Raw genomic sequence first — 144179 nt, 5'->3', positions numbered from 1 at the left:
TAATTAATTAATAAACGATAATTCTGAAAAGCTGCTTCGCTAATTCCCAGAAGTACAGTTAGCACATTAGGAATACTTATGGGAATATTTAGCATCTTTGCATTTTGTGTTTAAGCTTAACATTTAATGCTGACTTTCAGATGGCATGGTCTGACAGCATCTACATCGGCTGCGCTATATCGCAAACAAGAAAGAACAGATGGAACAATTTTTATGTGGTCTGCAACTATGGTCCAGGGTGAGTTTCTGTCTGAATAATTAGTACTTTTAATTCAGCTTCACCGTGACCATCCATTCAAGGACAACCCAGGGACGAACTCACAGGCAACTAGTGTTATATAAGTATTTAAGGCCTCAAAATCATGCTGTCTTGACTCGTTCGAAGAGATCAAAGTGCAGTGGATAGAGGTTACCAGAGTTGTAAAGAAGTGGTTCGGATTATAGCATTCTTTAGTATTTAAGTAACTGAAAGTAAAATCTTATTTTCAGTGGTAACTACGTCAATGAAACACCGTACGAGACTAGTGCTGACTCCAATGGAAAATTGTACTGCGGTACCAAAGACTGCAGCCAGCCTTATGGACCTAAATGTGAAAACGACCGATACAATATAATTTAATAAAGATTTTATTCTTAAATTATTGTTTTGTCTTTTGGACATAAGCGTTTCATGATGATGAAAATTATATTTGCTAATGCCTATCCAACTTCACTCTTCCTTTAAAAATGACGCTAGGGTTAGTAGATATCTCGCCTTCTTCTTGTACGATACAAATCTTAATTCAGTTTTTGTCAGTTCAGTCATGTCACGTAAAGATTTGTGTTGAGATGAAACGTACCGAACCATGCTTAAAACGTGCTAGAAAATAGTGTTATTTATACAATATAATATAATATAATGTGAGAATAATATACTTACAACCGTGGGCGGAGAGGCGGTACGGTGTCTTGACCTACCGCCTCACGCAGATTTTTACTGGCCATGGGTCATTTGGCCACTTCTTGTGTCGCGTCGTCAGGAGGGAGGAGTCGACTGCGTGCCATGAGTGCGGTGACGAAGACGACACCGCATTGCGCACTCTGGCCGTATGTCCGGCTTTTGCCGAAGCTAGCTCCGAACTCCTGACGGCGCTTGGTTCCATCGATTTTTCCGCGCTGCCGGCTGTTGTGGCTGCATCGATCAGCAGTCGCGCAGCGTGGAATGCATTGGCCTCCTTCGCAGAGACAGTCATGTCAGCGAAGGAGGCGGCGGAGGGCGCTCGGGAGGTAGATCCCAGCGCGCCCGCCATACGCCGACGTCGTATGGGGCGGCGACGTGCTGCGCTCGGGCGCAACTTGCGCATGAGGATTAACATGAGGATTCCCCCGCCTAAAAAAAAAACAAAAAGGTACCAGGTCAGCCAGCCGCCCGGGATATGAAAAGTGTGGTATGCTAATAATTCAGTGTCAATTATTATACTGTACTTGTACTCATTTATGTAATTACATCCAAATGTCAAATATTTAGTTTTGTTTAAATTCTTAGTTTGAATGTTCTTTACGCTTCTTCCATGATGTTGGTACCTACCTCCGTACGTCGAGAGGGGAATTTTAAATTGTTCAAGAATTTGGAAATAGGGTCCCTGGAAACAATAACGAGTGGTGTTTTCCGTTCAATCGATCAGTTATGAGGTTATGCACCTCAGGAGGCAGAGATCATAATTTTGGATGTTTGATTTCGAAATGACCCAAATCCACATTCGCGAGAAAGAAAAAAACCTATGATTAATACTACTAACAAAATACTCATTACTAACTTATTAGTAAGCCAGGTAGATTTAAACAAAAACATTTATGAAAGAAATGGGAAGGTTGTTAATCTATATAAATTTATTTCTCTTTAGACTTCACCTTGCTTGTTCTTAAAATAAAATAAAAGATAGTTTTTGAGAATCTACCTGACAATAAATAAATAAAATATCAGATTGCACTAAGTGGCATAACAGTCACGATTGCTGTTCCGTCAGAACTTGATTATGCTTTTCTAAAAGTTATTTTGCGTATCACTGCTTCAAAGTTTCGGATCGGGAACTACGTGAAAAAGCGACTAACTGGGCGAAAAAAAATATTGATAGCCATAAACCGGATGAGAGTATTCGTAAGTTTTTATACGTCATAGCAGTCTGTATTTAATTAACGTCTGAAAGTTAGCACAAGCTAAATACATTAAAGAGATACTAAATATATCTTATATCTTCTCTTCTAATATATAAAATTCCCGTGTCACGATGTTAGTAACCGTACTCCTCCGAAACGGTTCGACCGATTTTTATGAAATTTTGTAAACATATTGGGTAGGTCTGAGAATAAAACAACATCTATTTTTCTTACCCTTAAGTGCTAAGGGTTGGTCACACTAAAAAAAAATATTTTATTTTTTGGACGAAATTGTTTGTTTTTTTTTTTATTATGTGACATTAAAAATACATACAACTAGAAAAAAAATATTCGGCAAAACAACGTTTGCTAGGTCAGCTAGTAGCATATATAAGGTGTTTCTCTTATGTTAGGCGGCCTATAGTAGTGGATGAAAACATTTTAGTACCTATATTTGTTTAAATAGAGATATGTTCTACTTGGATAAAATTTAAAACAAATATAAGCTAAACATTGCAGACGATGATCTATTATCAAGTACATTCTTATATCTTTCTATGTGTTTTTCAGCATCGGGCAGATTTTTTACGGGGGAAAATTTGTATTGGTACTCTACAACTGATAGTAAATACAATCTCAATCCGGACATGGCATTAGAGTCTTGGTTTAGCGAGCATATTAACTTTACCCATGGTCCACTTCGGAAAAGTCACTTCGATAAGTCGAAAAGTCATAAGATTGGCCATTACACTCAGGTTTGTAGATTACAGAATTCTGTCGGTACCTATTTAATTATGATTAAATACGATACGGAAGTGTCTTTGTTTTGCGTCACAATAAGCCAGTAGGAATGTGTTAAGTTTTACACTTTTTGCTCTCTTTTAGATGGCATGGTCTAACAGCGTCTACATCGGCTGCGCGATATTGCAAACAAAGAAAGGCGAATGGAACAACTTTTATGTAGTCTGCAACTATGGACCAAAGTATGTTTCTATTAATTTATATTTATTAAATTTACGGGTAAATTTAGTTGAACTTAACTTCATTAAAAGTTCATGAGATTTATTCGTCTGCTGGGCATGTAATAAGACGCCAAGGTATTTTCTGCATCCTTATATTGGGAAAGTTTGTTCAGCGCCATAAGCTCTTTCTAATGCCTTACGAAAAGTGTTGCTTTGCTTGAGCTGGTCACGGAAGACAACTATTCAACCGTTAGAATTTTTAGATGACACTTGCCAAAAAGTGGCTATTGTTAAAGTGGTGGCAAAACAAAACATGCAGTATGGATACACTCGTAGAGTTAGTAACACTAATATAATTGGGTTTGATGCATTGTAGGCTATCAAAGTTGTGGAGAAACGACTTAATGTAACTTATTAAGTAGGTATTTCATATTTTCTAAGATTTGTCAGTGGTCGACTTATGTACCTGAGAATAAAAACTTATTTTCAGTGGGAACAACCTGGGTGGAGAACCGTACAAGACTAGTGGTGGCTCCAGTGGAAAATTGACATGCGGTGCCAAAGACTGCAGTCATCCTTATGGAAGTAAATGTAAAAAGACAAAGACGTGAAAAATATACATTTATAAAACACAATCAATAAAAGATTCATGGTAAAATTGTTGTTTAATTTTGTTTTTTGGACCTCAGTATTTTAGGACATTTTATATCAACGTGTTTGATGAGATGAAACGATGAAACGTTCCGAACTCGAGGCAAATTCGATTAACTCATCGGCAGTTGTAAATAGCGGAATTGGGGCCCCAGAGGTATCGCGAAATAACGCAGAGCAGAGAGCGATGTCTTCTAATAACAAATTACAGTCAAACAAGATCACAGTACTGACAGTACAAAGGCTGCAGAAGGATCTCCAGGCTCAGCTCAGGGACGAAACCCGTGCAAGAAGGTTGCATGAAGAATATGGATGTGCTGCGGGTCCGATGTCCGTATTGGACAACTTGGACAAGCATTTACGAGATTCATAATTGCTGCTTTGATTGTTCGAAATGTCAGCACCTTTGGGCCTCAAGGATTTCTTCATTTCAACTTTCTTTACTATCATATAAGTAAAAAGCTGGTTCACGTTATCAATACTACTAATCGATGTTAGATTTTCGACCGGTTTTTATAATGAAACAATCGAACGTGATGGATAATTGATTGGATTTTGATTTACTTAATTGTCTTTTATTAATTACTTGCTGTTGCCAGGGGCTCTACCCGCTACAATTCAAATCATCCCACGGGAATAAAAATCAGCACTAAAACTTTCTACGTTATAAACTATGTGTGTACGATTTTTTTGCCCAATCCGGTTTTTAGCTGAAAGAGTAGGTAAAAAACAGCCGTTCATACCTAGAAACTTTCACGTTTAGAATATTAGCAGGGTGTTATTTTTTGTATGTAAATCTGTCGTCACCTTTTTCTATGGAAAAAGGCTTTTGCTCAGCAGTGGGACGTCAAGAAACTATATTATTTATTATGTTATGATACAGAAATGAACACATCAACGAAATCAGGGAATAAGTATTTTGAATTTGTAGCATTATTAGTACACTAGTCTCAATTTGCATGTAATGAATTTGTAACTAAACTACAAAACTAATCTCAATATTTAATATTTTGACTGCACAGGCAGCCGCAGGTTGAGGTCACGGTAAACCCGCCGCTTTACGCGACGTGTCGCGGGTTTGATCCCCGCGTAGGACAGCATTTGTGTGCTCCACGAACGTTGTTCCGAGTCTGGATGTCTTTATACATGTGAATTGTATGTTTGTGAAACAGCCCGCGACACAAGGATTCAATTACTAAGAAGCGGGAGTCGTTTAAAAAAAAATACTTGAAAAAGAATACCTATTTACTTACATAAAACAACAAATTGCCTTAGAAATATTCGTCGGCATTGCTATTGCATTGCCGCTATGGATAGCAATGCATATTCCTCAGTGCAAGGTAAAAGGCAGCCTTAGGGTCGCGCAAAATATTAATAAAACGCTTTAGGATACTTTTATTGAGAATTATTACTTTTGGGTGCCGTGGTCCAAAACTTTTAACCCCAAACAAGTAACTACCAAATAGGTAAGTAACTTACTATATTTGTGCCGTTTGTAGGGATTTTCAGAATGATTGCAGCTTCTATGATTGATAGAACGAGCGGCTATAAATTATGGTATATATCTACGTAAACCACAGGCCGGAACAAGACCAGGACCAAGGACCTAGTTGAATTAAATAGTTAATACTCTTTTATTCTATAAGAAAAGTGGCAAAAAGAAAACTTATCTCGTCATTAAGAAAATAATTATCATTAAGGAATCGGACGGAACCAATTAAACCACAAGTGTGTAATCGTTTTCTAGTAGTATAAAAGACATTTACCAGCACATCGGCATATTAGTCACTTCACTGTCACTAGAAGTACTTTTATTCAAGCCATGGAGCTCAAAGTGATCTTTCTTTTGACTTTCTTGACTATTGCGCAATGCCAATGTTAGTTCACGTTATTATACTGTTTATTTTCATTTGATTTTTGAACAGTTTTTATAACGACACGTTGCTTGGTTTTTTTATAATAAAGTGTGTTGGATTGGTTTCAGTGATACCGTTGTCATGTGCTCAAATTCGGGCCTTTGTCGATGGTCACAATTCGAGGAGGCTGCTGCTAGCCCAAGGCAGGGTACCGGGACAACCTGCGGCTAGTAAAATGAATATAGTGGTATGTTAATAATTTAATCAATGCTGTGGCACTTGTACCTATTTGTTTCTATTACATAGTGATATTTTTGGACCTAAGTCTTCTATAGACTCGGACTATTATAGAACTCGTTATGCTCAAAATTGAAGCCTGTGCTTCAGTGCATGTTACAAGATATTTTCGTTAGGCTTACTATGCTTACCTCTGACCGCCGGAAATATGAAAATTTCATTGACTCTCTAAATACTTAGGCATAGTATGTTTTTATGTATGTTATTGGAATTATATATTTAAGTAGAGATATATTATGTTATTCTTTTTGTAGCTTTGGGATGAGGAACTACATGTAAAGGCGGCTAAATGGGCGCTAAGCAATAAGAATTTCCACAACCCGGATAAACATATTCGTAAGTTTCAGCAGTGTTTATATTTATATACTTTCTGAAATTACGTGCAAGCTACATAATTAAGAAATGACTTAGCAAAATTTTACATCCCAATTAGTCTTTAGCAGAGCCTTTATGTAATAGGCTAAGTTGCTCCTTCCTCAAAATATTTAAACTGAAAGTTTTATTGAAGATGAATTTCTGATGTCAAGTATTTTTACATTTATGTGTGTTTCAGCATCCGGCAGATTTACCACTGGGGAAAATTTGTATTGGTACTATACAACTGATAGTAAATACAATCTGAATCCGGACATGGCATTAGAGTCTTGGTTTGGTGAACATGCTAACTTCACATATGGCCCACTTCAGGAAAGTGACTTCGATAATTCCAAAAACTATCAGATTGGCCATTACACTCAGGTTTGCAGATTTTGTTGGTGCCTTAATTAAGTCATTTCTATAATTTTATTTTTTCTATAATTAATTTTGTGGTAGGCTGCTTTTTAAATGTTCTTCTTGGGGCCAGAATCCCTTTAATGCGCTTTGAATTCTTCTTTATGCTTATTTTTCTTGCCGGTTCCTAAACGAAACAATCAAGTCCAAGTTTACATATGTATCAATGACCCTACGTTTGGTGCTGTTGGTCGTGAATTGGGTCATTGATCGGTTCAATATATGGGATGATATGAATGGCATTCGGACAATAACATCGGCATCGTGATTTATAGTGTTGAGGTCGTCCCAAGAGAAGGTGTTTCGACAATCTTGTCAGATATGCACATCGCCAGAACTTGAACAGGCTAATTAACGTTATTAATTAATTAATAAACGATAATTCTGAAAAGCTGCTTCGCTAATTCCCAGAAGTACAGTTAGCACATTAGGAATACTTATGGGAATATTTAGCATCTTTGCATTTTGTGTTTAAGCTTAACATTTAATGCTGACTTTCAGATGGCATGGTCTGACAGCATCTACATCGGCTGCGCTATATCGCAAACAAGAAAGAACAGATGGAACAATTTTTATGTGGTCTGCAACTATGGTCCAGGGTGAGTTTCTGTCTGAATAATTAGTACTTTTAATTCAGCTTCACCGTGACCATCCATTCAAGGACAACCCAGGGACGAACTCACAGGCAACTAGTGTTATATAAGTATTTAAGGCCTCAAAATCATGCTGTCTTGACTCGTTCGAAGAGATCAAAGTGCAGTGGATAGAGGTTACCAGAGTTGTAAAGAAGTGGTTCGGATTATAGCATTCTTTAGTATTTAAGTAACTGAAAGTAAAATCTTATTTTCAGTGGTAACTACGTCAATGAAACACCGTACGAGACTAGTGCTGACTCCAATGGAAAATTGTACTGCGGTACCAAAGACTGCAGCCAGCCTTATGGACCTAAATGTGAAAACGACCGATACAATATAATTTAATAAAGATTTTATTCTTAAATTATTGTTTTGTCTTTTGGACATAAGCGTTTCATGATGATGAAATGAGATGAGATGATATTTGCTAATGCCTATCCAACTTCACTCTTCCTTTAAAAATGACGCTAGGGTTAGTAGATATCTCGCCTTCTTCTTGTACGATACAAATCTTAATTCAGTTTTTGTCAGTTCAGTCATGTCACGTAAAGATTTGTGTTGAGATGAAACGTACCGAACCATGCTTAAAACGTGCTAGAAAATAGTGTTATTTATACAATATAATATAATATAATGTGAGAATAATATACTTACAACCGTGGGCGGAGAGGCGGTACGGTGTCTTGACCTACCGCCTCACGCAGATTTTTACTGGCCATGGGTCATTTGGCCACTTCTTGTGTCGCGTCGTCAGGAGGGAGGAGTCGACTGCGTGCCATGAGTGCGGTGACGAAGACGACACCGCATTGCGCACTCTGGCCGTATGTCCGGCTTTTGCCGAAGCTAGCTCCGAACTCCTGACGGCGCTTGGTTCCATCGATTTTTCCGCGCTGCCGGCTGTTGTGGCTGCATCGATCAGCAGTCGCGCAGCGTGGAATGCATTGGCCTCCTTCGCAGAGACAGTCATGTCAGCGAAGGAGGCGGCGGAGGGCGCTCGGGAGGTAGATCCCAGCGCGCCCGCCATACGCCGACGTCGTATGGGGCGGCGACGTGCTGCGCTCGGGCGCAACTTGCGCATGAGGATTAACATGAGGATTCCCCCGCCTAAAAAAAAAACAAAAAGGTACCAGGTCAGCCAGCCGCCCGGGATATGAAAAGTGTGGTATGCTAATAATTCAGTGTCAATTATTATACTGTACTTGTACTCATTTATGTAATTACATCCAAATGTCAAATATTTAGTTTTGTTTAAATTCTTAGTTTGAATGTTCTTTACGCTTCTTCCATGATGTTGGTACCTACCTCCGTACGTCGAGAGGGGAATTTTAAATTGTTCAAGAATTTGGAAATAGGGTCCCTGGAAACAATAACGAGTGGTGTTTTCCGTTCAATCGATCAGTTATGAGGTTATGCACCTCAGGAGGCAGAGATCATAATTTTGGATGTTTGATTTCGAAATGACCCAAATCCACATTCGCGAGAAAGAAAAAAACCTATGATTAATACTACTAACAAAATACTCATTACTAACTTATTAGTAAGCCAGGTAGATTTAAACAAAAACATTTATGAAAGAAATGGGAAGGTTGTTAATCTATATAAATTTATTTCTCTTTAGACTTCACCTTGCTTGTTCTTAAAATAAAATAAAAGATAGTTTTTGAGAATCTACCTGACAATAAATAAATAAAATATCAGATTGCACTAAGTGGCATAACAGTCACGATTGCTGTTCCGTCAGAACTTGATTATGCTTTTCTAAAAGTTATTTTGCGTATCACTGCTTCAAAGTTTCGGATCGGGAACTACGTGAAAAAGCGACTAACTGGGCGAAAAAAAATATTGATAGCCATAAACCGGATGAGAGTATTCGTAAGTTTTTATACGTCATAGCAGTCTGTATTTAATTAACGTCTGAAAGTTAGCACAAGCTAAATACATTAAAGAGATACTAAATATATCTTATATCTTCTCTTCTAATATATAAAATTCCCGTGTCACGATGTTAGTAACCGTACTCCTCCGAAACGGTTCGACCGATTTTTATGAAATTTTGTAAACATATTGGGTAGGTCTGAGAATAAAACAACATCTATTTTTCTTACCCTTAAGTGCTAAGGGTTGGTCACACTAAAAAAAAATATTTTATTTTTTGGACGAAATTGTTTGTTTTTTTTTTTATTATGTGACATTAAAAATACATACAACTAGAAAAAAAATATTCGGCAAAACAACGTTTGCTAGGTCAGCTAGTAGCATATATAAGGTGTTTCTCTTATGTTAGGCGGCCTATAGTAGTGGATGAAAACATTTTAGTACCTATATTTGTTTAAATAGAGATATGTTCTACTTGGATAAAATTTAAAACAAATATAAGCTAAACATTGCAGACGATGATCTATTATCAAGTACATTCTTATATCTTTCTATGTGTTTTTCAGCATCGGGCAGATTTTTTACGGGGGAAAATTTGTATTGGTACTCTACAACTGATAGTAAATACAATCTCAATCCGGACATGGCATTAGAGTCTTGGTTTAGCGAGCATATTAACTTTACCCATGGTCCACTTCGGAAAAGTCACTTCGATAAGTCGAAAAGTCATAAGATTGGCCATTACACTCAGGTTTGTAGATTACAGAATTCTGTCGGTACCTATTTAATTATGATTAAATACGATACGGAAGTGTCTTTGTTTTGCGTCACAATAAGCCAGTAGGAATGTGTTAAGTTTTACACTTTTTGCTCTCTTTTAGATGGCATGGTCTAACAGCGTCTACATCGGCTGCGCGATATTGCAAACAAAGAAAGGCGAATGGAACAACTTTTATGTAGTCTGCAACTATGGACCAAAGTATGTTTCTATTAATTTATATTTATTAAATTTACGGGTAAATTTAGTTGAACTTAACTTCATTAAAAGTTCATGAGATTTATTCGTCTGCTGGGCATGTAATAAGACGCCAAGGTATTTTCTGCATCCTTATATTGGGAAAGTTTGTTCAGCGCCATAAGCTCTTTCTAATGCCTTACGAAAAGTGTTGCTTTGCTTGAGCTGGTCACGGAAGACAACTATTCAACCGTTAGAATTTTTAGATGACACTTGCCAAAAAGTGGCTATTGTTAAAGTGGTGGCAAAACAAAACATGCAGTATGGATACACTCGTAGAGTTAGTAACACTAATATAATTGGGTTTGATGCATTGTAGGCTATCAAAGTTGTGGAGAAACGACTTAATGTAACTTATTAAGTAGGTATTTCATATTTTCTAAGATTTGTCAGTGGTCGACTTCGTCGTCTAAAGATGTAATAGATGGACAAGGTATATTTATTATTAGAAAATTTGCTCGGAGTTTGTGCCCTTCCAAACACGGTTAGAAAATGTATACCTGTGTTATTGAGCTAATAATAACTGGTTCAACTTTTAATGTTAGGGAGTCAAGGTTATAGGCACGTGGACGGAGTGTTAGGAAACTAGTTTAGTTCTTATGTACCTGAGAATAAAAACTTATTTTCAGTGGGAACAACCTGGGTGGAGAACCGTACAAGACTAGTGGTGGCTCCAGTGGAAAATTGACATGCGGTGCCAAAGACTGCAGTCATCCTTATGGAAGTAAATGTAAAAAGACAAAGACGTGAAAAATATACATTTATAAAACACAATCAATAAAAGATTCATGGTAAAATTGTTGTTTAATTTTGTTTTTTGGACCTCAGTATTTTAGGACATTTTATATCAACGTGTTTGATGAGATGAAACGATGAAACGTTCCGAACTCGAGGCAAATTCGATTAACTCATCGGCAGTTGTAAATAGCGGAATTGGGGCCCCAGAGGTATCGCGAAATAACGCAGAGCAGAGAGCGATGTCTTCTAATAACAAATTACAGTCAAACAAGATCACAGTACTGACAGTACAAAGGCTGCAGAAGGATCTCCAGGCTCAGCTCAGGGACGAAACCCGTGCAAGAAGGTTGCATGAAGAATATGGATGTGCTGCGGGTCCGATGTCCGTATTGGACAACTTGGACAAGCATTTACGAGATTCATAATTGCTGCTTTGATTGTTCGAAATGTCAGCACCTTTGGGCCTCAAGGATTTCTTCATTTCAACTTTCTTTACTATCATATAAGTAAAAAGCTGGTTCACGTTATCAATACTACTAATCGATGTTAGATTTTCGACCGGTTTTTATAATGAAACAATCGAACGTGATGGATAATTGATTGGATTTTGATTTACTTAATTGTCTTTTATTAATTACTTGCTGTTGCCAGGGGCTCTACCCGCTACAATTCAAATCATCCCACGGGAATAAAAATCAGCACTAAAACTTTCTACGTTATAAACTATGTGTGTACGATTTTTTTGCCCAATCCGGTTTTTAGCTGAAAGAGTAGGTAAAAAACAGCCGTTCATACCTAGAAACTTTCACGTTTAGAATATTAGCAGGGTGTTATTTTTTGTATGTAAATCTGTCGTCACCTTTTTCTATGGAAAAAGGCTTTTGCTCAGCAGTGGGACGTCAAGAAACTATATTATTTATTATGTTATGATACAGAAATGAACACATCAACGAAATCAGGGAATAAGTATTTTGAATTTGTAGCATTATTAGTACACTAGTCTCAATTTGCATGTAATGAATTTGTAACTAAACTACAAAACTAATCTCAATATTTAATATTTTGACTGCACAGGCAGCCGCAGGTTGAGGTCACGGTAAACCCGCCGCTTTACGCGACGTGTCGCGGGTTTGATCCCCGCGTAGGACAGCATTTGTGTGCTCCACGAACGTTGTTCCGAGTCTGGATGTCTTTATACATGTGAATTGTATGTTTGTGAAACAGCCCGCGACACAAGGATTCAATTACTAAGAAGCGGGAGTCGTTTAAAAAAAAATACTTGAAAAAGAATACCTATTTACTTACATAAAACAACAAATTGCCTTAGAAATATTCGTCGGCATTGCTATTGCATTGCCGCTATGGATAGCAATGCATATTCCTCAGTGCAAGGTAAAAGGCAGCCTTAGGGTCGCGCAAAATATTAATAAAACGCTTTAGGATACTTTTATTGAGAATTATTACTTTTGGGTGCCGTGGTCCAAAACTTTTAACCCCAAACAAGTAACTACCAAATAGGTAAGTAACTTACTATATTTGTGCCGTTTGTAGGGATTTTCAGAATGATTGCAGCTTCTATGATTGATAGAACGAGCGGCTATAAATTATGGTATATATCTACGTAAACCACAGGCCGGAACAAGACCAGGACCAAGGACCTAGTTGAATTAAATAGTTAATACTCTTTTATTCCATAAGAAAAGTGGCAAAAAGAAAACTTATCTCGTCATTAAGAAAATAATTATCATTAAGGAATCGGACGGAACCAATTAAACCACAAGTGTGTAATCGTTTTCTAGTAGTATAAAAGACATTTACCAGCACATCGGCATATTAGTCACTTCACTGTCACTAGAAGTACTTTTATTCAAGCCATGGAGCTCAAAGTGATCTTTCTTTTGACTTTCTTGACTATTGCGCAATGCCAATGTTAGTTCACGTTATTATACTGTTTATTTTCATTTGATTTTTGAACAGTTTTTATAACGACACGTTGCTTGGTTTTTTTATAATAAAGTGTGTTGGATTGGTTTCAGTGATACCGTTGTCATGTGCTCAAATTCGGGCCTTTGTCGATGGTCACAATTCGAGGAGGCTGCTGCTAGCCCAAGGCAGGGTACCGGGACAACCTGCGGCTAGTAAAATGAATATAGTGGTATGTTAATAATTTAATCAATGCTGTGGCACTTGTACCTATTTGTTTCTATTACATAGTGATATTTTTGGACCTAAGTCTTCTATAGACTCGGACTATTATAGAACTCGTTATGCTCAAAATTGAAGCCTGTGCTTCAGTGCATGTTACAAGATATTTTCGTTAGGCTTACTATGCTTACCTCTGACCGCCGGAAATATGAAAATTTCATTGACTCTCTAAATACTTAGGCATAGTATGTTTTTATGTATGTTATTGGAATTATATATTTAAGTAGAGATATATTATGTTATTCTTTTTGTAGCTTTGGGATGAGGAACTACATGTAAAGGCGGCTAAATGGGCGCTAAGCAATAAGAATTTCCACAACCCGGATAAACATATTCGTAAGTTTCAGCAGTGTTTATATTTATATACTTTCTGAAATTACGTGCAAGCTACATAATTAAGAAATGACTTAGCAAAATTTTACATCCCAATTAGTCTTTAGCAGAGCCTTTATGTAATAGGCTAAGTTGCTCCTTCCTCAAAATATTTAAACTGAAAGTTTTATTGAAGATGAATTTCTGATGTCAAGTATTTTTACATTTATGTGTGTTTCAGCATCCGGCAGATTTACCACTGGGGAAAATTTGTATTGGTACTATACAACTGATAGTAAATACAATCTGAATCCGGACATGGCATTAGAGTCTTGGTTTGGTGAACATGCTAACTTCACATATGGCCCACTTCAGGAAAGTGACTTCGATAATTCCAAAAACTATCAGATTGGCCATTACACTCAGGTTTGCAGATTTTGTTGGTGCCTTAATTAAGTCATTTCTATAATTTTATTTTTTCTATAATTAATTTTGTGGTAGGCTGCTTTTTAAATGTTCTTCTTGGGGCCAGAATCCCTTTAATGCGCTTTGAATTCTTCTTTATGCTTATTTTTCTTGCCGGTTCCTAAACGAAACAATCAAGTCCAAGTTTACATATGTATCAATGACCCTACGTTTGGTGCTGTTGGTCGTGAATTGGGTCATTGATCGGTTCAATATATGGGATGATATGAATGGCATTCGGACAATAACATCGGCATCGTGATTTATAGTGTTGAGGTCGTCCCAAGAGAAGGTGTTTCGACAATCTTGTCAGATATGCACATCGCCAGAACTTGAACAGGCTAATTAACGTTATTAATTAATTAATAAACGATAATTCTGAAAAGCTGCTTCGCTAATTCCCAGAAGTACAGTTAGCACATTAGGAATACTTATGGGAATATTTAGCATCTTTGCATTTTGTGTTTAAGCTTAACATTTAATGCTGACTTTCAGATGGCATGGTCTGACAGCATCTACATCGGCTGCGCTATATCGCAAACAAGAAAGAACAGATGGAACAATTTTTATGTGGTCTGCAACTATGGTCCAGGGTGAGTTTCTGTCTGAATAATTAGTACTTTTAATTCAGCTTCACCGTGACCATCCATTCAAGGACAACCCAGGGACGAACTCACAGGCAACTAGTGTTATATAAGTATTTAAGGCCTCAAAATCATGCTGTCTTGACTCGTTCGAAGAGATCAAAGTGCAGTGGATAGAGGTTACCAGAGTTGTAAAGAAGTGGATCGGATTAAAGCATTCTTTAGTATTTAAGTAACTGAAAGTAAAATCTTATTTTCAGTGGTAACTACGTCAATGAAACACCGTACGAGACTAGTGCTGACTCCAATGGAAAATTGTACTGCGGTACCAAAGACTGCAGCCAGCCTTATGGACCTAAATGTGAAAACGACCGATACAATATAATTTAATAAAGATTTTATTCTTAAATTATTGTTTTGTCTTTTGGACATAAGCGTTTCATGATGATGAAAATTATATTTGCTAATGCCTATCCAACTTCACTCTTCCTTTAAAAATGACGCTAGGGTTAGTAGATATCTCGCCTTCTTCTTGTACGATACAAATCTTAATTCAGTTTTTGTCAGTTCAGTCATGTCACGTAAAGATTTGTGTTGAGATGAAACGTACCGAACCATGCTTAAAACGTGCTAGAAAATAGTGTTATTTATACAATATAATATAATATAATGTGAGAATAATATACTTACAACCGTGGGCGGAGAGGCGGTACGGTGTCTTGACCTACCGCCTCACGCAGATTTTTACTGGCCATGGGTCATTTGGCCACTTCTTGTGTCGCGTCGTCAGGAGGGAGGAGTCGACTGCGTGCCATGAGTGCGGTGACGAAGACGACACCGCATTGCGCACTCTGGCCGTATGTCCGGCTTTTGCCGAAGCTAGCTCCGAACTCCTGACGGCGCTTGGTTCCATCGATTTTTCCGCGCTGCCGGCTGTTGTGGCTGCATCGATCAGCAGTCGCGCAGCGTGGAATGCATTGGCCTCCTTCGCAGAGACAGTCATGTCAGCGAAGGAGGCGGCGGAGGGCGCTCGGGAGGTAGATCCCAGCGCGCCCGCCATACGCCGACGTCGTATGGGGCGGCGACGTGCTGCGCTCGGGCGCAACTTGCGCATGAGGATTAACATGAGGATTCCCCCGCCTAAAAAAAAACAAAAAGGTACCAGGTCAGCCAGCCGCCCGGGATATGAAAAGTGTGGTATGCTAATAATTCAGTGTCAATTATTATACTGTACTTGTACTCATTTATGTAATTACATCCAAATGTCAAATATTTAGTTTTGTTTAAATTCTTAGTTTGAATGTTCTTTACGCTTCTTCCATGATGTTGGTACCTACCTCCGTACGTCGAGAGGGGAATTTTAAATTGTTCAAGAATTTGGAAATAGGGTCCCTGGAAACAATAACTAGTGATGTTTTCCGTTCAATCGATCAGTTATGAGGTTATGCACCTCAGGAGGCAGAGATCATAATTTTGGATGTTTGATTTCGAAATGACCCAAATCCACATTCGCGAGAAAGAAAAAAACCTATGATTAATACTACTAACAAAATACTCATTACTAACTTATTAGTAAGCCAGGTAGATTTAAACAAAAATATTTATGAAAGAAATGGGAAGGTTGTTAATCTATATAAATTTATTTCTCGACTTCACCTTGCTTGTTCTTACAATAAAATAAAACATAGTTTTTGAGAATCTACCTGACAATAAATAAATAAAATATCAGATTGCACTAAGTGGCATAACAGTCACGATTGCTGTTCCGTCAGAACTTGATTATGCTTTTCTAAAAGTTATTTTGCGTATCACTGCTTCAAAGTTTCGGATCGGGAACTACGTGGAAAAGCGACTAAGTAACTGGGCAAAAAAAATATTGATAGCCATAACCCGGATGAGAGTATTCGTAAGTTTTTATACGTCATAGCAGTCTGTATTTAATTAACGTCTGAAAGTTAGCACAAGCTAAATACATTAAAGAGATACTAAATATATCTTATATCTTCTAATATATAAAATTCCCGTGTCACGATGTTAGTAACCGTACTCCTCCGAAACGGTTCGACCGACTTTTATGAAATTTTGTAAACATTTTGGGTAGGTCTGAGAATAAAACAACATCTATTTTTCTTACCCTTAAGTGCTAAGGGTTGGTCACACTAAAAAAAAATATTTTATTTTTTTGACGAAATTGTTTGTTTTTATTTTTTTTATTATGTGACATTAAAAATACATACAACTAGAAAAAAAAATATTCGGCAAAACAACGTTTGCTGGGTCAGCTAGTAGCATATATAAGGTGTTTCTCTTATGTTAGGCGGCCTATAGTAGTGGATGAAAACATTTTAGTACCTATATTTGTTTAAATAGAGATATGTTCTACTTGGATAAAATTTAAAACAAATATAAGCTAAACATTGCAGACGATGATCTATTATCAAGTACATTCTTATATCTTTCTATGTGTTTTTCAGCATCGGGCAGATTTTTTACGGGGGAAAATTTGTATTGGTACTCTACAACTGATAGTAAATACAATCTCAATCCGGACATGGCATTAGAGTCTTGGTTTAGCGAGCATATTAACTTTACCCATGGTCCACTTCGGAAAAGTCACTTCGATAAGTCGAAAAGTCATAAGATTGGCCATTACACTCAGGTTTGTAGATTACAGAATTCTGTCGGTACCTATTTAATTATGATTAAATACGATACGGAAGTGTTTTTGTTTTGTGTCACAATAAGCCAGTAGGAATGTGTTAAGTTTGACACTTTTTGCTCTCTTTTAGATGGCATGGTCTAACAGCGTCTACATCGGCTGCGCGATATTGCAAACAAAGAAAGGCGAATGGAACAACTTTTATGTAGTCTGCAACTATGGACCAAAATATGTTTCTATTATCATCATTGGCCTAGCCTTTTCCCAACTATGTTGGGGTCGGCTACCAGTCCAACCGGTTTCAGCTAAGTACCAGTGTTTTACAAGGAGCGACTGCCTATCTGACCTCCTCAACCCAGTTACCTGGGCAACACGATACCCCTTGGTTAGACTGGCTGTCAGACTTTTCAAGCTTCTGACTACCTGTAACGACTGTCAAAGATGTAGGAATCACGGCCGGGACCCACAATTTTACGTGCCTTCCGAAACACGGAGGAACTCGTTATGACAAAGATGGTCACCCATCTACAGACCAACCGCGTCAAGCATAGCTTAACCTGTGATCGAATCACTTATGCGGTTATAGGTTAGCCACGAGCTCCTCGTTATGTATATAAATATGTTTATAAGGCCTCAAAATCATACTGTCTTGACTCGTTCGAAGAGATCAAAGTGCAGTGGATAGAGGTTACCAGAGTTGTAAAGAAGTGGTTCGGATTATAGCATTCTTTAGTATTTAAGTAACTGAAAGTAAAATCTTATTTTCAGTGGTAACTACGTCAATGAAACACCGTACGAGACTAGTGCTGACTCCAATGGAAAATTGTACTGCGGTACCAAAGACTGCAGCCAACCTTATGGACCTAAATGTGAAAACAACCGATACGTAAACCATTAATAAAGAGTTTATTCTTAAATTATTGTTTTGTCTTTTGGACATAAGCGTTTAAATTTTGTTAATTTGTTAAATGATTTTTGCTCATGCCTTTCAAACTTCACTCTTCCTTAAATGATGTTAGGGTTAGTAGATATCTCGCCTTCTTCTTGTACGATACAAATCTTAATTCAGTTTTTGTCAGTTCAGTCATGTCACGTAAAGATTTGTGTTGAGATGAAATGTCGGAACCATGGTTAAAACGTGCTAGAAAATAGTGTTGTTCATTTTATTTCTCGAGTGATCTCTGCAAATAGTCAAAACTGTACGTTTACTAAAAATAGTCCCTGTTACCACAATTGAAGAAAAAACTTAAAGTTTTCAAATAGTCTAATTAAAATCCACCACAAATATTCTATTTGCAATAGTAACCAAATAACATGCTAGGGACGTTAGACCTAGATGGTAGACCCGTACTAGGAAGTTTTTATGTTTTCTTGATTCCCGTCTTCATTGTTAGTATTAGCACCACGACGGACTTGTTCCAAAGCTTCTGCTAATATTGAATCCAACGATTTGCCTTTCATTGCATCATCAACACTATGTTTCTTAACCGCAATATGTTTTTTATGTAAAGGTGGAGGTTCGACAAAGTCATTCAGCGCGAAATCATGATAATCCTCAGGACATCTGAAAAAAAAAACATTAATATGTCACTGGCAAGAAACTTGTAGTTTGGATGCAATAACTACCACATTGGAAGAAAATCTTTGAAAGCTTTCCGTGTACCAATTTCTCTACATCCCTATCCTTTTAAGAGGGTTTGCCATTGTATAAGCTGGTAATAATACTAAAAATCAAAGCAACTTACTCGACGGTATTTTTCTTAACTGTAGTAACATTCCACACTCGGACACAGTCACAGAATGGGCTAGCTTCTGTCCCCTTCTCCAGGGTCACGTATGGGTCTCCGTACTCCAGCCAATGTTTTTCTACCGCGTATTCAATAGCGTATTCGACACGAGCCTGTACTGAACGGAACCACGTTCTGCGAGGTGCACCTAAACATATTACAAATTATGTTTTTAAACTATCCAACTCAAGAGTATAAGCTAATTATATTTTTGTAATTTCTTAATATGTTTTGCCCTGGGTATGTAAATATTAAAAAAGTAGGTTTAATAGTTTAATAGTAGGTTTTTAACCAATCAGTGAATAATTAACATCAGTATATTTACCCCGCAAACAAAGCACAAAGGCTCAGTTTGCCATTGCGCTCATCATACCGCAAGATGTTAACTCCAGGTTGAAGGAAATATTTTTACATCTATCTTGTACTAAATACGTAATAATAATGTGTAAGTTTATTGTGTTACAGCACCTTTGTATAAAAGTGCAATGACGCCTCTTTGGGTGCGCAATATCCTTTCGGTTCTGATTTTAGTGGTGACAGCAATTATGGGGTTAACTGGTCTCAGCCAGTTTAGCAGGTAAGCTGTTCGCCCAGACACTGTCGGGCACACAATGATGCGGGATTGGGTTTGGTTGGCGATAAATACGCAAGATATGGCGCTAGCTTCAGCAGCATTCAAAGGCATTTTAAGCTGAAATTGGATATGTTACATTATTTTGGTATTCACTCAGGATAACTTTTACAAGAACAATAAAAAAATTAAAGGACTAAATCTCAAGTTAGTTGGTTAGTACCTGAGATAAATCGCGAAAGAAACCTTGTCTATCATTAGTTAAGGGTTCCACACTTGCACATAGATCATTCATAGTTCTCATCACTGCCATTAAATAGTCAACATTTGGAGTTTCCCTTAAAACAAAGCCGGTGACACCATCTAGTATTGCGTTAGTGACGTCAGAAAATTCTCGGCCATGAAAATCTCCAGTCATGAGAGCTTCATTGAAAATTCCGCCAGATAGGTAAAAAGGTTTACCAACCTAAAATTGATAAAGTTTACTTATTTCCTAAAAGTTTTAATATACAAAACGAATATTTGAAGTATTGAGGAGGAATTAGTGAGTTATGAATGACAAGGTTGTTATTGTGAGTTAATTTTGGGGAAAAGCTACTGTCATAACAAAGGCGAGGTCGCTTGAGTCCCGACATTCCTACTCTGCAAGCGAAGTCTGATGACAAGACGAATCATCCAGGACAGCTTCGACGGATCTACCGCGATCCGCGCTGAACAGGCGGTGATAAACGCGTCAGACATCTGCCGACGACTAAATACGAACATTGAACTAGCTAGCTTGTTAGGATGGGATGGTGTAACTTTTGATTGAAAATTAGTACTACTGTTGTGTGGCAGTTACCTGTCGACATTTAGCGGCAACATACTTTTGAATACGACCCATTTTATGGTATAAGTGCAATGGAAGCTCGTAGGTTATAAATTCTCTAGAAAGTAAGATTGCGTCGGCTTCCTGAAAATGTAAGGACAGAATATAGATATAGATTTATTTTTATTTTAATAGTCAAGGGAAGATAACACTATTAGAGAGAACCTATTGTGAGAAGTTTTTTAAATTGATAATTTTAATAGGCCTAAGGAAATTGTTTACGAGAAATTTAATCATATAATTATGCTTTATATTTTGTCCGTTATGTAGTCAAATGCATTGGGTTAATAAACAAACGGTTCGGAGTTTGGACAGTAATAAATTCATTCAAATCATTAATGACAAATGGAATAATCATCAGTAACTGTAGTTGTAGGGTACTGTTGGTGCCAAATTAGCCCTGGAAATAAATAGCGGCAAATGTAAAAAGGACTAGGGGCCCAGTAAATTGCCACAAGGAAAAACCAAAGGTATTTATCAAGACTTACATTGATTATACCATCAATATTATCGAGTCCTTGCTCACTTGATAATCCAGCCACTATGACTGGTCTCCTGACTTTCGATCCTAGAAATCGCTTGATTTTCCTGACCGTGTCGATGTGTCGTGCATAGTTAATGATTATCATATCCACCTAAAATAATTAGTTATGTAAGTATTGTCATGACAAAGATTAAAATTAATATTTAACAAAAAAGTATATAAACGCAGAGGACGTCCACCTTATAAATGATAGTCTAAGCATACCTGGTATTCTATAGCAAATTTGATAATATGCAGATCTGCTTTTGTCAAGTAAGGACGAGTTCGTTTTGCCCCTCTCATGCAGACATATGCCATGTTATGCAACATACCCCCTTTAGTGACACGACACTTTATCGTTTTGGCGCTTAAAATAGCTGTACACTTCGTTATTATTTCATCTGAACCTATATTGATTATCATTCCAACTTTCGCATCCGATGTTAGGTAAGGGTTGTTGACAAAGATGTGCTCCGCATTGCATTTATTGTACATTTGAACGTCACAAGACATAACTATATCGGTGTCTTCACGTATGACAATTTCAAAATCATTCTAAAATATTAAGAATTCTTTTAATTAACTGCTTGACTAAGCCCTGGTTTAAATACTTAAATCAAATTATTTTATTCAATTTAATGCAATCACCTTTTCAGACTAGTATAACAATCGACTACAAAAAAAATACTAATTCTAGTTACCCTACATTTACACATTTAGTACAATATCATTTTATCTTACAGTTGCGACATATACAATATCAAACTATCGCTGTATGTTATATTTACAAAGCGATCTATTTCTATTTTTCAAATGCATTAAAAAATTTATCCGCGTCACTGCCGGCTGGGAGCAAACAAAGCATAATCCAAGCTAATAAAAGTTAATTGGATTCCTTAAAACGAACAGATTTTTACTATTGTGAGACTAGTAAAATATTAGATCAAATCATAAAAAGTGACAACAAAACACAAATATTGTGTCTCGTAGGAGCGAGAACTGTTTATGCGGCAAGTGGCGAGACGTATGTAATCGATCGTAAAGGTAATAAACTAAGCTAATTTCAGGATACAAAAAAAAGCGTCTGAAAGAAAAGTTAGGTACATCTTCGAGAATCCCAGTATTGGCAACACACGTCTTCAGCTCAATGCATGTGGCGCAAGGCCAATCCAGTAATCCATACTTAGCAGCCAAGAAATTCGTAGCTTTATCAAACTTTTTTAGTAATTTCACTTTGTCCCCTGTGGTACTATGTGACGTCTTGAACCTAGCAACATTCATTCCAGTTTCCATCATCTTTTCCACGTCTACTAGTGTTATCGAGGGATCAGCTGGAGATAAGGATTAAGTATTAAATATAAATACATAATACACAAATCTATTAAATGAACTCGAAATTAATTAGGATTTGGACCAATGAATCCACGGGGGCGAATCCTTGGATGATTTAGGAAAAAGCTTAAATACCTAAAAAGGGTCTTGTAATACTTCTTAATGCGTATCTCTAAGTCTACAGAAGTTTCTTTGTAATGGACATCAAGTTAAATTTAATATTGAACTAAAAACGAAAATAAATTACCAAAAGTAACAAAAATGGCACTTCTTCTTTGTCGAAAACCTGGGCCTTCGACATACTTCGGATCGCAGATATCAACATCCTCAAATTCAATGATATCCGGATCTGCTTGTTCATGCATATTAAAGGTTTTGTAAACTCATAAAATAATAATAATTATCGAAAACAACTACTACTCAAATGTAAACAAGTATTTTCTGTCACATATTCTATATTGTCTACTTTTTATAAAGTTAATATACATATATTCATGGTTTACTACATAGAGGTTTGTTGCTTTTCGATAAATACTCTGAATATGGTGCAGGCGTTGGGATCGAAGTCGAAAACTTTGAATTGGCACTCTTACGGTCTTACGGTCTACTAAGATCAACTACATATACTGTTTATGAACCGCGATAACAGATATCCCTCAATTACTAGGACCCGCCTCGTATTTGACCGTTTATCTTTTTTTCACCGGTTAAACAATAAGCAGAAACTATAGTGAGCTAAAATCTCACGTGAAGACATATCCCGATAGGTGCCTACGTTTATCTAGCAGGTGACGATATCTAGGTCACGAATAACTAATCTGCTTTAGACAAAAATGTACTCTATTGTTTGAAGGAAACGTAATATACTTAAAAAGCTAAAAATAAACACTGGTTAGCAATAAAACCGCATTTCGAATTTTACAACATGAAAATTCTGTTATTTTTAGATCTGAACTGAAATTTGCCAAAATAACTAGAGTTTAGTACGAGTTTCTAGTTAGTAGTTAAGACATTTTATTTTTTCGCTGGCCTTAGGAGTCTAACTTATAAAGATGGGTTTATTATGAAATACTTCACAACCAGGTGGAAAAAAGACGCGGTCTACAACTTGAGTCATATCATATGCCGATATCTATAGTCGTGGCTTAACACGTTGTTTAACATGCTCGTAGAGATACAATGTAAGACTTACATCCTAGGGTACGATGCGCGTATAGGACAAACATTTATGAGATCCACAATTTTCACAAATGCTTGTTTCATGTTTGTGCGTGTTTATATTTAATATCGTTTTTCAGCAACTCCCGCACCATCAAATTAAATTCTTGTATCGCAGGGGTTTCATAAACATTCAAGTCACATGCAAAAATATACCCAGACTCAGGACAGGACTTAGGACAAGCATTCGTGGATCACACAAACGCTAGGCCTACGCGGGGATCGAACCTGTGACTTCAACCACTCGGCTATTAATTTAGTCTTTTTACTTTGACCTTGACGGGATGGTGGTTTTATCTTCGAAACGAAAGTTATGATTATAAAGGTACATAGCTACTAGTTTTCGTCTAATTATGATTTAGAAGCCAGATTAGGAGCCATGATGAAACAAAATGATTGCAGCTTTTATGCTTGATAACTAGAAGAATGAATAAAATAGAATGGGCGGCAATCTGGTGACTATACTAATATCAGTTGAATTAAAATAATTCTCTATACATAACACATATGCCCTAAATGCAACTACTATGAAAATCCCTCTTGACGCTATGAGAGTGAAAAATATTTATAAATCGTACGGAACCTCGCAAATTATACCACAAGTGTTTGAATCACTGTTTTGCAGTAGTATATAACACATGCACCAGTGTTTTACAAGCTAATCTCTGAGTCAAATAAGTCGCTCCACCGTCGGTAGTAGTACCTTTATTCAAACAATGGAACTGAATGTGTTCTTTATTTTGACTTTCTTGACTATCGCACAATGCAAATGTTAGTTCACGTTATCAATACTGCTAATTGTTGTTTGATTTTCGAACGGTTTTTTTAACGAAACTTTAGAATATATGTTCGGTTTTTAATTAAAGTGTGGTTTAAATTAATTGGAGATCGTTTGGTTTCAGTGATAACGTTGTCATGTATACAAATTCGTGCGTTTGTGGATGGTCACAATTCGAGGAGGCTGCTGCTAGCCCAGGGCAAGGTACCGGGACAGCCAGCGGCTAGTGAAATGAACAGTGTGGTATGTAGTGTATTGTAATCTTTGTGTAATTTCATGTGGTACCTATTAGAAATTATTTAATTTATTTTAGATTTGATAGAGCTGAAATTTTGCTATGACATGTCTCTAAATTATTGCGGTCCCAGAGTAAAAATACAGCTAAATATCTTATTCCTGAAAAGTAATTCTTTTGTTTAATTAATTACAAGTTCAAACATTTTTTCTACTAATATAAATAACATCTATATTATTTACTTTTACATAATATAAATTAAGAAAAAGATGTTGCAATACTGTGGACTATTAAAATAATTGACTCCATCGATTACGTTCGGTAGCTGGTGGTACCTCTTGACCGATACATCTAGCTCCTTCGTTATCCTGTCAGACCAGTTTTTAGGATCTACTTGTAAGTCTTTTGCCTTCAGAATATCTTGCTTCAGGCATTCACCGTACATTAAAGAAATCATTTCGTATATAGTGGGTTTAACAAACATTGGAATCCATGCAGTCCTATCAGAAGAAGCATTCAACAGTTAAGTCTCCAAAAAATGTTCCAAATTCCTTTCTTGTTTACAAATTGTTCCTTATAATTTCCAGAGGTGTTCCTCATAATTTATATCGGTCTTCGGCTACTATTCCTAGTTCATTCGTATAATGATCAGTTTGCATAGATTTCATTTTATCGCGTAATGGTCTTCTATGTCCCAACTTCCAATGTGAAACAATTGCTAGAATTACTATTTCCATAAAGTACCTACATACTTGCGTTAGTAGGTACGGAAATTCATAATACTATGTAAAGTCAAAATCAAATAAAAAAATAATGTGGTAAAGTGGCGAAAGAATCTTATTACTGAATTCCGACTTCCATATTTTTACAGTAGATATTGGCGAATTTATCACTTGTATTTTCAGGATCTTTTGAATATATATCACTTGCCCCTTACAAGGAACCTTTTGACAATCGATAAATACGCCTAAAGATGTAAAAAGAAATCTCTCTCTCCCATTCCTGCTTTGCTGCCACTACTGCAACACTTTTAGCAGTGGCAGTAAAACAAAGTAGAATGAAACAGTTTTTTGTATGTCAGTTTATTTCATAGATTCTCCGAGAGCTAAAGTACCCTTTCCAGAATGCGTATTAACCTAGAGATATTTTCAAACATACTCGACTTTTAGGTTTGGGATGAGGAGCTACATGTCAAAGCATCTAGATGGGCAATACAAAACTATAATTACCACAACCCGGATAGAAATACCAGTAAGTTACTTCACGTAACACCAGTATTCATATTATTTAATATTAAACATTCAACATAAATTTGTTCAAATAAAGATATTATAATTCTCTATAGATAAAAATTACAACAGTCTGTATTTGTTAAACATTGAAGACGTAGTTCATTATCTAGTTACCTAAATATTTATGTTCTGAGTTACTTTTATTTATGTTTCAGTATCCGGCAGATTTACCACGGGGGAAAATTTGTATTGGTATTCTACGACGAACAGTAAATACGAACTGGATCCGAACAACCCTTTAGAGTCTTGGTTCAGCGAGCATGTGAACTTTACCTTTGGTCCTTTACACGCCCATGACTTCGATATCTCCAATAACTATGACATTGGGCACTACACTCAGGTTTGCGGATTTCATTAATTAAACTCCAACAGGATCCAAGAGGAAAGTGATTCCTTCTACTTCAACACTAACGTTTTTACGCTTCTACAAATGATACTAAAGCGACCGGATATTTTCCAATAAGTTTGTGCTTACTTTCAGATGATATGGTCTGACAGCGTCTACATCGGCTGCGCTATATCGCAAACATTCAAAAACGGATGGAACAAGTTTTTTGTAGTCTGCAACTATGGACCAGGGTGAGTTTCTGCCAACCCAACCACGGCGTATATTCATGTAGATTGCTCGTAGATATAAAATGACCTTGCTACATATCCATGGGAGTTGAGGAATTTAGTTGAAAGGAGTTGTTTAAATAAATATAAGTATAAATATTGTTTTATATTTTCAGTGGCAACTACATCAAAGAAAAACCATACAAGACTAGTATAGGCTCCAGTGGCAAATTAAAGTGCGGCGCCAAAGACTGCAACCATCCATACGGACGAAAGTGTAAAAAAATAAATACGTGAATGATACCCATCTAAGATTAACAATCAATAAAGCATTTCTTTTTAAATTGTTGTTTAAGTAATTTGTGTTTTTCCGACATGATCATTTGGCCTATAGGTTTCATGGACCTACGATATTTGTGATTTGAATACAAGAGATTGCAGATTCGATCTCAAAATAGCAAGTATCAATGTGACCACCCAGAGCAAATAGCTTCTACAACCTGAATTAAGCCAGACAGTTAAGTAAGAAACAGCTGGGAGTTTCCTCAAAGACCGACCCCCTTTTTTCCGTGGTGAAACTCTATTGAATTCAACCCACGGCGAGGGGGTATGTCGGACTCGAACCGACTAAAATCACCCCGGGCCCCTTCAACTGCCTAAGCCAGAGTCACGGGATCGCTCGCGCATGCTCAGCGTTGTCCTGTACTTCTTCCCGAAAGGTTGGTTCAACAACCAACCCCTCATTCGTCCGTTTCCTTCTTGGCCTGTTAGCTGGTCGGATGACAGGGTGCCCCTTCCTGCAACCCGCAGGCTCGACCTTACGGTGGTCTGGGGTATTGTCGCTATTCGTAAACAGCTCGCCAGAAGCTGCCCTGTGTATGTTTGCTCCTACATATACGTTCGAGTAAATACGATTAGAGAAAATTAATCACATCAGTATTAATCATACAGTACGCACGAAATAAGTAGATAAAGATTAGATATTTAGACTGCATGGGTAGTGGAGTAGTATGTATAATTAAATCATCACACAATGAATACCTGTGATGTATATTTTGTTAGTTTCTCAATTTGCCAATTAGTTTGCTCATAAGCACAGCTTGTATTATGATTACAAGACATCTAAAGACACACTAATATATTTCCTAAAATACATATTTTGATTAGATAAATAACATCCAGACGTACAACAAATGATTGTGCACCACGTAAGTTAAATGCTTTTGTGATGATGATTCAAAAATTTCTCCTGGGAACCGAACCCACGAGTTATTTATAGAAATCCAGAAATCCAAATATGCAGCACTAACGCGGACGTTGAATACGTATCGTTGAACAAGATCGAGCAATAATCGAGTATTATTTATGTTATCGAGAAAAGTATCAACTCGTGCCACCATACGATTACTACGCTTGTGTCGGGTGTCAGAGTCACTACTCGATCTCATTTCGATTCGCCGTTAAGTTCGGCAGCAGCAGGTTCGAATCCTGTCTGATGTTAACATTTTTCATATACACTATTAAAATAAACTTAAAAATATTTTCAGCTGCGCAGTGTTAGTGCGTAAATAAGAGAAATCATGAAATTGTGGAGATATAAATAGACGCAGTGAAATGACCTGATCTGAAGGAGATTTACAATATATTATCTATGTATTGTATTATGTAGGTATGTACGTGCCTGCTACATATTGTATTCACCGTATTGAAACTATAAAGAGTGTTTACAAAATACGCACGATTCGATTCGATTACACATATCAGCCTGTATCAATTAAAACTGGTTTTAATCTAAAATAATCTAAATCGTTTTAATTGATAAGCGATAGGGATAAGCGCCCTTCTTTTCAGTAGATATCTAAATTTTTGTGTAGATTAGTTCAATTAGGTTAACAAATGTGTTAATTATTCTTTTAAAATAATAAAATGGTGAGTAATAATTTCTTATTTAATTTTTGATACTTCTGTACTAAAGCATTTTCGACGATGTCTCATTATTCTAAAATGAAACAATGTGGTTAGTTACCCTTACTTACTTACTACTTCGCTTATCTTTGAAATTGGCGTGCCTTGTTTAAATATGCCATGATTTTCAGATTATTTTCTTCGTACTTCTAAGTGTGTTGTCGTCGTCATGGGGACTGCAGGAGATAGAATTGAAAACTTTCTTGAGGGAGGACATGCCGCCTCCTGCAACCAACCTCTCGTTGGCCAGAAACGTTTTCCAAAGCTATATAAATATGCCACTGGACCACTTTGATCCACAAAATGATAAACGCTTCGCAATGGTGAGTACAGTTGACCTTTTCCTGTACTTAGTCTGATGGTTAATATTATGGGAGATAAGAACGTAGATGCAACCCCATTAGCTTTTTGCATATAACCGAACTCGATGCAGGTGAAGTCGTTTGTAAGAACTAGAATTACATAACAGAAAGAAACCCCAAGGAGTTCCACGAGTATGGTTCGCCGGTGCCCCACGAACTTCTTATAACAGAAAAAATATCATGTTACGGTTTTGTGTTATTTTGAGCTGGTGGTTAAACTACAACTGTATAATTTAATCGATCACAGGATAACCTCGATAACTACTTACGTGTTTCGGAGGGCACGTCAAATTGTGGGTACCGGCTATTTTCTTTACAAAATAAATCTACACATGACAGTCTGACTAATCCGTTTTGACCCGGTTCAGTTAAGTCAGATAGGCAATCGCTCCTTTAAAAACCACACGCAGCATTCAATTACACAAGAGGACGATCCCAAGAGAGAAAAGGCTAGGATTATGTTTTTTGTTATAGACTTTTGAGAAGTTTCTAAACATAATCAGGACGTTTTTATGTTTTTTAGCGATTCATGTTCAACGAAGAGTTCTTCGGTGGTCCTGGCTCTCCTATATTTATAATGGCGGGAGGAGAATGGGACATACACCCTGCCTGGCTAGCTGCCGGCAATATGTACGAAATGGCACGAGAGAACAAAGGCTACCTGATATACACAGAACATCGTTACTATGGAAAAACATTACCTTTCAAGTGAGTTTAGCGAATTTCTCTTACTACGTGCAGTACGTATCTACTTAGTACTTATCTACCTAATTAGATAGGTAGACTAGACTTAATACATTCCCAAATCATTTTCCTAAGCTTAAACCGTGTATAGGTACATCATAATTGAATCACTAAGTTCACTTAAATATATTTCCCTTACCTACAATATTTCCTGATAATTTTATTAAACAGGGTTTTTTTAATTCATAGGGAACATACCACTGAAAATTTGCGTTTCCTTAATATGGACCAAGCTCTCGCAGACCTTGCTCATTTTATCACAGAAGTGAAGACACAGCCTCGTTTTAATAACAGCGAGGTGATAATGTACGGAGGTTCTTACGCTGCCAATATGGTAATGTGGTTCAAACAACGTTACCCTCACTTGGTGCTCGGCAGTATTGCTTCTAGTGGCCCCATTTTAGCCAAAATTGATTTTCCAGGTGAGTTTTTGACGTTGACAAAATGTACTCAATATAAGACATTCGTTTGCTTTCATCTCCGACTCACATCACGAAATTAAGACCATCATTAGCTTACTTCAGTAGATCTTCCCCATTGATATGCGCCATACTGACGTGAAAGACTGATATGCTCTTTCACAATATAACCTAAAAAAAACGTGAATGAAGTTGTATTTCAATTTTTGTTTTAGAGTACCTAGAGGTGGTTCACGAAGCATATCTTTTGGAAGGTGGTGATCAGTGTATTTCAATAATTCGTCAAGGCATTCAGGACACTATCGCACATATGAATACCGATGAAGGAAGGGAAGCTTTAGAAGCTGCATTTGGGTAACTAAGAGCCATAATTACTACTTGCCACCTCGTTCATCGTGGTGACTTACATAGTTCGAAAAAAAATGTTAGAATATAGAAAGTACAGATACATATGGCCGAGTGGTTGAGATCACCAGTTACCACTCCGAACCCACAGACCGTAACTTACACGTGGATCACAGAAATGTTTGATACATTTTTATGATTCTGGGTGTCCTTATGCATGTGAATTTCATGTTTGTGAAACCCCCGCTTCACAAAGATTAAATTCCTTAATGCAGGAGTCGTTCTTTTATGAAATAAATCTAAGGTTTAATATGTATAACATATTTTTGCAGAATTTGCGAGCCAATTGACTACAGCGACCCCTACGACCTCGGCTACTTTTCGGGGTTAATAACATGGTCTTTTTCTAATACTGTACAGCGCGCGTCCCCTGGATCACTGATACAAATCTGCAACAATTTCACCGGGAATTATTACGGTATGTGAAGATACTTTTAAGGCTTACTACGATTCCGTACCGTAATCGCGTAAAGGTAAAGAGCGACTCGGGTAAAAAAGTTCCGAGGTCTGGTCGGAAACAGATTTAATTATCTTAATTGATATTTTACACACAGTTTTTACCCGTATTATTTTTAAACTAAGTTCTTATCCTAAAAGAGTTATTCAAATACCCAAGTGCAATAAACATAAATGTTATTCTTTAAAGAGGTTGGCCTTATTTCCACAGGAAACACACCAATGGAGAAAATTGGAGGGTTCGTATCATTAGTACAAAATCGTACTGAAAATGAATGTTGGGATATTGTGTACGATAATTTCCTCGACTCCTACAATAAAACTGACAATAGTAAGTATAGACTACAGGAGTTAGATATATTTTAAATACTCAATTATTTATGGCTTTCCATAATGTACATCAATTTAGAAACCATAGCACAAAAATATAACTCCCTTTTCTCTTCCAGGCCGTGCTTGGTACTACCAAACTTGTACCGAGTACGGATTTTTCCAGATTGCACCGAAATCAGGTACCGTGTTCGACTCTTTGAAGTGGCTTAACTTGGATTTCTATATCACTGCGTGCAAGAGACTCTTCGATGAAAGGTAATAAGTAATTTAATGTGTCAAACACAATTTTTTCTTCTATGCCAGTTAGAAAAATTCGGATGAGAAATCGTCAAGAGAATCCTCCGTTTTGGGTTGAGCTAAAACCCACCCATGTTCCTTTATTTGCCCTAGGGCCTAGAACCTTTTTGGACAATCCCGCAGTCCCGGTATTGATGCATTTTTTCTTTTCATAGATTCGACGAAAAATTCGTTTACGCGGCAGCCGACCGCGTGAATTTAGTTTATGGAGGTTTAGATCCTGAAGTTAAAAACACTGTTAATATTCACGGCTACATAGACCCATGGCGCGCACTAGGAGTCTACGATGAACATATCTCGGAAACTTCACCTACCTATACTATAGAAAGGTAAGAAAAAAATAATGGCGGGTGTATAATTAATGCTCTTAGAACACTTTCTGAAAATATCTATGACCGCTCTGACAAATGGTGAAGGTCAGGTGGTCAGAATGTTGGAAACCGACATTTCCAACCGGCAGTGAGCTAGCGTGGTCATCCTGTTGGTTTAGTGGTTAGTGGCACGGATTGCTACAACGGAAATCGTAGGTTGGATTCCCACTCGGACATACACCCAGCCTGTATGGGTATACAAGCTTAGCCTAATTTGAAGGGGGCTATCTATATGGGAAGAGGCCTTTGTCCAACTGTGGGACGTATAAAGTATGATAGGTATATTTTATTATACTTTGACTTCTTCCGACTGAATTTCTACTGTACATGTATTACAAAATAATTTTTTCAGAGCCTCACATTGCTTCGACATGCAAGGTTGGTTGCCCAGCGACACCATAAGAATGACTTTTATGAAACAGGAAGCAAGAAGAATAGTGGCTTCATGGCTTTCTAACAGAAAAAACCACTAAAACAGTACCAAGTCAATCTAGAATCATTTTCGTTTAGCTCTAACGTGCAATATTTATGAAATAAATCTTATAAAACCGGATATTTGTATTTTCCCATTTATTTGTACACTACTTCTGCAAAAGTTGTATACAATATAATGTACATCATGGATGAAGATGTTTAATAAATAAAACAGTTTTGTTTTACTCCTGTATTCAGGACATAATTTTATTAAGTTTAAATTCCACAATTTGATAATCCACAGAAGTTAATCAGAAACTTTAAACGTTGACGTTGAAACAGATCAAAAAATATAGTCAGAAATACTCACTAACCGTCCTAAGCAATAGTTAAAAACTACGTTAATTCCTATAATGTCAAATGTACGGTTAGCATTTCGCCTAATTAAAACTACCGGCAGAATTACAATTAGGAGTAAATGCACAGTGCACTACTGCCCTGGTCTAGTCGGTGTGTTTTCAAAATGGCTCTTTTCCACGTCAATCCTTTTCAGAAACACAACACAAATTGTGCTAGGCGGGACAAATTATCAATATTCTAGTTAACTAACTTTTCACAGTAATTAACTTCGAAAATTTTACTATAAACGTAATGAGGTGTCGCCGCAAACAAGCACTTTAATTGCAGTGAAGCGAAGGTTAGTGAAACAGGCTAAGCTTATGGTTGTTTGACTAGCACTCGCTCCACTGTGACATAACCAGAAAAGTAGTCTACTCTACCGATAAATCATAGCACTTACATTGTAAAGCGTACAGTGAAGAACATTCGAGAGCGGGCAGTCCATAATTTAAGTTGTACATAATATATAAAATCATATCATCTTATATGCACTGGAAAGTTCATTTACTTAACTATAAAAACAATTAGGCAGTGTAAAAGCAAACAAATTTAATTATAGGAAATAAACAATTTTCTTAAACGATAGGACTGCCCTTAAAACCCCTGAACTAACTCAAATTCAGAAATGACGGCACCATGTTAAACCTATGTGTCTAATAAACTAGAGAATACTTAAATATTAAAATGAACCTCGTAAATGCAACCGTCATGTGATCGTATGTCGTCGCAAACAGTTCCACTAGCGAGGTTCGGTCACGTACATATTAATGTCTAAAGAGAGACATCAGCGACATTCCCTGCGCCCTCGCTACAATTACACACGTAGATTAAGTGTTTATAATATACTGGTGAAATATTTACAATGGTCTAGTGCTCAAGTTTGAAGTCATTCTACAGCCAACGGTTTGGGATTCTCCCACGGGAAGCCTTCCCGTCCGAAATGACCGTAAGTACTGGTCTTCTGGTAAATTGGTGCTCTCAGGTTCAACTCCCTAGAAAAGTAAACAATTTAATATTTAATACATCGCAAAATTAACTTATGCAATTTGATAGATAAGGATTTCGACTTTTACTATTAACCTAATTGTAATAACATTATACTCACTTGACAATTTTGCCAGGTCGCAGATCAAAGTTCTTCTTAACAATAGCAAGAAGTTGCTGTTGGGTCTTGTGTGAAGTGCCGTAATCGAAAACGGTGATAGACAGGGGTTCAGCTACGCCAATGGCATACGCAACCTGTAAATAGACAAACAAAATAGAAATAATCGTTCCTAAAAAATTTCTGAAGATCACATTTCTATAACACACGTAATTGGTAACGCCTACCGAGACCAATTGAGCAACTGCTTAGTATATCATATCGTTAGCAATGCTAATAAATGACGAAGTCTCAGTCAATCCTAGATGTTACGTCATATTAGCAGAATGACGCATATGAAAATTATGTCGTAATCACACAAAGTACGTTTAACTAAAACACTGGTCAGTTCTCTTCATGCGTACAACGCTATTATAATCTTATAACAACAATATTTTACAAGTCTTTGCACTAATAGGTAATCATAGCTTATCTTACTCTTTACAAAAACGTAACATATATATTTTGAAATTGAGGATGTGTTACCTGGACCATGCAGCGGCGGCAGAGGCCGGCCTTGACGAGGGACTTGGCGACCCACCGCGCGGCGTACGCGGCGGAGCGGTCCACCTTGGTGAAGTCCTTGCCGGAGAAGGCGCCGCCGCCGTGCGCGCCCCAGCCGCCGTATGTGTCCACGATGATCTTGCGACCGGTCAGGCCAGCGTCCGACTGACAAGGAAACCATATTTATTATCATTCCAGAATATACAAAAACTACCTCAAATTATAAAATTTCAATAAAGTTATACTGAAGTCATTAAAAATGCAATGACTTTGTCTCCTCTCACTTGAATAAATAAAAAAACCTTACCTGTGGTCCTCCAATAATGAAGAGACCGCATGGGTTGATGTGAATCACGGTCTTCTCATCGAGGTAGTGAGCAGGAATAACTTCTTTGATAACCTTCTCTTTGATCTCCTCACGCAAGGTCTCCAGAGTGATCTGTAAATTTACGATCAAAGTTTAATAATGTCTTCTTAAACCATTATGAGAAACGACTAAGTCAACAGATTCTTTATTAGACGCATAATGTGACGACAACAAATGCTCATTATATAAGCATGACGTTATTAACTTATAAGTAACCTAAAAACTTATCTCCGTGAAATGAATACATTAGTGATGCTATGTTTCAGACGTGAGAAAGTTATAGCAAGAAAATTACTCGTGTGCTAAGAAAATTATTCACACTTGATAAAACAAATGACGAAGTATTTAATAAAAATTGTCGCGGTGTGAAAGCGAAAATTGAATAAATGTTTTTTTTTCCGCGTAACTTAGTTGTGATATCTGGAAATATACATAACTTTCCAGTCGTGTTTGTATGTATTTAATTGATACCTTTTCTGAGTGTTGCAGTGAGACTACAAGGGTGTGTACTCTTTGCGGCACTGTTGCACCGCCAGCGAAAACGTACTCGCAAGTCACCTGAAACCAATAATAATAAAATATGTAGAAACTGCGTCGCTCATAAGCAGAATTTATTAATTCAAGCCTTACCGATTAACTTCGGATTAATTAATAAATATGTGCATAATTACTAAGACAACGAATATTGTGCAAAAACACATTCGTGACGTTTTTAATGACGTAATAAACTACTTTAATTGATTAGCAGTTAGTACCTAAGGCTGGCAAAACTGTCACAAACATTCTTGATCAAGTATCAGTAGTAATAATTTATTGTACTTCGGGTAAGTATAAACACGAATTTCGAACAAATCGAAAGATCGAGACATTTTCAGAATACATCTTCGACTTGGCAGTATTGTATTTCTTATCATATTGCAATTGTAACTTGTAATAAAATACATGAGAAACCATTTAATGTTAGATTATTCTGGAAAGTTAAAAATAATGAATCAACTAAAACCTTGACTATGGCTGTTAAGTGATAACTGGAGACTGATAAACAACACGTGCTATTTTATTAAAAAGACAGTTAACAGATTGATTGCATAAAAAAATGAAATGGCTACAAAATAAAAAAATGCATAAAATGTTCCGTGATTCATGTTCACGTGCGGACGTGGTCTCAATGGCGTGTGCTTGTACTAGCAAGTATTAAATTGACCGATCTCAAATGTCGCTTGACACTGGTGTCACTTTTATCACCCAGTTATTAAACAACAATTGATATATTAGACATTGATTACGTCATGCGATCTTTGCGAACAGGAACAGCATTGAAGACGATACCATTATACCTACTTGATAATCAATTAGTTCAGCAATTCTTACGGTGATATGCGGGTTATAGAACACCCAAGTTACAAATTTATAGGTCTTCGTAACTGAACTTGTTACGAATTTGTTAGCAATTAATTAACTTTTTTCCCCTAAGGTTAGGGATATTATTATTTTTACGCGAAATTAATTTAATACTAGAGAATATAAAGTGGCAAAAAAAATTTACCTATGTTGTCAGGTCAACATAGTCAACTCAGTAACTGCTGTGAAATAAATTGAATACAGTAATTTGCGAAATCAAGACTAATATGCATCAATCAAAGCTAGTTTAATGAGTTGCAGTACTGGGGTTAAAGGACAAAACAATGTATTGCTACACTGTAGCAGATTGCTAGCCTCTGACTGTTGTAATGACCCACAGCTCTACTCTTATTACAGACTTATGAAACCAGTTCTAACATTTATTTTCCTTGAACAGTATAGCAGTATTGTACTAATCAAATTTATACTGCAGACATTTCGCTGAGCAAATAAAAAGATGAACTAATAAATTTTCTACAGGAAACAAATACCAGGAAAATATACCGTACCTACACATGAATCAGTTATTCACTATCATTTTTAAGATAAAAACATGAAACCGAAAATCTTTAATAATTTAACATTTAACCTTTTGCCATAAGTTCAAATAGTTCCAGAGGTCAGATAAAGCTATCTGTATGTCATATTCAGTCTGATTACAACAAATATTTGTGTAAATTGTATCTTACTGTAATTAATACAATATTATTGCTTAGCTTTAAAGCCAAAGTCATTGCCATATCATGTTTATTAAACAAGTCTGAGTGACTATAACATGCTTTGGATTATTGCTGTATAGAATTAAATGTATTTATTCACCTGTGTCTTAGAATCCGGGCGAGCCCACCAGAATTCGCCGTTTCGCCTCAGTTCAGCTATTTTCTGGTTGAGTCTGTGTGCAAGTACCACTGTCAATGGCATGCATTCTTCAGTTTCGTCAGTGGCATACCCAAACATCAAGCCCTATAAATAACAATTTAAGAATAAAATAAATTATATGGTTACAAAAAAGTCTAGTAGCAGTAGTATGTTTAATGGAATCATTAGTTCTCATCCTACTAAGTATTTTTTTTTCAGATTTCACAACAATTTGCAATATGTCATACATTATTCCCAAGTAATGGTACACCATGTGAATCATGCATTTACATAATTATTGTGTTTATGTATGAATTTATTGGACATTTAAAAGTAATAATTAAAGTGATATTTCTTTGGGTGTTTTTCACATATATTTTTTTATCTTTTTTATCTTAAGGTTGATGAGTTTTGCCTTGTCTTAAATTAAAAAATATATCTCCATCCAGTACTTTCAAAGCAAGATACAAGACTAACATCTGCACATAGAACATTTTTACAACAATAGAGTTGTAAAACCAAGCAGGTTTTAATGTGTTTTATATAAATTATCTGAACAATGGTTTATGAGAATATTAATTTATTACCCATCAAAACGCGATATTACCATGATGTGAATGATTCCTACATACCTGATCTCCGGCCCCAACTTCATCCTCATTTCTGTTCTCATGCACACCAGCGGCTATGTTCGGAGACTGCTGGTCCAAGGCAAGCATCACGCAGCATGTCTTGTAATCAAACCCTATTCCCAACATGCTCATTTTAGTACCAATGAGTGGCAGACATTACACTTATGATTATTACTTAAAATTAATGATATTTCTTTTCAGTCAGCATCATGGTCCCGATAGTTGAGAAGTTCATGCAACATAGTTGAAATAATATGATATTTATGCTGTCTGAAAATTATTTGTGTACGCTGAGAAATGGAAACCGACAGATGTGGATAATTTTTCATTCTGTACACCATGCAGAATATGCACCCAATTTAGTCCTCAAGCCAATTATATAGACCCAACAGTTTCTCCGTGCAGTGAATTCTTAGACAATTTGTACCTGGTCTCCAGCCCCAATATCTAATTCCTCTCTCTCTTGATATACTCCATTGGCTATGTTTGGACTTTGTTCTTCAATAGCCACTAATAAATTTAGCGTTCGCCAATCAAAACCTAGTGTGCACGGAATAATATTCATCTATTACTATAAGATAAGTCAAATTAGAATTTGTCTATGTACTGGCTAAAAGCCAAAACACCTCATCTGTACATCTGGTAATGAACAGTAATTCAAGGATATTGTTTACATACCTTTTGAAGAGTCGTCGTAGCCAATATGTTTCACTGTCTCTCTGACAACTCGCTGGTAGTCAACATTGGCTTTGGAGGTGATTTCACCGCACAATAACACCATCCCGGTTTTTGTCACAGTTTCTGATAATAAAGTGTTTCAGTTAGTCTAATGTATCATATTACACGAACAGAACACCAAATTTTATTACTTCTGATCACACTCACCACATGCTACCTTTGCGTCAGGATCTTGTCTCAAATGTGCGTCTAAGATCGCATCGCTTATTTGATCGCACATTTTGTCTGAAATTAAACATTGTTATTAATATTATGAACATGTTTACTATTAATTTATTGTACAATAAACGAAATTTGTGCAAATTCCAACGTTGTTTGGCTCAGACCACGTGTTGCGATTATTTTGACAAATGTAAATTACGATAATAGCTGCGAGAACCATGATGTAACAAAACATTGTCATTGAATAAAGCATGCGAGACAATGTGTATTATTGTCGGATAACCAAAGATTTTCTTCCGCCAATATCGATAATAGTGTAAACAATGGGAATCCTATTAATACTTTATCTGCGCACATGCTTAAGGCGGCCATTTTCGCCGAACAATTCTCTGCAATACTAGTACTAAATGAAACTAACCTGGATGGCCCTCGCCGACAGATTCTGATGTGAATAAAAATACTGATCCATCTTCCATATCATAACTGTGTCCATTTGTTTTTGCGTATCCATTCATTTTTGAGGTCTCCGGCATTCTGAATTTAGAGTTAGCTCACAAAAATAACCCGAAAGAGTCCCCTTGAATTAACACTGTGGAAAAGAGGTCTGGTTAGAGAACGCGCCGATATTTATAAGGTCGGAGAGGCGCCACAGAGCAAGTCTTATTCACCAATCAGAAGACTCGCAGGCAATGGTGATAAACACTGTGATTGGTGGAAATATATTGTTTTGATTTTGTATAATCTGGAATTCAAACGCGGTGAGTTTTGAATTTACGCTTATTGCGATTATTATAAACATTTATTTCTTTCAGTTTAAGCTTAATAACAGAAGTAACAATCTACAGAATAATAAAATATGATTGTACTTTATATAAACTGTGTATCTGACACATGGTTTGTGGCAAAGAATTTGTTGTACTCGTTTCTGACAGTAATTTCATAGCCAAAGATTGATATGAAAAGTATAAATAATAGAAGAATAAAAAACAAGCATCTTTTTTACTCTTTGACTATAAGCAAAATGCACAATATTAAAAAAAAATCCTTACTAAGACTGAGTCATTTAATTATGATAAAAAATTACTAAAAAAAGACATTGCAAAAGAATAGTTTTATTCTTCCTATAAAAAATGCTTTTTTGAATGCTTTTTGCTGGTCAGTAAGGTTGATTTTAAGTGCATACACAGTGCCGGCGTTAGGGAGGGGCGTGATGGGGCGATGGCCCAGGGCGACAAATCCTGGGGGGCGCCAGACTCTGAAGTTGGAGTCTCTTGCCTCTCCTGGTGCAAACCCTCAGAACTGTGCTCTACGCTCTGTGCATATGCATATTTTTTAATGAGATTTTTGATTTCCTCAAGTGGGCGCCACAATATTTTCGCCTGGGGTGTCAGTGGCCCTTACGCCGGCACTGTGCATACAGTATAAAGGAAAATAAAAGTATTATCTAAAAAGGCAAGGCCCACTCTTCTGTCTTCTTAATTACTTCTGTAAAGGAAGTAACTTAGTAACTCATATTGTAGTAAAACTGTATTCATGGTTAATATTTGCCTGCCTCGAATGTTATATTGTGCCATTAACCAAGATTAATTATTAACTGCAGGTTTATTCCCCGTTATTCCTTCTTCGATTTGTAAAACCTTATTCACTCACTTTTATTTTAAAGAATAAAACGAAATATTTCGGATGTATAATATTAGATTGAAAAAAATCTTACCTTGTTTTTCAAACAATTATTTTAGTTCACAACGATTTTAACGGTTCACCACTTAAACAGATATATTTTTTGAATTGCTTACACCGCCAGAGTAGTTTACCAGAACGAATCTAGTCGTCAACTGAGAGTAAGAATGTTGATTCGTATTTACTTAAACACTAACTAATAAGCATTCAGTTATAGTTTGTACCCCGAACGGTGGTCCAAGAGCTCGGGACGCTTTATCAAATAATTATGCTATTTTTTCTTCATTTTTACGACTCTGTTATCTTTTACGTAACATGGCACGTTTGTTTTTTTATGTCGAGATAAATGTAGTTTTTGTCAATACTCCGATTTACCAATCACGTTTGATTTTTTCTGTTTAAGTAATATCCTTGCTAGGAATTAGAATTTACCTTAGAATGTTGATAACTTAATCTTTATCGTATTAAAGCTCATATTTGAGTACCTACCCTCATATCTGACTTTCGTCTCGTGTGAGACTTAGGGCCTCCCTTATCGGAATATGACCTTTTTATTTGAACTGGAAAGTGAACATTACATCTCTCTCTTATGCTTAACATATTATGTTAGTTTTGTAACAGGTCCTCGTGCATGGTGACTGAATTTATAAAAATAACCATGAAACGGTAATTTCAGCCTCTATTTGGATTTCGGATCCTGTACGGGATTTACTTACAGATGCTTTCAAAGGCTTCAAATAAAACTGTAGTGACTCATAATGGAGGTAGAGAAAGCCTTGAGTACTTTACCAAACAATTAGAAAGATAATTAGGTACATAGTCGGATTTCCTGGAAAAAACAACATGGTTCTTTCATATGGGACTATGTATATTATGTTACATAAAATTAATATGTGTTACATATCTCTCGTAATACATTTTAAAGATAATATCCGGATCAAGGCTACCCATGATAAATGATGATGTAATTAAGAAGACACTCTGCACTATTGTTGGCCGCATCCGTACGAAGCGCTTACATGTTTTATGATAAAATAATTTTCGGATTTGCAATTATACTTTTGATTGCATAGATAAAAAAATAGTAGCTTTTAAGAATTTCCATGAGGCTTATGTACATAAGTATTTTTATTGTTTTGGCTACATTAAACCAAATTAAATTTTGTCAAAAACCAAAAAAAAATGAGTCATACTGCAATCACAAAAACCATACTATTCGTTAGCATTCATCCTCAAAATAATGAGTTTATTCTGATTTGGCAAATGTGTGGTTTCAAATAATCCACATTATTAGACATTATATACATGTAGATTCTATATATAAAGTGTAATGGTGATTGGATTAGAAAAATGAACGAAGGAAAGAACAAGGGCCAATAAAAACACGCCGGCACGAGATGAGACACCTAAAGCAAAATGTGCATACTCTTACAGAAATACACTTATGAGTTGTGCAAGTTTCATATTTTTAAACACACATTAAGTGAAAAAAAAATCTTGCTAAATTGGTGATCAATTCCATGCCCTTTATAATTTACTCGGTTCATTACTTGCTGTCTTCCTTTGAATATATTTATGTACAAGTAAGTTCATATGTAATGAGGTTACATGTAACTATTACGCATCTCAATGGTTCGTAGCGGGTTTCCCCACCGGTAATATTAAGTTGTCTATTTTCCCCTAAGTCCTTTCTGACTTTTACGCAGAACTATGCAAGAAATGAAAGTCCATCAATTTACTTCTCACTTAAGGTAGTTTATCTTGCCTTGATACCCAAGGTCCATTGATCCTTAGCTACGAAAACTCAGATACATTTCTAAACACCTGATACTACATGGATAGCCGAATTTTTTTATTTATTTATCTTTAAACAAAAAGGTAGGTAACTTATTAAATAAGCCCCACAAAACCGGTTGAGATCTTCACGCCAAACCCCCTGTACGTTATGTGTCGCAGGTTCGATCCCGTATAGGACAATAAGCGTTTGTGTTATCCACGAAAGCTTGTCCTGAGTCTGGGTGTCTTTGTTCGTGTGACTTGAATGTTTGTTAAATCCCTGCGACACAGGGATTAAATACTTTACTACGAAAGTTTTTTTATAACAAATATGCTACGTAGGGTGGGTGGTGTTAGGTATTCTGGGTTTTATTTAGTATCATGTGAACTCTGGACACTGATAGGATAAAAAATAATACAATTATTAAAAAATCCTATGATTTACAATTTGCTATGTAGGCGGGTCTTATAATAATATGTATTATAACTCGATTATCCTTATGTAAACTCCAACAGGTAACTAGGTAAAATAACGTACACAAGTATGTAAGTAAAATGTGGTCTAGTATCTTGACATAATTTCATCTGTAAGTAAAATAGCTATGGGGTTGACATTAGTAACTGGCAAAATATTTTGAGATTCTATACCGCGCAAATGATTGTCAACCTTAAGGTAAAAGACCATTTTCCTGGCTTAAATAAATCATTTTACGGGCTCAGTCTCACTAACCTATACGATAATGTTGCATCAAATCCCGAATGACTCTTTCAATCACCTTGAATAACATTTTCGGGAAGAAAGAATACTCCTTAAATTAAAGCAAGTCGTATCAATCAAAAAATATTTTATTGATAAACTCAAGCTGTTATAATGATAAACTTTAAACTTGACAGTAAAAAACTTCAATATCATAATAATAATATTTTGATTCTGACGCAAAACTTATTTGCAATTAATGAAGATTAAAGTGTGTAAACTGGTTTTCTGTTATCTTAGTACCTTCCTTAAAGCGTCGTAAACCGGGAGAGATCTCATTTACTGATATTTATATTTCATATTGCTTAGAAATAGAGTAGAACACGCCAGTCAACTAAGCATGTTAGCATTGTACTCTAATTGTATTGAAAACAAATATTACAAAAAATCATTATCATCGGCCTAGCCTTTTCCCAACTATGTTGGGGTCGGCTACCAGTCCAACCGGTTTCAGCTAAGTACCAGTGTTTTACAAGGAGCGACTGCCTATCTGACCTCCTCAACCCAGTTACCTGGGCAACACAATACCCCTTGGTTAGACTGGCTGACAGACTTTTCAAGCTTCTGACTACTTGTAACGACTGTCAAAGATGTAGGAATAACAGCCGGGACCCAAAATTTAACGTGCCTTCCGAAACACGGAGGAACTCGTTATGACAAAGATGGTCACCCATCTACGGACCAACCGCGTCAAGCGTAGCTTAACCTGTGATCGAATCCCTTATGCGGTTATAATTAAAAATGTCATCAATTTGGTAAGTCGCAGAGAATATTAATAACTATTTAAAAGGGAATTAAATTAAAACATGAAACTGTTACGCGATGTGAAATTTACGCATAATTTATTTTTTAAATATACGCTGACGTAAATAAACAAGTTGTAAATTATAGCACCTAATTTATTTGTCTAAGACGTATATTTATTTAAGTTTACTTGATAATTTGTTAAATAATTATTTGCCTACTTATGTAAGCCTCTAATGCTTGTATGTAATATTCATCGATCATATTATTTTTTGTACAATTATTTTAAGTAGAAATATTCAGCTTTGATGCTGCCTTATACCTATCTAAATTATTATTAAAGCAAGAAGAATAATATTGTATTATAATAAATATTAATTAACTCCTGACAAATGAAAAGTTTTCTAATACCGACACTATATACATATCTACAATCGAAGATTTTCTCCCGTTATGCTCAGCCGCGAAATATAGAGCAATTCATTTAAATAAACTTTAAATGAATTGATTAAGTGCGTAAAGGACCGTCTTAGTTGAGGATGACGAAAAAAGCCTATCACTATTACCAACTAGAATTGAAGTGTTAAATACTGATTGATGACTCTACCTCCAAAAAATTTATTTCTTAAGTAAAAGTTGAAAGATCTCCTTCCTTTTACAAGAGTCCAAGCAATCAGTAGCTGGTGTGATAGATTGCGGTCACTTTGTCCTTATATTTTAGGCCAATTAAATCCAACCAGCCGGCCAGCAAGTTGGCCAAAACAAATCAAACCTAACGTAGTTAGTAACATTAGTTATTTTAATGAGTAAGTGCTGAGAAAATGAGCTTAACTTTAGACTGGACTATTACTATAGTTATTCATCTGAAATTCATGAGCGTCTTCCATAGATATTTTAAGCATGACTATTACGGGTTTTTTAAAGCAATTTACACATGCACGATACTAATATTTTGTGCATGACTCTGCTTATTTTTAAACGAAAATCTGAATCATTGTTTGGTACAAACGATGCTTGAGAAGTTATTGTGTCATAAGATGACTTGGAACTTTGAACTGATTGTTTTGTCATCGATATCATTTCATTTTCCTTGATTTTAAAATGACGACATGTTTTATTAAATTAGTATCATCGATATAGTTACGATCTAGAGTCAAATCTTCTATTATTTGTGCATATGACTGAAATATTTACGCAGCCCCCGTGATTTAAGGATTAAATTCTTAAATGCGGGAGCCGTATAAAAAAAAAGATATTTATTGAAAGTTCATAAAAACATTTTCTAAAAATCAAAAATATTTTCTAATCATGATTGTTAGTAGAAACAAAGTCGCGTGTATTAATCAACCTATTAACATTATGTAATGCTTTTACTTATCACATAAAATGTTGTTATTCAGAACGGTATGTTATACGAAAATAATGTTATGATATTACATCAGTGTCGTCAAGCTGTTTCTCTAGGTCTACTCTAATCGCCGGTTCTTATGTTTAATGTTTTGCAACATAAATATTATGACTAATAATTGTATTTGACATTTTAAAATTTAAATAAAGTGGGTACATGCCTATTGACCGTCATTTGTTTATTGTTTACCTACGTGCTTAGGTATTTGCTGCGATTGTTAAGGGCCATGATGCAAAAGCGGCATTTGACTTAAATAAATCCTAATATGTCACTGTTTTTTGTTTTACACATAGTCTTAATAGTTAGTACAGCTGAAAATACTTAACAAATACTGGAACCCACATTATAAAGAAACAATGAGTGTTGGTGAGCGTGATTTCACTCAAGGCCTCAAAAGTGATAAAGTGGCTTTCAAATAGCTCTATATTAAGTTTTTTGTATTCATTTAAACTGTGGGACAAGTTCATATAATTTATATTAAATTTCAATGACGTAGTAAGGCAAATAAAATAACTTAAAGTAATATAAATCTAGCATTTTTTTATTGTTAAGTAATTTCCATTTAATTAATGTTGTTTTAAACACGCTCGACACAAAACTCATTTGTGAGAAATACCTACTTATTACATACCTAACATTTAGGTAATTGCTATGCTAAGCCTTATGAATGACCTTAAAAATAATATAAAAGACCACTTCCTAAAGTTACGGTTGTGGAAACGTTTCAAGGACAACATTGTAGAGCATAGCGCGTAGAGATACGTCTTCCTTCCAAAATTCTGTAAAACATTTTTAACAGGCAGATATTATTAAAATATAAATATTGTTTACCTACCATTAAACAATGCCATTTAAATAAAAAATCTCGTGTGTCTTTTTGACAAATATAAATATGAACAAGTTGCTACGGGCTACGTCGGCTACGAAATCGTTACGTAACACTATAATGTTTAAAGGTTTATTCAAATTAATGGTATGAAATTTCAGTTTTATTTTTACATTCGAACGACCTAACGTACGAACTAACGTTCAATATACTTATTAGATAGAGCAACATAGGGCAACATGTCAAGGAGTTATAAATGTGTGTGGTTCTTGATGAAATTTATAATATTTAGTAAGTATATCGATGATTTTCCTTATATCCAATGTACCTAAACTATATGTAAGTCTTGTAAATAAACTATACCTACGCAACTGGAATTATGTGTTTTGATTAACTCATGTTTAGAACGTATGCAAGTCATATATCTGACTAATAACATCATGACGCTACATATATGTCAGTCATTTTGAAATGAAAAGTGAAATATAATAGTTACAAACATATTACGAATTATTATTATTCTTTTAAAAATCGGTCTAAGGTCACAAACAGTGGCAAGGCAAAACAGATAACTGAAAAACAATAATTCAAGTGCATAACATACATAAAGTCATCAGAAATTGAAAACAAAACAAAAACACTTTATTTTTTAATATTGCAACAAACGATAATGTAATGTTATCGATTATTGCATTATTTTAACTGTACCGGTAATTATCGTGTTTAAAATATACTTAAATAGTCGTAACTTTAAAGTAAATATTGTTTATCAGTGCTGTTGATATCACCTCGTCGTTACCTACTGCAAATTAACCCCTATCGCACTTTACTTGAAATCTGGTTTTAACTGGAAACCTGTACTTCCCCTCTTTTTCTGTTAAGTTTTAAGGGTGGTGCGCTCTTAAATACTAACCTAATTGAATAATAAGAACTCTACCTTTTTAGTAACAAAAAAATGTTGAAAAATCTTACCTCTGGACGATTTTCGTTATCGACGATAATGCACTTAGAATAACTTTTATATTTTTATAGCAGTGCTATAAACAATCATACAGATCATGGCTTAGCCAACGCGGTTATAAATGCTAATTACTTAGGCAAATTGATATATTTTCTGTATGCTAAGTAGAGTCAGGGGTCAAGCTAACACGTGTCCCTGTTTTGCATTTTATCTCTAAGATAGATAAAGGAACCGTCTGTTTCTATCATAGTTCTTCTATTTTCTAAGCTATCGTGAAGCAACGATCTTAGAACGCAATAAATAACAATGTTGTCAAAGATGACGGGCAGATAAACATAAGGTTTTACAAATAACCTTACATTATAAATAAAAATAACAATGAATGTTATCTGATTTCCGATCTACATATTTGAAATATCAATAGGACGTAAATACGTCCGGACGTGTTTACATCTGCGAACAATTTTACGTACCTACTTACCTAAATGTAGTTTAACAAAAATCTAAAAATATGCGAAGCAATTTGCTGTTGTTGTTACAATGTAACATTCCATTACGAGGCTGTATTTGCGATCGTTATCACAATTCCAAACTGTATCGGAATTATGTTAAATAGATCTTTATCGGGCCCACTGTTCTATAAAATTCCTATATGTTTAACACGTATATTTAGTGTTATCAATACGTATTCTTAGATATCATAAGTACCTATAGCATCTATGATAATAGACACCTTCGCGTGCAGGAAAATAGTTGTAATTGTCTGTTTTTTTATAGAATCAAGTGCAAGCAGAAAACATTAACGAAATATCATGTATTCTTTGACGGTATATATGTATATCTTTGTTTGATACAAAGTTCTAATCCGAACATAATTCTTTGAATTAGGGAATAACATGCACCCGCTAATTCAAAGAATTCTTTTCGTTATTCATTATTCCCTCAAATATGTAACGGAAGTCCTTTGTTAGCTTGATAATTTTAATCTTTTAGCTTGTTTAAATCCATAAATATAATTTTGTACCTAAACCATGTTTATGCCGCAAACATGGTTTAAGTAATACTTAGTTTTTTCAAAAGGAACGTCGGTTTCGTGGTTGATTTCAGTAATTGGTGTTACTGGAAAAACAGACAGTAAAAGGATTGACAGGGTATAATTTGGTTAATTAATGTAACTGTATTTTTTGAATATAGGTGTTGCACTTTTAATTGAATAATACCTACTTATAGCTCCGGAACATTTCACCCATAAAGATTTGCAAATTTTCTATATTATACTAATCATTTTCTTTTTCAGACTTATGAATGTTACTAGCTTTTCGCCCGCTGCTTCGCCCGCGTCGAGGTCGGTTATATCGCGTTTCCAAGAGAACTCTTCAAAATTCCGGGATAAAAACTATCCTACGTTCTTTCTCAAGGTCAACTCTATCTCTGTATCAAATTTCATTAAAATCAGTTCAGTGGTTTAGACGTGAAAGCGTAACAGACAGACAAACAGAAGAGCTACTTTCACATTTATAATATTAGTAAGGATAGATTAGAATGGAAAAGCAATTACAACTCTTGCATTCTTTTTCTGTACGAAATAAAAAAAATAGTAGGAACTTGATGGACTAGGGAATTAGGCCAAAAAACCCCCAATAAGATATTATCAGCCCGCACAATTGACACATGAGTACTATTCTATATTCTGTGACATTAGGCAGTCACGCCCGGGAACACGTGATAAACAAAAATAAATCTTGTTTATACCAAATAAGAGATACTTTACTTTTTGAACTTAGAGCCGATATTTTCTCAAAATTTAAGTAGGTCTGAACTTCGTAAAGACGTCTACTTATCTGCAAGGAAAAGTAGGTCTAGCTTAAATACCAAACTTCAAAATCTACATATTTGTAAGGATATGGTTCTATTAAAAAATCGTTTTTGGAAAGATTTATCTGAAGCATAGTTAACGGGTGAATGAAACCTAGTTTTAATAAATCTTATGTTATAAGTGTGCCTACAGAAGCGGCGTAGCCAATTAACCGGAGCGATACGTTAAAGATTCGAATTAGATTTGTTCAAAATATTGTTCTTCATTTACTACCCATTAATAATTTGACGGAACTTGTACCACGAGGTCTGTAATGTGTCATGAGTGTCTCGTTCTTCTAACGTTATCATAAATGATGAATAGTGGCACGTACATACAGTTTATCATATTCGATTAAAAAATAACAAGTGTCAAGACATTGATCTCTCATCGGCAAGGTCATTTTTTACTTTGATAATGTAATTCCCGTGATGTAATAATTCGCGATTAATTATAAAATAGTTGTTTTTTACAACTTTGAAAAGTTTTTGATTACGATTATATGTTATGTTGAGTAGCCTTATTTTAGGTTTAGATGTTTAGATACCTAGTAAAGAGCCCGTTCAAAATTGATATTTTAGGTAAGGAATGCCTTCGAATTACTTTATCTTGACTGGAAATAAATATATTTTTGATTAATAACTCTTAGATAAGGAAATCGCTTACGCAAAAAACTAAAATCATGGTATTCATTGATTTTTTTTTCAAATTTATTAGTGAAGAGTGCTTGGTGTGAAAATGTGCATGAAATGTTATGACATAAAATACAGATTGATATGAAATTATCCAGTTTCTTAAACTTCGCAAACAATGCAATCAGAATACTAATCTATAATTCAAAATCACTGCCCAATAGTCTTAGATATAGGTTCATAACGTGATTAATTTATAGTTATCTTTTGATTGTGGCTCTAGATAATTTGTAAACAGTGGGTTGTTTAGCACAATAATTAGTACGGCCGCCACGAATGATACATTCAGTGCTGAAGACAATCAACAAAGCTGTTTTGGATTTTCCTCGTGCCGGAATGTTTGATGCTATTCTGTTTCCAAACACTTTCGCGGAGAGACTTGTTTAGTGTCCAATTAAACTGATCATTGGTAATTAGTGTGGTAATTTTATAAGTGACAGTGTTAAGGATTATTTGTGACTTTTTAAATATGTACAGCGGGTGCCAAAACAGTGATACATGGAAACTATGCCCGAACGTAATTTAGTCTCGTACTTATTACACTATTTCATATGGATACTGTTTTTGTGCGGAACGCAGGTATATGTTAATGTTATTTATGTATTATAAATGATTTATGAAAATCTTAAATTTATGAGGGTCTTTGTGTTCGTGTAATTTGACACTGCCAAAATAGATATGCGATGTAAATGAACCTACTTGGGGGTAAACATCCATGGGCTTTAGATTTTTATAATTCGTCAAGTACCTACTGTTGTGCCCACATATTTAGTGATTATTTACTTCTATACAATTTATAAAATATATTGCCATTTATAACTTGTCTTCTAAGTGTCGGTTGTAAAGACTTACTTTCCATCCATCCGGGAAAATTAGAAAGAAAAAATCTGTGTTGATAAGAGATATTGCATTTATAAGTAACCGCTACGCTGACGTTTACAGCTTTTTTTTTATTTTTCCCATTATGTTTAAAATTGTCGTGTTGGCTTTGCAATTCTATGCAACAAGGTGCAGGTGCAGGTGCGGACGCAGGCAAAGTACCAATGTGGCTTTTTTCAAAGTTATATGCACTTTCTTAATATTGTAAGATTCCTGACTGAACAAACGGTGAAAGAAAATATATTGGGATCTAAAAGCGCAAACCCGCAGTGAGCTAGCGTGGTGACCAATGTTCAAATCCTTTCCTATACCGGAGGAGGCCTGTGCCCAGCAGTGGGACATAGGCTGGTATACCTAGCTATTCCCGGACCTTCGGGCTCGCCTGCTACAAATTGAAAATGATTCCAAAAAATCGGGATCTTATGTGTTAATCCAGATTATACACTATCTGTGCAGTGTATGTAAGTTTCGTCTAAATGCGTTCAGTGGTTTTCTGTGAAGAGTAACAAAAATCCAAAACTTAGGTACTTATCCAAACAGACAACCTTTCGCGTTTATAATAACCGTATGATTTCGCGATTATAATACCCATTAGCAAGATATGATAAAAATGTCATACCAAATAATCTCATTCTATAAAAAAGTGCAGTACACCACAGAACTATGTATGTCACCTTGTAACATTTATAAACCTCATTTTACAAAGAATATTGCTCTTTTATTTTATATCTTATAGATGTTATGTTAATACTGCTTAACAAAAGCACTAAAGTTGAACCCTTTTCTTCACCATTTTATTTCACAAAATGCGCTTTAAAAATCTACAAGTAATCAATACGTAATTACGTTTTTATGTAATCGTTCATCTACCTGCCTAAATGACGAGACAAAAAACTACTCAGTTGCAACGGAAATTAAATGAAAATAACAAGGTATGACGCAATTCAATTACCGAGAAAGGATGCATGAAAAACCAACAAACTCTTGCATTTGATTTTCTTGCAGAATTCTTACGATGTTTTGAATAACTCGGATAGTAGGACTCGGTGCGTTCTTCTTAACGATTTAATAAGGTTTACATTTCGGGTCATATCCTAACAATTTCTTCTGAAATTTATAGCTATTTTGCGCATTCCGTTTCTTTACTTTAGATAAACGTGCTAAGCGTGTACCTGTATAAATTGTTTTAAATAATAATTGTTCTCATGAAATAGCTATTACTGTCATTAAGATTTGCTGCAGTTATTACCAATTATATTATATGAGGCCCTATTTTTTAAGATCCTCTATCCGCCCGTCCGTAACAATGTGCAGTTGAAATTTTCGCAGATTATGTATTTCTTTAATATTGCCGCTATAACAACAAATACTACGAATATTAGGGTCATTCATAAATTTGTTTGTCACCTAACTGATATGTTTTTCATTAACCGTAATTCATAAGAAACCCGAGCTCGACTCGCACTTGACCTTTTTCTAATGGGTCGACTTTCATTAGCTTAGTTTTAAGTTTCGGTTGTAAAATAAGGGAGACTCTGTGTTTGCAAAAGTATGTTGGCATTTAGTGTATATAGACCTAAAGCAATAAGATTATATAATCAGAGTTCTGCAGCGCTAATCCTCAATTATCAATATTTTAGACAATTCACTTAAAGGAATTCTCTACTGTTACTAAGACCTTTTACATTTACGAAATTTAAAGTAAGTTAGTTTTGTAAACAAGAATTCTGATCTGAAATAAGTCAAAATAGTACACCATAGGAGTCTAACCCCTGTCGGATATTGAATGAACGACAAATTTCCGAGACATGGAAAAGTCTAGAAGTAAAACCGACGACCGCCGCGAACGTTGTTTGACCTTTCATATTGATCGATTTGCTCCGTAACCATGTAGCCACTAGCATTTTATAACACGTAGAGGTAATAAGGTTTCAAACTCATAAAATTTTAGCTCTACCGCTATTTATAGATTACTTAGTAACCTTTTATTGTGTTAAGGTTTTACTGGCATGTTTAGGTAGGTACTGCTGCTTTGTTAATAACTGCTCCACTTTGTCAAATTTCTAGGCATATATTTCTTTATAGTAACATTTTTGTAATCATGTTCCCCTTTAATCTTCACATCCTTTTTCGCGGGGGTTTTCACAAACATTTAAGCCACATGCACAAAGACAATACCCCGAAAAGAATCGAAATCACGTTTACATAAGATACTTTCAGAATATAAGTTACGAATGTGGTCCTCGACATAATTTCAAGCTTGTTTACCAAGAAGATTTAAATAGTTAATCTAAAATTGTGTCCCATTTCAAAGGATTTTAATTCCTTTGTCAATATAGCTTCGTAAAGGAGTTTCAATGTTTAAAAAGGCGACGATAGCGGTATTATTTAAATCTCGTCTGTGTTCCTAAATATCTTCGTTATTTAAATTCAACATTATGTTTAGGTGGGAGCACATCTCAAGGATGTCCTGAATCCTGTGAACGTGGACTTCGACGTATGGCACCAGCGCGACACTCGGGTGGCCATCCGGGCCAACGACCGCCTGGCTTGCGAAAGACCTAACATCTACATCTGCGAGGTAAACAATGAAGATAATTAAAATATACACGTGTGATTATAATAGGTAGATAGATGTACACGCGAGCGTAGAGATCCTTTAGTCCGATGTAAAAGGGCTACTTGGTCCCTAATTAATAATAGTTGAAAAATATGTATGCAAGTAATGTTAAAAATGCTCGTTTTGCCTTATTAGAATGCGTAAACGAAATTTTCAAAGAAATAATATAGGAACTTAGTTTTGGGTCATTTTCATTCTAAGACAAACATTGACGACAGACCTGTAATCATTTAGTAAATACACATTATCATAACTGAACGAAATAAATAAAAATTCGTATGCTATAAAAAAACGAACGAAATAAACAAAAATCCGTATACTACAAAACGAACCAACACACCCTTATTTCAGTATTAATACGAGCTCTCTCTTTTTATCCCCCGGCGCGGGGTGTTATAAGTTCCATGTGTATGTGTGTCAGATCTATTATGATTTACTTAAAATGGTTGAACACAGACAAGACTGAAAAATAACTTATCCTTATTGTATTATAGTTGCTTATGGTAACGTTACCCACATCAGACATGATGCACATCTATCTACTCTCATCATGTGTCCATTAGCCATACATTAAGAACATTGGAAATAAATTAAGAAGTGTCGCGACGAGAGAATGACAAGCTGATTGATTAGGGAGGACGAACACGCAATTTCTTACATTGTAACGCCATCAATGATGCGAATACAAAGTCCATATAAATTGAAAGCACTTGAAAGATTATTGAAATGTTCGTAATATAATAAAATATCAAATATCGCGCTCATTGCAGTTCTTTTTATTCGAGACCTTTTTTGTTTTGTTACCATCTGCCAGGACGCTAGTCAAAGATGTAAGACAAATTAAACTTTGCAATGAATTTTTTTAATCAAAATTGTTCGTACTATATTAACCGTATTTCAGACGCCTGCTGATATTTTGTCTTCTCACTTTTGACCAAAAGATACTTGTTTTTTTGCTCGCTGTTTTACACTTTAATCTACAAGAGAAACAAATTAAACTTAGCATGAAGTATCTATTTGAATTTCTGCCTACCTCGCCTATATCTCTTCTTAATGTTAAGTTGTAATTTTCCCTTGATTATTACAGGACGTTGTTGTGAAATTGACGTAAAATTAAGATGCTAGATGATTTACTTAGTGTCTAATAGCCAATCTATTTTAGGAACCCCCAGGTACAATACCTCCCGATGCCAGAAAGACGTGTAATTACCGCAATGTGCGCTACCACGAGCAAGTTTACCGCTGGGTGGCCGGTCGCGGATGCCTCTTCTTTACCCCTGACTTCCTCTACGTGGCCGGTGTCAACACCATCAACCTGAACGCAGGCTGCTTCTACGGACACTGGTTTGCGCCCTGCTTGGAGATCGTTAGTCAACTAACTTCATTTTATACTACCTATTTGAAATATTGTTAATTTAAAAGCTTCTTTATTGCGATGCTTATCAACCTTGTCAATTGTATCGATATTCAATTAGGACCTTTTGTAGTAAATAAAGACAATATTAAAAGGAATATTCCAAGTGCCTATTAAAGTAATGGTGTTGTGTTTTACAATAATGACGTGTAGCTGATTGGTTTAATTGTAGAATTCGTCCACATCCGCGACTTTTAATATTCCTATCTGATCAACGATAGCCGATCTCTGAACGATACGGACTCGATTGATTGTGATTATTCCAATTGACATTGTATATGTTATCAATTTGTATATCAGTTTAGAGAAATTGCCGTGGACTGAATATTGCAGATTTAGATTCTTTGTCGCTATTGCCACGAATCACTAGTCTTTGTAGACTAATAATGTCATGCTCTAGGCTAAGGAAGATGGTTCATGTGGCTGCTATCCCTTCGACCCTGGTCTGGAGGAGGTGGCCGCGGCAGTACGTGATGCGCTAATACCCGCAGCACAGGGCCGTTGGGAACGATGCTTCTACGCGGCAAGCGATTGCTGCAGTCACTATATGCCCGAAGTCTACAACAGTTCAAGTAAATCACGAAACACGAACCCACGACGTGTTTATTACCACTTAAGTGAGCCTTAGTACACAGGATAGCTATGTGTGTGCACGTAGCTTCTCTTTTGCACAGTATTATTATTAACAAACATACTTCTTGCATTGAACTGGTAAAACTAAGCTTATGTAGCCAACAACAGATACTCACTTAAGAACTGTTCTTCTGGCGAATGCTAAACACTTTTTTTCTAGATCATGATGAATGCGAAGCGACGTTCGACGCGTGGACTTGCTGGCAAGAGGCGGCCGTAGGTACCACAGCCACTGAAGTTTGCTCAGAATTCGCGTATTCCACTCACACCGGACCATCATGCCACCGTACGTTTGTCATTAGACTTCTATTATATTATCTATACCTTTGACCTGTCAGATGGACTTTAAACCAAACCTTTATTGTAGAAGCACTCAACTCCTTGCTTGTTAATAAGTCTAGTTTAGTGTAGTCTTGTTTTCGTCGAGTTATCATTCTACGCTTTTATTTCCAGACTACAGTAGCAAACAATGCCATGAAAATGGAACATGGGAGATCAAGACGGACTACACGACGTGCAGCATCACTCCACGCCTCGTTCGTCGTTACCAGCTGCATATCGCTGTCCTCTCCATCTCAACCATCGTCTGTCTCCCTGCCGTCTTCATCTTCTGCTTCTACAAACGCCTCAGGATAACCAGAGTCGCCTTACACAGAAACCTCTTAATAGCTATCATAATAAGAAATATTCTCGTGATTGTCAGCCGAAGTGAAGTAAGTGCTAACAATAGATTGACATCATGACATCTATTAGTTTATGATTAATCGTTTTGATTTTAACAATAACCGAAATAATTAGGCGTTGCTATTGTGGTTTTATATTATAATAGGTAGATATATGTTTCGAGCGATTACGATCGAATGATTTCTGATATTTATAGAAAGCGATAGTGATTATAGACTTGACATTTTAAATAACATATTTTGTTGTGATAATTATTAATAATAGCACCGGCAATTACCTGTCATCTTTCTCAATCTTTATACTTTACCTGCAGAGAGAGGCCACCCATTGTCTATATACGTCTGACCTTTTCTTCATATATGCGATGATGCTTTCTTATTTAGCACAGACGACAGCTGAAACTAAATTTATTTTTACTTATACATTCCTTACTAAACAAAGAGCCATAGACATGCCTAAGCCAGAGTCACGGACTAAAGGGGTCATGTACCCGGGTATTTTTAGTCGGTGAGAGTCTGGCATATTCCCACGCCATACCCTCGACGAGGGTTGAAGTCACTAGCTTTTCACCATGGACACCAAAAAAAGGGTATATATTATCTCCAAAATATATTCCATCTTTCTAGATCTACATAGATGAGCTGACAACATCAGGTGAAACGACAATGTCAGCTCACGGCATAGCTTGCCGAGTCCTCGCGTTCGCCGAGCGCGTCGCCGGCAACGCGGTGTTCGTGTGCATGCTGGTCGAAGGTGCTTACCTGCACCGCGCTATCGTAGCCGTCTTCAAACAGAAGCTGAAGACCAAGTGGCTGTATCAGATTGGAGCTAGTATGTATTCATTGACTAAGTAACTCCCAAAATGCCATTGAAAGGAGTCTCTTTGTTAGTATCAACATTCTTTTGTAAAGTTTTGCATAATTAAATGCTATAGATATTTATTGTTATTCAAAAACCACTAGAGTCGAGAAGAATATATCGTCTATTAGTGTCCAAAATTATCTTCTTCATTGCCTTGATTGAAGTTGAATGCTACCTGTCTGGATTGTTTTGCGTGAGATTTATACGTAACCACCTCATTAGGGAGAAGGCTGAGCGTCGACTTACAATACGCAATTACAATGTATTAAACTTTAATATTTCCCATACATTTCCTTTGTTTAAAGTTTATATACTTAACAAATTGCAAAGGCGGTAAACGCATAAACAATGCAAGAGTAGCGAAATATTGCATAGTAGGTAATTACTTTTAACTGACGCACTGGGTCACCACGTAGTAATATTGCTTCCACCCTTTCCAAAAAATTGCTATGGCTGGTGTCAAAATGTCCGGGCGATCCGTTCAGGTCGACCTTATATCGAAGATTCGAACGGTTACTTACCTTTCACTCTGAAACAAAAATATGGTGTAAGGGGTACGGGTAACACGCTGCGGGCTCTATCGCGTACAGGCCAATCCGTAAAGCGTTGAGGCAAAACAAATGAAGTACCACATCAATTCTGTTAAGATGACAGTTATAGCTTATTTTCTGCCTCTACAGTAATAGCGCTGATCCCAGTAGCAGCATGGGCGACAGTTATGGCTCTCCACAACGACCACTCGTGCTGGCTAGTGTACACAGTACCACATGTCCAGTGGATAATAGATGGGCCTCGCATTGCCATCCTACTGGTTAATACTGGACTCTTCATCGACGTCATGAGAGTTCTTCTCACTAAGATCAGGAATTCGGAGAACACCAATCAGCTGTAAGTGGTTGCAAGATCAAGAATTTTAGTTTCCTTAATTAACATCATTGTTAATTTGGTCGTAAAACATAAAGCCACAAAGCACGAACTGCCACGCTCAGTATAATTTGTTTTATCCTCCAAGTACTTTAAACAACCTGTTTGAATACGAACTGTGGAGAAAGGATGCAGAATTGTTTTCAAAATTGCAATAAATGTCAGCATTAATTTTAGCAGCAGAGTGTATTAGAGCATAACTCTTCACTCTTTTAAAAACACCTAGTTTCGAAACCACATTAGTTAAGTAATAGGTAGGTACATCATGCAGATATATTTGTTCTAAATATATGCAATCATACATTAACCTTGCTTTTAGTAGACAACATTTACGCAGTCAGTAACATAGACTTCATTATAAAATTATTAAAATTATCAACACAATAGAAATAGGTGAATTTCGAAATTCTTCTTTTGATTAGATATTGTTTTCGTAATGGAAAATGCACACGTGTACTAAAACAATACATTGTAACTGTTTTCAGTAACACCGCTAAAGCCACGTTATTCTTGATGCCTCTTTTTGGAACACAATTTTTGCTGACTGCCTTGAGACCTAGCACTACAAACTGCACACAAGAGCAGATCTATTACTACGCATCTTATACAGTTGAAGGCCTGCAAGGATTCATCGTAGCTACTCTTTACTGCTATGTAAACAAAGAGGTACAATTGTTATCGTATTGTAGAGTCTCCACATATATATAAATTATTCCAATCACAATTATCGGACAAACAATATCTAAATCCTTACATTTTCAGGTGCACACATTAATAAGAGCAACGTATAGAAAAACTGAAAGCGCCGTTGTTTCAAGAATACGAGGAGAATCAACATATCCTCGAATGAGTATGGGTCCAAACTCAGAAAGAAGAATAACTTACAGCACTGGTCTACATCCAAGTCCATCAGAGGAATCTAAAGACCAATATGCTACTATAAGACCAAAATTACACGTCGCAGAAATAATATCGATACAAGCAAGCGAGCGTTTAGCCGAGATCCTGGAACCGGTTTATGAAACTATACAGAATGGTGTCACTAACGAAGGATACGACTCCCTCGATAGATCCGACATAGATAATGATTCAGGTTTCATTCCTAACAGGGAATTCAAAGTGGAAGACTATTATGGTTTCACAAACGCGTCAAGTATCTCAATCGATTGCCAAGACTGGATACGGTGCGTCTCGTCCCCTTCGAGCAGCGTTTACAATAATTCCTTAAACGACTACGAGTCTAAATATTTAGAGAAGAAATTCCCTAATCATTCAAAGCTTCGCGACATTTGCGAAGCTCAAGAGAGGTCGAGATCTGACAAATCTGGGTGTGGGAATTGTTTTGCACACATAAATGCGCAAGTTGCTAATGATACTATTAAGAAAGACATCGACCCTGAGAAGGAGCCCGTCACTGTGAATCCGAACGACGAGTCTGAGTACGACGACTGTGAAAACATGCTCGATGAGATCATGCAATACATAGAAACCACGGACAACAACAAAGTTATTCTGGACCCTAGCTGTCTCACTCCCAACAGACGGGAAGGAGAGAAAATTATATTCTTAGATGAATAGCAATATTTACCCTAAGCTAAATCTACCGTTTTCATGATTTGCACCTTTGTGTGAGCTTGATTTATTAGTCAGCTTAGGGCTGCAAGGCAATCCCGAAGTACATATGTACATGAACACAGTATGTACGTAAGAAATATCGACCGAGTTATAGTTACCAAATATATTTCATGTTTTCAGGAGTTACCGTATCTTGTATCTATTTACCTAAATTCTGTCGATTTATTCAAAGTAGATATTTCAATTATTCATTACTCCTTTAAGTAGGCAACAGAATAAATTTATTAATCGTAACTAATTGTAATGTAAGGGAAATATAAATATAAGAACTCGTAAGGAACTGTCCAACGAGACCTTGTCGTATAGCAGATATACCTAGCAAATAGTACCCATATAAACTTTTGTAATAATTCAATTAAATGTTATAATGAAATGATGTGGTTTTATCACTTTTCACTGAACACAATCACATACATAATCTACCAAAAGAGCCGGCAATTTCGGCTCATGTGAGCATCTGAATACACATTAATTGATCTATTAATTTGTGCAAAGATCTAGATACTTTCAAATCGGCTTACAAAACTAAGCGCGGCAACTTACTCACGCACAGTCGACCGCGAGATCTGCTGAGTGTTACCTTTCGAATTAATTCGGAGTTTGTTGAAATGTTACCTAAGTTTATTGTAGGGTTAATTTTGTGCTGGGGTGTGCAGAGTTTCCCTGACGGGGCGCCTATAGACACGTGTGTGAAGAACCGTGCTAATCAGCCTAATCACGGCCAGCACAGGCCGCAACCCTTGTCCAGTCTACCGTACAGGGTCGCGGCATCGGCATTACTTTACGGTCCAAATACCCCGGTCACAGGTGAGCACCAAAATATAACATGATCTTTAAAAATTCGTCATTATTTTCTTAAATAGAATATATAGTAGAAAATAACATAAGTGTGGCATTGCATCAATGGTTAAAGACGAACCAAATGTAATCTTTAATTAAAATGAGAATAGAACACCTGTTGTGTAATTTGTAGGATAAAATTTTCAAATAAATCGTCTAGTAGGTACGTCAATGTATACTTAATTATGTTCATAACTTATAACACCTTGCTACTTGTGATTAAGTATGTTAAATTGCGCGAAAACGAATGAAAGAATATTTAACGATTCATTGTATTTGTATAAAGTTCGATTATTTTCGTGGTGAACCTATAATTTTTTAATCTTACTCATCCTCTCTGAAAAAAAACTTTATCCATATCTAGACTAAACATGCTAGAAAAATGTATGAAACGTGATCTGTAAAACGAAACAACCATTTACAAAAAAAAAAAATACTGTGAGATAATAGTATGGCAGCGTAACGCGGTTATCTGATTTTGTTTTTCAATATTATAATTCCAAACGAAGTCTTAAATGAAATTATCATAGTACACACTTGACGTACCTACTTGCTTGTCATTGAAACTAACCTTAAATGACCTAGGTTATTTCAAATTCATAACTCTGTATTTTGGCGTTATGGCATTTCGCGACATGGGCGAACTATTATCTATTTTTATAGAAGTACTTACCTACATTATATCCTAGTACTATACCAAAAGATTGAAAAGCGTTTCAGCACCTACACATTCGTCAAGGCTTTGCAACAGGGAATCTTACGCACAAATGAATGACACAATAAGCAAACTGCAACAAAATAAGTTCATTGATAAAATCAGGCGAACCGTTCACTAAGTGCGTAATACTAGTATACTAGCAACTTCTACATGTGACGCAACTTACATGCGTACAGTATGTATTGTAGGTCACACGACTAACGACTTAACCGGTTTAATGTTGTCCCCCAAGACTAAAGGACCTTGGTAGTATTCCCATAAGTTTTAAACCAGGAGATTCAAAAACTATTGTTGTAACGGTCACCAAACTAGGTAAGAATCGATCACCTGGTTTTTGTGACAAAAAGAGAAGAAGTCTTACGAAAATTTTACAGTAGACTAATGGGATGTATACGTCTAGACGAAAAATACAAGTATAAAATCCAATCAAAGTCGTAGATTTGATTACAACAAACTATCATACATATTTCTACTGCCAATAGTACCTACTTATCAATCACTTATGCAGGCGTAAGTTTGCTTGAAAGTTAACACGCAATAAGGAGAGCTAAACCTTCTTATTGGTCCAACATATTAGTACCTTTAACAGAGATTTAGTCACTATGCCAAGACAAGTAGTCCAATGCATTAAACTAACAATGCAACAGTTAGTACCGCATAAAATTGCTTCTATTATACACTTGAAGTCTATCCCAAAATGTAGGTTAAGGTGCAAAAGTAGAGCCAAAAAAGAGAGACTGCTCTCAGACTTCGAAACTCTTAGGATGATAGGCTTTTTGTATATTTATCAGGTTATAATACTTTTTCAGTAATAATTAAATAAAATAAACAAGAAATTAAGAGTAACCTAACCTAATTAAGTTAATTGCGATAAAAAATACAGAACTTTGGCATTGCGGCAAATCTATTTTTGTATTTTATAACTGATATTTTTGTTTACTTCTATTTTTTTTTTCTGGCAAAAACATGTATAATAATATCGTCAACCCAGTTACTTGGGCAACACGATGAGCTAGACTGGTTGTCAGTTTCTTCAGCTTCTGGTCACCTGGAACGACTGTCAAAGATGTCTGAATAACAGCCGGGACCCACAATTTAACGTGCCTTCCGAGACACAGAGGAACTCGTTAAGACAAAGATGGTCATCCATCTACGAGCCGATCGTGTCAGGCATAGCTTAACCTGGGATCGATCATATTATGTAGTTATAAATAGGTTGAGTTTAATTGGTAACGTATCTGGTATCGGAGTTAGACTACTGTGACACATTCATAGAGCTGTTTAAAGTTGCAGATGATCTTGAGCATTAACTCATGAAGAACTGGGCTTTTTTTTCCAGTTAAATTGAAAAACGAGGTCAGGCACTTTTTAAAGTTTTTCTAGAAAAAATAGAGCCTAAATTCTTGGTAAATCATAAGAGCTTATTGTTACACTTCTGCAGACTACTAAAATCGCTTTGTGTGAGCTTGATTTATTAGTCAGCTTAGGGCTGCAAGGCAATCCCGAAGTACATATGTACATGAACACAGTATGTACGTAAGAAATATCGACCGAGTTATAGTTACCAAATATATTTCATGTTTTCAGGAGTTACCGTATCTTGTATCTATTTACCTAAATTCTGTCGATTTATTCAAAGTAGATATTTCAATTATTCATTACTCCTTTAAGTAGGCAACAGAATAAATTTATTAATCGTAACTAATTGTAATGTAAGGGAAATATAAATATAAGAACTCGTAAGGAACTGTCCAACGAGACCTTGTCGTATAGCAGATATACCTAGCAAATAGTACCCATATAAACTTTTGTAATAATTCAATTAAATGTTATAATGAAATGATGTGGTTTTATCACTTTTCACTGAACACAATCACATACATAATCTACCAAAAGAGCCGGCAATTTCGGCTCATGTGAGCATCTGAATACACATTAATTGATCTATTAATTTGTGCAAAGATCTAGATACTTTCAAATCGGCTTACAAAACTAAGCGCGGCAACTTACTCACGCACAGTCGACCGCGAGATCTGCTGAGTGTTACCTTTCGAATTAATTCGGAGTTTGTTGAAATGTTACCTAAGTTTATTGTAGGGTTAATTTTGTGCTGGGGTGTGCAGAGTTTCCCTGACGGGGCGCCTATAGACACGTGTGTGAAGAACCGTGCTAATCAGCCTAATCACGGCCAGCACAGGCCGCAACCCTTGTCCAGTCTACCGTACAGGGTCGCGGCATCGGCATTACTTTACGGTCCAAATACCCCGGTCACAGGTGAGCACCAAAATATAACATGATCTTTAAAAATTCGTCATTATTTTCTTAAATAGAATATATAGTAGAAAATAACATAAGTGTGGCATTGCATCAATGGTTAAAGACGAACCAAATGTAATCTTTAATTAAAATGAGAATAGAACACCTGTTGTGTAATTTGTAGGATAAAATTTTCAAATAAATCGTCTAGTAGGTACGTCAATGTATACTTAATTATGTTCATAACTTATAACACCTTGCTACTTGTGATTAAGTATGTTAAATTGCGCGAAAACGAATGAAAGAATATTTAACGATTCATTGTATTTGTATAAAGTTCGATTATTTTCGTGGTGAACCTATAATTTTTTAATCTTACTCATCCTCTCTGAAAAAAAACTTTATCCATATCTAGACTAAACATGCTAGAAAAATGTATGAAACGTGATCTGTAAAACGAAACAACCATTTACAAAAAAAAAAAATACTGTGAGATAATAGTATGGCAGCGTAACGCGGTTATCTGATTTTGTTTTTCAATATTATAATTCCAAACGAAGTCTTAAATGAAATTATCATAGTACACACTTGACGTACCTACTTGCTTGTCATTGAAACTAACCTTAAATGACCTAGGTTATTTCAAATTCATAACTCTGTATTTTGGCGTTATGGCATTTCGCGACATGGGCGAACTATTATCTATTTTTATAGAAGTACTTACCTACATTATATCCTAGTACTATACCAAAAGATTGAAAAGCGTTTCAGCACCTACACATTCGTCAAGGCTTTGCAACAGGGAATCTTACGCACAAATGAATGACACAATAAGCAAACTGCAACAAAATAAGTTCATTGATAAAATCAGGCGAACCGTTCACTAAGTGCGTAATACTAGTATACTAGCAACTTCTACATGTGACGCAACTTACATGCGTACAGTATGTATTGTAGGTCACACGACTAACGACTTAACCGGTTTAATGTTGTCCCCAAGACTAAAGGACCTTGGTAGTATTCCCATAAGTTTTAAACCAGGAGATTCAAAAACTATTGTTGTAACGGTCACCAAACTAGGTAAGAATCGATCACCTGGTTTTTGTGACAAAAAGAGAAGAAGTCTTACGAAAATTTTACAGTAGACTAATGGGATGTATACGTCTAGACGAAAAATACAAGTATAAAATCCAATCAAAGTCGTAGATTTGATTACAACAAACTATCATACATATTTCTACTGCCAATAGTACCTACTTATCAATCACTTATGCAGGCGTAAGTTTGCTTGAAAGTTAACACGCAATAAGGAGAGCTAAACCTTCTTATTGGTCCAACATATTAGTACCTTTAACAGAGATTTAGTCACTATGCCAAGACAAGTAGTCCAATGCATTAAACTAACAATGCAACAGTTAGTACCGCATAAAATTGCTTCTATTATACACTTGAAGTCTATCCCAAAATGTAGGTTAAGGTGCAAAAGTAGAGCCAAAAAAGAGAGACTGCTCTCAGACTTCGAAACTCTTAGGATGATAGGCTTTTTGTATATTTATCAGGTTATAATACTTTTTCAGTAATAATTAAATAAAATAAACAAGAAATTAAGAGTAACCTAACCTAATTAAGTTAATTGCGATAAAAAATACAGAACTTTGGCATTGCGGCAAATCTATTTTTGTATTTTATAACTGATATTTTTGTTTACTTCTATTTTTTTTTTCTGGCAAAAACATGTATAATAATATCGTCAACCCAGTTACTTGGGCAACACGATGAGCTAGACTGGTTGTCAGTTTCTTCAGCTTCTGGTCACCTGGAACGACTGTCAAAGATGTCTGAATAACAGCCGGGACCCACAATTTAACGTGCCTTCCGAGACACAGAGGAACTCGTTAAGACAAAGATGGTCATCCATCTACGAGCCGATCGTGTCAGGCATAGCTTAACCTGGGATCGATCATATTATGTAGTTATAAATAGGTTGAGTTTAATTGGTAACGTATCTGGTATCGGAGTTAGACTACTGTGACACATTCATAGAGCTGTTTAAAGTTGCAGATGATCTTGAGCATTAACTCATGAAGAACTGGGCTTTTTTTTCCAGTTAAATTGAAAAACGAGGTCAGGCACTTTTTAAAGTTTTTCTAGAAAAAATAGAGCCTAAATTCTTGGTAAATCATAAGAGCTTATTGTTACACTTCTGCAGACTACTAAAATCGCTTTCCTTTCAGTGACAATTGAAGGAACCGAGCCATTCAAGGGTTTCTTTCTACAAGCTCGCTCTGTGGAGAATGACGACTGGATCGGAGCGTGGGAACCCGCTCCCAACACGACTGTCCATCCAGAATGCGCATCGATAACACACGGTGACCCTGAGTTCAAAACTAGGGCGACTCTGCTATGGAGAGCACCACCTGATGCCCAGGGCAAGGTTTACTTTACGTAAGTAGACTAATTTACGACTTTTAAAAATAAATAGGTACTATTTTAATTATATGCGTAATTTTGTTTCGTTTGGTAATTGTTTTGAATAACTTTAGATGTTTGTACACTGACTTCTGCGGCGTATTAATTTGCAATCATCGCTAGTGTTATCGAATAAAAAATAATTAAAATATTAATCGGACTCCTATAGTTAAATGTTCACAAGAAAATGTACAAGTATGTTTCAAAATACCTAGCAAAATTAAAATGAACGCACGATAGGGTGCGATTACCGCACGAGACAAATATTTAATTATCTTAATTATCTATAGACCCGCTATTGTATACTGGCATACAAAATCATTACCTACTGAACCTTAGATCAAAGGGCCTATTACGTTATCTTAAAAAATAACTTATTTAAAGAACTTTTATGAAGCTTCGATCCATTTTAATAACACATCAAAATGTCTACATGGCGATTCGACGTTATTGAAGCTAAGCATTTATCCGTTTACGAAATGCTGGCATGATTTAATTACAGCTGTCAATCTATGACTCAAACAGCCTCGTAAATTGGTAACCCTACTTGGCACTTCGATTTTGAGTTAAATCTTGATAATGAGGCCGTCGACCCGTGCCCTAATACGACTCCTTTCACTGCGACGTACATATGTACCAGTTGCGTAACATCAATGAGCTGTCATGATCATGCATCAGTTAGCGTAAGTGACCTTTAGATAAACTTAGGCTACGTTTAATGGTTTATACCGTCCGGCAATTATCATTTACGTTTACGCTAAATCATCTTAAATGCGCAGACGGATGACTATGCTAATGAAGTTACTGGACCAAATGGTAGCATATTAAAAAAACAATTGTTTATATTAGTTACTTAATACGCGTATGTTAAATTCATTTTTTTGTTTTGTATTATAGTTGATTTAATTAGTTATCTTATAAGGCACCTCAAAAATTCATAATTACATCATTTTACCATAAATTGTATTCGGACATAAAAATGACATTAATTTCAAATTAACAACACTAATAAGGCAAGGTTGGTTCATTAATTACATGTTAGCAAATGTTCGGTTAAGATAATATTTGTGCCTATCACCTTGAATAATATAGGATTTAGTAAAGAGGTTGCGTAAAACGAGTTTATTACTAGTTTTATATCACTTAACTATGATATATAGAACTGTAATGTCGGTCATTGAGTGACTTGCATGATTCAATTCATAACATGTTGATACTTAAAAGTTTCGCCATATTATTGCCTTATTAATCAGCTTCGATTCTTATGTTCCGATAGTGTCGTAGCATATCCGTAACATATATATATTTTTTATTGATACCTGGCGCAGTAGGCATTCGTAATTATCTTTGGCGCGTGTAAGTTATTTTGAAACAATGTTATTTTTTGAGAAGTCTTATCTTGAAGTCATTCTTTAGAAATGAGATAATGCTGAACAGTTATATTTTTATTAAAAGCCTATTAGCCTTATTAAGGCATTTAAAAGACAGAGATAAGAATCTTTGGTTTCGTCAAAGGTTGTCTAACCTTCATTTACCAGACGATTATAGCGGTCCGAGGTGCGTGATTCGCTGAAAGTCTAGACAGTAATTTATTGCTTATTGCGATTCGATCAGAATCAGTAAATACTAAATAATTTTTATGTTAGGACGCACAATGATTAGCGAGCTTAACATCTAATCTCCGAGGTTTAGTGTTGTTTCATTGTTTCTTGTTTGTTTACAGTGGCACAGTCTTAAAGAACTACGGAACTTTTTGGTCGAATCTCATAGCAGAAGCTCCACAGGATCCGAGGCAGCTACAGATACTTGGATGAACAGAAGTTTCTTCATAAAAGAACTACAAAACAGTTATCTTGAAGAGCTATCCGTATTGCCAAGTTGTTTAATCATTAACCCACTAAAGTAGGCTAAAAATAATTGTAAATAAAACCAAGTATAAATAAATAGATAAGTGTATTAGAATACATTGAGTAACATAAATGCATCATTTCATATCGCGATAAACAAATACATTGGGTGAATCTTCGTAGTTATCATCAATTTGCAGAACGTGTTTAAAATCATTATCTGGCAACGTGTTAAAACCTCATTATAATGTCAGATGTCATACATACGTACATTAACGATAAGCTTTAAAAAAATATGAGTTTCATACTTCTATTACACACTAAGTTTATAGCACAGAGTAAATACAAAGAGGAGATGGCCTAAGCAACTGTGCACTGTGATTCTCAACTAGGTCCTGACGTCATCATGTGGGCGTGGCTTTAGTCAGTGTATTGTTGGCGTTTGTCCTGTGCACAACTTTGTGAACGTTCCCATTTTACAGCATTGTTCGCGCTAGACGAAAAAAAAATGAAGTGTTGTGTTTTGTCTTGTAAAAATTACTCGGATAGACGTTCTGATGCTATGGATGGCATCACATTTCATTTGTAAGTAATTTTATGCGTAATTTATTAAAATAGTTCTAGAAAAATCTCCTAGCGTCGGCGTCACCAAACATAATCCTACCCCACACTAGATGGCGGCACTTGGTCTCATGGAAACTACAAATATTTAGGTATGTAGAGCCCAGAACTAACATATTTTAATACTGAAATTTATTCAACATTCATTCCTAAAGACCCTTTAATGGCCAAAATGTTATTTTTGTAGTTTTCATATATCATTTTGTAAACAGGCTGCCATCTATCGTCAACTATGAAAAACAAACATAGACAACAAAAAGACAGGGCAGTAATTAGAAATCAATTATTTTACTATTTTACTGAATGTCCTGCGGCTGTGTCATAAATGGAAAGTACCTACTTAAAACATTAAATACGCTGGACATAAAAATACAATCTCCTATAAATTAAATATTCTATCTACAGTTATTTTATTTATTTAAAGTACTTAAAGCCCACCCAGTTTATTTAGTTGAATTTTAAATGATGTATGTTTTAGATTTCCATCCGAAGATAATCTAAGGCAGCAATGGATTACAAAAATTAATAGACAAGACTGGTCTCCGACTAAATATACGAAAATTTGTTCTTGCCATTTTAATGATGAAGACTTCATAGTGACAAAAAAAGGCCTTAGAAAATTAAAGAAGGGAACTTTGCCTTGTTTAAAACTGGATATAATATCGGTTCGTTTTAATGCATTTAAATTTTGTTTTAGTATTTACCAGTTAAAATTCATTCGGGAAAATTCGTAAACTTCGTATTTATTGTTTTATCTTTTATATTACAGCTTAAAAGAAAATTTACAGACCCAACCACAAAGGACCCAACAATATCATCACCTAAGCCTACCACACCTACAAGTAATTTAAATGAATTTCTGATACTGCATGATACGCCGAGAAAGAAGAAGTTAAAGCATGAAATAGCACAACTTCGATGGAAAGCAAGAGCAGATAGATTAAAGATCAGAAGACTTCATATGAAAGTTAAGCGTTTGAAGAAGAAGGTACCTGTCTAGTGGCGTTATTTTCACTTCACGCAGTGCCTTAAGATGATATTTTTCTAAATAAAATACTTTTTCATATTTTGTTTCAGGTTCAAAATTTAAGTGCCTTAATTAAAGAATTGGAAAGCAAAAGTCTTCTGTTAGGAGAGGAATCAGAAATTTTAACATCAATAAATGTTAAGTTGAGGGACTTGGTTGGGCGTCATTTGGCAAAAAATAAAAAAAAACCATTGACGAAACAGTATTCTCCAGCTCTCCGATCATTCGCTTTGACACTACATTATTTTTCGCCAAATGCTTACTCATACGTCAGAAAAACTTTCGATACTTGCTTACCGCATCCGAGAACTATTTCTAAATGGTATGAAAGTGTCAATGGTGAAGCTGGATTTACAGCTGAAGCTTTTAACATATTAAAGCACAAAACTAACTCCTCAGGCAAACGCGCTTTGTGCAGTCTTATGATGGACGAGATGGCAATTAGGAAGCACGTCGAATGGGATGGAACAAAATATCACGGTTATGTTGATCTCGGCCTTAATGACGTACAAAACGATAATTCGGATCAAGCTTCTCAGGCTTTAGTCCTGTTGCTTGTATGTCAAACTGAACGCTGGAAATTACCTGTGGGTTTCTTTCTTATTCGTTCTATGACCGGGGAACAACGCGCTTCAATAGTTCAACAATGCCTCTACAAATGCCAAGAAAATGGTGTAAACGTTGTTTCACTTACAATGGATGGCTGCGCTGCAAACATTGCTATGCTTAAAAAGTTAGGATGTTCGTTAGAATCTCAGAATATGAAAACTACTTTCAAACACCCTAGTACAGACTACGAAGTGGCAGTATTCCTTGACGCATGTCATATGCTAAAACTTGTGCGCAACGCATTTGAAAATAAAAAGAAGTTTCTTGATTATCAGGGTAATCTTATTGAATGGTCTTATCTCGTCAAGCTCAATAACTTACAAAAGTCAGAAGGCCTCCACCTTGGGAACAAGTTAAAAGAGAAACACATAAATTTTCAACGACAAAAAATGAAAGTAAAATTAGCCAGTCAACTTTTTAGTAATAGCGTAGCAGATGCACTCCAAGTTTGTGAAAAATATAATGTTGAATTCAAAAATGTGGCGGCTACAATTACTTTTATCCGTTTAATAAACAACATCTTTGACATTCTCAATTCACGAAACATGCGTCAGTTTGAGTACAAAAAACCCTTATTTGAAAAAAATATTTTGAAAACAAGGGAGTATTTAGAATATGCTAAACATTATATAATGTTTATAGTAGCTCCTGATGAAGAGAAGCTTGTTATCGCCACGAATCGTAAAACTGGTTTTATGGGCCTTTTAACATGCATTAATAGTACACTTTTCTTGTATAACCGCCTAGTTGAAAAAGAAAAGGTCCTCAAGTATTTAACTATGTACAAATTTTCGCAGGATCATTTGGAACTATTTTTTGGGGTATTAAGAGCTCATGGGAGGGCCAATAATAATCCAACATCACGTCAGTTGAAATCAGCTTACAAAAAAACCCTGATAAACACAGAACTGAAAGAGGGTTTCAGAGGAAATTGTATTCCGTTAGAGGATATTTCTATTTTAAAAGAATCCTCTGTAAACAAAATAAATATTACTACAGAACGTTATCGAATTTTGCAAAATGACTTGATCGAGGCATCATTGGATGACGAACCCATGCCTGATGATTTGTTGTTAGAATTTGATGAGCAGTTAAATACAACGATAGGTGATTATTTGCGCCGTCAAATAGTTGCATATATTTCTGGGTTTGTTGTCAATTATTTACATTCCAAAATCAAATGTGAGAGCTGCCTTCATGAATTATATGCTGATAATTACGATGATGATGACCTTTATTTGATAAAAACTAAAAATAAAGGTGGGCTTACTTTCCCGTCTAAAGATGTCATAAATATATGTATACGAACCGAATGCAGCATCCGTTGTGTTAAATCGCAATCTTTGAATTCTCCTAATTTCCGTAAACATAAAATTATAACGAATACACTAAAATCCCTTATTGGACAAAATTATTTCGAAAAATCGGTGAACCATATGTTTGATCAATCACCGACTGATAATCATATTACTCTTCTGACTAAAGCCATAGCCGAGAAATATATAGATATTCGTTTTAAGCATTTTGCAACCATAGAAAACGATAGAGCAACGAATCGACAACAACTAACCAAAGCAGTTATTTTTTCAGGAAATTGAATTTTGCAAATACATTTTTTTCGTTATAATTTTTGTGTATTATTTATATTTCCACTGTTTGTTTTACCTACTTGACCATATCAATAAACGGGAGGTGTTTTTTTTTTTTTCAAAAATACTGGCTTCGTAAACCATCTTGATAAATCTTTTTAACAAAATAAGTCATTTAAATATACAACATTATTCTTGATTTACACTAAACCTGAAAAGTCGCGAAAATAAATTAGCTGTTCCCTACATTTTGACGAGTATAAGTGTAGGGAACAGCTGATTTTTTTCGCGATTGGTCCCATAGAAAAAGATGTTCAAATTGGTGAGTAGGTACAAAGACCCCTTTTCGGGTTTAGTGTAAACAAAAAATAATTTTGTATAAAGGAAAATCTAATAATCTTCATTCGTCATTCATCAGAAACCTTTTTTTTTTCATAATAATATCACAATTTAAATTTAAAAAATACGCATCAAGATGGTTCGCAAAATTAATTTAAAATAAAACAGTGCTCCCCGGTACGAAAATTCCGAGTACGACCCTGTTGCATCCTGTACTTAGTGACATCTAGTGTGAGATAGTTACGTAACTACAAAACAAAATCGACAGAACGAGCGAATAGTTTTGCTTTTGACCGATAGATGGAAAATAAAGAAGTGGGCGGGATCTAGCACCCCCTCACCCCGCAAAGTGTCACGCGTTGTTTTCTAAGGAAATCTAATTAGGCCATCTCCTCTTTGTATTTACTCCGTGGTTTATAGCAAGTTGTGTTATCCATAAGCGTTTTAATAAAGTCTTTAATGTTAAAATATAAGTGTTGTCTTTATTGTTCTATGTTAAGCAGTATTACTGCGAAGCTTTTCCCACTTGATTAAACAAGAAGCGATGAAAGTGTACATAATAATACATCATTCTATTTATTATGTATCAAAACGGTAGAAATGTCTCAGCATCTGATATGCTATCTCTACCATGCAGCTAAGACAGCTCCATTAATATCACGAGAGATCATTTTGGGTCTAAAACTGCAATAAAAACATTGCAAAATTTTATAAAGTAAAAAAATATGGTGAGACTTGTGTATATGTCGCCTTAAGTCATCAATTATATTGTGACAACTAATCTCAAGCGTATAAGCTACGGATACAGTTTCGCTTTCTTACGTTGGCTTCTGTTTCATGACTGGTTGTTTAATACGCAGGAGATCACAAAGGTCGTTCCTGATTGGCCTCAGTTCAGACACTTCCTTTTCCCAGTCGGTTTCCGCCAGAACTGATAGTACCTGTTGATTAAAATAAGACATGTGATATACTTTTAACATCCAGACAAAAATGTGTTAACCATCAAAGCTACATTCAATGCTTAGTCCAATCTTATGTTATGTTTAAGGTGCCCTTTTTAAGACGTTATCAGCAGTATGAGAGAGTTATACTTTGGTCGTTTTAAGATGTTTACGTATCTGTGACATTCTATTTTGCTATGCCTCTGTTGTATGTCATAATTTCAATTAGCCGTTATAGTTCTTTGGGTGGTATAGTGTTTGCGTGTAAAAGGCTGATGTGGGCAACGCGTGTACCTGGTCGACGTCCCCCTGCGGCACGGCGGCGGCGTCCCCGTACAGCGTGAGCGCCTCGTACAGGCGCGCGGCGGCGCAGCGGCGCACGTAGCGGTCCGCGTAGCACAGGTACACCACCAGCTGCCCCAGCGAGCGCGAGCACACGCCGCCGCCCACCTGCACGACATTCTTATGGATAAAGGCTTATTCCTCTTTCGCGCTATCGCTGATCAGATTAGATATTTAGTACACAAATAGTTTATAATTGGATTTCCACAAAGGTAGCTTTTTATACCGATTTTATGTTCATGTGGCCGCTGGCAACAACTAGTTTACTGGAACAATAAATAAGTTGTTGCGTGAAGAAAAGGTGTACACGAGAATAAAATGAAATGCCTATTCAAATTCCGTCCAGAATATACCTACAAACTACACCTTACTCTTGATTGCAGTTATTACTACTATTCAATTATAAAATTAAAACCGAACAGTTATTATGTAAAACAGTCTCATTGATAAGCTCAAACATCTGAATAAGACCTAGGTTTCAAATGACTAGTGTGAAGGATATCATAAAATCGCAATTATTACCTGAATCAATTGACACAAAACATTGATGGAATCCAAAAGCTTGTAAATATTCTTCCCTCCGCGCAATTCCAGTTGCAAGTATTTCAATATATCCATAGCGAACTTAGAATCTGGGTCATCTAGTATCGGCGAAATTGAACCTAAAAGGAAAAGACACAATGTTAACAATGCTTGAGTGTACACAGCAAATAAAACGAGATGTTTAGAATGAGTACACAAGTAGCAGAAGGCAATTACCTGAACTCAATAACCGATCCAAGAAATTGAACATAGGTCCTGTAATCCTCTTGACGTGTAAGTTGTCGGCAAATACTTGAATAATCGTGTCACAAATTGACGTCAACATTTCCTTGTCGCTGTGTAGCGTATTCAAATATGCGTAGAGAGATTGTGTTGTGTGTTTTACCTGAAAAGATATAAATATTTTATTATATAAACACTGTACTGCAGCAAAGTTTTTAGAAATGACCTAGTAGCGCTTGAACCGAAATTTGCATGTGTACGTGTAACACGAAAATAAATGGGTTACATTTAATTCCACAAGTCTGTTTGTTCCCGTATTTGACGCATCTTTTATATCTGCAAAAACCCATTGTTGAAAAATTTGACACCATATATTGTCCAGATAGCACATTTTTAGCCATTCGAGGGCTATCACTGAGAACTGAACCCTAAGCACATAGCATTAAGAGTAAAATTAATTTAAACCATCTAACTTTGGATTGCAATAAAGTATATTTGAGTAACTTACTAAGCTCTCGGTCAATTCGCCAGCACTGACCACCAATCCCTTAATAACATTGTATCTGTAGTCGGAATAGTTGAGAAGTTGCACGAATCTCGGCATCGTATGCCCCGGGAACAACCATAACACAACGTTGGAATTCTCACTGGTCATCGTCTGTTCATTATCATCAACGTCTTTAGATTGAGGCTTCAATTCAACTTCTTCGCACGGGAATATACGCTTTAAGGCCTCGTGGTGCGGTATGTTCGAAATCGGAGGATCACTGGAAAAGGAAAATGGATCAATTATTTCCATCCCTCCAACGTTGGCCTTTCGTGAGGATATGCCTAAGCAGTAAGTAGACTTACAGCATCATAGACAAATGTGATCTAGCAAAGGTGCAATTTGTCTCTTACCTCTCTTTGAAAAAAAAAGGCGAATCCATATTGAACAGGCCCAAATCGAATCAGATACGACTGACTGTTGGAGACTAATGGAGACTAACGGTTCTTGCCTTTTAACCATTCATTCAGCTCAGCCAATCAAGCTCACTGCCGGAGCCAGGTCCTTCCTTAAGTCACGTCTTTATATGGTTATTAATCTTACTACTTACTTGTAGATCAAGGAAGTGAAGATTCTGCCTGCATGTGCTCTTGTTCGGTCAATTTTTTCGACCGCTTGTTGAGCGACGCCGCACATGATTTCCTTGATCACTTGTGGCGAGTTCAGGTGAGGAGCTTCGATGGCACATTGACGGCTGATGGATAACAGACCTGTAAAGAAATTAAGAAATTGGAACTTTGTAATAATTACTAGTTATGAAATGAAACCAGTCAAGTAAGATTAGGATTCGCGATACTCAGGGTTCTGTACAAATTGTACAAATAGCCAATAAAAACTTAAGATGCCCTAAAATCTAGCGACTTCAGAAAAGTCAACCTTAAGCTACTCAAGTAAAAGTTAACTTCAATAAACTCCCTTGATTTTTCGAAATATTAATAGAAAATTGCCAAAACAATGCTTCAGGTAATACAATTCGAAAGAAAGTATTCGATTTACAAGTTCTTATTACATATATATATATTTTTTAACTTACCTGTCATACTGGCCTCCCTCACCCAAGCACCGATATCACCTCTCATATCGATGGTATACTCAGACAAACAGTCTAGAAGCGCAGCCACGATCTCTCCTACATAGTTCTCTACGCCATTCACAATGCCCTGTGTTTGGCACACCTCTGTTAGACCGACGACGGCGTCGCGACGAGCTTCGGCCCATTTCTGGGTGCCTTCAGCGAGCTTAGTGCAATCGATTAACGACTTAATCACAATCGGTAAGTGTTCGGTTAGCACCGATTTTGGGAGGGATCCTGTAAATAATTAAATGTTATATAACAATCAAATGGTATTTTTGACAAGGATGAGAAAGAAGTGGAGTAAAAAGGAGACGCGAATCAATATTCATTTTCCAGTCTCCTGTGACTATAATTAAATATATTTATTTTTGCTTTAATCTTGCTATCATTGTTTATATTTCTTTGAACAGATCTTGGATCTTGGTTCGGATTTCGACATTTTGTTTTCTAACCTTACGTGTTAAACGAAATGACGTACAAAACTAGCGTAGTACTCACCAACAGCCCTAGCATACCCCATCCTCAGCACCAGGCCGTTAACACCGGTATTGCTCAATTGACTGCAGTACTTCTCAATTAGTTGCTTACGCTTCTCCTTAACAGTGATATCACCGTATTTCAGATTGTCATCGCGTAAATACTGATCAAACACCAAAGGCAATGCGTAGATTGCCTTCTCGCGGATAATCTGAACTTCGTGTGAGAGACATTCTTCAATCAAGTTTAGCCAATCATCTGTAAACAATTTAGGTTGTTTTATGTTATGTTAAAAGAATATTTTACGGTTTAAACAAATAATGCAAAGAGAGACTTTGTGGACCTTTCTGACACATTTTAAAAGTCAAACATATTTGTGCAAATCCTAGCACTAAATTTAGGGATGCCCTAAGAAAACCATTGAACTGATTTTAACCCAGACCAATATAATTCAGAATTAGTGAATATGAGGAATAGGAGAATAATCGTCTTCTGAATTAGTTAATTGGTAAAATAATCGTCTTCCCACCTCTAGACGTGCGACCTAAGATAAGTGGTTACCGATGATATCATGTCCGTGGTATGGCGCGGCGGCGCGGGCCAGCTGGGCGATGCAGTGGCAGCAGGCCTGGCGCATGAGCTCGCCGCCCAGCCCGCGGAACTGCTGCCGCGCCCGCAGCGCGCCCGCCAGCCCGCGGACTGCCTGCGACACCTCGCCCGAGATCAGGGAGTCCGCCGCCTTGCCTGCAACATCATCATAAACATTAAGGGCATGTTTCACCACCACCACATAAGTTCCCAATCCGATTCTTTAAATTAATCGACAGATTTTTTTATATAAAGAGTGTCAATTTTATCAATTTACAAAACTTGAATTCAACAAATCGTAAGAACAATGCCAAACTCTATCGCAGTTTATATCGCCCGCCCTCAAGTTAAGCATGCGCGGCAACTATATCTCGTTCCATCTACATCGATAGAAGCCAATTCATCAAGCCCAATAACCAATTGTATTAAATTTACTAATAGTGTTAAAAAAAAGTTCGAAACTTAAAAACATTAGAGCTAAGTAGGAATTTCTAAATTTAACTCAAACATACTATAAAAGGACTCTTATCGAATTAAAACAAACCAAAGGTTTCCTTACCATTTGGCAATTTGCACTGCGACAAGGCATAAATAGCTTCACCGATAGCGAGGATTGCTCCATGTCGAACATTCAGATCAATGGACTCGGTCTTCTTCACCAGCTTCGGAAGTACTGTCGTCGCAACGTAGTCAGGAATCTGATATTATAAAAAAAACTTACTGACAAACCTCCTTAAAGTTCTTTTGGTGTGGCTTTATTTTGTTATCCTGTGGTTTTCAGTGGGCAGATATTTTATTATTGTTTCTTAGAGCAGAGTACGTTATAAATGCATCAAACTTATTACTAAAGAGTAAAGGAGGCATTAAAATAGCTCACTTCCGACATCTTTCAACTTCTTGGGAGTCAAATCGAAATAATAATATAACAGGAATTTACAGTAGACGCGATTACGGTAGTTTAAATAAAACATAAATATAAACTAATTAAATAATAAAAAATATAAAAAAGCTAACTAAAGTTAACCTACTTAACCTAGATCGCACATGGATATGATACGAAATGACAATAAAGTGTCAGTCATTTTTGAAAATATATTTTTTGTTTTGAATCATAGGTGGACAGCAATTACATCAAAATAATAATATACAACCTCATTAGTACTGACAATAAAATAGAACTGCTTTTTTTCTGGTAATTCTTCTGCAGTGCAGAACAAAGTCCTCTCGATTTTACTACATTTCCATTTTTCTTTACATCGCAGGGGTTTTTTCGAAGTATTTCTAACTAACGCTAACTACCAAACCCATTGTGCCAAAATATAGCTTAGGACTAACATTAGTGAGATCCAGAAATGTTTCGTGAAATTCACGTGACACAAGGAAAAAAAACCGTATGTTTGGGATATACACTATTTTTGGGGTTTTTTATTTTAGAAGTACATACATAATAAGATGTTTTTTTTTATAATTTCTTCTGTATTACTAACCTTGTCAGTCAGCTTGTTAAGAGCTTTTGCAGCGATTTCGCGGATGGCATAATCCCAGTGTTCCACTTTCAAGTCTACGAGATGGTCGACAAGTGGCTGAGTGTACTCGGGGAAAGCGGCTACTTGAGGCGCGATGACGAGGTACGCGTTGTTCCTGGGCCCCACTGACTGGAAGTCAGCTGTTGTTAGGACCTCGATACCGTGTGGAAATAAGCCGTGTCTACCGACATTCTCTTGGTAAGCTGCGGAGGCAGCTCGGCGGCAGTTTATCTGTAATGGTAAAGATTTTAAATTGTATGGTGGCTTTAATATATTTATGTTTTTTTGAACTAATGGTTTATAAATTATTTTACATTGGTGTTTTACATTACTAATTATATGGTTGCAGTTAGGTTTCAAGCTACTTTTACCTCAAATAAAAAAATCAGGCTCTTTGAATTAAAGACTAATAAAAAGTGGTACATTTGGATGTTTCTGTAAGTAATAATTGTAGCGTTTTTATTAGCATAACAACCTCGCGATCGAAGCAGGCAGTGGTAATCAATGCATTAGCGAGCTGCGTGGCGTAGGGCGCGAGTGCGGGCGCGTCGTACGCCCGGGCGAAGGCCCAGGCGGCGTGGCAGGCGGCGTCCCGGGCCGCGCGGCCGCCGCCGCCGCCCGCCGCCGCGCGGGGCTCGTCCCGCCGCAGCGCGCGCGCCGCGCCCGCCACGCCGCCGCGCACCTGCGCCGGGGACAGCAGCCCGCGGCGAGCTGGAACATGTCCACAAAATACTCTCTCACCAACAAAACAAGAAAGTCGTAGATATAGTAAAACAACGAAGCTCTACCCCAAATGAGATTAGCGCGACGATCTGGATGCATACAACAAAAAATTAGTGGAAGAGGCAATGACCGGACAGAGTGGAAAAGTCGAAGGGAGGCCTTTGTCAGGTCAGTGACGATTAAATAAAATAAAGGGGCACGAATTTTTATGGAAATGTTACACTTAAGCATTTACTTGTAACAGAACAACCAGCGTTGTGTAGTGGTAATGTCTACGACGAACAAAAGCCTCGCTACAGCCCACTTAGTTAAAAACTACTTATTCCATGTATCTGTATCAGATTTTCTTATGTCGAATTTCAACTAAAACATTGTTTACGAACCAAATGAAATACATTTAAAGGATAGGTAAATAAAAATGCACATACATATAATTAATTAAAACGCTACATTTATTTATAATATCATTAACCCTTGAACTATAAAAAAGGGGGTTTACCATAATCCACTTTTGGTACTGTTAGCTAGTCAATTTAATACTTTTCTTCCAAACACTTTCGACCAGTTCATCATTATCAGCTAATTTATTATATTTAGACTCTTTACAGTCTATAAAATACTTCCCGGTGACATTGTTCAGGTCCTCAGATACACAACAATGTATTGACGTCTGTGCTCCTTCCTTAGCAGTCTTAAAGAACAAATTGATAACTGAATACACTATTTTTTGTGATATCGGCCCTAGAGATCGGAAGATATCTGTGTTCACTACACCTGGGTGAACACAGTTGACAGTAACTCCGTCTGGTAATCGCTTTGTCAACGCTTTTACATGTAAAACTTGGCACAGCTTGCTATTCGCGTATTGTAAGATGCCGCCTTGACCTCCTGGACTGAACGATTTACCAAGTTTATCAACCCGTAGTCTTGCAAAATCGTGCAAGACAGACGACACGTTCACAATCCTGCTTGGTTTCGATGCTATGATTTTGTCTAGCAACAAATTTGTAAGTAGAAAATGCCCCATATAGTTGACCTGCATTACTATGTCAATGCCGTCGCCTGTGAGCTTCGGTCTAAGGCCTCCACACCCAGCATTATTTACTAAAATGTCGAGACGATCGTAGTTTTTGTAATAATTTTCGGCGAATTCTCTGATACTGCTAAAATTCGCCAGATCCAAGTGTTTATATTCGACGTTTTTATTTCCTGTTGTCGCTATGATATCGGAGATGGCTTCAGCTGCTTTTTTACCGTTACGGCAGGCGATAATCACTCGAGCCCCCCTCGCTGCCAGGTCCCTGGCCGTTTCCAGTCCGATGCCTTGATTACCACCAGTTACCAACACAGTTCTTCCTTCAAGTTTCGCATTTGACGTGCACATTCTCTTAACGGGTTCGTATTTAATTTTTATCCATACTACTATTGATAATATGAGTAAAAATAATGTTAAGAGGAGGTAAAACACAGTTGTAAAAAAGTAGTAAAATAAATTTAACAACATGTTGATACGTTGCCCTCGAGTAAGCTACTGACGCGGTATTCGAACTTATATATACCTTATGAAGTACAATGTCTGCTGTCACAAACTGTGCATGTATTAAGTATGCATAATGAGTCTCAGTATTCTTAGGTTATGTGTTTTTATGACTCTAAAGGTCTCCTACCTTTTTAGATGTAAATAATTAATTATACAGACCATAATTGTCTTGTTAATCAAATTATAAATGAATAACCAAAAATATTTTTTATATTTATTTTGTAAAAGCACAAGTCAGTTCATTAAACTTGCGGCGTACGAATACTTGACAATGTTCATATTCATAAATAAATAAGATGATATAATACTTTCCAGTTGTAAATTTGATTATTTATTTATTAACGATGTCAAAATGTATCGGAACTAGGTATATAAATTGGTATCCTGGGTGGTCATCCTGAAGTGTGTTTATTAGGTCATATCTATTTGGGACAATTTGTAATGCATTCTTTATAATATTGGTTTTAAATTTGACATTTGTATTCAATACAATACATTTTTTTACTCGTTGTTAAGTTTGTCCTACATCCTTACAATGGCCTGTTCCTATTCCACCTTTCAGTTACCTCACACACTAAAACATTTTTTTTACTTTGTTCGCCACCAATAGCTAAATGAAATTGTATCTGCAGTTTTAGAAATCTATAATTAACTATTATGGAAAATCGGAAAACCAAATAGAACCCCTTTAAAATTACCAAGTATCAAATTCACGTAAGATAAAAAATCAATTAGTCGGATATTGAATCAGTTAACAAAAATTCGATTCATAATTACCAAGTTCCGCTAACGCCATACAGCCACCATGCCATGCAGTTTCCCGCTCATTTTCGGCGAACAGTGACAGCACACTGTCACAGACGTCGGCGGCGGCCAGCGCGGGCAGGCGAGCTCCAATACGGCCGACCCCTTTAGCGGCGGACCATCGCACTACAGTGTCGTCATCGCGTAGAGAACATAACAGCAGCTCCACTACATCCTCTACCTGACAAAATACATTTCGTATTTTAGCATTGTATGGTAACTTCTTGAAAGTGAACACATCAGTCCTAGTATAATAATTAAAAAGAGCTTTTTATTGTTTAAATTTTTACATAGGATATCCTAAATTGGCAAATAACTGGGGTTGAAAGACATACTGTTGGCTATTTTCATTTTAGACACAGACCAGATAGGCGCCCAATAATAAGCCCAATAAAACTTAAATATTATTTCAATGAAATTATAGTAAACCTAATAACATAGAAAAACGGTTCATACAAAAAACTCACACAAGCAAACAAATGTTTATACTATTTACGCATAGCTCATGATCATTAAGGACTCCGATCCCGATTAACACGAAGTTATAACAAGCGCCACCATACCTCTTGAGGGATGTCGTGGTCATCATCATCGGGTGGTGCGGTAGCTGTGGGCTCGGTGTCGCCGGCGGCCGCTACTCCGCCCAGCGTCACGGCCAGTGAGCGGGAGCCGCGCGTGTAGCGCCAGGACACCACGCGTGGCCGAAGGAATGTTAAACCTACGATAATAATCTAGTTGAATGATGATTGTTCAAATTCATAGCTTTTCTGGCACTTTAGGCTTAGAAGGAAATTGAAAGACTGGTTTTATAAATAATCTACATTACAAAAAGTATTTCATCAAGTATCAAGAGGGTGGGACATAGATGATGAATTACGAGATTACCAGTTTTCAACAGCTGGTAAAGGTACAGCTTTCGAACCCATGGAGAGAATTGCCAGAAAATTGCTGTACCTACATTTTTTTATGTAACTTCGGTCTGATCTACTAGGTAACATCACTACACGACACTGGCAGAAATTGTTGTAAAGAACAGCAGATGAAGAATGGTCTAAGGTTTTGTCACAGAAATTAGAATTATTCAAATCAAAATTTTAAATTTCCTTACCAATTCTCTGCACTATCTTAACTCCGTATTTTCTGACCAACATAGCTGAATGGTTGTTATAGTTTTGTTTGGTCACCCACTCCAGTAACTTTGGTGCCAAAGGCAATAGGTCATCTCTTTTCCCATGCTTCAAGACCGCTGCAACTGCTGCTAGTACACCATAGTGGATAGTTTCTTCTTCTTTCAGATTGGAATGTAGATCACAGGCCCAGTCAAAGAAAGCACTCATGTATAGTTCCTTTACATCAGATCTGTAAATAATATTTAAGCTTAATATTGGATTTTGGCTATAGATATTTATACCGTACAAGTACAGATCACATAAGTAAGCCTAGTCTATGAAACATCAAAGAATGAAAATGCCTTTTCCAAGTTGTGGTATGGACTTAATAAAGTGCATATAAAAGTTAAAAAAGTAACAAATTGCTCAGTTTTAATTTCTTCAAATTAACTCTTTGAATGAATGTCAGTTTTAGTTATAACATGCAGACAATTTTATTTAAAGTAATTTTGCTGTTTATTGTAAATAAAAGTTACCTTATGAGAAACTTAGAAGCTAAATAGGCACTGGCTTCAGCACAGGAATCTCTACACATAGCATAAGTTTTACAGATATTGAATATCCTTTCCATAACTGTCAACTTCTTTGACCCATCAGCATCTGTAAATATATTAAAAAATTATATAATTTATTAGCAAATCAGTCAAAGCTTGAATTATGATTGAAATGAACAATAAATTTGTAGTAGTGTGGTTAGCTATTGCAATATTTTATAAAAAAAAACATAGTTTATAATTTGGTTGTTCATAGAATCATACAATTCAATGACATTATAGTCACATAATTCTTTTGGGTTTTTTTACCAATTAGTGTTTCAATGACAAAAAGAGATGACACAATGCATCATGTACTCAGCGCTGTATAAATGTTGATGCTAAATTTTATGCAATAAAAAATACTGTTTACTTTATAGTATTACCTGGTTGTCCCGGTGCAAAACCATCAAGTCTGCTCATGTGAAAAGGAATGATAACTACAATAGAGAGCCACAACAGCAGTACAAATCTGCTCCTCCAAGTTTCCTTATCATTGGGATCCTGAGCCTCCAGGAATGTCAATACTGTCAGCAGATCTGAAACCTGACAAACACTTTGAACATCAAATTGATTAAGTACATTGTCATCAGTAATATTATGAGTAGGTGTTAATATAATAACAATTGAACTAGCAATATACAATCATATTTTTGTTTACAGAACAATGGTATCTACTCAGTTTCTAACATTCAGTTGTTTTGAAATACTATAAAAATAGAATAATTAAACATATAATGTTAAGATTTTATTACCTCATGAGGAAGATGCCTAATGACAACCTTGTAGCCCCTCACTCTTATGATTTGATACATGTAATTAAAAGTAGCATGCTTTAACTCAACCGGCGAGTCTTTATCTTTGATCAGGCTCAGAAACTTTGACAACATTTTATCCAAGTGGGGATCGAGCAAGTGTGGCTGTTCATAATATTGCTTCAGGATACCGTAAAGCTTATCATATTCGGCTTCTAATGATGGCGTGTTATAAATATTTTTCACATTGTCGATCATGTTTAACACATCTTCCACCTCTGAGAAGTGCTCTAGAGCACATCCCAAACCAATATTGTCGCATTCGTCGTCCCGGTTCATGTCGGTGTCCAAACCAACCATTTTTAAATGTTATTTATATGTTTTATAGAAACTCAGCGAGTTGATTATTAAAGTAATTTAGAAGATGATAACTGCACCAAAACCTTAATATCTGTTCGGATTCAGCAATTATTCTGAATAAGAAACAAAAAAATTTACAACTTCACACAGGCATAATAAAAACAATGCGTTTGAGATCTCGTCAGTCATTACAGTCAGAGAACCCAAAGAGCTTTTATAAAGTGACAACAGGAGAAGTATAGCCATTATCTTTAGGTGTAAAAAAGATAGCAAGAAGGTTATGCTATATATGTCTTGGTTGAGTTGGTTGATGTCATTAACAAAGCGAAGCGACAAACGCCTTTTAGCCATAGACAAAAAATTAGTCCTATCTTATAACTAAAATTCTGCTATTCAAATTTCAACTTAACATTAATATTGATAAATTATTTGTAGGTAAGGGTTTTAATTTTACCACGTTTTTACACACTCACTTTCTTGTATGTTAGTTGGTCCAGTTGGATTTTAGTAACTCAATTTTGAGGCACTTCCCGATAAGCTAGCAGCCCTAGCAGGTTGAAATTTTATGGTAGCTTCAGCCCCGAAGTCAATCCAATTCACAACTATAAAAACGGCTGGACCGGTTTTGATAAAATATGAATGAGTTACATGTAAAAACGTGGGTATTTAGATTTTTTATTAAATCTATTATTTTTTTTATAACTATCTTAATACTTTATACATTATATCAGTTGACCTCGCTTAAATCATTGAAATATTGTGCATCAATCCGTTAACTTCCGTGGGTTTCTGATTCGTACTTAACACTCAAAGCGGTTTATTTGTTGAGGAGCTACGATGGCACAGATAGGCATACAGTGTACATAACAGCTCAGGATCTCTAAATGGATGGACCATTTCCTTTCTTAAAAAAAAGCGACTCCCGCATTTAGATATTTAACCCTTGTCGCGGGGTTTCACAAACAATCAAATCATATTCACAAAGACACCCATGACCTAGACTCAGGGCCATTCGTGGATGACACAAATGTCCACCCCGTGACTTACGCTCAGTGGATCCATATAGTGTTGATTTTTAGTTTTGTTTTAAACATAATTAAAAAAGTACACAAATTGTGGCATTGGACAGTTTATTTATTAATAATTCTTATAATACTTAAGTCTATATAAATACACACTTCCCATGTTGTTGCTGAGTGCCATGTACCCACTGTTGGGTGAAAAGTTCACTAGATTCACCCGATGAAGATCAAACTTAGGGTTGGGGAAATTTGAGTAAACATGGTAAGAAGGTATATGTACTAGTTTCACTGCATTTGAACAATATCCTGATGTTACTGACAGAATTTCGGTAGTTGCATTAAATTTAAGATTACTTATTCTTGTAGACAAATTCGAAATAACCTTCAATGGTGTTGGCTCGGTGACAGTAAGGTTCTCTGTCTGATAAATGTTGACAATTCCCTCTCCACTTCCTGCTGCTAGAAGTTTTCCACAAGGGCTTGTGGTCAGACAAGAGCCAGTTACACAACCTTCGTCTTGGAACTTTTTCAAGGGTCGGTAAGTTGATAGGTCCCAAACAGTTATTTCACCTTCCCTACTGTAACAGTACAGTTGTGTGCAGTCATGACTAAATATGACTGATACCACTCTGGAATTATGTTTAAGAGTTCTTAGTAGTTCTTTAGAGGCAGTGCTTAACAAGTATACCTCATAATATCCATCAGAAGTTGCCATGAATTTACCATCACTTGATATCTTTAAAAACATTGGATGTTTTACTACTTGTGGTAATTGAAACAACTTGTGCTCAGCCTTTACGAGGTTGTATACACAGAATGCATGGTTAGTGCTAGAAGTGATCATTGCTTCCGAGCCGTCTGGAGTGAATTGCAGAGCATTAATTTTCCATTGTTTCAATCTAAATCTGTGTAACTGGGTATTTTCCTTCCCACCTACAGAGAATAATGATACAACACCAGTGTGCCCAGCAACAACAGCTGCACTTATTGTAGGGTGGAACTCAACACAGGCCACAACCCCTGGTTTACAATTACCTGCCGCAACCAACTTTGGCAAGGGTTTAATGTTTAAAACGCTTTTCGGGAGAGACTTCGATTTCTTTTTATGCAAGTGGCCTACAGTTCTTAATATTTCATCTTCATTATCATCTTCTTCTTTGCTTTTATCATTGAGTTTGGCCCAGCTTGGAGTTCCCATTAAATTCTCATATTTCTGTTTAAGTTTTTCTTTGTACAAAATTGCACTTTTTGTGTTGACATCACTTTTGGCACTAATGTTTTCATCATCTTCATCAACCCATGCTGGTGTCAGATTCAGTTCCTGTTCTTCTTCAAGCTTGGGATTTAAGCTATCCACAAGTTTTTGTGATTTATTAAACAGCAGCTGTGAAACCCTGGAACATGAAGTTGCTCATTTTAATTGTTAATATGAAATAAGTAATCATTTGATGGTGTCCTACAGCTAGGAAAAGGCCAAATTTGCAAACGACTTTCGTCGGCCTCACCTTCACACATCGATTTAGTTTACGTTAAGTGACTACAGGAGAAGTGAAAATGTTGCAAGCAAGGGTACAAAGAGTTTGGGAATATGCCTGAGCCTTAAACTCTTAAGACGTAGTATTCGCTCATACATGAGTAAATTACAACACTGTGGACGTATAATAACATAATTTTTGGTAGATTTGTAAAACTATGTTTGTTACTGTAGGTTACGATTCAAAACCTAACATAAAAATGCTACCTCTCTTCATCTTCTTGTAGTGTAGAAGATTTTCGCTTCATTATAACTTTGTTAAGATATTCAGGCGAGTAAATAACTCAAATTGTAGGTTATTTAGAAAAAAACACTGCAGGAAACATACACCACGCACAAGTTAGCGATCACATTGGCTTGACAGCAATGAGAAAAGCATTTGACACTACTGACAGATGTTGGAGCTGTCAAAATGTTCATAAAATAAGCTAGCAGCAAAAATATAAAAAAATTGTTTTGCTGAATCAAATCTTTTTCTTCTAGAGCCTGCTTTTCCTCTATACTCTAATAGTTACAAGTTTTGTGGGGCTATTTCATTTTAAGTTAAAGTTAATGTAATAGTGGTATTTGTGATTTGAAATGGAGTTCATTTTCTAGACTTTGATTTGGACTATGATAAAATACCAATACAAAGTTTACTGTAAGGCTCTATTATAAATTGTTATTTGACATGAAAATGTATCATCATTTTATTTTACGGCTGTATCGTGAGCGAGAATATCTTCTTACAAGAGTCGGTAAAACAGACCAAAAAAGTTATCTGGTTCCTCACAACAGATGTCACTCTTAGCTGTTGTGTTGCGTCCTTTTTACTCTAATGGTAACCTAATACGAGATAAGAAAGAAAGAAGTGAGTTGTGAATTGTGATTTCATGTCTGTATATCTATCGTGTCGTATCGTTTGTGTGCAAGTTCTTTTCTCTCATTCGTTATTTGCAGTGTTTCACTTTGTTAGCATCGGATTTTGATTGAGAGTTATTAGATCTGTTTTCAGTGCAAGCTAAATAATTGGGATAATTTGAGGATTTAATAAGTGTAACAGTGTCAGATGTGTTTGTAAAGATGAAACGAACACATAAAATTCTGTGACCTTTTAGCATCCTAGAAGTGAAACAATATGTGTACCAATGAATGACATACAATAACAGTAGTCAAAGTATTATCTACCTGTTTTATTGCGAGGTGCCGTAAGTTTACAATGGGGCCCAAAGGGGCTCCTCCATAAAATTATTAGTCGGTCATAAAACAATTAAACAAGATTGATGTCTCTGGCACAAAAACTAATAGCCTATGATGGTCCAAGGACCCCAGTTGAGAAGGAGGGCAACGAGCGATGATACCAGGCTGGTCGCAAGCGATGCCAGGTGGAGTCACGTCAGTAGATCGCGTCACGGCGCGTTCAGCTAGTGAGGAGCCAAGTTACGCGGCGTGTGATGTTTGTGCGCAATGTCAGGCAAGCCCGCGAGTGTGGGCGCGTCGCGAGCGGGCGTGCCGGGCACTCCGCGCGTGGTGGTGTACGTGGCGGACCCGCGCCAGCTAGAGCCCGGCGCCGCGGGCCCCGACCCGCCGCCCGCACCCTCGCCGGCTGTTCCCGCCGCGGCTGCCAGCGGCCCGCCGCCGCTCGACACCCTCTACATCCCTGAGAACCTGCATCACCAAGTCAACTTGTCAAGAAGTGCACTGTACAGAACACAAATTGATAGAAATGATCAGAGAAACTTGCCTGCTACTATATTCTACAAACATTTAAATGATGACAACAAAGTAGGTGTTTATGGTTCACCTGATAACATTAATCAAAGAGCGGATTACTATCCAGTTCAGCAGCAGTACATTAAAGATACATGCATTAAAGGTGAGGATAGAATAGAACGTCCATCAAGTGCTTCTGTAAAACAAGACTGTAATGAACAAGTAGCTACAGAATATAACAGTGTTGAAAACTTTCATAACAGAATACCAGTAGAATCTGTAGATGTGTCAACATATCAGGCAAGATGCTCTGGCCCCATTGGTTCAGATAATACTATGAATTCAATGCACCCAGCTACATTGCGTCATGGGCAGAATCAATACAGTGAGAATGTAACAGTACAGAGTGGTGTTGAGGGATCAAATTGTAGTGAAAGAGAGTTATCTGTGTGTAAAAGTTTTGTGAACTATCAATTCTTAGAACAGAGTGTATCTCACCAGTCTATAGTGAATCAAAGTATAAGTATACTTAATCAACAAGTAGGTGTGAATAGAGGAATAGTAAGTGAAGGTGATAGTGGAAGTGCACCACAGCTGGTCCGGACTGCAGACGGTGTGGTGCTGGCAGTGTTGCCGGCCCCCATCCTGTCACACCCCCCTGACAATCCAGAGCAAGGCTCTAGGACAGTTGTGCAAAGTGAACCTTCACAGACTGTAACTGTGCCCCTAGGTTGGAAAAGAATCATCAGTGGAACATCAGTTCTTTACGTTAGGTAAGTAAACTGTATATTTATATTAATTTTATAAACTAATATCTCATAAAACAATCACAAAGCATGCACTACTAGTGCTATGTTTATTTTTTGCTTGTTTAACTTTTGCCTTATTTGTTATTATTATTTTGTGTATAAACTTTTTACTTGACCCTGATATGTATGTAATACAAAATAATGCCTGTGTAACACTAATGCCACCCAACAGATATAGTATAGGTATGTGCCTAATAAGTTTGAAGTTACATATACATCTGCACCTTTTTTTTCGCTGGATGAGGAATGAATATATAGGTATCTTGACCTTCCTAGTCATATGAAGAGTTTCAATAAACTATGTAAATATAAGTCAGTTTTCTTAAATAACTTTTGTTAGGAGATAAAAGTTAACCTAGTATAACTTAGAATATAATATTTTTACTAAAGCTGAATATTATCATTTTGATTAAGATCATCACTACCGTCTGTTTGGTAATTAATTAATAATGTTACATCATAAACAATAATAATATTTGAAGGCCAATAAAAAACCTATTGGGTTTTTCTACATATCCACTTGCCAATATCATATTACAATGTTACGTAAATAAAATTATTTAGACAGGATATACCTAATTAATAATTGTACTGTCTAATAGATAACTCGCGTCACCACAAAAAAGGAAACCGTTCTACATAGCTTTTACGCTAAACTCATAATTATTTCTAATATTTCCGTGATTTACATCCAGACAGCCTAATAATTATACTAGACCAAGTAAAACTCACGTCAGCTAAATAATTTACAGTTTTGAAACACTTATAACAAGTTTTCTAAGACCCAGACTCGACCATACGACCTTTTCAGAAATAGAATTTAAGTTTTAATAATGATAATATCTAAGTCAAATAAAAGTCGTCTGGTTTATTATTGCAAATTGATTAATACGTATTATCTTCATCATTTTGTGATCTTATCACAATGTTTTAATGTATTTGCTTACCTAATACGATTGACGAAAAACCGTGATATACATTTAAATAACGTGCATTTCGTAACAGATTGTTACTTATTTTGCGCAGCCATTAATTTCCGGCAGATAAGTCTTTTGGACCGATTTTTCTCTGATTTTAAATGTCCGTAAAAGAGTTTTTAACTTACTCAAGCAGCTCAGCTTAACTACGCAACTAATAAACCTATTTACAAACTGAAATCGAATACAGAGTAAAATGTTGATTAAAACAAAATAATCCAGTTTCATCTACGATTTAATTAATCGATATACTCTACTTTATGTGCATCATAGTAGATTCTGCCTACCAACGTCTCAGGATCACAGCCGTGACGGTTATGGTCGGTGATAATCTACTCGAATAATATAATTAAACAATCAATGTTCGAGACGGTTGGCTAGTAATGAAGTATTGGTCGAATACAGCGGCAAAAGAGCCCCGCGGATCGTGTGTTAACGTTAAATCAATCCGGCGCAAGTGGACAAACCAGTCGGGCAGCTGTGCGGACTCGATGCAAGTGAAGAAAGTTACTCCACACCAATATAACTTTCTGAGCATTTGGAAACGACTTGAAAAGGCTTTAGATGCACGCTTGGATCGTTAACGGAAAAGCTGACCTTTAATTTGAATATAGAAACCTAATATTAATTTAGAAACTGATTCTTTTGAATATGCAACTAGTAAATGACATTAATTAGTATATTAAAACACTTTTAAGTATATTTATGATAAGAAAATAAAATTGTTCATAGCGTAACGTGCACTATAATTTTAAGATTATAGTTCCGGGACGTAAAAATGTGTAGATAACCAAAATGTTGTTAAAAAATTGTATAATTGAATGGATAGATAGCAAATAATCCAACATATTGAGACCTGTTTTCAAACGAATAAAATTAACAAAATACAACAAATTCAAAAAGGATTCCCATTCAAAGTGCGATCGCTAGCGCCTGTATCTTAAACCTTATGAGAAAGAAGTCTTGTTATGTCCGCCGTCGATGACCCCGCAGTATTGCGTGAAAAGACGCTGTAAATTCGTTAAAATGTCATACGGTAAACACTACTGAAATAATCGTCAAATTGGATTAAGTTTAGTACTTATCAGATTAGTATCCTGCTTCAGTACGGTCAGAATAAAAAAAAATCACAAGTGTTACTGTTGTTAGTTAAAACAGCAATAGTACTTAGTAAGTTTAAAACCTTAAACCATTATTAAGGTTAAAAATTGGAAATCGACTCGTTAAACCGATAATAAAACCTATTGAATAACAATTTACTTATCAAAATCTGTGTCGTGATTGCGAAACAATTTGTCATATGTGATTGATTCTCAATACTAAACCATTAAAACAAAATAAACGAATCTTCTATAACGTTTAATTAAGAAGTTTAATAATTGATTAATAGTCATCATACCGAGGCCAGCTGCACTTTTTGAACTGCCATAGAGTATAAACATGTATGCTCTAATGTAAGAAAATAGGTCGTGATCAACAATGCATGAGCACCTGGTTGCAGCAACTCATTAATTAAAGATTATCGATTTATCGAATCGATATTACCAACTTGTTTATGACGTAACGCCTTTGCGTATTTGTTCACGGTTATCTTTATGTAATTTAAGTTTATTATCATATCAGCCCATCCTTTCCTAAACAATATTTTAAGTACTTACGTAACACATAATTCCTTTCGATGTAATTATCTTTGGCACTGGTCCGTGAAATTATTTATAATTACATATCTTGTTAATGATTAATTACTTCCTGACCACGGTCAACTTTACATCTCCAGACTGGTCCCAATTGACTTCATAGGTGACTATTATTCCATAATATGACTAGTCTATTATGTAACTTCACCATTTACTTTACATAATTATGTACATAGAATACATATACGTTGATTTTGATGATCGACAACAGGTCATAATTTACACTTAGGTAGAACGTAGTCTGCATTTTGATATCTTAATTATCGATCGAGCATTGATGCATAATATGATTTTATCCAGACGTCATGAGTCATCACTATTTTCGTATCAAATATTCAATGACAAAATTAAAACCTTTTCTCTTCAATCGATGTTATGCAAATCGGTTGATGAGATTGAATATTTCATCAGCCTTTTCCGCTGTTAGTTCTTAAGTATCATATCTTGTGCCCCTTACTAACTTAATAGTTGTAAATTTTGATATTTAGTAGAGGAAAAAATAGTGCCGTGAACAAAGGATCAAGTTCAGTTAGTTGATTTATTAGAATTTTTATAACTGCAGTTATATTATAAATTGATCTACTTATATTTGTACAATGTTACATTATTAAATTAAATAAAAAATACATTATAAACGCTTACTTGCCGTATTACAATTTTGGCCAGTTACGAGATGGTTTGTATGACCTAGGAGTTCCAATGAACGGGCAGTACATCGGAACTCCCAGTTTCAACTCACTTATCTGACATTACTGAAAGGCAGAATGACTTTGCAACAATACCAAATGCGGTTTTGGTAAAGCTTCGTTCATAAATAGGATTGATTTCAAAGCTATATTTCAAAAGCATTCATATATATTTACTATATTCAGTAATATAACGTTTAACTCGCTCTAACCGCAAATTGAAATTGTGTAACCTCATTAAATTTAAATCGTGAAACTATTAAAATGGTTTCTGCAGTAATATGAAGAATTATACAATTTTATGCTTTCAATATAGTTCACAGTTACGATACGTGCTGTGAAACGTACTAGTGAAGTAACTGGTTTACAAAATCAGAACTTCTTATTTGTTTCCTACAACGAGGTTACAACTCAAACAGATGTTCGACGGTCGTAAATTATGTTACAAGAAACAATAAAAATCTTATTCTTCCAGTTTTCTTTGTCAATTGTCATTGTAGTTATTGACGCTGGGACTAACTATTGCTCAACTGATTTATAGCCACCATCTCGACCGAGGTAAAGAACACCGTCAGGTTTTTTTTCGAAAGTCGCATTGTAAACGCTTGGATTTCTCTGACCCTCTTTGTAAGGTATTGCACAATGTTGGGATTGTCCGTCTTCAGTGCTCATACGGCTCGTTTCAATTGTTTCGAGGGATTTGATGGGCGTCACTAGGCTAGGCGTTTTGATCCGATTTACAATTCGTTCCGACTTTCTTTTAGTCCAAGTTTACAATAGAGCCACATGCATGCATCGATATTCTAGGTGTTATCCATTGTGCTGTCGTGAAATAAATAAAAAAGTTTGTAAAGGTGTCTCGGTATTTTAAGCTCTTTCCCATTGTTGTCACCCATTTATGGATGTTAATTTCAACTGTCTTCGGGTGAATGTAAGATCTTATTGAATCATTTATAATCCCTGTATGTCAAATTGCGACCAATACAGCCAATACAGTACGTTGCTTGTCTTAATTGAAGACTAATAAACACAAATCTCACTGAAGTCTAACAATAAACTTAATGCGTTCTTAAGTAGAGGCGAATTAACAGTTTCTAAGGCGAATGGTACCAGTAAGTTCCAACCGATGCACGATGTCTAAATAAATAAAATAGAGCGACCATGGTTTTCACAATATTAATCGATTGTTGAACGCCGTCCTTCAATTATTTAATTAGTAATCTGTTAAAGATGTATTAAAGGCGTCGAGAAAAGGAAGCATAAACAAACAGCGACACCATTAATTTTGTCCTCGGAAATCCAAAAGCGGTATCTTATACCAATCAGTGGCGTGCAGTCCATAGAGACAAAAAGACACTGCCTACCCTGAGAAATTCAGATATTATAGGTACATAATTACTATCCATAAAATAAACAATATTCGTAAAACACGTATCAGCGCCATCTATCTATTACACGTTGTAACATAATCTATCAAGGGAGGATTATCAATATTTCAAAATTAGTACACTTTTTTGCCGAAGTGCGCCGCCGCTGTCACCGTTTTCCCGTAGGAAAGACACTTCAACTCGATGTCTCAGTGACGTAGGTACTTTAAGCATGTGTGCGTGTGACAGACTCGTAGTCATGACAATGTGTCTATGTCTGTTTTCCTATACACATTTGTCACACAATGTCAAAATAGTCTGCGTTTCGTTAGTGTGTGTGATAAAATAGACACTGCCTTTGCACGACAAAGACAACGGATGACATGAGCGGTTATCTGTGGTTATGTTTTGACAGTTATTATCGTAAAGTAAGCCGCAATATTTTTCGATGCATTTTTGTTTTCATTTGTCATAATTCGTTTTCTGGGTCGTTGGTTTTTAAGTTATTTGATATAAGTCGATAAAAGAGTGAAAAATTGATTAATAATTTATTGTGAACTTTCAAACGGCGTGTGCTCATAACACAAAAAGTGCTTTAAAACTATTTTTTGTGATAAAAACAAGTGTTTGAAATAGATAAAGCTACGCAAGACATCTAATAAATTAAGAAAGGTGAGTCAATCGTTCAAATCAATACGTAGAAAACATAATGATTTAAATCTAACGAGTTGCTCGTAGATAAAGAGAAATCGCTTGTTCTGTTTCCCTATCCATTTATTTTAAACTATACTTAGATTTACTTCACTTATCTAAACTTATTTACAAAAAAAAAAACAGAAATATATCTATTTAGTACCTTTGACACGATTTATTGGTAAGATTCCCGCTTGGTACCTACTTCAACGAAAAGGTTATTTTCGTGTTTACGTACGTGGTTACAATATTACGATAGGTATGTTGTCAATAGAAAAAAGTTTAAAGAAATGTATACGTTATTGACTACCTGCGATTCAATGATAAATGATCTGACGAAAAGATAGCTGTAAAAGTTTAATATTCAAATACGTAGGCTAGGTACACTAGGTAGGTAACTACAAAGTTTACCGCACAACATTTTAAATCCGGCTTGCCTTCTGTCCGTTTGTCTTTCGGCTGTAGGCATGAACGTTGATAGTTATTTAGAGAGTAAACAGTTTCATAGATCACCGAGAAATCGAGGTTAAGCATCATTTGTTACGGTCGTGAATTTGATGGGTAGCCTTTTTTACATTTTGTACCAACTGTGAGAGTCGCGAATCAGAATCGCGCTTGGTCGTTTCTTTTTGCCTACCCTGACTAAAATCTCTGTGCACGCCACTGATACCAATATTATGTAAATTTAAATACGACACGTACGTACTGTGTCGTTTATTGCTTCATAAAATTGTATCAATTTTTAACGAATTGCTGCCAGTAGTGCCAGCGTAGCCAAAGGTAGGCGAAGGTCATGGAAATAAATTATTCGAGAAGTTCCTAATCGTGCTCGCGAAATACTCAGCACGCTAGTCATGCCACGCTCCTACTTAATAGTTTCTTAATTTATTTATTCTACGTCGTATTATATGATTAATTGATCATTGAAGAATTATTTAACGTTGAATTAATTATGTCTCATGACAAATAAATTAATGAAGTATGTACTTTAATTAACTAATTTTAGGTAATGAATATATTACACTTTACCAATAACTTTTGCCTTCCATTACCGGTTAGAGTTCTGGGTAATAGGTACCAGTTTTGGAACAAAACGAAATTAATCCGAATCGATCCGGATCCGTTCCGGCGTAATTGAATAACAAACATCTTATTAAGGTACGATATTATTAAAAGATGAAATCTTTTGCATTTCGGTACGGTTATTTGGTAAAAGGTTCTGTACAAACAGTGACAAGAGCCTGGAAGGCGAGATCATACGCGCGTTGACCTCCGCATTGGCTTCGACGCGGAAATAATATGGATTACGTAAGCACAGTCGAACATTTTTTATTGCTCCATTAAATGAGGCACGGCGTCGACTCTGGGTGGAGAGCGTCTCAACAACAAATAAACGAATTTAACAGCCATGATACGGCCATTAGTCTCACTATTCTTAATTGCTAAAGTTAAATCTGGACTGTTTGAACCCAGTGACATGTCATTATTCAAAACTTGGTGTAACTAACAAGTTATTGGCTATTTTTGGACACTATTATAATTTATCTAAGTAGTTACAGTGTTGACAAAGTACACCTGTCCTGCTATAACATCATGTAATTGCTATTAAACTCTGAGTTGCTTCGGCCTAATATAAATATTCTGAGAAACATACCCACTTCCACTTCATAAGAGCAAGTGGTACTACGAATTGTTGGTAAATAGTATCGATTCTGAAATACGAAGTTAACACACTATTTGGTTTATCGAGCTAGTTTAAGCTTCACACGTTGGCCGAACGAGTGTTATTACAATTAAAAGAATCAGGAATAAAGCCGACCTATCAGGTTCAAAACAAGGTTTAAGCTGGATTAGCCCTTTTCCGTTTAAACCTAAGTATTCCCACATTCACGGACTTCAATCGTGAGAAATAATTTCTGAATCCGCCCGCGACCTTTACGGGTAGCAACCGGTGCCAAACCACGAGCATCTTACCTTTTATGAATCAAAACATGCTTTCCTTCTGGCTACGTACGCAGATAGAACGAAGATAAACAAGTCGCTTGGATACCTGAAATTATAGCTAGTTCGTTAAACTAGATATTTTGACAAAGCATGGTGTGAGTCAATATGTGTGAATCACATGCTTCAATAAACACATATTTTGTAGCTAGCACTCTTCTATGACCTTTTTCTTTCTGACGAAATTATACCACATGCTCTGATAAGCAGATAATACCGTCTATGTTTTTATACTCCCAGATTAGCGTGGAACTATTTCTTGTGTACATATTTGATTTTTAATTACGATGTCATCCGTTTGAAACAGATGTTTAATTACAGCAATTACATTAACACAAGCACACATACAGGCCGGGTTTTACCAGTCTAGTCTGGCTTAAATTTAGGTATTCTTTTTCCTAAACGTCGGTTTTTAAGTTGCGAATTTTTATATAGATTAAGTTACAAAAGAAGAAATCCTTTCGCTCATCCAAGTTACATTCCTACAATCGTTTACGTCAATAAATAAGGCTTAAATGTATGGAAATGTCATTTTGGTTTCTATAAGTCACCTGACTTTTACCTGTCATCTTCGTACCTTCAAACGCCTTCAATGTACGTAATTACAAGTATAAGTGTGAATTATAAGTAATTGAGTCATCATAAGTCTTTAATGCTCAAATAACACATAATTTATCGATATTTAGTATATTTACATTATCTCACGGAATATCCACGTTTGATAAATAAACATGAACGTCGACGAACATCGTACGACCCTTGCGTGAAGTTCGCCGGATGCGTCAGCTCACATGGGCTCCAGACGGACGAAGTAAATGAAATGTGTTCTCAATCGTTCCCACAGAAGCGTAGCCGAGGGGATCGAGTCAAGGTTACCATGCGAATCTAAGAAAAACTGTTTGAAATATGCCTCGTAAAAACTAGGCGACGTTACACGTCCTGCAGTATCCAAGTGAATTTATTTGCTTTTCGATGCGGCGCTTGCCTTCGCTTGGCATGTGGCAGGTGTTACTTGCAAACCTGAACTTGACTGGACAACATTTTATTCACCTTTGATATTGTTTTATTTCAATGTGTGATTATTTATCTATGCATGTGTGAGCAAAAACATGCTTCGCTTTAGATTAGTGATTTCTTTTGAAACCATCTAATGTCAAAACAAAAAATACTTTTTTTATTATAACTTATGTTTTACCTTTAATTAAAGCGTTAAGTAAGGATGTACTTGCTATGACTCGTATCGTTTATATATTTTTTGTTTTAATGTACTTTTTACTAGAAAGTATCTTTAGTTACAATTATGATAAGATGTTTAAAAAAGTATTTTAATGTTTAAATAATTTTCTATAAACACGCTACTATCTGAAATGTTATTTAAGCTATGAAATAAATTAGTGTGGGTAAATGTTCGCTATTCAATAAAGGTAGTGGGAGTTGATCGCTTACACGTCGCAACGAGTACTTGTCGCTATGGCCCGGCCATTCACCTGCGGAATACTATTCCAGATATGTTCAATAAATTACACTGTAATAATATATTTACTTACTAATATTTGAATAGCTTTAAAATTAATATCTCGGTCTTTTATAATGAGTTGGATGACGGATATTTAATGCAAACACTTGAAAGGAATTTGCTAATAGAAATCATTTGCGTTACAAATGTTACAATATAAAGGATTACATATTTAAATTCTTCTCTTATTAAACGGGTTATGGTTGCCTCTGATATACGAGATACAATATTTAGATGGCTTTTATAAACGCCCCACAATAAAAGTAACATTAAGTAGTTAAATAATGTTAAAGAAACCATTCATTATTTGCGCAGACGCAGGGGTAACTCACAAAAGTGTTTTGATAACAGGTTTTATTAGCGTTTAATAAAAAACAGGCTATGCAACTATTGAGGTGAGCTTACTTGCAACTCTTGCAAGGTAATATGTTGGTATATTTATAAAGTTACATGCGCTTACGTTTATTATTTGTGCATAATATTAACAAAGAACGAATATGTCACGTTATTTGTGTCTTTTCCATCAGTTTTTAATTACTGTTCACCGTAAAGAAATAATAAAAAGTTTCTTGAGTGATTTTCCTTAAATATCACTCCTGGATAACTAGTTCTTAAAGTGGAATATGTTGTGAATGTGATTCATTAAATTTTCTACCTACAGTAAGTAGACATGAGCATACGATGTAATGTTTTATGCAAAAGCATCCTACTTACGTATGTCGGAGATGTTTATTAAACATTGTCACATAATCGCCGTAAATCGACTTTCACCTAATACGACAACATTACAAATTGCAGAGTTATACATTTTGTATTACTTATTGTGTATCTATATGCCTTTGTCTTTCCATCTTGCAATACAAATGTTCACAACATGTTACTTAACCTAAACGTATAGAAGTTGTAGTTGATTTTTACAGAATAATAAAACGTGGAATCTTTAAGCTCCGCGTTAAGAGTGTCCTTTATGGAACGTCCTCGACCCATATCAGCCTCGTTCCCCTTGTATGAATAAATAAAAGCTCAATTTGTAGCTTACTCGTTTACCAACTCATCGATATACATGTTCGCTCCGAAATCATATACTGGTTTATCTTTTGCAATTAATTTAGTCACGTAACTTACATGACTCCCAAGAAGAGTGCTTGATTGGCAATTGTTTATTACGAATTTATGAAAAAAATATTTATTGAAGGGGCGCGTATAAATGGTAGTAAAATATACAAATAAGTACGTTTTTGGTAAAACAAAAGTAGGTACTAAAATATAGCAGGTACACAAATTGTCATTTGTCAGCATAAATATCCACAACGTAATGAACATGAATGCAGTCGTGGGATAGCTTATTACTGCCAAGAAATCTTTATTCCTTACAATCGTCGAGTGCGTGCAGAACTCTCGTTTCCGTGGAATTCGACAAGTGCGTGTGATGAATTATCAGATCCTGTTCGATCCTTTGCAAAGAATTCACGAATGTATCTAATTTAAATGATAATTTGTATAATAAGTATCTATGTATGGCTTTTGGCCTCGAAACGAAAACCATCTATACAAAATGGTGCTCTCCAGTATAAGAACAACATGTAAGCTGACTAAAAGAACGCTTACTTAATTTATTATTACTAGTGCTACCGTATGTTGTTCAACATTAATTTAAAATGAACTGTATACGTTATTCGGGTTCACGATACGCCGCAGGTCGGTTAGGTACCCAATGAGTCATTCAGGGAAACCCTTCCGTGACTCAACTTATTATCGAGCCGCCGGCATCGACTCGACACTCACCCTGTTTATATTGATAATGTCCTTGTTGCTGCAATTGACACATTGTTTGAAAACAATGTTTCAATTGTGTGGTTGCTCAAATGGCCCAATTGGCTGTAAGTGGCGCTTCGCTTTCTGTTCATTTACAACACAAAACAAATATTTGTGCAGCAGATATTTGTTCATGTTCCAGGTGTTCGTGCGTAGATTTGTTTTAACTCCGCCTTTAAGCGGAAGAAGCACTTATTTTTATGGCCGCGGCTGGTTGCAATTGGTTTGTGGGTTGTAAAGGTCGTATTATTATGTCTTATTCTAGGTGAGCATAACTTAATAAACAAGATATTTTAATGGTCATTGTCGTACCTTAATTACAACCTTTATTCTTCTTACATCTTTGGTAATATTTAAAAGAATTCTACTGTCTAATTGCAATTAACCTCAATTGACAAGCACAAGATGCGTTGAAATATACTTCTTACATAAGTTTGTTTTCCTGTCCAAATACTCCAAATTTACGTATTTTATGAGTTTATTTAGTTCCAGTTTGTTTCCCGTTTTAAAATCAATGACTTACTGTATACAGCATTTTTAATTCGATTATTATCACCGAAGAATTTTTTTGCAAAACAAAATGTCGTCGTGTTTTGTATGGTAGTGCACATTGGCTTGGCGCCAAAATATTTCAACCATTATACATTGCCCCGGCGGTCACAAAGGAAATGAGATCAATCACAATACTAGGGGCCAATAATACCAATGTCCCTCGAAGATGCTACGATCGGCACAGACACGTTAGTTTTAGCATTGGCAATCGTTAAATTAGTGGGTTTATTGCAGCAGTATGCAGTAATTGATGGCTAGATCGCCAGCCCCGTAGTCTTTGCTGTGTGACCTGTATTCCTAACTCTTAAAACATTATTGTTAAATGGATGGATAGGATTTCGATGGGATAAATTATTTGTCATTAGTCGTTCAGTACTTGTTTTAGAGTCCACATACCGAGCTTGAGCTTGAATAGTTTGTTAGTGGAATAGTGGCACACAGTTGGATATTGTTAGCTGTCGATATTACTACCAAACAAGCGCTTTTAGTTTCTATGATACAAAATCGGTGAGATTGCAAAAAGCTCGTTGACAATGTCGAATGTAACGATAGTATACAGAGCAGTCGATACAAAATCTATTTTGTGTTAAACTGCAAAGCTTTGCTGAAAATGAGTACATTTTTAGCGATGCTTACGTGTCAACTACTTTTGAATAAATTGAATTTGCGTGATTGGTAAACAATGGCATAATCAATGTTTAACTACCTAATTAAATGTACAAATTTAATAGTAACCAAGCAAGCTATGTACATCTTGAAAAAGGATTATTAATTTACAATTCAATAATGCAAAGCCGTAAACCAATGTGTTTATAGACGGACAGTGCCGGGTTAAAACTGTAATTGACAATCCTAATTTGTCAATCAAAAGCAGCTTCTAAGAAACTATAAATGTACTTAAATTAAAATAGGTCCAACTTTTAGCAGACGACAGTACCAAACGAAGTCTAAACAAAGTTAACGATAGTTTACATTGAGACCGGAGTTATTTTGTCTGCACTCTGCAGCCGAACACTTACAAGTTTCAGACAGTTTTAAAAGGGATGCGAAATGTACTGCGAATGTGTATTGCATCGATGGTATACAGTTGTAGTGTCGTATTCATTTAAATACCTAGTCTTTTTGAAAGTTTTTCGAAAAGATAGATAGTTTCAAACAAAACACTCATATAAAGAATGTTGCGCATTATTTATCCAGTTTAGAGATAACAAACCATAAAGATGCCTTATGAACAGGGGCGGTGTTAGATAATTACGTAATTTAATAAATTAATGACCTGTATAACTATAAAATTATACCAATTTGATATACGGACAACAACATTTGTACATTTATTATAATAGTTAAGATATTAAATGAAACTAAACATTACCTTGTCTCAGTAATGCTTAAGCTAACTTGCGATTCAAATAAAATAATATTAAGTTGAACGACGGACGTGTATCTTATTTTTATTATCTGTTTTTATGTTTGTCAATGAGGATAAATTGTACAGCGAACTACGATTAGTCATAAATAAGTATTTCTCAAGGCTATGAAAGATGGCTGTCTGCATAATAACAGACTTGTGTGGCTTGTTTTCGTGGAACGTTTTGTGACACATTGACTCTAATAGGATTTATGTTTAAGATGTTTATTTTATGTATGCAAATGAGAAACACGCTTTTACGAAACTTTAAATAACGCTTGCACTGCCCACTATTAAATAAACGTCGAATGGTATTTGGTTGATAGTTATAGCTTAACTAATGTTTAAGGTAATGAATATGTTCGAAAACTGTACGAAGTGAACATAGTTTTGAATATACATATAATATTTAAGTAAATGAGTGTTAATAAATACATATGCAAAGCTAAGTTTACTTATACGTTTCTATTGTAACGCTTATAAGAATGCTAATATGTGAATATGCTTCTGAAAAAATACTGCATAAACCTACTCCTAAAGTCTATTAGCCACCAATATATTTGTTTTGTAATCCTTATAAATCAATTTGTATTTCTACATATCTAGCCGTGCAAAGTCGGTGCGGATCGATAGTTGATCTATAAAATGTAAGTAAAATTGATCATAAACGAAACTGATCCCTAACTTCTAAACGCAACAATAAAGATTCACTTAAATAAACTATCTTATAAACTACCTAGTCTAGACAGACTGATAGTCTAGTAAAATTTAACTTGATAAAGCTCGACTCTACGAAATCAAGTAAAAAAAGAACAATTCTATTGTTTTGAATAGATTCAAGCGGATACCTTTATGACACAAAACTAATTAATATAATTTACTTTAACGCCAACGAGGATTTTTGTTATGTTAGGTGGAATCCTGCTAGCGTGTGCACGCGAACCTTAGATATTTTATAAATGAGCATATAACACAGTTTAAAATGTGATGTGCAGTCACGTACACTTTTGACGTTTGATTTAATTAAGAGCCGTAGCCAAGCACTTTTACGCCTCCTTACTTAAAGCGTATAAATATAATTCGCCACGGTTTGTTAATTGGCATTAAGCTTGTCATGTCCTGCAAAGATAGTGTCAAATATAATGTATCTTAGATCAGGTTTCATGATATCATTTACGTACCATACTAATTAGCAGACCACTTAGTCTGTCTGTCCGGTTTAGTAATGTTTTCTAATATACCTTCCCTACTTGTTTTTATAATCATTGAGCTTAATAATATCCATGACCATGAAGTATGTGTCACGACTTTTCTCAGAACAAACTATATATCTTTTGCGTTTGTTTGTTTTTTTCTTGTTAATGATTTTTATACCTTATAGTTTCAGTTACCAATATTATAAAGTTAAATTTTCCAAAACATTGCATTGGCAATTATAAACACCGGTAAGGTTAAGTATTGCATTTAATTTTGTAATAGTAAACTTTTACTAGCGCAGTTTTGATAAAAGGGCGATTTCTTATGGTTTTCTAATAACGAAAAACAAGGCAGAGGGTGTAGGGAGTATTTCAGAAGTAAATAGGATAGTTGGTATAGCAAGGTGCGAAAGGGTTCGTGCGTTGAGTAATTATTATCGGCAGCTGTCTACGTACACGCTCCCCCAAACATGCACGCGATCGCAAAAAACGATTTTCCCCGTTTACTCTCTATCCGACCGCGAACACCCCGTATAGTGGTCAAAGCCGCAGACTCCGCGCATGAATAAAAAGCTGGTAAACAAAAATCTTTTTTTGCGGTTGCGGTTTACCTTTACCAAGTGTACCAGACCGTGAACAATCGGCGTGAATTATCATGTGGAGCATTTATGAAAGAGGCTGTTTGTAAAGCGAATCGAGGTGTAATAACGACGGCAAGCTATGCTCCATACTGTCATCATAAAGGGATTGTGTCGGCTGCAAATTGTTCTTGATCCCGTGGGTTATTGCGCGATGTTTATGACACATTGGACGATACAATCAGCTGGTATGGTTCCGTTACTGTTACCGCTTAGGCCACGTTATGAGAATTAGCTAGTCATAAATAAATTGATGTCAAAAATTGTTACAAAAGAGACGCTATTTGGTAAATGGAGCATCCTTTGCGTTTAACGTAGATGCGATGGATACAGAATTATAATTGAAATATTGTTTGACCGCAATGTAGTCAGTTAGCCGCATGATTAACTCGTTTGGGCTAGGAATCAGCACGGTTGGCTAAATAGAGGCTTTGGTGTAGAACGGTTTTGAATAATGTGACTAGCTTGTGACTCGAACTTGACTTGCCTTATGCTTAACATTTGTTTATTTATAACAAGCAATAAATTGTAACTTTCCTAAAAACGTGGTCTGTTTAGGATAATCCAGCTATCATAAAAGTAAAAAAAATAAATATTTGTGTTGCAACATAAACTAATTTTTTTTTTTATTTGTTTCAGTCCTAGCGGCACGGCTTTGAGTAACCTGCCTCAATTACGAGATTACCTACAGACAGCTGGCACCTGTAAGTGTGGACTCCCCTGTCCATTGAGACCGGAAACAGCCTTCAGTTTTGATTCCAAGGTAATTAAATTAAATAGCTACTTTAAAATAAAAACTACGCAATTTCACGTGAAATTACATTGTGATAATGATATAAGGGGCTCGTAATTATTAGCTGAAGAAATGTTGTGTTCAGTTCCGATGAGGTACACCGATACATTCCATAAAGTAATTCATCGACAAAAGGAATGCCTGTTGTCGGGCCGTTCCACTTTTTCTGCTCTGGGAATGTTTCGATCGCAGCCGGTTACCGACTTGCTTTTAAACTTTTTACGTCTTCTTGACGATCTTACCAAGCGAAAATGTGTCATTTATATCCATTTATGAATGTTTATTGTTCAAGTATGATGAAAAGCAGCACCCCACTATGCATTATGTTTGCAAAACGTTTGTTCTGCCACGCCGTTAATGAATAATAATTAAAAACTTTTTAAATATTTATGATTTTTGTAAGTTAGTCTGAATTAATGAACATATTTTAGCATGTATAATAGTTTTACGTTGTTTTCACTTATTCTCTTCTATATAAAACTTATATTTTTTCGGTCTAACAATCACAATTCCTCGTTTGCCTCCGTTGTGTCATGCGTATTGTTTTTTTTATACTGTAATCAGAGATTAGTATTCCAACAAGAAATTGTTCCTTGTTATAATAGTTCAAATGTAATAATTACTTCTACAATAGAGTGAAGGGCCTTCGCACAGAAGGCGAGGCAGACATTAATAAATTAGGGCAATTATAATGTCAGTGTCACCTTGACATATAGTGAGGATGATAAAATATGATGTGATACAAGTGGTAATATTTCCACAGATTTATTATTTATGTCAGACTTTTACTGATATGAATATCAAAACATTAACGCATCATAATTAATTTAGTAAAGGATTGTATTCTTGTTTCTAATTTGCATTTTAATTTGTTTAATAGTTACCCCAATTTTATACTTTACGACATAATCTAAGTCATTATGACTGATTTAATTTTGTTGATCGTTTGAATATGCTATACTTACGTATAAAAGTAGTTTCATTTAAATGTTTCAATAAATTATCATACATTAAACCAAGTTCGCTAATAAATAGGTGCCTCGTGCCATGTGAAAGATACCTATAAAGTATTAAACTTATTATCAATAAAATTGTCACCAAATGGCTTATGCTTCGGTGGCGCAAAAACTAATAGATGTATTGAGGAATAACCTGTTTAATAAAAACCAGTTTCTTTATAGTTCTTATAAGCGATGCTTTGTGAATCTTTAAAAGTGTGACTTTTCAACACACATGATATACCGTGCGAGGTATTTTTAACTGCTGTTGAACGAAAATAATTAAGAGAGCAACGTAGTTTGTTTCGACAGATTCTCGTATCATTCAGTGTTTGTATTTTAAACACACAACACAATGTCCGAAACATTCTTGGTTCCAAAAAGTACTAATACTTATATTGCCTTTAATTGCTCCCTCAGCGACAAATTAAGAATCATAATAATCCGATTTTCTGATAATAATATAGCTATTTTCATCTGTCTATTAATCAGAACTTAAAGTTAAAACGACAATATTTGTAACCAATCTTATTTGCTATCTCGCATTTCGACTCGATAAATACGATATTTTCCTTTCATCACTGCAAGTTTTACTACTAGGTACATTTATTATACACGAAGCTCACGATCCACGTGTTGTCGATAACAAGAAGAGCATTATACAGAGAGCGGCCACATTATATTTATTCAGAGCACACTGCCATTGCCTAACAAGTGACTCGTTATTTTACTCTAGTTTGTCCCACTTTGTTTACAATGGCCTCGTTGTGTAATTTTGGTTATTTATATTATTTCCTTTCATATCTATTACATTATTAAATTGTAGAACTAGTCTATAGGATTTTTAGTAATCATTCGTACAGGGAACACAAATTAAATTCCTCTTATTCAGCGTGTAACGGCAGCAACCATGCATTTTACATTCAATCTGTTAGTGCCGGCGATCCAATAAAGGTGAGTCTCACATTCGCAGTTGTGCTACGGACAAGTTAATTCTGTCAAAGCTTGCTGCGACCTCCTCGTATCGCCTTTGTATGCACTTGAAATGTACAAATTGCACCGCGGCCCGTGGGGGGTGGGGGGGAGGTCGCTGCACTCGCCTGTATCCCCACACTCCCGCACTCTCATCGATTCCTCTTTGTTCCATGCATTCGTCTTGAGATACAGTCGGTGCGATCTCGATATCACATTCACTTGAAGTACTGATCCACTCGTCTCTGATGTATAGTCGATTAAGGACAAGGAAAGTAGCGATCTTCGTCTGCTCAGCCCTGCATCGAGATGTGATTTTAATAATCAAGTAGCCACTAACGATTCTACTTTGAACGTAGACTATTGAAAAGTACTGAAATATCTTCAGATGCTTTCTATATGTATTTAATTCATACTGACTGAAGCTATACATGTCAACTCTAGTTATTTGCATATAGACGGACATGTGACATGCAGAGATGGGCGCTCGCTCCACGTGAACCTTGTGGCGTCAGCTACGAGAGGGGTCTGGTGTCAACTAAACTGTAGATAAATTAATCTGCGTGTTAGCCATTTACAGACCCCCCTGTTTGCATTGAAGCGGGGACTATCCAATGCCACGTAGGGTTTAATCGAACCCCTTTATTCAATTTGCAAACCACACAAAATCAAGTTATATTTACAGTTTAACCTAATGCGATAAACTACATTTCTTTTATTTATTTCCAGACATTAGATATTTTAATGTTCTCTGATTTATCAGGGCATCGCAAACAATTCACTGTCTTTGTTCGCATGTCTAGATATAGAACTATTTATGATAACTACCTGTCTACTGACTGGTAGCCGGTACGTTGTCTTGGCGTTGGTCCTAGCGATGCGCGATAACAAGATCTTTAATCGATTATATTATTCAGATATCTCTTCTATTCCGTTTCTCTTGTGTTAATACGAACATAAATATATTATTAGGATAGTTGTTATGAATCACGTAGTAAAGTAAACAACGTTCTGAATTTGTCTTTGAATAGCCGGGATAGGTTGCAAATTAGCTGATTGGATGTCATGGCGAAATTATGCCGATTGTTGAATCCGAGCTGACTCAATGTCCAATTTGAACGTTCGTGATTATTCCGATTGTAGAATCATCTCGGAATCGCTCATCGCAATGCAGCTCACCAGCCACTACTCGTGAGGTAGACGCTGACCCTCAGGCGCTGACAATGATACTATCGCGACTACACTTTCAATTTAATAGAAAGATTTTAGTTTTACACAGTTGCGTTACAATTAACAAATGGCATACTGTTCAAAGCTTTAATATCGTTGTTAAACATATAAATTGTGTGTATCACGAATCACTATACAGTTCCGTGGATTGGTATTCCTTTCTGATTCATATCGAAAGCTCACCTTGTTGCCATGGTGCCTACCTCATTGTTTTGATTTGTCTTCATCTGAGAACAAAGAACAAATCTCTTCCGCGTGGCAACTGCAAGTGACATTTAAGCGTATAATCGAGGTCTTTATACTTATGTTCAATGCTATTCCATTTAAATCACTACTTTCAATTGTTTATTGATACATGATTTTAATAAAATTCATATTATGAAAATAATGTCGGCTTGGTGTTTATTAAAATGTAGTTGTATATCAGGATATCCTGATACTACAGCCTTGTGTGCGTAACTAAATACTGTATTACATAGTGCAAAAGTAATGATACCAGTAAGAGTATATCACAATATGCTAGTAAGCTTAATAAACGTTTAGACGGTCTAACCGCTGCCAACTTTCTAACAGTGAGGTGAAAGTGGCGACCGTGCAGGGCAGTACGTAACATTCCGATCCGATAGGAACCTCGTTTGGAATAAAGCGAGAGCTAGAACATTAAATAAATTGTTTTAGCGGGTACTCTACCAGCACGATTTTGTTTTTGCCAATTTCTATTATACTCTAGACCCGTATTTTACAAGTGGATTAATCGTACAATTACATAAAATAAACTTTTTTATATTCTTCATGATAAAATAATGACTTTTTAATATCAAAGTATTTATAATATAATGAAATAAAGTATTATATTAAATGATTTCTTTTGGCTTCAGTTTATTTCACCATTCTTCATGAGTAGGTACGGCTAGTTCCCGTTACTAATAACGGGAAGATTTTTGCTTAACAAAAAGTCACATAACACAGGAAACGGCTCAATACAGCAGTGCCTTATAAACATTTTTATATGCACCTTATTCAGCCTATTAATGCAAATGGCTCTATCCAAACACAGACTAGATAGTAATTCTTAACGCGCTAAACATTTTAATTCGATTCAATGAATATTTAAAACTACTTTAATAATGAAACTTATTACGTACTGCAATAGTAATTATTTCTATAATGTAGTACCAGCAGGGTTTACTTCTATGTGCTTGGGTTATGTGAATGTAAGTTAACATGCGTGCATATGGGACAATAAAATGTATTCACCGACAGACGTAAGCGACACGCTTCGCCGACCCGATCGCGATGGTGAGATACGGCTAGCTAGCCACCGAAGCCGGCATTGTCTACAGTCTACGAGCTTTGTTTATTGACCATTGTAAACCCCGGGATCAGCTCCCAATGCAGAATGGAGCCATATACTATGACAGTACAAAGTCGTTCGTCTTATTCCTATACGGTGTTCATGTTCTGTTAGACGTTTACTTTGTATATTGATTGTATTTGTTCAGTAATTTCACTAAAGTAAAAGTGTTCATGTTTACTTGATTTTATAATGGTAGAATTCTTTGTACGAAAATAGTAGCACACTGAGGCTCGCTTGTCAAGCGTAATGATTATGGTAATATTCCCCATAACCTGTTTTTGCAGAGGCCTATTATGTTCAGCTTTATACGTCTAAGGGATGACGTGTTGACTGACGTATTAACTTCCTCTTTGTTGAATGACAGCATAAATGTTTAATGATGTGTCGAGGGGTTTGCAACAACCCCTCTTTCGCTATTGGGGTCAAGGCTATCGATATTCAATACACGCAAGCATAATATAGGACCTTCCCTCACCCTAAGCGATCAGTGTCGTTTGTTATTGGATTTGATCGAACGGAAATGTTGATGGCATTAATTAATAAGTGTCTGGCAATCATGAGTATCCCATTGCTTATAATTGTTGCATGTTAGGATTCGTAAGTTATTCGCTTTGTTAAAAATCTGCTACTTACGTCACAATCCTAATACCTTAATTTAGGTAAGTTAAGTTTGTATTGATTACAAACATCATCTAACTCCACAGATGCGATCGTTATACAAACCGTACTATAAACAGTATTCAATGCTATAAATGTCTAAAAAGAATGTAAGATACATTGTTTACCTTATAAGGTACACTCCTCGTGAGTAGGTTGGCTATATTTATTTGTTTTCACAAGAGTTTGACCCAAATTACAGAAGGGTAAATCCTGCAGAATGGGACCATTAATTTACTTTTACGGCCGCTCACCTACCGTTCAACGACAAGATAACGACTCTAAAGCTCCGTGTAGTGAATTGTCTTCTTATATGCAAATTAAATCCATTATCTTGTATAATTTGTTTATTACATAATTAATGTATTCATTATTCACCGACTGCCATTAAATGGTCACGCAGTGATAATCTATTTATAAACGGTTTCTGCCGATACAATTCCTATTTGGCAATACAATAACGCCAATAACCGGTGGGGTGTTCGAATGTAATAATTTAAACGGGCTGACGCCAACACTAACTTTGCATAGAATGCACTGCAGCCGCCGCAAAGGGGGTGTGGAAACGAGGGAGCCATGTTGTACCGATACAGGCAAGTTTGGCAGCCGTAAATGTCCCCGTTAATTAGTGGCCGCTCTCGACAATACGACGACAAATTACTTGACAGTTGACAGACTCGGTTGCCTGGTGCAAATACTCGGCATAATCCGTTTATAATGTTTAATGCTGTTACTGCACTCTGAATACTTCTGTCTCTTTATTTGATATCATACAATGCTATATAGATAATTACTTGATATCCTAGTAATCCTAGGTTCTCGGGATTTACTCCAACGTCGGTTTGTATTTTATTGTGTTTCTAATTTTAAGTATGGGTTTCTTACAATTATCCCAATTAAGCACTCAACAGCAACTAAAGTCGATTTTGCAGATGTTTGTTATTAATTTAAACTGCAAATTGAGTGTTACATTGTGTACGCAACCAGTGACCATAGTGAACTAATTATTTATACACCTTTAACTGGAACTGAATATTCTGTAATATAAAACGTAACTGTATTCGAATGGACATACATGTCATATCTTTATAGAATTCCGAGTTTATTATGAACTAAAGCCCATCAGTTCATATTGAATATTGTGTAGAATGATAGAGTTCACCTACAATACAAAGCTATTAATTGGTGTCCAGTCATTAGCTAGAGCCATTTCGACTCTGGACGTGTCACAACTAAGTCGCCGAGTCCATCACGTTGATTGGTTTCATATTGTAATGACCAGCTGTATTGTGTTGTGCTTGCTCCTTTATCCCTACATATTATACACATCCCATTAAGGTGAATCTGCTATTACACCACGGTACAACAAACCTTTGCTATGAATTTAATTTATGGTTATACATTTCTGTATTCAATAGCACAAGACAAGTCTACTGATATTATGAACGAGAAAGTTTGTGAGTATTTATCGATGTTTGTTACTTCTTTTTCACGTGAAAACCACTGAACGGATTTGGATTAAAATTTGGTACACAGATAGTTTATAACCGGGCGGAGCCGCTAGCGCCACCAGTAAGTATAAGGAACACGCCATTCGCCAAGGCATTATTAATTTGTATGTCAAAGGTTACTTTTCTCTCAAGCCGCTCGGCGTGGTGTGTTTCACAAGTAAACCCTCCATTTTTATTGATCGATTAAAACTTACTTAACCATCTCGTCACTGTCTCTTTAACGTTTGTTTTACAAATAATTGCCTATTCACGAAGAAGTCAAGCGTTAAGCTGTGCTTTAAGTCTCCACATGATTGTGTGAATGTAAAATTCAATATTGTTTTAGTCTTTTCTATTGTTTCTACTCATCATTACAGAGATTGATGACAAGAATAGACAGTTAATCACATGAAATATTTGGCCTTTATTATTTGCATTGCAAATAAAACAATGGAATATTTCCAAGTATTTATCGAGCGCCAGTAAAAGACTAACTGCGTGTAAGTTGTGCATTGCAGTCATCAACAACCGCGACATTGGCCACGCCCCCAGCCTAGTTTTACTGTTACTTTGCGAGATACAGAATGGAAATCTTTAGTAGGATAATAAATAATATCTTTGAAATGTTTATACATAAAAGTTCTATCTTATTACCTCTAGTAATGAGAGCAATAAAATATAGGCGCATAAGAATGAGTTCAGATTACGCTGTAGATAAATCTGACGTAATCGATTCAGTAAATCATTCTTAAAATGCCAATTCAGCTATAACGTTGTTAATAAAAGTTATTATGTTTTCTAATAAAAGTTCGGATTTTGTCCGTTTGTCTTATAATTTGGGAGATAGTTCAAGTTATATCATGACCTACGTTTTCTTTGTTCTCGCATTAAGATAAAGACGTTAGTTACCTGACAAAGTAGAGCACAAAATATAATTTTATGCACAAAGAGACATGCATTTACTTTCTTGTAAGTAAATGAAATGACAGTTTGCTCACTGTACAAACATTCCAAGTTTCACTAGAATTATCTGACTTTCACTGTATGCTACTAGTTTCATATCTACTTAAAAATAATTTACATTCAGAATACTAGCGTTGAAAAGTCAATTCATTTACTAATAGATTGTTAGACATGCGTGTAAACGTATTCTATAAGTCATAATTTGACGTTTACCTGCAAATGTGATTGCACGCTAACTGGTACAAGGACAGCCACGACCTTCTGTTCGCGTCGTATGAAGGTACTATCTTGTTTATGTTAATTAAAAACTCAACTGGCAAGATATTGAACCATTCGCATTGAATTTGAGACCGTAATTTCATGACTGTAAAGAAATAATTTGGCTTATGTTTGCATCTTGAACCGACCTAAATATAATATTTATTTCGTCGGTTAAAACTTAATATATGCCTTACCAATGAATCAGACAGTGTGAAGATCTTTCAAGGAATAATATTGCATATGAACTACAATCAATACCAAAATAGTTTTTAGTCAACTCAGACAGGGGTAGCTAGCTTACGCTTAATTCTAACAAAATTTACATGATATTTACTAAATTTTCCTGTTCCGAACTTAATAAATATTATGATCAATTGTCGCTTTGTTTCGTAAGTGCAATATTAAATGTCCCGGTGCCTGTATAGACCTAAATAACGTGACAACACATAGCTTTTACCTTGATGTTGACTCACTTTGACGGTTTGAGGGACGCCCAAGTAAGTGTCTTGCGTGTGGTAAAGTTGATTATAATTCGTTATTTTACGATCGGAAAATCCATTAAACTCTGTGTAATATAATAACTAACATATAAGTTATTTATTCTAAAGCATATTTAATGGAAATTTTGTCCCATTTGTATTTTTTGATACTTATACGCTAAATTTTTCAAAATTCTGCCTTTCGCAGGTCTACTGGAAAAGATTAAAAGTATTAAGCAGTATCTTTGTCCATCTCGTTCATTTTATGTGCTACTTTTAATTGTTTGTAGTATTATGTACACAATAATGTGTTAATAAATAGACCAAATTAGACATATGTACCTTTGAAACAAACCTTTAAGAAAACAAAACGCTCATAGAACCTTTAGCGACAGCGCTATTCTACAAAAGATAGCTTTTCTTTTTCCCTTTAAACAAGTCTATTGTGAAGAATTTTAAACCCTCTTCTCATTACCATAGTAGTGCTAACACACCAGTTACTTAGAGCCGCGGGAACGACAATTTCCTCGTTTTGTACAAACATTGGGTACAACTCGTATGCAGCTGTGTCAGCGGGCGAGCGTGGAGCAATTTGCGTGTGCAGCCGTGCACAGTGGGCGTCCGTCCATAATGAATGGCGGACGTGTTCGCAGATCGAGCACAATATTATCGCAAACTAACTGTACCGTACTCAATGCATACTCTGTTGCATTGTGAACACAGCTTAAATCAAACAATGACCACATAATAGTTAAACGTGATTACAAAACACGGCAATAGATTACTGACAGTTGTACACATTCAGACCCAGATAAATGTAAGGTGGAATTTATATTATGCTTCGTCAGTCACATAAACTAGTTTAACCCAAAACGATCTGGGTGAGTTTATACTTAGTTACCGTTTAACGAAATACTCGTAGTTTACAGATTTATTAACATTTACCATTGACCGGAAAATAAGCAGCCTATTTTACGTTGTTTTGTATATTATGAAACCTAGTTTCAAAATAACATACTCAATTATAATGTATTTGAATACTAATCCGCAACCCAGCAACTCGCTGTGGGTATTTTTTTGTTTTTAATTATATCATTTTATTGTATATAGTATTATTTATCCGGTATTTCACTTTGATATTTATTCCTCCACTAAACAATTTCGTCGATCAGGGTGTCAAAGCCAACTTTCTTTGAAAAGAAAAATATTGAAATTTTTTGAGCAATAAGCGGTGGCAATTTATCTTTTCAAATTATATTTTCAGCATTCTTGAACGGGAATCTTAAAGGAACTTATCCAATTCGATTGATGGTCCTTCGGGCATTCCATTCATGATTTTCTTTTAAAAAACTCGTTCTTTGAAGCCAAATAAATTAAAAAATGAAACTGAATTATTACAAAATGAGTTTGGAAATGAATAATAATGTAGGTAATACTTTATTTACATACGCAAGTCCAGTGTGTTATGTAGATCTGTGATCTAGATTGTAACTAGCGGTTTGTTGGCGTGAAATCAGGAAATGCAACGCTCTATGATTGGTTACACTCACCAGTAATGCTGAAAGTAGCCTAGTTTCAATCGATTCCGGTTATTAACTTGTAATGAAAATAAAATTATGTTTAATTACTTTTCTATTGTGTTTTAATGTTTGTTTATTACTGATTTGCGGTAAGAAAGCGTCAAGAGAATTATACCTATGCTGTCGATATATTCTGTTTAAGTTTTTAAGCGTTTTACATTGCATCCATCCTTTTGTGATTTTGGTTGTTTGTTATTCTCGGGACAACTGAAATAAACTTTTTTTTTCTTCCTAGGTGGCAAGTAAGCCTTACCAAGCGGCGTCTGGCGCGGAGTTGACAAAACTGTGCAACCACAAGCGGAAACTGCTGACAACGTTGCAGGCGCGGGCGCAGTCTCCTGCCACGCCGCCGCCACAGAATATCGAACAGAAGAAAGGTAAATATCTATAAATCTCACTATCTTAACTAATATACAAATACAAATCTTATGATAGTAGTTAGCATTAGAAATCAAGCCACGTAAATGCTCATTTAGACCTTTTGTGCAATATAGCTCGCTTTGATACATTGGGGGGGGTCTTGTGGCTATGGTATAATTGGTACTGAATATCTACGGCAATGTACTGCAAGACATTTCTAGCTTAGCCCAAATTAAGTCCAATGAGAATCTAATAAGACAGGAAATTAAAAACGTTTTAAGCTAATTTAGTGTATTTGCAAGATAAATCTAAATATACATATTACAATAAAAACAATACAATAGAATGGCAATAACGAAGAGTTAAAGTATCACTGACGTAAACGTAGGAAGAGCTAGTCTTGTAATACGATGACGCAATACAAAGAGGGTGAATAGCGTAGGCTGCGGTGCGTCATTCGTTTATTTATAGCAAACTGAAGCCTGAAAATGAGAACAATCTTCACAAGTTTTGAAATACAATTTCTAAAGAAACATAAAACTAAGGATTCTTTACGTTCTTCGACCTAACTTTCAGACTGGTATTGTTTCTTAATGCTGAAGTTATTTCTTTACTTTCATGTTAGAAACCTGCGTCGTAATTTAATATCGTCTTAAGTACTTTATATATCGCTACAATACTTAGACTTATGACGTACTTTTTTACTTAGCCTTCTGCTAGATTCATATATCACTGAATTATAAGATAATTAATAACAGTAGGTAATTATTTTATGTCTATTACTTACATGCTTCAATAACCCCGAGCTATTACTACAAGCAGTATGATATACTGCAACGCAGTGTTTACAAAAATGTATTTAAGTGTCGTGTGAAACATGGAGTCCGTCGTTAGGACGCAAAATGTGCCACCACCCTCTAGGGGCATTTACCTCTAAATTAAAAGCTTTTGTGTAACAGTCGCGTCGACTAACTTGGCACTAAATGAACTAGCTACCTTTTAAACTTTAAAATGTTATTTCGCTTATGTTAGCTTTCCAGATTTAAAATAAACTCGCATGGAGTTAATGTGCATGTAGTTTAGTGTAAGAGTAGGTTCATCGGGGGCATTATTATCCGATTAGCGGACGGGCGTTCCAGGCGCAATCTCGGCGCTGGGCCCTCCTTCATCCAATTACATGAGTGTGAACCGAACGGGATTAGCCGGGAAAATGCCGTCCCGCGCGTTACCGGCCTCCCTTAACGAGACCTGGCACATTGATACTAACTACGTTTAACGGATCACTTGATATGCTTTTAGCAAATCACGACAGGTAGTCGAATCCCCGTTTATTCTCCCCTCAACTCTTTTTCTTGAACCCATAATAAAGTATGCAAATATTTTTAAACAACGAACAAGACTTGTATCAAATAGGTACAAGAATTTTCAGAAAGGTATCAAAATATAAATAACTTGAAAGTTAAAACTAGGAAGTTTCCAAGATAGATAAGTAAGCAGTGTCATTCTACGTCGGCGCAAGCTATCTCTAAAGGACTAAACTAACACTGAAAAGTGGTTGTTCGTCGGACGGAGTTGTTTCTTGTAACAAAGAGGGTAGAAGCGGTCTCTTTGTTGTTAAGTGGCAGCAAGTGGGAGGGGAGCGGGGGCCGAGGTGCGCGGGGCTGCATTTAGTGTGGCATGAATAGCGGGTAACTGCACTTCGTCAGCCGTCCGTCCGGGAGTAACAACCTGCAGAACACCCGACACCCCCTCGCAATTCAGACTTATTCCCACCTGTGTTTCTACAACTACAATTATCATTTCTTCAAATGATACATCTGTAATTAATACTCTGCTGTTGTCTTATGTTAATAAGATTTAATATTGCAGCGTCAGTCAAGCGTTTTATTTGCTAACGAGATCCTTTTGTTGTTCTAACGATGTCTCTCGCTAAGTTGTAATCGACCTAATTTTATTCACTTACTTTGACATAATTTCTTACCATTTCAAGTATTATTGAGTCTTTAATCTTGGCTTGATGGATTTTATGTTATGTAAATCAATCAATGTCTATACATATTTCCATTTATTTATTTACTGATTGCCCACGTTCAAGTAACTCATTGTATTCAATAGGTTTACTTATGGTTACAATAAGTTATTTAAATAATTTTATAGACTGATAAACTTATTTATATATAAAGTTGAATATAAGTTTAATTTTCTCGTCTACTTTGTAAGATTTTTATTGTTACATAATGATCACGTTTAAGACCTGCACTAATAGTCTCCCTCCGACTGCATGCTAATATCACTACCTCTTTCAAACGTAGTTAGTGATTATGCCAATTTTTCCTTGCCCGGTCGTTGTAGGGCTACAAACTGTCATTAAAACAATTAACTGCATTCTGACCGAATCAAAAAATCAGTACGGCGAGCCACAGAATGCGTAATAACCGTAAAGGAAGTCGGTCGTTTAGAGTAAACAAAAACTCGGGCGACTCGATCAGTGGCGGGAACAAAGGCGGGTGTAATTTGAAACAATCGGCGGTGGTGCAGAACGGCCGGTGGCGTGGGCCCGCGCCCCTCCGACTATTGATCTGACGAGTCGCGCCACCCTGCGGCCCGGCGCCCCCGCCCGTCCTACTGCGCCCGGCGCCGAGGAGCCCACCCTCCACTCGCCGAGAGCCGCACACAACCCCTATTTTAATTGCAAATCTGCCAGATAATGCGCAAATAGATAACGGCATTATACTCGACTTGCTAACTAATTATGATACACTATCAACTTGCTGACCGTCTCTAGCTAAAAAGCTCATTTTCAGCTGTAATCGTAAGTAGACCTTTGTTATTATAATAGTTATGTAACTCTCTCTTGTGTTACGTAATCTCAATAGAACATGGCTTTAATTAAGGCTTTGTCTATCTTGCATTGACAGTTTAGTTTGTGTTCATTATTTGCCCATCAACTTCGAGTGACGTGTAGCCTCTACTTGGCTGTGTTGCCGCAAACAGGGACTGAAATGTCATTGATATTGTGTTTGTATCTCCGTTGTTGTTATAAAGCACCACTTATAAAAAATGATGTTATTAATAAATATATGCTATAAAAATTGGTAATAATATCTTGTCTTAATTAAGTCACATTAAAATTGGGTACAAAAGATAAATCTCAATTAGTTGGATCGCTTCGAATCACATCTCAGAGTTCAATTCTTCAAAGCTCGCACCAGTTCGAAGAAGAGCGGTGACTGCTAATTACCGCTAATTGACAGTGGAAGTGCAACAAATATCTGCTAATTAGGAGTTTCATTAGTATTAAGCTTAGTATTGGACAACATGGCTGGGTATTAAGCGACGATTGTTTTTATTTCGATAAATTTTGTAATTACCTAACTAATAATAAAGCATATTTGCAAAAATCCTTAATTTTATAACTATTAAAGCTTTTGATCTCCTAAAAATTCTTTGGCGGGGTGGCTTATTTCTGCAGTCGAGTAAATGCGGTACATCGACTGAATGAAAACGCTTATGAATGGGCGAGGAGCAGGGGATAATTGAAGGCTTTAAGCGCCTATTTATGGGAACCCCTGCATACCCGTAATGTGTGAGAATGGGTAACCTAAATACCGTTTATTTAGGTAACAGTATGTATTATTATGTTGACTTCTTAATTTGATTTTGTGTTTGTCAAACATATACGTACTCCTTTTAATATAATATATTCCTAGATTACTGAGTAAATCTAATGCTATTCTTGGTTGACAAAGCTAATTCATATTTTCTTGCAAAGAAATAAAACATTTTCCCTTACAACCCAATCTTCTTAACAACATGAAACGTACAAAGAAAATAATTCCCCGCTGTTTAATAAACTTACGTACAGAGCAGTCTTCAAATGCCGTTCCTTTTATTTCTTATTGGAGTTCGCGACGGCGGCGTTGGAATTGGAATTAACAGCTCTTTTACCGTGTGGATAGTTTTGTTCTAATTGGAAAACCGTTTCTTTGGCAGACTTTACGGAGTAGAAGCGTCGATTTTAACATTGCTCATTAATTATTTAGTTGAACTGGGGAGTTTAAAAATGTATTTATTGAAGTTGCTCTCCTAGAATGATTTGTTTCAACATGTACGTATGTTATTGTTAACAGCGACATCTCAGAATTGTAGAGCCGATTCTTAACCCCGATTCTAAAGGTGTGTTAAAAATTTTGATGCTATGAATACCTGTAAGCGCTCGAATATTTCTACCTAGGTTTTTTTTCATTTATGGTTTTTATCACCATTTTAGTCGTTTTTTCGTCATTACAAGTTGATGCGACATCTTTTTGCACTTAAACAATGACAGTACCAAGGAAAGCGTCTCATAGTGCCTTTTTCCGCATAAATTTTTAGAGACACGTTAAAAAGCCAGAAGGAATCCTTCCTAATTTTAATTCAATTAGCAAATTTAATGAATATTTTGGTTACGACTCATCAGAGCTTGTTTGCATTCAAATGGATTGTAAATTCTCAGTTACGATAAATAACATTGGCTTCATTTAATTTTGTATGAGAGGCAAGTTACATACGTAATAAGCTAAAGCGATACGATTCATCTATTCTCAAATGAAGCTACTACTTTTTATTGTATATATTGTCCTAAATTATTAGGACGTCTGGAGAGCAGATCAAAGTCACCCGGTCGGTCTCCCACACCTCACCTCACTCAATGACTTTGCGTTCAATATTTGTTATACTCTTCTATTTAAATTCTATTACCTAAACCTCGGCTCGAACACGACCATTAAAGATTATTTTATATACAATCATAATAGCGTAGCATGGATATTATGTACTTAATGCATTATAAATTCAACGATAATGCTAATTTACGCTGACATTATTTCCAGCAACGGGCACTGAGGTATCCGTTTTAAAGAAAAAGATGAAGAAACGACCTGGGTTCCCGGCTAACGTGAGCGTGTCACAATTGATGGTGCAGAGGGAACGGCCTCTCAACGAGTTTAAGGTACGTGTATTATTACGTATTCATAGTTATGATAAGACCTGAATCGTTGCCAGCGGATATCTTGGACCATTCCGTATTTATTAAGTACATCATACATATAAATGTTGTCGTCGCCGGCGTTTTATTAGACTGTGAAATCAATGTTCTCTGCGAAACCTATTTATTAATACTAGATATTATCTGTTACAGACACAGGAAACTGAATCTAATCGGGAAAGCTCAACGGCCATGGGACCACACCGTGGTGCCGCCGGTCAGCCCTGTCTGCCTTCCTATCCGTCAGTGCAGCAGAATGTGATAAATAACATGTCACAAGACTCTGAAATAAAACAGGAAACGCATGTTCAAAGGAGTTCCCACTACCTCACTGTCAATAGCGGTTGGATATCACAACATTCGCAACACATGGAATCACTTGAAGCTGGGCAGAAACAGAATCCAACCATGAACTCTATAAACAATACTCCTAGTCCAGGTCTTCCGGTGTTAGGAACAAATGGACAAATAATTGGTGTTAATACGGGTATAAGTAAACACCAGAGTTATAAAAACAATTCGTCGGCAGCATCTCAAGTCATATCTGAACAAGAACAAAAAGACGATAAAAAAGATTTATCTGCGATGCAGCAAAACATGCATTCAACCAAATATCACAACAAAGAAGAAGAGGCACAAATGTTTTGCGGCTTAAATCAAGCTTTAACGCCAGAAGTGATGCAGAAAATAAATGAACAACAACAAATTTTTATACAGCAAAATCAGAAACAGATTGAAATGGCCATGAAGGGATATAGAACACAATTTAGTGATAATGTAACTCAAAATAAGTCGCAGAATCATGGTCAGTATGTTCCTCAAGGGCAATTAGTAATACAAAACGGGACCGTAGTAAAAACCAATCCAGCTAAAACACCTCCATGGCAAGTTAAACGAAGCGAGCCTAGCGTCCCTAATTCTATGACAAGCCCAAGTCCAAAACTCCTGAAATCGGACAATGAGTTAGAAGAGCCAAACACCAGTGTGTCGGAAGATTCTTCGTCTTCGTCATACAGCTCGTTCTCAAGCAATGAGCAGGTAAATAACCAAGTCATGTGCTCACGAGTGCCACCTCTACCGCAGCACTATAATATGATGGGTCAACAATGGCCAGGTGTGGAAACTAATAAAAAGAAAGCAAAAGGTGGTAACAAAGGTGCTAAGAAGAAGAATAATGCAGAAAATAAGGTACTTACTTATGGTAATAACGGGCTCAGGATGATGCAGGACTCAAAAGCTTCGAATGATGAAGTACCCATTAACAACGTCCCCTCGTTTATGGATGACCCCAGCGGATATTTAGCACAACAAACAGTGCTGTTAAATAATACTATCTCTAAACAAGTGGGGATTAATTCCACATATGATGCGAATCAGTATGAGAATTCAAATGCCAGCAATTGCTGTGTTCCGCAAAATCACATAGATAAGTTAAAATCAATGACTAAACCAGTAGAAATGCCTAACGTGTACAGAAATAATGCGTCAAATCCATCACTATCGCCTACAAGTACTCCGGACAGCAGTGTACTGTCAGACAAATCCATGGACAACACTCTGTCACAATGCTGTAAAGGTTGCAATGTCTCTGTGAAAAGTAACAGTCCAGAATACAATGATAATCAAATGAGAATGAAATACATGAAACATCACATGTACAAGATGGAACTAGACAGTAATTCAACAATGTCGAGTCCTAAACACGGATTTGATGACAATCCAGTGACGTCTTCAACATTTATCGACAGAAGTCCAATGATGCATGATAACTGTGGTCCTATCCAAGCTGCTACGGTCAGCACTAGTAATGTGTCCATCACAGAAACACTCCAGCCTCCTGAACAGTCTCCGACGTTATCCAACAGTTCACGGAATACGGATACTCCGCACAGTAATGGGAACAATAGTTCGCAGATACAGTCCAATTGCAATTACCCTATACCCAGCCCAGCTTACTCAAATTCCGGGCCTTGTAGAGACAACTACAACAGTAATACTCCCACTCCTGGAAGTAATCAAATGTATCCCTACAACTCACCCGGGCCACCTAATCATACTCAGTCCATGACTGGAACTCAAGTGATGCATTTCATATCAAACCACAATGTTAATAAAAATTTAATGGAAGTTGATAACATATCAATGCTTGGCGTCAAACCTGGTTTGAAACCATCGCAAGACATGTGTAGGTTGGAGCCAAGGCGAAGAATTGAAAACTCAATGCCTGGATACTGTCCACCCCCGCACCTGGGCGGCGGTCCTGCTCATACATTGATACAAGCATGCTATGTGCAAACGTTTGTAACGACTATGGCCAGCGGGTTTTCGGTAACTCGTGATACGGTCACGTCAGTGCTAGCTGGAAAAGCCAACACTGCTACAACATCTATAAACGCTTCCCAAGCAAACTTTATAAGGCCACCTCCGCCGCCAAGTGTCAATCTCGCAACAACATATGCCATTCCGAACAATCAGCCAGACCCATTCATACATTCAGTCAACTTACCAACCAGCTATCCATTACATATAGCTGGCACGACTGCACAGAATATGATATCTAAGTCGCCTCTTGAAATGGTTCAAAATGTTATCGGTAGTTTGCCTTTAAAACCGGAGACAAGTACGCATACGTCATCATCACAATTAAATAGAAGAGCGTGTTCGACAACACCTGGCCAAATATTGATATCGTCAACTGGTCAGATAATGGTGTCTAGTAATCATATGCCGCCACCTCCACCGAAGACGTCGACTGCAGTAGCGTCGTTACAGGGCAACGTGACAAACGTGACCACATCCATGACTCAAGTAGTACCGGCTGTAGGTGGTATGCAGCCGCTTGTTAACCAACCCACAGTTGTAGTCAATACCTTGCCAGCTCCTTTCGTCATCCAACCGCCAATGATGGCTGTCGATGGACAAGTCATGCAACAAAATATACCACAAATAGTTGCGGGCGGTATAGTATCTGGTCAGTCACCAAATGACGGCACACGGCAAATTGATATGAAGAGCCAGCAAGGATTCGTACAGGGCATGGCTATGTTGTCGCCGGAGAGTCTAAAGAAGAGAAGTAAGAAGAAAAAGAATACGTCAAACATCACAAACGTTTTACAAATAACTGCACCGCAGCAAAATACAAATAACATTATGGTTCATCACACTTCACCACAACATAATTCTAGTCCTCAGTTCTCACCGCGTGGTTTTCAACTATCTCCAAACAACAACATATCGCCCACTCCTATGCTTCAAGCTTTAACTATAGTTCCTGGCAAATCTGGTACTCCGGCCCACATAGTTATGAACGGACAAGGGAATACTAACAACTTTGGTTCTCAGCAGATTATAACAAACACTTCACCATCGCAACAAATTAATTTACTACAACCAGTCAACTTGATAAACAATGCCAGTAGCGTTGTGCCAAATTTCCCGGCTTTCCAACAATTCATCGTCCCGAATCTTGGTGGAATGATGATGACTGCTGATGGTACAGCTCTAATACCTGACAATTCGACTGGAATGCCTGTGCAATTACAGTTGCAAACTGTTAATGGTCAAAACGTGCTGACCCCGGTCCAAAATCCGGGAGTTTTTGCGGCGAGCACTAATGGTGGAGTAGTTCTACGGACTCAGAACCAGCAAAGTAAAATAATACAATCACAACATAGTCCGGGAGCGCAATTTATATCGCCTAATAGTCAAGTTATGATGAACAGTCCGAACTTTAATGGTCAACTGAGTCCTTTACTTGCTAACTTAAGTCCGACCAACGTGACATTTAATACCAACCCACAAGTCAGATCGGGCAACGTGCAGACACAAGAGTTTATACAAACCAATCAAATGGGGCAAGCTCTAATGGTTCCGTTGTCTCCAAAACAAGTTTCCTTATCGTCGGCCGCAAGCAATCGAAGCAACTCAACGTTCGTCCAGCAGAACACCACGATTGTGCAACAGCAAACGACACTCGTGTCGAACTCTCATAACTCGCAGATGTCGTCGATAACGACTAACCTGCAGGGAGGGAATACGTCGCGGCTGAGTATAGACCCTAATATTCTGCTGGGAGGGAAGCAGATCAGCAATCAGAAGGGGAGGAGCATGGGATCGTCTCCTCCGGGGCTGCGGCAGGCGGACTCCGGGGGCGAGGCGGTGGCGGCGGGCGCGGCGGGCGCGGCGGGCTACGCGTCGCTGCTGGCGGAGTGGGGCGCGCGCAGCTCGGTGTGCGCGTCCACGCAGACGCTGGCGGGCAAGTCCCCGGCGGCCGGCAGCCCGCCCGACACCACCACGCACAGCCCGCTGGGCGCGCTCGAGCCCGCCGCCAGCCCGCGCGCGCACCCGCCCGCAGACACCACCACCGCAGAGCCAGACCACTCCGACAACTGCTCCTCGGTAAGCAACATACTGTTTGCCTACTAACCCAATTGTGAATATTCATTTGACGAATCTCTTAAAATAATGTACGTGGCTTATGAATTTGCAACGTGTAGTTAGATTTTAAATAAACAATCCTATCCATACGTTACCTAATTCCGATACTTACTTTGCTGACGAAAACCATGAGGTTACATACTTGCATGAAAAAATACAAATGGAACAGTACTCGAAAACTAAACTTTGTCCAAATGTTCATTACTTACGTTATTAAATGATGTAACGGTTTACTCACGCGTATTTATCGGGGTATGATTAAGGACTCCGGTTGGGTCCAAAACTAGTCGGGCTACCCCGATAAATACGCGTGAGTAAACCGTTACATCATTTAATAATGAATCAGTCTCATTACTTACGTTGTATGATAAAAATAAATATCAGTAAAAAGTTACGTCAAGTTAAGTCGTTTAATCATTTATAGGTACTGTTTCTACAAATAACAAATAACTTGAACCAATTAACTATATTTTCATTGTTTCTAGGCTATGGTGCAATGCGTGTCTAGTAGTGAGCCAGATATAGCGGAATCTCGTGAACATTCCTGGCCTAGGGCACGAAATGACTTCAACTCTGATACAGACTCGCAAAGTAAGTTGTAATGTATTTCTCAATGATATTTATTTACTAAAGTTCAGTAGAAAAACAAAATCCGATTTTGCGTCTTCAACAAGGTCGACGACGAAGACGAAAACGACGAACATCAAAGCGCAAAGAATAAAAAAATAAAAATGTATAATATTTTCTCCGAAAATTTAAGATCTTCAAAATGTGAAAAATAATCATGTTTTTCCCATTCCAGGCATGATTTCAAACACAGCACTTATGCGCCAAAATCGCTCACACAATCCAGTTGAATCAACGGACATGCATTTTAATCAGAATATGAATTCGTCAACGATTAACAACCAGCCAGTCATGCCGATGACTTCAAATTATTACGAGCGGAGTCAGACGTATAAGAGGAAAAATGATTTCGGTGACGCATCCACTTACCGGCCTGACAAGATAATGCGGACTCCCAGCTATAACATGGTACATGGGATGCCGAAGGATTCTGATTATGAAGCAATGGGTATGAGTTCTCCAGATAAAACACAGTCAAGGCATTTCCCACATTCTGGCACGAGTTCAGACACGACTCCTCTGCCTAAAGTATATGATAGACATAATATGGGTTCCGGCGATGGTAAGTCTAGATTTTTTTAACCTTCCTCTATGCTAAGCTTTGGATCCTTCGCTATCTGTTCAATTGTTATGCAATTCGGTGGAATACTATAAATGTTAGCTTTAATTGTTGTCAATCCACTCTAAATTGTAAAAAATAATGTTCTAGAACAGTTAGTATGTAAATCTATAATAAGATAATTTTTAATGTAGAATATAAAGGTCAAGTCGCACCGAGTCTTCTGTTTGATTTCGAATCTCGACGTTTTGTACAATTTAATGATGTTTTCAATAACAGTTATGTTTACCAGATCTCGAACTTAACTTTGCCTTGATTGTTCTGAATGTATCCCGCTTTTCATAACTCCTGTTGTATACAAATCTTGATCTAACTCACATATCTATACATATTTGTTTGACTGAGGGTTCATCAACCACGGTACTAATATGTATGTCCAGAACCATCTCACGCTTAAGTCACTGCTAACAAAATTCTAAATTTACCATAATGTTGTGTCTTGTATTGGTTTTGGATTGACTCTCTGCAAGCGGATTTACTAAATTGTACAATATGTTTGTAGAGTCCATGAACGAATACGTCATAATGATGTGTATTGTGGTATATTTCAGCTTCTACATAATGCGATACTATCGGTCATTGGTTTTCTTTTGGTTGGGTTAATACAAGATACAGCTGTTAATAAGGGGGTGTACTGGAAACTAATCAGAATAAATCAGTGATGTGCAGCGTTCAAACGTACTCACCCGGCTTTCTGTCGCTTTCCATTGCACCACATTCGAAGTAACAAATTGGCTCACAAATTGGGATTCCATTACTAACGCATCATTGTAAAGCCATCATCATTTCATCCGTTCATTCTTGTAAGTAAATACATGTCTCATTATTATTTCGATGTAATTTTATGGGTGTCGGGAAATATTATAGTGGACCTAAAATGTTATCATTTCTAAAATCTAATTTGTATAAAATTCCTTTGAAGTTTTCTGAAATTGGTTTGCTTATTTAAAAATAATTTTAATTTCAAATTGCTACTAAAAATCCTAAATTGTTGCTGCCACGCCTACCGTTTCGAGTTGGAACCGAGCTAATTTGCATCGCAAGGTGTGTGCGCGTGTGTGTGTGTCGGAGACGAGTGAGGTCTCGCTCGGTCGCTGACGTGGCGTGTGACGCCAGGTGCGCGGCGGCGCTTCAGCGTGGGCGACGTGGTGTGGGGCCCGGTGGCGGGGCACGCGTCGTGGCCGGGCGCGCTGGCGGGCCGCGCGGGCCGCGGCCGCTGGGCCGTGCGCTGGTTCGGGCCCGAGCGGCGCCGCGCCGTGCTGCGCCAGGACAAGCTGCTCACGCTCTGCGAGGGGCTGGAGGCGCACCACGCCGCCAGGACCCGCCATCGGAAGTGAGCCGCTCTCATACAATACCTTACCTGACGCATCCGAACCGAACGCGTGTCTTCCTATTCTCGCTCGATCTGTTCTCGTTATAAACTTTGCCAGGATATATTTCATTGTAATATTAACCCAACCCAAAGATTTTTATGTTATAAATCGCAATAGAAGCCGTATACTTCCACAATACTGTCGCTCTTTTTCAGCTATTTATTAAATCATTATTTACTAAAACAGGAGTAGAAAACTGAACACTCTCCTCGAGAACGCGATTCAAGAGGCGATGGCGGAGCTAGACAAGAGGAGCGAGAGGGCGTGCGAGGCGGACGAGGCCGGCGAAGCCTCGCCCCTCGCCGAGGACGAGGACGACGAGCCCGCCGAGCTGGACGCGCCGCGCAGGCACAGGAAGCCCGACAGGACCCGCGCCAAGGACAAGCACAACAAGAAGACCCCCGCTAAGGTAGCGGCCGGGACCAACGCCTCGGCCGACGGCGCCCGGCTGCGGAGCTCGCGATGACGACCCGAGCTCGGAACCACACTGTTGGAGCCGCCGTCTTGAATCGGGCGGCCTGAATACTCAACTGCGAGCGTCTTGTATAATCAATACATCACATATGTTGCCGTCAATAGCAGTGTTAGTTAGTGCGAGTTGATCGTTCAGTGCGCCCGCTTATTCGGAGTACGGATGTGGTACAGAGTCCGCCTTATTCAGACGTTATGTAGATTTAAATATTATAGATAAAGAATATTATAACGCGAGATCTAAGTTTGAGACTGGCTATTTCGGCATGACATAGCAAAAATAACACAATGAAGTGGTTTTATTAGCTAAATACTTCTCATCACTTAATATACATCACAACGACATTTATTTTACATTGTTAATTTATAAACTGTAGTTAGAACAAGAATGTTGAGATTCATTATATTAAAGACTTGATGTTTTATTTCCAACTTGTATATTTAATATACCGTTCAGTGATTATATACCATTCCGTATTACCTATCGTTTAATTGGGATCACTGTATATAAGGTTTGTAAAGTTTGTGTTCGAAATGTGTCATCTTTGGATCAAAATTCCTTCTAGACATTAGATGTTCCTAAAATTATGCAAATTATTTCATATATGTAATAACAAGATACAGTGTTTTATATTAAATTATAAATGTGCATTGTTTAAGTGTAGCAATCATGATTTAAAATCATTGTTGTTTCACATTAAATGTATTAGATTAAGCAAAGATCATACTTTAAGTAGGTTTCTCTCGATATTAAAGAAAATAAATGAAATTCCACACCTGTCATCGATGTATTGTACAATTTTAGTGAACTGTAAATTGATAAGAAATTATGCTATATATCTTGTAAATTTTATGTGTTTTGTTAGAAAGTAATAAGTATAACATGATTTCTAGTCAAAATATTGAGCATATTGAAATGTAGATATAGAGGAGATAATTGACAATAACACAGGCCTGGCGGGTCGCGCGCCGCACGCGTCGACATTGTTTCGGTTGAATAATGAATAAGTACAGTACATATTAGTTCGACATTATCGTACTTGTTTGCGTTAATAATTTTATACTTTTGTTAATATTTTAGAAATAAAATATTTTAATGATAACTCGACAACAATTTTGATATAGGAGGCAGTCAGATTTTATCTATAGTATGTTACAACAATGTTGGATAGTAGAGAAATAAACGTACGTCAGCGATATTTATACGTTTTGTATACAATTTTATTAAACCATATCTGGATTTAAGTAGGCCTATTTAATATACAAACATAGTATTCATGTAATGAATGGCATTCGACGTTTGTGTTACATCGATACTAGACATCACAGCGACATCATGCGTTAGCACACGTTTAGAAACTAATCTCATCATCTCATAGTTTTCTGTTTTATTTACATAAATTTAAGATATCTCTAAGTGTCGCTTAATTGATAAACATTTGATTTGTGGGTACAAGGGAGATTATTTTAAATAATTTCTAAAATGCTTTTTAATCACAATAATTTTTAGATAAGAAAAAGTTAAAAAAAATCTAGGTAATGTTAACTAATAGGTCATGCCATGAGTACATTTTGATAGATAATTTGTTATCAACCGTCATTGTTAGATTTATCAATGTGCAAAATTACTATATGTGATCTTTGGATGTCCGATGAATATATCAAGGAATTATCATAGCTTACTGTTTTATATTACCTATCGTATTTTATCGTAATCTAGGGATTCCACTTAAATTTTCCTAACTAATAAATGTGACTCCAAATATCGACATAGTATTTAAATGTTATATGAATATTGTTTATTATATTATAGTCCGATAGCACTTCCCTGTGAGATGGTATTATGTACATAATCTTGATGTAGTTATGTATAGTATTTTATTTCAATGAAATTAATGTTTTATAGACTAATATACAATATAAGATTATTTATTTGTTTTGCTGTGTACATATTTTTTTCAATAAAATGTACCTGTTTTATTTAATGTTTATTTTACTTTCTCCTTTTCTTTTTATAGACTACTTCAAAATCTTTATAATATTTTCTGTAAACATATTGTTAACACTGCAGTATGTATACTCAAGGGTACGCCTATACTGATTTTGAATGGCATAGCACACACGAGTGACATTTAACAAGTTTGCAGAAATGCTAATACGAAAAACATTAAAATCAAGTGGGAAACATTATTAAGAAAACAAAAATTATGACTGAATAGAATGGAGAAGAGTTTGTGTATAATTATCGTGTACTGAATAGTATTCATCAGTAATAATCATCGAGAGATTTAACTACTGTGACCACCTTATTACTGCCTGGATCTGTGGAGTACCAGCATATAAAACGGTGGATTGTTGAAAAGAGCGTAAAACGCCATCTAGTTTCCCAGCTTGTTGCTTGTACAGAATGCAGTAACATAATTTGACGACGAAACCAGATTTATAAATTACAGTTAGCCGCTACAAGTTGGTTCCTATTTAAATATCAGGAATAAAATTTTACGTTTTGCATTATTTATATAATTAAAATTTAATATAGAAAAGGGTATACTCCAATGGCAGATAGCATTGTTACTACATTTCTTCTGCTTTGGTGTTTGGTAAATCCAATGGAATGGCCAATGTTAAGTTATTACAATGTTCGGCTTATTTAATTAATATAGATTGACGTTATGATCAAGAATTACCTTAAAACTATAGACGGCCGACTTTAGAAATTCCTATTTTTAGACTCCTTTAAAGTTTAAAGTTTTTTCGCTCTGGATAAGAATGATTCCGTTCCAATTGACGATTTTCCCGTAAAATCATGCTGCACTGCATGGATGGGCCATCCATGCTAAGGGTGATAAGTTGATAAGGGTTAGGTACCATACTAAACACACTGTGCGTGTGGTGACGTGGATTCGATCCCCGCGTAGTACCCACAAGGATTTGTGTGTTCCACGAATGGTTATTCGAAGTCCGGATGCCTTTTGTGCATGTGACTTTAATGTTTTTTTAAAGCCCGCGATACAAGAATTACAAGTAATAGGTACTAAGTGGCAAGAAGTAAAATAAATCGCTTCCTGTTAAATAATTATCTGTAAGTAGATTGTAGAGTTAAATTACGGCTTTATATTTTATAGGTAAAAAGTCGCAGATTCAAATTATTGCTAGCGCCATTATAAGGTGCTTTACCATACTTAAGTACCTCCTACGGCAGCTACCTACCTACGTTCAAAGTGGCGTCATAAATAGGCGTGAGTTTACAGTTATTGCCACATCATTTCAGAATGATCAATTTTAATGCTGCTTGAGTGGGTATTTATTATATGGTTAATGATTACGTTTAAAATAACTAGATGCCTTAAAAGGTGTTGTAGAGGAGACTATGGGTATTCCCAGGTTATTTTAAATCCCAACTATCCAAGGCAATCTGCAGGCTTCACATAAGAATTACGGTAATACCCTAAAGGTAGAAAAAAACTATAATAAAACAACGAGCTACTCTTGGCGGACCTTCAAATACATTGGCGGGCTACATTGTAGCCTGCAAGTCTGGATTGAACAGCCTTTGTGTAGTTATTAGCACGATTGGCAACTTGGTTATATATAAGTATCTTCTTGACTAATAAACTAACAGTGGGGTAAAGATTTTCAGGAAACTGAATCCGGTTAGTAAGTTTTAACATTTTCTCGGCCATTACTCGTGAACTGGTTGTGCTATGGTCCGTGTAGTTATTGCTCCCGCGACTTATTGACGCGCCGAAACTTTTGGCAGAAGACAGTTTGTTGCTGTACTAGTTCTGATATTCGTTGTCGATATTCTATGAGGCTAGTCACAGGAAATCGTCTTACATCTTGTATCGGAGTCTCATGAATTCCATAAATACATCTTCACTTTGTATTTTCTGATTTGGAACAAAATTTGAGTATTGAGTAACAAATGGAATGCAGTTATGAGCTATCGGACGCAACGACTAATAAAATTTTGATGAATCTGTGCATTTAACGGAAGATTCTTGTTGTCAGCTGAAAAGTATGTAATTGACTACAAGTAACATGGATGAAGTTTTGTGATGCTTGAGCCTAAAAATAATTTGGGATAATTTAATTACCTACAAATATTTATACAGGTAGTAGTTAATTTAATTGTCATTTATCATTCTCAAAATATTGGTCTACATAACCAAAAACTGGCAGTGAATCATACTGCCTATTAAAACTATATTTATTCGACCGAAAGATAAAAAAAATCTGCTATATCATAGATTAACCCCAATATGCAGCGACAACGCCGACACCTTTCACCCTTTACAAACGAATGAGAGATTCGGCTTATTATGTTCACTACGCTTTAGCAATATTTGTAAAGCCAGGCTTTCGAGCGCTGCATTCAGCATTCCGTATGCTATTTGTACGTGTATGGCGTACCAAATGATTTGTCCTCATGCACTGCTTGTTTAACCTGCGTTACATAATTTCAGGAATCGATTTCATGTTTTCTGAAAGCATTTGGCTTTTCGGACATTTAAGTGATTTATGCGTTTAATTTATAGATTTATGAATACGTTGGAGTTTATTTTTAACCTCCGGCGCAAAAAAAGGTGTGTTAGGTTTGACCTCTATCTGTGTGTCTGTCTCATTTGTCTTTTTTTCTTTTTGGGGTTTTAATTTTTATTATTATACATTAATAATAATATATTTGAATAAATGTAGGTTTCTCGAGAGACGACGACTTCCACACATGTCAAAATAATGTAATATCTACATTATATTAAACTCATTTAAAATTACCACATAAAAAAAAACTCTATTTAAACTACCTCGACTCCAATGCTCTTTTGCTTCATTCAAATAAAAATCTCACGCGATTAAATAATAGTTAGTTTTTATTTTTAAACTTAACGTAAAATTGAAGATTTTCAGTTCTGATAAGTAGTTCTCGCTCTTTGCTGGCTAACTTTAGTAAAATGTTACCTTTAACAACTTGGAGTTTTTAACTCGGAAACTTCCTACTTAGTTCCGTGTACCTTCTTAGTAACTTAAAGGTATTGAGTGCAAGTGCTTTAATTTTGTTTTTCAGCTTAACTCAAATTATTAGGTAATTGTTTGCTACATATCGTTTTTAAGCATCACGACGTATATTTAATTTTCTTTTTTTTCTTCGAGATAAAGTGTTCATCAATATGAATGTATTGAGACCAAACTGAGCCTATGGGTATATAGGCTCTAGCATCAACATATCTTCATAATATTGCACTGCCACGCATAGGTTTATGCAAAATTTTAGAAAAATGGAAATGATATGTCAAACATTTTCAAGATTTACTTCTTATTCTGATTTATTTAGGTACTAAAGAATAGGTGAAAGAAAAGAAAAACATATAATGAACATATTTTTTTCCCTACGTTATTTGTTCACTAGGCACGAGATGCTGAGCTTCAAGCATCACCATATTTTACATTGCAATTCTCGTCGCATCGCAGTGCTCTTTACTTTTCTATTCAATGCTACACAAATTCCCACGATAAACAAACAACATGCTATGAATGAGCGTCCTAGAAAAGTTTCCGCCTGCAATATGCTCGGCTTACGAAAATATTGCGTTGGTCTGTTGACAAATTGAAGTTTTGGCATGGTTCACTTAAAACAAAAGGATATATGAATGCAATACCTTGGCTTGAAAAATACCTTAATCCTACTTGATTTTCGAAAGAGACGAAACTTAGACCTGCCTTTATATGCATGGAAATCTATAGAAACAAGTAAACAAACAATCCTAAAAGCAAATGTGTTCAGTTTTTTCGCTCACAAACAGAATATCGACCAAAATGTTTGTCCAGTCTCGGTAAAATAACAATTTCTGTCGAGCACATTCAAAACTAAAAGCATCTAGTGAAGTCATGCACTTGAACTTAGTTCCCCCGCGTACACAGAGATGTCGTTAACGGTTTGAGTTTAATGAAAAAGCTTTACACAAAGTTTTAATGTACTTGTACAGTAATGAAACGCCACTTTATTCATATGATACTTTATAAAGAAAAAAAAAAGAAAAATGTTAGTTCCGTTCTTATTCAATTCGAATACCATTCATCTAGCCGATTCACTGAATACGTCACTGGCCACAATGTACATCATTTTTAAACATACTTAAGTATTCAGTATTTTATTTCGTAGTAGCTGTTGCCAGTTTCTCCGCTCACTACAAATTTATGATAATTCCATTGGAACATAAAATCATCAAAAAAATATCCCTCTATGTGTTGGCCAGGCTATAAACTATCTGTGTATCTACCATTGTTTTTCAAATCCAATCCAAAAAAGTTTGGTGGTTTTTCATGAAAGAGTAACAAATACCATCCTTAAATACAAAGAAAAAACTTTCGGTTTATAAAATAAGAATGAAGTAGTTACCAAGTCGTGTTGAAAGGAGAATTCAGCTTTCCATAATAACACACATTCTGGGTACTCTACAGCCTGAATTTTCAATTTTGCGACATGTGTCTGCTTGTAAGAATTTTCCATTTCCGCCAAGTGGGTTAACAGGTAAATCGAAAGTACTCTTACATATTGCAGGTCAACTGAAATTTGTTAAGTTATTAAAGTAAATATTCTTAACACTAGAATTGAAAGTTAACAAAAAATAATTTCTAAGGGGGTCTCCTAACGGCGTGGCTTCTAGGTCGGCCTTTTCATTTCAAATTTTATGTGTAGGTACCAGGTGTTTTATTAAAAAATACCGTGTCATTACTTTTATTTTATTATTCCTTAACCAAATGATTTGTGCTGAATAATCCCATTTTTCCTTGAAGTAGGTATAATAGACATTGGTGGGAATAGATACTGGACGCGTTGACGTATCCCAGATAAGAGATCTGGGATACATCAACGCGTCAGAGTAGCAGGACTTTAGCTTTTTCTTCCAAAGACCGGAGAGTTAATCGATTGCCTTACAGTTAGGACTTTTTTGGAAACGTTACATATCCGCATTATAGGATATCTGTATTTCTCGAATTTCCCTTTCCATAGGCATTTTCTGTAGGCAGAAAATCGGATCGCCATTAATCTATTCTAGGGAGAGGCGCGTGGCCGCACCGATCACAAATGAATGGTCATTGAAATGAAGACGTATGGAGCAAACATATCACTCGGACATTTTATTTCATTTGCCATCTGCAGCCTGTCTCAGATACTTACGAAAGACGTTTGTTTAGTTTAGCTTGAAACAACTTTTGTAGTTTCCCCTGAGGCTAATTTTAAACTTTTCTACCTCGGAGCATTTTTCTTTTTGGTAATTGCACGAAATGGTTGGGTTCTTGATATAAATGTTAAGTGTCTTTTGTTTCTGTATGGTTTATGCCTGATAGAAAATTGTCTATTAGCCTATACTCCTTTTAAATTCGTAATTGTGTTATTAAAGTAAAGTAACCTAACGTAAAGTACTAGGTACCTATGTACTACTTAGTACCTAAAGTACTTTAGTAAAATAATCAAATTAAGTAATTTGATTTAACTTGCTCATAGAAACATTCTATAAAAACGGGTAGTTTACTTACGTCTTGTGTAGGCAAATACGTGCTTTGGATATGTAAGATCCTCTTAAATAAATCAGCGCAATTTATCGGGCTTAAGCAAATGGAGTGTAATCATTATAATGTAGGTTACCTACCTGAATACATAAGACATAAAGAGATTTGCTGGAAAATTGATTTCATAAATTCTGAATTTTCACCATTTCGATGCAGTGTTAGTTATCCTCTTAAATATGTTTGTCCTACACGGGGCTGGGACCCGCGACACATTGAACACAGAGAGTTTGGCGTGGTGTCCAGTTTTCAGTGCCGAATATAATAACCTAACCAAACCTTTCTCTTAATCTCGTCTAAAATTACATGCACAGGAGTCTCAACAAAACAAAAAATCAGTAATTTAACCCAAGTCTAAAACAAAACAAATCTACATTTTCTAAAATACTATGCTCATGAAATACCCAACTGTAACTCAGCATGATTAGAGTTTATATTCTATAATAACTCGTAGTTCGTACGAGTACATCTGAAGTGGGTCAGTTTGTGGCTATTCCAAGGTATTTTTGTTAGTAAATCAAAGGAGATTAAAAGCCTTTTCATGTTAACTGCTAATGAATTGGCAGATAGTGCTGCACGAACTACAGGCCGTGTTTGAATGTACGGAAGTCTGGCCTATTGTAGTTCTGTGGAGTGTCGGTAAATATAAACTATGTTTGACGATATCTAGTGGGTTTCGTGTGATCTGAAAATTTTCAGTTAGCCGTTTGATAGATTTTTAATTAATTTAGTCCAGAAAAATAATGCTTATATTGTGAGAGCATTATGATTGATTGATTTAATTAAATAAAGCTAATCATATGGCTAGCACGATAGAGATAGAGATTAAAAACTCTCCCGTCAGAATAAAATCAGTGAAATGTGTTTTTTTTTGTTACTCGAAATAACACGATGCCTTTTGTAAAATAACAAGAACAAGAAAAACATGTTACCATTCATACCAAAAGAGATAATGAATGGTGTGGAAGAGAGATGGCGCTCTACGTCTTGTGAAGCGCCATCTCTAGCGTACTTAACATTCTACATAACTTTTAGAGGTGGCGGACCCTCAGCTATTGCAGTCTTTCGATTAGAGTACTTAAAGCTATCAGCCGTTTATAGGCTGCATCGAAATTTTATATCTAAAGTGAATCTAAGTAAGGCAGATATAAAATCCGGATTCGATTAGGTATTATAGTGGCAATATATTAATACATCATCCGTGAGCATATCGACTGTCTAGGCGCCTAGCTATCACGGTCCACGAGAAACCATGATAGGTACCTGGTGATGTTAGAACCAACAGACGAAAAACCATCAGACGGCGATTTGTCGGTAACGGTGTTCTATTTTTACCCTTTGGACACAGAACTCTAAAAAACGTAATTCTCTAAGGCCTTCATTTCGTAAAAGATTTGTCATAAACGTTCGTACGAGATTAGACTCATAGTTTATAACAGTAATATGAACAGAAACCTGGAATAACTTCTAAAGTCACGTTTATCTACTGTTATATAGAGTTATTCTGTTGGGAATATTTTTTGCCAACTGTTTTTATCACTTGACTACTGAATAAGAATACTAACTATTAGGCTATTCAGTGATTTAAGAAATAGCTGAGGGGTGCGAGTTAATTGTGTCTTATTATTTATTAGTGGAATATACAATTAAAGACTTTTATTAACATTAAACGACTTTGTAAAACTTTCACTAAAACGTCCCATCGCTTTTTCTCAGAGAAATATAACAATAATTGATCGATCATTCTTTGTTTTTTTTTAAATATAATTGGAGTTGATTTCGAGCGTTTGTTGTGTTAAACGATAGCAAAACGTATGTATGTATATCGTATCCACATTAGATAAACATTGAGATTTCTGATGTGTCGCAATTGCGCCAACCGCAGATACCAAAGCGTTAGCAAAAGCTAATTAGTTGTTAGTATATCACGCGAGGGATTATTGCTAATTAGATAATATATTATTATTGTTGATATTACGTAGATTACCTCTGATTATATGTACACTAGTATTCAAAACAGACTTTGACTGATTGGTCTTTAATGAGAACAATTTGGACACAGGATTAATGTCACACTCATAACTTATTTAACTGTTTAAAGATTTTAGTAAGACTTTGCTGATAAATATTAACTTGGCGTTTTACGCAGCCAATCTATCCTAATGACATTTCTACTATCCTTTCAGATCCGCTGAAGTAATCCCTTTTTTTTTTGGTATGGAGATTGCTGCGGTTTGGTTGCTAGAATACTCATGGACAAGCACCTCTTCGGGGGAGAAAGCGGGTAGTGTCAGACTCTAGCTGGCTAAACCTAAATACACCGTCTCACGCATCTACATCGGTGCGCGGCAATGTATAACCAATCATCAATGACAAAAGTGTATCCTACACAAAGGCATTGTATAGACCACATCAAAAAATATTGTAGGTCACGTGACTTTGATCTGTCATCTCTATTCAAGTCTTTTCTATTTGATAAATGTCGAAATACATACACTTGGCTACAAGAGCTGGTTGCAAAAAAAGTATAGCTAACAGGTCGATTCGCTCAACGATGTAAAAGTTATATACATTTGATAGTGTCATTATGGATAGCGCGTAGCACACACAAAGCTATTTTAATTAATTGCTGAATTTGGTTACCAAATGCGTTATAAAATTACATTATACAATCAGACAATACATAAGTCTTTAAATAGTGGTACGTTAACTGTGCGGCCCTTTCATGTACGAGTGAAATATTCTCTGGACACACACTGAAATGTAACTTGTCACTGTAGAGCCATTGTGTTAGGTTAAGTAGCCATCAATGCAGTGATCTCGCGAAGCATTTACACGAAACAGTTGAATAGACGGGCTCGATAGCATTTTCTAGTTTATTTGTATAAGTTAATGACAGAGATGTACTTGATGTCCAAAACATTTTTATTTTTTTTGTTATTTGTATTATTTTCCCAATTTGAATTTACTTAGCTAAAATCAAAGAAAAAAAAAACATGTTTTTCCTATTTTTAGTTTATGAACGTAATTGCGTTCGAAATATAAGTTTAAGTATCAATTAAATAAACTTTTGTTTTTGGTCCGCCCTTTTCCAGAAGTGCCGTTTGATGCTGTGCAATAAGACAAGTCATAAAACCTTCAATAATTGTAGTCTTTATCGTGCGTTAGTCATCATATAAATGTGAACGCTCCTTAACGTATCCCAGTATGTCAGTCTAGTAAGGGATGGCGGCATCGCGCCCGCAAACCGACTCCACGATAAATGGCTTTGATGCTGAGCGAACGAGCGCTTATAGAACTACAATTTACTGTAAAATACGAGGCAGAGTTACCGAATCGGCGATCAATAGTACCAGCGGCTACTGCCGGCCGATATGGGTTCGGTACAATCATTTAAAATTATAGAGCACTAAGTGAACTGCGGCCGAGCATATGGCGAGCCTCCGACGTATTAAGTTTCGTTTGTATTCTCCACTACTCGTGGTTTCATTAAAACCAGCTGCATTTAGGCTTGTGATTTACGGAAGACAGCTTAATGAATGTTTCGGAGTTCGTCCTTTTAACAAGCACAACATTTCGACGTGATTGTGCGAACTAATTGCTCTTCTTAAACAAAGTGAACGGTTTATGGTTCTAGAGTTAAAATATTCACCAATCAGCAAATTTGCCAAAGGACTGCTGCGAATGTTGACCGACTCGTAAGTATAGAATTCCGCGCAGGGTTTCGTTTCAATATGCAAACGGTTGAAACTAAAACATAGTCTGTATTGAAATTTCTGCAGGTGGAACAGCACGTAAAATTGTCGGTACTTTGCAATCAAATACAGGCAAAAGTTTGTTACTATGTGGTTACACGGCTATGAACTGAACATCGCATACGGTCATAAAACAACATTTACAGTTCCAAACTTTTATACCACTTTGACAGAATGTTTGTTGAGTATTGAAAATTTTATAGAAAATTCCTATCTATCATTCGTAATTTTATAAATTGAAAAACTTTAGACATGTCATCGAATATAAAATTGTGACTACAAAATGTTACCGAGTGTGTAAAATATTTTTAGGTAGGTACATTAAATAGAACCTTAGCATCTGGAAGCTTATCCAATGCAACAACGACTTTTAAGGATCTGTAAAGGATGACCAAGGTTAACGTTTAATTTGAAGCAGGAAAACTCGCAACGAACTCTGTAAAGAATACGTTTCTATAAATATCTATATACATGACAGTATGTATTCTCAAATGCGTATCTAAATACGCTGGTCATGAAGATGCGTCGTTGTGCCCGGGATGGGATGTTATATCACGGACATTAGTTTGGCCCCTAATGTGGTGTTGCGCTGGTAGTGCGTTGGCACGCGCACCCGCTGTCGATGTCGCCGGCCGAGATTTATCTCCAGGGCCCCGCCCCCAGCGTCCGACTCGCTTCGACTTCATTTTACACAGACGATAGAGTCCCGTTTTTTCTTTAACTGTTATAGACAGCCACGTTGTTGTTTGCGAAAATAGCGAACGAATAAAATCTTTTCAAATAGAAAGAATTAAGCAAGACACTTTCCATTTTGAAATGAAATTTGTAATGTTTTCCAATATTGCTGCAAAGCGGCGTCGGCGCGAGCCGTTGCAAAATTAATGCGACCAGAGGGAAATATTTCACGATAGCATCTCTTTCAAACTAGGTACAAGTTTTTTGTTTTCAGGTAGTTCGTATTTGAAAAAGAAAAAAGCCGTGAACGTGGACGATTTTATAGTTCTGTAGAAGCTGTTCTTGTATAACGTCATGAAAAAGTCGTAAATGTTGCGTACTGGCGTGTACGAGTGAAATTTTCCACTTGAGCAGGCGCGCGATCTACGGAACATGCAAAATTTTATGAGTCCTGCCTCACTCCTGGGGTCTGTCGTTTTACCTACGGTTTCTATTTTATGACCTGAACTGTTAAAGTTATAGCTTCGTGAGGTGGGAATCAAATTTCAACGTGTCGTATTTCATCTACGGCTCTGATATAGGTACTAAAATATGCTACGATCTGTGCGTATTTGACGTAATTCGGTCAGCTTCCGATATAACCTTCATAGGCTCTAGTTTAACGTCAATATTTATTATTGGAAAATGTAGAGTGAATTTACCCTTAAAAAGATCGGTACATGCGTAGTAGAACTGACTAGTATAATAAAAGCGATTTACACAATCCTAATAGAGCTTTAATTCATTGTATTTCTTTACCAAGTAAATGTTTTAAGCCTTCGTTATAATGCATGAAAAGAGAAACATCTCAGGTAATCTTCAACACAAAATACCTTATTTTATCGTTCTAGAAGCTTCTCTTGACTCACTGAAATAGAATTCAATAAAACAGTCTCGTAAAATTGCATTAGAAATTGTATTAAAGTTTGCATTTTCTAACGGTGAGACGTTAAGGCTATGAAGCCGCGGTTTTATTGAAACTGAGCCACTTTGAACTACAAATCCACGATGCATAACTAGGTAGCTCACGGATCGGGGAATTTCTTTAGAGCATATAGCAGCAAAATGTTGCATCAGCGTACATACATTAAATGCTTACATTGACAATGTGTTACAAAGTGTATTGCCGTGCAGCATAGACGAGTAGATGGAAGTGCTAATACACTGCCTTAGTACTGGAACCGTTGTCGCTAAAATTACTCATTTACCCACCCTCTGATTATCTTTGTCAAACACGTGGATTTGTGGTTTGTAAGGTTTCTAAAATGTAAAAAGAAAAAAAGACCTTGGTATAAATAACTCGATTCAAATCATGTCATGCGACGAGCTGGATGCATACCACAAAACATGGAAAGAAAAAGCAATAGACCGGACAGAGTGGCAAAACCCAAGGGATGCCTTTGCCCTACAGTGGGACAGTAATGGCTGAATTAAAAAAAAACATGTCATAGTCGTATTTACGCATGTTAAGGTCGATATCCTTCTTATAGTGACAGGAGCATGTACCTTGAGAGCCACTTCCTTTTACTTTTTTGTTCCATGTGTATCCTGGCATCAACGTCGGGTATCTGGTAAAACAATAGCTCTTCCCTTGTCGCACTAATTTTGTTTTAAACCCTCCCGTGTCACATGCAATAAGAAAGGTTCGGTTTCCTCCCTCACGATACTTTTAATTAACGCAGATAAAATAGCGATGGCACAGACTGCGTTTTACGCTTTTATTTGTCAAATTGGAAATAGGAGAGGTGGTATGTTATGCATCGATTCGTCAAGTGGAGGTTATTACTAACGAGATCATTTGTGAAGGATATGTAATAATTTAATGTCCATCTGACTTCCAGTTTATATAACATTGGGGTTTTTGCTAATGTTATTATCACACTTTTTTTTTTGTAAGAATGAATTTGATAGATATCAGTGCCAAACAACTTCTTAGAATTTACACAACAGGTACTTTGCTTTTCGTCGAACTCTTGCAAACACAGAAGCCATTTACGCAATTACCTACATCTTTATAGCATTTCGGAACCGAATTACCGAATATTTTCGACCCGAGTTAGTGATTAAAGGACATCTACTACAAATTGCGGCTACAGGCCCGACCAATGGACCGTCAATGTGCTATTATGTGCCACAGAAAATTGTCTCCGTCGGGCTAATTGTAGCTGTGGTGTATTTTAAAGTGCATTCGAACGAAGCCAGGAATAAAAGTCGCCGCGTAGTCCACAACCTTTTATTTCTAATTCAGCATCACGTGTCGCACTAAAAGCAATCTCCTATTTGTGTAAAGATCTAAAACCGGACAGTTAAAACTTTTCGCTGTGCTGCAGCGCTAGCCAGTGGTGTTTGAAATGTTGTTAATGCAGGCGTTTCTGAATTTGTTTTGTTTTGTTATTTTTTAAAACGACTTTGATATTTTATAATGATAGTATTTTTTACATATCTTTGACAGACGTTACAGGTAGTCGGATTCTAGAACGTCTGACAACCAGTCTGACTAAGGGGTATCGTGTTGCACAGGTAACTGGGTTAAGGTTCGATAGGCAGTCTTCTAAAACTTCTTGTAAAACACTTGTACTTAGCTGCATCCGTTTAGACTGCAAGCCGACCCTAACATAGTTGGGAAAAGGCTAGGATGGTGACGATGATTATTTTAATATCGTATATCAAAATTTAGGTACTGTAATCTGTAGTACAGACAGTTACAAAACTTATCCAAGTCTATTCTGGTTTTGAACTAAATTAGGATATCTTAATTTACATGTTCCATGAAGTACAAATGGTAAGTTAAATTCAGAACACAATACAACTAACTTCGTACACAGACTAGTGCTAATATTTACCTCTGCGCTCAGAATGTGAAATTTTGAGCGAATCTAGGTTAACACGATAAATACAGTGGAGCTAACTTGGTAACAGAAGTTCGAAAAACTATATCAGATTAAGTTTGGACTGTAATTTTCCGGTAATCATAGATTTGTGAGAGCAACGGAAGGATAAAATAATACTAAAAACAATGAAAATATTTTAGCTTTGAATTTATTTTATATTTTTCTTTTTGGCCTGATTCTTACTAAACCGATCAACCTATAAGCTATCGATTAACAATTACACAATCCTTAAAGAGGTTCTTCTTTCCTTTAACAAACTTTAAAAAAACAAAGTACAAACACATGAACTTGCATCAAATATTTGTGATCGATGCCAATGTTTGCTACATTAAATCGAACTTGAATGCAGTAACGAGGTATTATTCTTAAACCTGGTCTACACTTTCTAACAAAATAGGTTTCAGGTTCAACATCGATGTTTAAGTTTTAATCCCTAATTCCTTTGCCTCGCAACCACAGCTGGCCTCCTTTTGTCTTTTACATTTTTTATAAACGCATCCAAGTAGGTAGTTCTATTTTCGACCGAAGAATTCTATACGTACTTTTGGAAAGCTTATTAATATTGTAGTAAGATGTCTAAGTACACTGTCACAGACGTAATACCACGGTATGTACGTAGGTGTTGCTATTAAACTAAAAGAGTTTGCAGCATTTCTGCCGTGGTATAAATGCCGTTATCCAACATCTGGTAAATTTTCAACTTTTGATGCTACATCAATGAGAAAACAAAAATCTATCGATCTGTGTTTGCGAATTTTCAATATCTTGAATAGTTTTGGAAATTCGTAAACACATGGCATTTTAGTTATACCACGGCAGAAATCTATTAGTAACGATTAACGAATGACATCGACTTCCATTTTTGCTGATTATTAATTACCTTGCCAGTAATTGAGTGAGTACCAAAATAAAAGTTGAACTCAGGTAAAGAAACTGAATCTTATTTATGCACTGAACACTCGTTGCTAAGGCAAGGTCTGTGGGTATTAGCTACTTACACATGATAAACACAACACCATAATTCTAAACAAAATGCTAATTACTGTTCTGGCTAAGAGCATTACGTTGTACGTCCATGTTAGCAAAACTAAATTACACGTTGCAATGTAACTCGTTCTTAAACTTTGCCAAACACCATTAAAATGTCTTACAAGAACTTATTTCTGTATATTTCGTTATTAAGTGTCGTAAACGTTTAATTAATTAAATATATCCACAAAGTGAGACATTTAAAATAAAATATAGAAACGAAATGTAATTTAATTAGTGTTGTTTGTTCAGGGACACAAAGAAATCCACGACTCATGATACCTTTGTACGTGTTTCGTACTGGCCAGTTAGCGCAAAGACAAAACAAAAACAAAAAGTTTTCTAGGTATTGTTTATCCAATAAATTTTGAACGTGGACAAAGAAAAAATACTACAAGTAAAAGCTCTATATTACTAGGCTCAGGTAAATTTAAGAAATTCGTAATGTAAATTGATTTTGCTTGCCCTACCATTAAGTACCTAACAATTTCGACGTCAGCTGTTCGTTAATAACAATTTCGGCAGTCAACATAACATTTAAGCACATCGTGATACCGTTGAACTTTTGAACCGCTATTTAATGACGGTTTATAGAGACTATAATGGGCATATTATCGGCACATATCAGGCGCCATATGGTGCCCACCGGGCGATCAATAGCTCTGTTATTTGCTATGCATGTACTAGTTTTATGCAAAGCGTATTGAATTCATGAACCACTATACATGGATAAGATTTCGCTACACGTTCAGACGCCCTAATTACATACTCGTAATGTTACTACAGAATTTATAGTAGAAGTAAATCTTTTAGATTTACTGCTAATTACTGTTCTCACGGTAGTCTAGTTCTCCAGCGCCACTGTGCTCAGGTTTTTCTACGAACTATTACTTTTAATTATGACGGTAAAAATGACAAATCGGCCAAACATTTATTTTTCATTTTTTGCCTGGCACTGTACGATTTTTTTTGAAAAATAAACCTCAATTCTTGATAATATCTTTGAATCTTTGATTATATTTATTAAATAAACACATAGATTGTACTTCGTTAAAACACAAACACAATACAGTAAAGCTTACACGGGGAAATCAGTAACATTTCATAAATGCTAATTAAATTGCTTTCTGCATTAATTGAATGACAATATCGCCGGCTAATTTCCCGTTAATCACGTTCTGATTGGGCGTGTCCTTAGCAGGTCTATGATATCGCAATATATCATCATAAATCTTGTTGATGCTGAGCTTGATATTTGGAGTGGGTCCCACGCCCTCAATCTGAGTGACCGGGCCTGCTGGCCCATATATCTGGGACCTGCACGCCCCAGATATGTTAAATCGACAATCGGTTTGCTTACTTAGGCCTATTCACGGATCATAACTGTGATGTCCACCGAGCTGAAGTTTGCCTATTATTTGGACGATTGTTTCTTGTTTTGGAACAAATGATAAGTTAATTCAGTCATTTCCTTTTAAGAAAATCATGTTGTTTTTGAAATCTGAATGCTCTAAGACCTTTCCCGACTTATACTTAAAGAATTTTCGTATGTGTCAAAATAAATAATATGCGTTGCTTTTCCGGCGTGGATGGATTAAACAATTTTAATGCATTAGCACAATTAGCATAAATTTTAATGTCTTCTTTCGGTAAAACGAGATGTTTTTTTTTATTAAGATGTATGTTTATGTAGGAAGTTTGTTATTTTCACCTTTTGGAACAAAAACCATGACCATCCTATTTAATGGATAGTGTATAAATAGTAGGAATATTCCTAAAACATTTGGCGAAAAACATGGCGGAAACAAATACCTTTGTTTTTAATAGG

General features: G+C 36.2%; 12 protein-coding genes, 3 long non-coding RNA genes and 1 pseudogene across 21 annotated transcripts in view; 11 read left to right on the top strand and 5 right to left on the bottom strand.

The window, feature by feature from the left end:
• LOC113500890 (venom allergen 5-like) overlaps positions 1-910 on the top strand; it is a 2978-nt gene extending 2068 nt beyond the window's left edge. The window contains exons 5-6 of the mRNA XM_026881812.1: positions 141-238; positions 490-910. Coding sequence (XP_026737613.1) covers positions 141-238; positions 490-619 — 228 coding nt within the window. The 3' untranslated portion in view covers positions 620-910. The remainder of the gene's footprint in view (positions 1-140; positions 239-489) is intronic.
• Positions 911-1388: 478 nt separating this feature from the next.
• Positions 1389-3530, top strand: LOC113500892. The gene is made up of 3 exons (XR_003401241.1): positions 1389-1427; positions 2707-2891; positions 3022-3530. It is a non-coding gene; the product is annotated as an uncharacterized LOC113500892 (long non-coding RNA).
• A 1436-nt stretch (positions 3531-4966) lies between these two features.
• LOC113500891 (venom allergen 5-like) lies at positions 4967-7697 on the top strand. Its single transcript, XM_026881813.1, has 6 exons — positions 4967-5626; positions 5734-5852; positions 6157-6238; positions 6456-6640; positions 7175-7272; positions 7524-7697. Exons 1-6 carry the CDS (start codon positions 5572-5574, stop codon positions 7651-7653), a joined length of 669 nt encoding a protein of 222 aa, XP_026737614.1. The 5' UTR covers positions 4967-5571; the 3' UTR covers positions 7654-7697.
• Positions 7698-8431: 734 nt separating this feature from the next.
• Positions 8432-11987, top strand: LOC113500888. The gene is made up of 3 exons (XR_003401240.1): positions 8432-8470; positions 9750-9934; positions 10065-11987. It is a non-coding gene; the product is annotated as an uncharacterized LOC113500888 (long non-coding RNA).
• A 664-nt stretch (positions 11988-12651) lies between these two features.
• LOC113500887 (venom allergen 5-like) lies at positions 12652-15147 on the top strand. The gene is made up of 6 exons (XM_026881811.1): positions 12652-12865; positions 12973-13091; positions 13396-13477; positions 13695-13879; positions 14414-14511; positions 14763-15147. The coding sequence occupies exons 1-6, from the start codon at positions 12811-12813 to the stop codon at positions 14890-14892; spliced, it is 669 nt and encodes a 222-aa protein (XP_026737612.1). The 5' UTR covers positions 12652-12810; the 3' UTR covers positions 14893-15147.
• Positions 15148-15660: 513 nt separating this feature from the next.
• On the top strand, positions 15661-17451 carry LOC113500725. Its single transcript, XR_003401231.1, has 3 exons — positions 15661-15699; positions 16977-17161; positions 17292-17451. It is a non-coding gene; the product is annotated as an uncharacterized LOC113500725 (long non-coding RNA).
• Positions 17452-18407: 956 nt separating this feature from the next.
• On the bottom strand, positions 18408-22902 carry LOC113500724 (pyruvate kinase-like). The gene is made up of 9 exons (XM_026881607.1): positions 22490-22902; positions 22015-22241; positions 21136-21465; positions 20876-21022; positions 20361-20471; positions 19743-19985; positions 19417-19639; positions 18907-19096; positions 18408-18725 (listed from the first exon to the last, which is right to left on the bottom strand). The coding sequence occupies exons 1-9, from the start codon at positions 22605-22607 to the stop codon at positions 18512-18514; spliced, it is 1803 nt and encodes a 600-aa protein (XP_026737408.1). The 5' UTR covers positions 22608-22902; the 3' UTR covers positions 18408-18511.
• A 1204-nt stretch (positions 22903-24106) lies between these two features.
• Positions 24107-26664, top strand: LOC113500929 (venom allergen 5-like). The gene is made up of 6 exons (XM_026881881.1): positions 24107-24231; positions 24363-24481; positions 25643-25724; positions 25921-26105; positions 26247-26344; positions 26497-26664. Exons 1-6 carry the CDS (start codon positions 24177-24179, stop codon positions 26615-26617), a joined length of 660 nt encoding a protein of 219 aa, XP_026737682.1. The 5' UTR covers positions 24107-24176; the 3' UTR covers positions 26618-26664.
• A 1492-nt stretch (positions 26665-28156) lies between these two features.
• On the top strand, positions 28157-32318 carry LOC113500927 (putative serine protease K12H4.7). The gene is made up of 10 exons (XM_026881877.1): positions 28157-28249; positions 28417-28608; positions 29171-29355; positions 29581-29813; positions 30026-30164; positions 30488-30633; positions 30883-31002; positions 31121-31259; positions 31457-31630; positions 32025-32318. The coding sequence occupies exons 1-10, from the start codon at positions 28247-28249 to the stop codon at positions 32143-32145; spliced, it is 1452 nt and encodes a 483-aa protein (XP_026737678.1). The 5' UTR covers positions 28157-28246; the 3' UTR covers positions 32146-32318.
• Positions 32319-32321: 3 nt separating this feature from the next.
• LOC113500928 (S-adenosylmethionine synthase) lies at positions 32322-40119 on the bottom strand. 2 transcript variants are annotated; one of them, XM_026881880.1, is made up of 11 exons: positions 40003-40119; positions 38707-38877; positions 38274-38351; positions 38067-38189; positions 37816-37928; positions 36718-36861; positions 34969-35055; positions 34438-34569; positions 34113-34295; positions 33591-33724; positions 32322-33477 (listed from the first exon to the last, which is right to left on the bottom strand). In XM_026881880.1, exons 2-11 carry the CDS (start codon positions 38819-38821, stop codon positions 33372-33374), a joined length of 1215 nt encoding a protein of 404 aa, XP_026737681.1. In that variant the 5' UTR covers positions 38822-38877; positions 40003-40119; the 3' UTR covers positions 32322-33371. The 2 variants fall into 2 exon arrangements, with proteins under 2 accessions (XP_026737681.1, XP_026737680.1); XM_026881879.1 differs by lacking the exon at positions 37816-37928 and adding an exon at positions 37389-37501.
• A 9118-nt stretch (positions 40120-49237) lies between these two features.
• On the top strand, positions 49238-59010 carry LOC113500840 (calcitonin receptor-like protein 1). 2 transcript variants are annotated; one of them, XM_026881737.1, is made up of 10 exons: positions 49238-49566; positions 52313-52447; positions 53649-53852; positions 54301-54517; positions 54694-54819; positions 54987-55246; positions 55844-56048; positions 56759-56966; positions 57488-57668; positions 57765-59010. In XM_026881737.1, exons 1-10 carry the CDS (start codon positions 49486-49488, stop codon positions 58578-58580), a joined length of 2433 nt encoding a protein of 810 aa, XP_026737538.1. In that variant the 5' UTR covers positions 49238-49485; the 3' UTR covers positions 58581-59010. The 2 variants fall into 2 exon arrangements, with proteins under 2 accessions (XP_026737538.1, XP_026737539.1); XM_026881738.1 differs by having other exon boundaries at positions 49239-49566; positions 54301-54472.
• Positions 59011-59107: 97 nt separating this feature from the next.
• On the top strand, positions 59108-66882 carry LOC113500842 (putative defense protein 3). Of its 2 annotated transcripts, none has more exons than XM_026881739.1 (3): positions 59108-59444; positions 64686-64896; positions 66644-66882. In XM_026881739.1, the coding sequence occupies exons 1-3, from the start codon at positions 59246-59248 to the stop codon at positions 66732-66734; spliced, it is 501 nt and encodes a 166-aa protein (XP_026737540.1). In that variant the 5' UTR covers positions 59108-59245; the 3' UTR covers positions 66735-66882. The 2 variants fall into 2 exon arrangements, with proteins under 2 accessions (XP_026737540.1, XP_026737541.1); XM_026881740.1 differs by lacking the exon at positions 59108-59444 and adding an exon at positions 61180-62469.
• A 4740-nt stretch (positions 66883-71622) lies between these two features.
• On the bottom strand, positions 71623-83299 carry LOC113500838 (tubulin-specific chaperone D). The gene is made up of 18 exons (XM_026881736.1): positions 82738-83299; positions 82369-82528; positions 81926-82049; positions 81389-81639; positions 80844-80998; positions 80254-80461; positions 77689-77924; positions 77175-77444; positions 76247-76385; positions 75661-75843; positions 75121-75357; positions 74581-74856; positions 74098-74257; positions 73509-73767; positions 72995-73163; positions 72758-72897; positions 72188-72343; positions 71623-71893 (listed from the first exon to the last, which is right to left on the bottom strand). Exons 1-18 carry the CDS (start codon positions 83095-83097, stop codon positions 71771-71773), a joined length of 3606 nt encoding a protein of 1201 aa, XP_026737537.1. The 5' UTR covers positions 83098-83299; the 3' UTR covers positions 71623-71770.
• LOC113500841 lies at positions 78364-80221 on the bottom strand (annotated as a pseudogene).
• Positions 83300-84210: 911 nt separating the features above from the next.
• Positions 84211-86043, bottom strand: LOC113500680 (U3 small nucleolar RNA-associated protein 18 homolog). The gene is made up of 2 exons (XM_026881545.1): positions 85861-86043; positions 84211-85513 (listed from the first exon to the last, which is right to left on the bottom strand). Exons 1-2 carry the CDS (start codon positions 85899-85901, stop codon positions 84235-84237), a joined length of 1320 nt encoding a protein of 439 aa, XP_026737346.1. The 5' UTR covers positions 85902-86043; the 3' UTR covers positions 84211-84234.
• Positions 86044-86459: 416 nt separating this feature from the next.
• Positions 86460-127780, top strand: LOC113500677 (mucin-12). 4 transcript variants are annotated; one of them, XR_003401230.1, is made up of 9 exons: positions 86460-88118; positions 103340-103463; positions 113716-113857; positions 118712-118830; positions 119020-123264; positions 123789-123894; positions 124106-124492; positions 125101-125352; positions 125666-125742. XR_003401230.1 is itself a non-coding variant. In XM_026881542.1 (9 exons), exons 1-9 carry the CDS (start codon positions 87100-87102, stop codon positions 126386-126388), a joined length of 6639 nt encoding a protein of 2212 aa, XP_026737343.1. In that variant the 5' UTR covers positions 86460-87099; the 3' UTR covers positions 126389-127780. The 4 variants fall into 4 exon arrangements, 3 of the variants coding, with proteins under 3 accessions (XP_026737343.1, XP_026737344.1, XP_026737345.1); XM_026881542.1 differs by lacking the exon at positions 125101-125352 and adding an exon at positions 126109-127780 and having other exon boundaries at positions 125666-125882; XM_026881543.1 differs by lacking the exons at positions 125101-125352; positions 125666-125742 and adding an exon at positions 126109-126442.
• Positions 127781-144179: the final 16399 nt, after the last annotated feature.

Source organism: Trichoplusia ni, chromosome 14 (genome assembly GCF_003590095.1).
Source record: "Trichoplusia ni isolate ovarian cell line Hi5 chromosome 14, tn1, whole genome shotgun sequence".
NCBI lineage: Eukaryota > Metazoa > Arthropoda > Insecta > Lepidoptera > Noctuidae > Trichoplusia > Trichoplusia ni.
Note: the sequence above shows the minus strand (reverse complement) of the source record. Positions and strands in the feature narration are given on the sequence as shown.

Bases quoted from the DNA above. Each gene is read 5' to 3' on its own strand.
- LOC113500840 (XM_026881737.1), top strand. From the start codon at position 49,486: ATGGAAACTATGCCCGAACGTAATTTAGTCTCGTACTTATTACACTAT. The intron at 54,518-54,693 runs GTGAGCCTTAGT...CTTTTTTTCTAG, and splicing joins ACGTGTTTATTACCACTTAA to ATCATGATGAATGCGAAGCG. The intron at 55,247-55,843 runs GTAAGTGCTAAC...CCATCTTTCTAG, and splicing joins TGATTGTCAGCCGAAGTGAA to ATCTACATAGATGAGCTGAC.
- LOC113500842 (XM_026881739.1), top strand. From the start codon at position 59,246: ATGTTACCTAAGTTTATTGTAGGGTTAATTTTGTGCTGGGGTGTGCAG. The intron at 59,445-64,685 runs GTGAGCACCAAA...CTTTCCTTTCAG, and splicing joins TCCAAATACCCCGGTCACAG to TGACAATTGAAGGAACCGAG. The intron at 64,897-66,643 runs GTAAGTAGACTA...GTTTGTTTACAG, and splicing joins CAGGGCAAGGTTTACTTTAC to TGGCACAGTCTTAAAGAACT.
- LOC113500724 (XM_026881607.1), bottom strand. From the start codon at position 22,607: ATGCATGAACAAGCAGATCCGGATATCATTGAATTTGAGGATGTTGAT. The intron at 21,466-22,014 runs GTACCTAACTTT...TTAATATTTTAG, and splicing joins ATACTGGGATTCTCGAAGAT to AATGATTTTGAAATTGTCAT. The intron at 18,726-18,906 runs GTAAGTTGCTTT...TTTTTTTTTCAG, and splicing joins GTTAAGAAAAATACCGTCGA to ATGTCCTGAGGATTATCATG.
- LOC113500680 (XM_026881545.1), bottom strand. From the start codon at position 85,901: ATGAAGCGAAAATCTTCTACACTACAAGAAGATGAAGAGAG. The intron at 85,514-85,860 runs GTAGCATTTTTA...TTCATGTTCCAG, and splicing joins CTACAAGAAGATGAAGAGAG to GGTTTCACAGCTGCTGTTTA.
- LOC113500677 (XM_026881542.1), top strand. From the start codon at position 87,100: ATGTCAGGCAAGCCCGCGAGTGTGGGCGCGTCGCGAGCGGGCGTGCCG. The intron at 103,464-113,715 runs GTAATTAAATTA...TTTTCTTCCTAG, and splicing joins CCTTCAGTTTTGATTCCAAG to GTGGCAAGTAAGCCTTACCA. The intron at 118,831-119,019 runs GTACGTGTATTA...TATCTGTTACAG, and splicing joins GGCCTCTCAACGAGTTTAAG to ACACAGGAAACTGAATCTAA.
- LOC113500891 (XM_026881813.1), top strand. From the start codon at position 5,572: ATGGAGCTCAAAGTGATCTTTCTTTTGACTTTCTTGACTATTGCGCAA. The intron at 5,853-6,156 runs GTATGTTAATAA...TTCTTTTTGTAG, and splicing joins CTAGTAAAATGAATATAGTG to CTTTGGGATGAGGAACTACA. The intron at 7,273-7,523 runs GTGAGTTTCTGT...TCTTATTTTCAG, and splicing joins GTCTGCAACTATGGTCCAGG to TGGTAACTACGTCAATGAAA.
- LOC113500927 (XM_026881877.1), top strand. The intron at 29,814-30,025 runs GTGAGTTTTTGA...TTTTTGTTTTAG, and splicing joins AGCCAAAATTGATTTTCCAG to AGTACCTAGAGGTGGTTCAC. The intron at 30,634-30,882 runs GTATGTGAAGAT...TTATTTCCACAG, and splicing joins TTTCACCGGGAATTATTACG to GAAACACACCAATGGAGAAA.
- LOC113500887 (XM_026881811.1), top strand. From the start codon at position 12,811: ATGGAGCTCAAAGTGATCTTTCTTTTGACTTTCTTGACTATTGCGCAA. The intron at 13,092-13,395 runs GTATGTTAATAA...TTCTTTTTGTAG, and splicing joins CTAGTAAAATGAATATAGTG to CTTTGGGATGAGGAACTACA. The intron at 13,478-13,694 runs GTAAGTTTCAGC...TGTGTGTTTCAG, and splicing joins CAACCCGGATAAACATATTC to CATCCGGCAGATTTACCACT.
- LOC113500838 (XM_026881736.1), bottom strand. From the start codon at position 83,097: ATGGTTGGTTTGGACACCGACATGAACCGGGACGACGAATGCGACAAT. The intron at 74,258-74,580 runs GTAAGTTAAAAA...ATTTCTTTACAG, and splicing joins GAGGGAGGCCAGTATGACAG to GTCTGTTATCCATCAGCCGT. The intron at 73,164-73,508 runs GTAAGTTACTCA...ATATCTTTTCAG, and splicing joins GCGAATTGACCGAGAGCTTA to GTAAAACACACAACACAATC.
- LOC113500929 (XM_026881881.1), top strand. From the start codon at position 24,177: ATGGAACTGAATGTGTTCTTTATTTTGACTTTCTTGACTATCGCACAA. The intron at 25,725-25,920 runs GTAAGTTACTTC...TTTATGTTTCAG, and splicing joins CAACCCGGATAGAAATACCA to TATCCGGCAGATTTACCACG. The intron at 26,345-26,496 runs GTGAGTTTCTGC...TTATATTTTCAG, and splicing joins GTCTGCAACTATGGACCAGG to TGGCAACTACATCAAAGAAA.
- LOC113500928 (XM_026881880.1), bottom strand. From the start codon at position 38,821: ATGCCGGAGACCTCAAAAATGAATGGATACGCAAAAACAAATGGACAC. The intron at 38,352-38,706 runs GTTAGTTTCATT...GTTTAATTTCAG, and splicing joins TGTCGGCGAGGGCCATCCAG to ACAAAATGTGCGATCAAATA. The intron at 35,056-36,717 runs GTGAATAAATAC...TATTGGTTTCAG, and splicing joins GCCCGGATTCTAAGACACAG to GTGACTTGCGAGTACGTTTT.